General features: G+C 47.9%; 6 protein-coding genes and 1 pseudogene across 10 annotated transcripts; 3 read left to right on the forward strand and 4 right to left on the reverse strand.

Annotated features, from left to right (window-relative positions):
- Nucleotides 1-322: 322 nt before the first annotated feature.
- Nucleotides 323-8803, forward strand: SYTL1 (synaptotagmin like 1). The gene is made up of 15 exons (XM_063106611.1): nucleotides 323-373; nucleotides 2510-2738; nucleotides 3780-3928; nucleotides 4166-4238; nucleotides 4326-4371; nucleotides 4793-4865; nucleotides 5116-5216; nucleotides 5355-5468; nucleotides 5634-5800; nucleotides 6109-6205; nucleotides 6509-6667; nucleotides 6979-7057; nucleotides 7164-7263; nucleotides 8203-8408; nucleotides 8610-8803. Exons 2-15 carry the CDS (start codon nucleotides 2548-2550, stop codon nucleotides 8747-8749), a joined length of 1695 nt encoding a protein of 564 aa, XP_062962681.1. The 5' UTR covers nucleotides 323-373; nucleotides 2510-2547; the 3' UTR covers nucleotides 8750-8803.
- Nucleotides 8804-9016: 213 nt separating this feature from the next.
- On the reverse strand, nucleotides 9017-20178 carry MAP3K6 (mitogen-activated protein kinase kinase kinase 6). Of its 4 annotated transcripts, XM_063104221.1 has the most exons (29): nucleotides 19836-20178; nucleotides 18456-18595; nucleotides 18343-18366; nucleotides 17899-18089; nucleotides 17612-17780; nucleotides 17139-17245; nucleotides 16572-16742; nucleotides 16360-16472; nucleotides 15776-15935; nucleotides 15396-15558; nucleotides 15212-15319; nucleotides 15038-15087; nucleotides 14828-14923; nucleotides 14582-14669; nucleotides 14368-14501; nucleotides 13871-13998; nucleotides 13486-13622; nucleotides 13053-13158; nucleotides 12338-12495; nucleotides 12037-12232; nucleotides 11797-11935; nucleotides 11343-11496; nucleotides 11021-11197; nucleotides 10615-10759; nucleotides 10259-10427; nucleotides 10060-10172; nucleotides 9881-9954; nucleotides 9523-9599; nucleotides 9017-9305 (listed from the first exon to the last, which is right to left on the reverse strand). In XM_063104221.1, the coding sequence occupies exons 1-29, from the start codon at nucleotides 20176-20178 to the stop codon at nucleotides 9215-9217; spliced, it is 3921 nt and encodes a 1306-aa protein (XP_062960291.1). In that variant the 3' UTR covers nucleotides 9017-9214. The 4 variants fall into 4 exon arrangements, with proteins under 4 accessions (XP_062960291.1, XP_062960287.1, XP_062960289.1 ...); XM_063104217.1 differs by lacking the exons at nucleotides 18343-18366; nucleotides 18456-18595; nucleotides 19836-20178 and having other exon boundaries at nucleotides 9523-9737; nucleotides 17612-17901; XM_063104219.1 differs by lacking the exons at nucleotides 18343-18366; nucleotides 18456-18595; nucleotides 19836-20178 and having other exon boundaries at nucleotides 9254-9737; nucleotides 17899-18087.
- A 1848-nt stretch (nucleotides 20179-22026) lies between these two features.
- Nucleotides 22027-27017, reverse strand: FCN3 (ficolin 3). Its single transcript, XM_063105729.1, is given in 10 exon segments — nucleotides 22027-22268; nucleotides 23051-23185; nucleotides 23294-23318; nucleotides 23433-23549; nucleotides 25239-25351; nucleotides 25517-25549; nucleotides 25885-25917; nucleotides 26168-26212; nucleotides 26561-26656; nucleotides 26927-27017. Coding segments are annotated over 10 exon segments (930 nt in total).
- Nucleotides 27018-30538: 3521 nt separating this feature from the next.
- Nucleotides 30539-33745, reverse strand: CD164L2 (CD164 molecule like 2). The gene is made up of 5 exons (XM_063107111.1): nucleotides 33658-33745; nucleotides 33000-33167; nucleotides 32828-32899; nucleotides 32270-32314; nucleotides 30539-30687 (listed from the first exon to the last, which is right to left on the reverse strand). Exons 1-5 carry the CDS (start codon nucleotides 33743-33745, stop codon nucleotides 30539-30541), a joined length of 522 nt encoding a protein of 173 aa, XP_062963181.1.
- Nucleotides 33746-41374: 7629 nt separating this feature from the next.
- On the forward strand, nucleotides 41375-42367 carry GPR3 (G protein-coupled receptor 3). Its single transcript, XM_063107162.1, has one exon. It carries the CDS (start codon nucleotides 41375-41377, stop codon nucleotides 42365-42367), a length of 993 nt encoding a protein of 330 aa, XP_062963232.1.
- An 8412-nt stretch (nucleotides 42368-50779) lies between these two features.
- Nucleotides 50780-120225, reverse strand: WASF2 (WASP family member 2). 2 transcript variants are annotated; one of them, XR_010024208.1, is made up of 10 exons: nucleotides 120063-120225; nucleotides 70465-70637; nucleotides 64641-64775; nucleotides 63959-64112; nucleotides 61704-61821; nucleotides 60565-60695; nucleotides 58317-58472; nucleotides 56057-56571; nucleotides 54225-55064; nucleotides 50780-52536 (listed from the first exon to the last, which is right to left on the reverse strand). XR_010024208.1 is itself a non-coding variant. In XM_063105274.1 (9 exons), exons 2-9 carry the CDS (start codon nucleotides 70592-70594, stop codon nucleotides 54907-54909), a joined length of 1497 nt encoding a protein of 498 aa, XP_062961344.1. In that variant the 5' UTR covers nucleotides 70595-70637; nucleotides 120063-120225; the 3' UTR covers nucleotides 50780-54906. The 2 variants fall into 2 exon arrangements, 1 of the variants encoding a protein (XP_062961344.1); XM_063105274.1 differs by having other exon boundaries at nucleotides 50780-55064.
- LOC134384094 (large ribosomal subunit protein uL23-like) lies at nucleotides 112058-112503 on the forward strand (annotated as a pseudogene).
- Nucleotides 120226-141136: the final 20911 nt, after the last annotated feature.

The raw sequence follows: 141136 nt of genomic DNA on the forward strand, positions 1-141136 counted from the left end.
CTTTCAACTCCTCATGGACAGAGTGGGGCTACTACCCATTCTACAGATGGGGCAGCCAAGGCTCTGGAGGTTGGGGCCTGCTCGAGTTACAGAGTGCATGTGCAGTGGAGCTGGAGCCAAGCCCCAGGCCTCTCGGGCCCACTGGGGCCCACCAAATTGGCTCTGGGATCTCTGGAGTCCAGGCCCGGTTTTGCATCAGGCCCTGCTGAGGTGTTTCCTCCTCCTCCTCTGTGGTGGGGCAGCTGCTGGGCGGCTTGGCTGCTGGTTGAGTCAGCCTTAGTCCCTCACTGCTCTTCTTCTGGTCGTTGAAATTCAGGTGCCAGGAGAGCTGGAGTCACCTACGAAGGTGTCCTCTGATACTGAACCCCTACAGGTAACATATCTTGGTGCTGGGGTCCCCTACCAGTGTCCCGGAGGGGCGGGCACTGCCACCTGTTATCCTGAGCACGGACCTTGGGATGGGGGAAGCAGGAGCATGTGTGGGACTGGAAGAGCCAGACAGAGGGGCAGACCTTTATATTGACCAGTGGGTCTGTCCCACAGTGTTGAAATAGAGCAGGAAGGACCAGACACTTGTTTCCGTCTCTGGAGGGAGAGGGGATTGCGGGGAGGGGGTACTGCTGGGGAGGCTGGGCTCAAATAGCCACGGCCCAGCCCAGGCAGACCTGCAGGACAGGGTAGGCTCAGTTCTGCCGACTGTCCCCCCACTTCCATGCTCAGACACATACACCTGGTGGCCCTTGGGGCACCAGAGTACACACCACCACACACAGCCCAGTCACACATGCAGTATAGGAGGAAATGCACACACCCACACAGTGCTGTGACCCAGAAAGTCACTGAACACACCACACGGGTGATATAGTTACCCATGCGGCATCACACTGCAGCATAACACACAGACGTACACACAGTGAGACTATATTCACACACACAAACGATACAGGCTCAGAGACCCCATGTAGGCATACATGCCCACCATCCCCAGACTCACACAGCCCCACAACATAATAACACAGAGATGGAAACGGGCTCACACACCATGCCACAGGAGAGCACAAAACTGTGTTTGCAACATGCAGCACCTGGGCATAGCAGAAGTTCAGGAAAACTGTTCATGTAGAGTCCACAGGCATTTACACAGTGTTATACATGATACAGTGTGCAGAAACGCCAGCCTCCTCACAGCGAGGGACGGCTAGGAGACAGGGCTCATTTGGGCTTGGACACTGACTCAGCTGGGAGGGGACAGAGTGTAGGAGACAGTGGGCACAAGCCAGGACCTGCCTGCTGAGCCGCCCTCTTCCCACCTCAGCCCCCGACTGGAGCCCTGGAAGGGGCGGGGAGAAGAGGAAAGACCGCCCAGTGGGCTCAGGCCACGGCCACGGCCAAGTCATGGGCCCCATGCCATGTCCACACGCCCCTCAGGGCTGGGCAAATGTTTTCCTTCCGGATCACTGTGGTACCTGGGCACGAGCAGCTTCGCCAGCCTAGGCCTCACCATTGGGACCCCAGCCAGGTCTTGGGTTGGAGGGTTGGGGGAGCTGTGTGGCCAGAGCAAAAGAGCTCAGGGGCTCCAGGCAAGAGGGCAAGGCTGGCAGCAGAGGCATCCCTGGGCTGGAAGCCTCAGTGGGAGTGGGTGCGGTAGTTATCTCGGGGGAGGAAGTTGGGGGTGTGGGCTGGGGAGGAGGTTGCCTCAGACAGGAAGGCCAAATGGGCCAGGCCAGGGTGTAGGTGAAGGGTGCAGGCAGGGGACCCAGGGTGGGAGGTTCCCAGGGCAGGGGGGTGATCAGATGTGTGTGTTTGTGTATCTGGGTGGGTTTTTGTGTGTGTGCATTCTCATGTGTGTGCAGATGTGTTTCTGCATTGAGTTAATCAAACTTTTACCAGCCATCCGTTGTGTGTAAAGTACTGGCTTTGAGGGTGATGCCCTGTCCCTACCCTCAAGGAGCTCATACCCAGTTAGACAGGCAAAATGCGTGTGCAAAAGTCTGTGCAACTTGTGTGTATCTAGTGATGTGTGTGTCCCCAGACTTATTCCTGGATAGGTGAACCTATCTGAGTGGGTCCCTGTCTCCCTCTGTGTGCACATGCTGCGTGCAGGTTGAAGGGTGTGCATGCCTGTGCCTATGTCTGCATAGGTCCTGTCGTGGGGAGTGGGTATGCGTGTGCCTGTCTTTACAGAGAGTCAGTGTGCACGTGTGACCATGGGTATTTGTCCTACATGGATCAGTGTGTGCACGTGTGCCATCTCTGAGGTTCTCTGTGTGTCCCTATCTCAGGGTGTGTGCATTTGTGTCTGTACACTTCTTTAGGTGTGTCCTGAGTGTGTTCATGAGCCAATATATGCATGTGTCATGAGTGCATCTCACCCCACCTTGATCTCAGCCTTCCAAGAGTTGTACCCTACCCACCTCCTGGGCATATGTTTCAGGAGAAAAGGGCAGTTGGCTTCAGGATGTGCCATGTATTTGGGCAGGGCTTGACCTGACACTTGGTCTGTCGCCAGGAAGCCACGTGTGCCCCGCTGGGGCACAGCCCCAGCTGATGCCCCAGAGAGGCCATCCATCTCAAGAGGGGCTTTGGGCCCAGCCCTCCCTCCCCATGGCACATGGACCAGAGCCTGAGGCCGATGGACTGTTGGACCTCAGCTTCCTGACAGAGGAGGAGCAGAAGGCCATTGATGACGTCCTCAAACGAGACGCCCACCTGCGCCAGCTGGAGGAGGGGCGGGTCAGGTGAGGCAGGGAAGACCCTCTCCAAGGCAGCCCAGGAGGAAGGGGCCTCAGACACTGGGAGGCTTGAGTGCTCCCCCCCACCAGCGTGTTGCCTGTCAGGTATCTGGGGAGTTCTTGGTTTCGCCCTTTGTTTCCCTCTGCCCTTGGCCAGCTCAGAGCTCATCATCTCTCCTGGGGTGGCTGCACCAGCTCCCTCACCAGCATCCCTACCTCCAGGCTTGCCCCCTCTGGCCCAGCTGCCCTGGCTGCAGCTGGCTCTCCCTGGATCCGTCCTTAATGTCCCTGCTGAAACCTCCTTGCTCCTCAACACATAGTGTCAAGGGCAAGCTCCTAAGTATGGTCCACAAGGCCTCCCAGATCAATCCCTGCCAGCCTCCCCCATCCCATCTTTCACCATAACCCTTACTTGGACATACATACACGAAGTGTTCACTACAGCTACTGGGGGGCTCCTTGGTTCCTGAACACACCTTTCTCTTCCAAGCCGAGACTGTTTCTTCTTCCTGGAAGAGCACAGTGGCAGAGGAGCATGGGGGTTACACGTAGTGTTTGGGAACAGACACTTCCTAGCTGTGAAACCTTGGGCAACCTACCTGATCTCTCTGAGCACCACTCTCCTCATCTGCAAAATGGGGCTAAGGAGTCCTATCTCATAGCATTCAGAGGGATTATGCAAGTATAGCCCACAGTAATCACTTAGTGGATAATAATTATCTTCTCTATGTGGCAAATTCCAATTTGTCCTTTAAGAAGCAATTCAAATGTCACCTCCTCTGGGAAGCCCTCCTAGATTCCCATGGTCAGAGCTGGCCCTTCTTACATCCTTCACAGTATCTACGCCACTATAATGTACATGTCTCTTCTGGACTTGGTCTCCTGTTCTGGACTTGGTCTCCCCAGCAACCTGAGCTCCTCCAGAGCAGGGATCAAGTCTGATTTGCTGTTGGGTCCCTGGTCTCTGGTCCAGAGCATGGTCCAAGGTGGGTAGCAGGGATGTTGGTTGGGAGAGTAGTGACAGCCACGCCCTCCCCTATCCTCCAGCAAGCTCCGGGCCTCGCTGGCAGACCCTGAGCAGCTGAAGATCCTGACAGGGGACTGGTTCCAGGAAGCACGTTCCCGACGGCACCACCCTGCCCACTTTGGCTCTGACCTTGTCCGAGCCTCTATCCGCAGAAAGAAGAGCTCCAGGGGTGAGAGGAGATCCCCGGGGCAGGGCAAGCCTTGTGCAGTGCAGGGCGCTGGCTGTATGTGGACAGGGAGAGAGGGCCCTTGGGCTCCCACCTGGCTGCCCCCGCTACTGTGTCTTTGGGTGGGCACTGCCTTCTGTGGGCTATGGGAGGTGGGTGGGCATCTCTAAAGGCCTGTCCCATGAGTGACAGCCAGACTTCCTGAGAATGGGGCTCACAGAACTTCTCACCTGGGCCCAGGAGACCAGGCTCTGGGCAGTGATGGGGAGGCTGAGGCTGCCGGGAAAGGGAATGAAGAGGAACCAGAGCCCAGGTGAGGAGGCGGTGCAGGGAGCGGGGAGAAGGTCCTTACCTGTCACCTGGGTCCCTTCCCCTGAAAACAACCTCTCCTTACTCCTAGGCTCCCCATAGGTGAGGCCCCTCAAGAGAGGCTCAGTGAGACTGAGGTAACGAATGAGGGAGTTAAAAAATGAGTTCACGGTGCCTCTGGGGTGGAGGCGGACTGTGTTGGGGAAGGGCCCCAGCCTGGGAATCAGGAGATCTGGACACACCCCTCCCCTGGTCTGGGCCTCAGCATCCCCCTTGGTCAAAACAGTGAGCTGGGAGAGGTGGAGGACTCTATTGGCCACCCTCCCACCCCCCACCCCCCGGCCAGTGGGAGGCTGGAGTCAAGTGGGGCAGGCCCTGAGGTGTAAGGGGTGTGCAGTACAGGCCCAACTGGTCCTGCTGCTCCCAGCCCTGCCCTGGGAGCCGAGCTCAGTCTGAAACTGGGGGAGCCACTGGAGCCTCTGACCTAGGACCCCAGAATGTCCTTTAACTCCTTCTTCTCCAGCCCCCACTGTGACCTCTACCCCTTGCTTTTTTCAGGGACAGGATTTCCCATCACCATGTGCCCCTCCGAAGGCTTCAGATCATGAGGAGGAGTCCCAGGCCCAGGAAAGTGAGTGGGAGCATGTGTTGGGGGGCACAGAGAGCTTGCAGGGATCAGAAGCAGCTAAGTGGCCTCGACCACCTGTGTTCACCTTCCTCCTCCCGTGTTAGGAGAATGAGGGCGTGTGGCCTCCATGGGCGACCCAGGGCAGCATTGGGGCCTGAATATGCAGGTCACCAGGGTTATAAACCAGTCCCTCCAAATTTACTCAGGGGCGGGCAGGACAGGGGCTGGCTCAGAAGCCTGTGCCCCACCCCAGCCCCTGGCCAAGGGGGCGTGCAGGTCTGCGCCGAGGAGGCGGACCCGGAGTTGGAGCCCGCGTCCAGGGAAGAGAAGGAGCCAGAGCCACCCCCAGCCCAGGTAGGCGGGAGCGGCCGGCGGCTGCTCTCAAGACCCGGAGCGGATTCTGGCGGGGAGTGCACTTGCTCAGGGCTGCCAGCCGTCCGCGACCCAGAGCGGGAAAACAGGGGGCGCCCCCGTCACTTCGCCCCTCTCCAGACCAAGGCGGCATCCGAGATCCTGGAGAACGGGCAGGAGGCCCTGGGGCCCGGCCCCTCACTCGACCGCATGCTCAGCAGCAGCTCGTCCGTGTCCAGCCTCAGCTCCTCCACGGTGAGGGGGCGAGGGAGGGGGCCTCAGGAGGAGGGACGGGGTGCTCCCGCCCCATGTCGCACGTAGCCCCTGCCCGACCCCTCCCTCGGCCCGGGCCCCGCGCTGCAGCCCCCGGGCAAGCACCTCGCTTTCCCCGCCACGCCCTGACCCCGGCCCCGCCCGCAGCTGAGCGGCAGCCAGATGAGCCTGTCGGGGGAGGTGGAGACCGGCGCGGTGCAGGTGCGCGGCTCCGTGCACCTGGCGCTGCGCTACGAGCCGGGCGCCGCCGAGCTGCGCGTGCACGTGATCCAGTGCCAGGGCCTGGCCGAGGCCCGGCGCCGCCGCTCCGACCCGTGAGTGCCCGGCCCGGCGGCGGGGCCTCCCCTCGGGGCGATGCCAGGGGCGCCAGGGAAACTCTCACAGCCCAACCCCCCGCTCAGCTTTGCTGGGCCTCAGTTTCCTCATCTTTAAAATGGGCATTAGGACGTGATGGGGAGGCGTGGGGCTTGAGTGAGAAGCTTCCTGTAAAAGCTCCTAGCACGAAGCCTGGCGTGTAGGACGCTGTGTTCCAGGTGGGGGCTGGGGGAGCCCCAGGACGGGGCGAGGGCTCGGGGGGCGGGGCGTCCCTGCTTAGCTCCGGTCCTCACCTCCCCCGCCCCAGCTACGTCAAAACCTACCTCCTTCCGGATAAGCAGAGCAAGCGCAAGACGGCGGTGAAGAAACGGAATCTGAACCCGGTCTTCAACGAGATTCTCCGGGTGAGGCTGCGACGACGGGGCGGTCCCCGTTCATGAACATCCACCCTTCCTGCTGCGCGGGGTGGCAGGGGCAGGCACTTTCATCACTGCCCGGGCGGGGAGGCCCCCTTAACGCGTTCTGCAGTGTGTCAGCCTCGTGGTGGACGTGGGGATGGTGTAGACGCCCACCAATGCCCTCGGGGCTCCCCAGGAGTCCATCCCGCGAGGAGCGTGCTAGGACCAGCCCCCGCCAACGCTCCGGCAGCACCGACGCCGGAGCCCACAGCCGTGCCCACTAACGCTCACTAACGCTCCTGTCCCCAGTACTCCGTCCCGCAGGCCGAGCTCCGGGGCCGCGTGCTGAGCCTGTCCGTGTGGCACCGCGAAAGCCTGGGTCGCAACATCTTTCTGGGCGAAGCCGAAGTGCCCCTGGACACGTGGAACTGGGACTCCGAGCCCGCCTGGCTCCCCCTGCATCCCCGGGTGAGGCAGCCGGGCCCCCGCGGGGACACCCGCGGCACACGTCTCCCGCCTTTACCCCATCGGGCTTTCCGCAGCCCTCTCAGCCTCCGCCTTCGACACAGCCTCGCCTCGCCCTGTCCTCGTTACCGTGAGGCCCCGGGCGAAGGCCTGGCCCGCCTCGGCCCCTGACCCTGGGGTGCTGGGAGGCCCTTCTCTGGAGGCCCCGCCCTCTCCCGCTAGCCACACCCCCTTGGCGTCTGGAGACTCCTCCCCCTTGTGGCCCCTGTCCCTTAGACCCTTCTCCAGTCCCCTGACGAGCCCACCTCTCGCAGGTCCCACCCTCTCCCGACGAGCTTCCCAGCCGTGGGCTTCTCTCCCTGTCCCTCAAGTACGTCCCCGCCGGCTCCGAGGGTGAGTGACCGCCCCACGAGAGGCCAGGCTGGGACATGGGAGACTCTCGTCCCGCGAGGGAGTGGATTCCGTCCGCGGGCCGGGCCTGAGCCGAGCCTCTCCGCAGGCCCGGGACTGCCCCCGAGCGGGGAGCTGCACTTCTGGGTGAAGGAAGCTCAGGACCTCGTGCCGCTGCGCTCAGGATCCCTGGATACTTACATACAATGGTGAGGGGCACCAGGACCTCGCTGCTTCCCTTCCTTTTGCCTGCAGTGGAGCTCCCAACCTCTGTCACACCCCTACTATCAACCTGTGATCACCCAGCCTGGGCTTTGACCATTAAGCAGAGGTGAAGGGGACAGCTTGAGCAAAGGCCTAGAGTCAGGAAAGTTGAGGACACCTTTGAGGAGCTGCATTTCAGGGTGACTGACACCTATAGGACTTGCTGGAGAGCTGAGGCTGAGACTGGGAAACTGGAAGGGCCCTTCCATGGAGAACCTGGAAGGCCAGGCTGTGGGGCTGGTCCCTGAACTTGTGGTTCACTGCTTTTCAAAATAAGCTTCCAGGACACCTCTAAGGGTGACTCCAGAGGCTGCCTCACCCTCAGGGAGTGAAATGGAGGTAGGCCAATCAGGCTCTGGATTCCCAAACCTAATTCAGACAGAGATATTCTGTTTTTCTTTCAGGTACTGTACTTCTGAACATTATTTTATTTTGCAGAAAGGGTTCCAAGGCTTTGAAAACTTTGGAAAGTACTTGATAGGGGGCGGGTGAGGTAGCAACAGGGAGCCCATGAAGGTCATTGAACCAGGGAGTAGCATAATTGCATTTCAGAGACATTCTCTGGGGTCCTGTGAATAGGAGTTGTAACTTTTTTCTTCTTTGGCAGCTGCCCAGTATAGGGGTCCATACCCTTGACCCTGGTGTTATACTGCACTCTAACCAACTGAGCTAACCAGCCAGCCCTGGAGTTGTCCTTTCAAAAGCAGCAGACCTAAGAGGAGGCTGGTGCAAAGGGTCCAGGACAGTGAGGGTTGGAGGCCAGGTTTCAGGCAGGAGCCAGGGGACATAGACGTATGTGAGGGAGAATAGGTAGGACTTGGTGACTAATTGACTCTAGGGAGAGTGGGGGGTGGTCACCTGATGCCAGCCCACCTCCTTCACAGCTCAGTGCTGCCTGATGACAGCCGGGCCAGCCGCCAACGTACAAGGGTGGTACGTCGCAGCCTCAGCCCTGTGTTCAACCACACCATGGTTTATGATGGCTTTGGGCCTGCTGACCTTCGCCAGGCCTGTGCTGAGCTCTCCCTCTGGGACCATGGGGCCCTGGCCAGCCGTCAGCTGGGGGGCACACGCCTCAGCCTGGGCACAGGTAAGCAAGGCAGGGTCCTGGGTGGAGCCAATAACTGGGAGGCAAGGGTTCAATGTATGGCCTTGGGCACTTCTCTGCCTTTTCCAGAGCTTTGAATTGGGGTGACCAGGCACAGTGCATAGTCTGGGACCAGGTAGGTGTTTCTTGGAACCTGAGGTGTCAAACATGACCATGTCCTCCACCCTGCCCGCCCACATCCAGGCAGCAGCTATGGGCTCCAGGTGCCCTGGATGGATTCCACACCTGAGGAGAAGCGGCTGTGGGAGATGCTTCTGGAGCAGCCCTGCGAGTGGGTGGATGGTCTTCTGCCCCTCAGAACCAACCTGGTTCCCAGGACATAGACCTACCCGACCCCTCTCTCTGGACCCCCATCTCAGGGCCTGCCCTTGCCTACAGTCAATAAAGTCTATTCTAAGAGTGATGAGGGGCTGATGTCTGCTGGGAGAAGGGGAGGTAAGGTGATAGCAGGAAAGAGCCAGGAAAGTGAAAGGGGCCTGATTAAGGAATTTCAGACTCTGATACAAAGACCCCAGGGGGCTGTTCCCAGGATACACTCCCCGCCACACACAAACCTCCAAAGTTGCCAAGTATACAAAAGTGACTCTGTTTAATAATCTGGTGTTGTCTGTTGTGCTCGGGCACATCTGTGGTTGATTTCCCCCACTGTGACTAGGCCTGGGCCTTACCCTGGCCCCCCATCCGCCTGGCCTTTTCCATTTTCCCCTGGGTCCTGGGGCAGGTGTGTCAGAACCTGATTTTGTCTTCTCCATTCATCCATCCTTGGGTCTGTCCTGCTTTTTATGCCCTCATTCAGCCTCCCAGGGTCCAGGGGTAACTGGCGTGGATCCTGCTCGTTGTGCCAAGATGGCTCTCCAGATGCGGCACACCATCCCTCCCCTGGGGGTAGTGGGCTCAATGTGGCTCAGCCAGAAGAAGGCCCTGGGCTGTCTCTGTACCCACTGTCTGTCCCATGTCCCCTCTGTCCCCAGGAGACCCTGTGCCCCTGTGTTTTCCAGGGAGGAATCTAGGCAGGCCTGCAGTTGGGGCATCAGGATCTGGCCAGCATGAGGCAATAAGTATTGCCCAGGATGGCCCTGGAGGGCCCAGGATGTACCTGATGCGGGTGTAGGTGAGATCATCTCGGGTAGCACAGTTGAGCAGGGCTTGGAGAGTGAAGCTGTGGTTCAGCAGCTGGTTGTAGATGAAGACCCGCAGAAACAGGGAAAGAAAATTACAGGAAGATGTGTGCAGAAACCCAGGTACTAGCTCCATTCTACTACCAAAATGCTGAGGCAGATCACACCCCTTTGTGGGCCTCAGTTTCCGCATCTGTACAATGGGAGGGCTATACTGAGTGCTCTTCCAGTACTGAGATTCTCTGCATCCAAGGAAAAGGTGAGAAGAGCTAAAAGATGGGCAAAGATGGAGTCTTTGGTTGGGGAGGGTCAGGGATAGCAACACTCTCCCCTCACCATTCGGATGGTGCCTGAATCCACCCTCAGTTCCTGCAGCCACTGCACCAGGGCCTGGTCCTCTGGGAGAGCAGCTGTCAAGGAGAAGTCAGGTGATGAGGGGGGTGGAGTGTGGGAGGGTGTCCTGCTAGAAGCTGCTTCACACCCACCACTAGTGTTCTCCAGCTAGGTCCCGTCACCTGGGGTTTCGGGGGCCAGGGCACAGGTCCTGGATTCCTCATTCACCCGCCGAAGAGCCTGCTGCACCAGGGCCTGGCACTCCCGTTCCTTCCCAGCCAGGACATCACGAAGCCTGGGGTAGGGCACGACAATAGAATGAGGAGTGGGGAGTGGGTTGAAGCCCGCGTAGAGGCTATGGATGATTCCGAGGGGCTTCACCTATCAGTCTCTGCTCGCAAGAGGCCCAGCTGCACCGTCAGAGGTGGGGGGCCCTGCTCGGGTTCCACCAGGAGCGGGCTCCTCTGGACGGGGGTCTCCTGCTGCCTCTGCTGGGCCTCCCCTTCTTTACTCAGCTCCTCTGACTTCGATGAGACTGCGTCCTTCACCTCTGCCAATCCGAGTGGCGTGAGCTCAGGCAGGGCGAGTACGCCCGTTTGGGGCCCCCAGACACCGGAGGGGGAGGGCGGGCCAAGGGCGCCGGGTGCCAGTCTGGGAGATGTCTGTCCAGTCACTCCGCCCTTGCTCCACCCCCCCCCGTCCGTGCCCCCACCGGCCACGCCCCCCGAGGGCCCCACCTTCGCCGGCAGGCAGGCGGGCTCCGCTCTCCCTCCTACCCTGTCCTAGCACAGCCAGGGCTGCTCGTACAGCGCGGCTGAGCAGCGAGTCCAGCACAAACATCCAGTGTGGGCGGATCTGGCGCCTGCGGAGGATCTGCTTCACCTGCAGAGAGAGGGAGGGCGCAGGGAGACTGCTGAGTCTCAAAAAGAGGTGAGGCTTGGGTCGCAACGGCTTAGAAAGTCTTCCGCCAGAGACAAACAGGCAGGCTTCGGGTCAAGGCCTGGGCAGACGTCCCTTTCCTGACTGCCCGCTCTTCACGGACGAGACAGGGAATCTTCGAACATCAAGTCCTGGCACATTCCCATGCACAGGGAGCTCACTACCTGTTACTGGGCAGCCCGAACTGCGAGAAGTCTCCCTCACCGCATCTGGGAAGGCGAAGAGCGGTCCTTGCAGAAGTGTAGGCCCAAGGCCCTGGGCCCGTAGCTGCCCTTGCAGCGCCCGCAGCTCCTGGGCCAGCTGCCGGCGGTTGGGAGTGTGGATGTGCGCCCCGAGACAGCGCAGCAGCTGTTCTACGTGATTCCTACCCAGACGGGAACCCTGAGAACGAAGAGAGGGGTTGTCAGCGGGTGTTCCCACCCGAGCCAAGAGAAGGCTGCGAAGGGGCTGGAGGGTTGGGCAAAGGCCATCAACAGGAGTCCTGTTCATGCTGGACCACCAGGAGGCGCTGGGGCGGGCCGCCCACCTGCTCCTGCTCCTCCTGCTCCAGGCACAGATTCTCCGCCAGCGCCGGCAGCTCCTGCTCCAGCACCGCGGCCAGCATGGCCCGGCGCTTGCTCTCCTGGTGCAACAGGCTCAGCCCCGAATTCTCCTCCAGGGACACGGGCTCCTCGGGCACCCTGGGCGCAATGGGGCACGGCTGTTGGAGAGTGGCAGCAACACCGTCCAGCCACCCCTGCCGCAGGGTCCTGGCTCTTTTAACTTTTATGCCTACTTCACAGGATAAAAAGAGATAAATGCAGGACCGAGGGGGCACAACGAAAACAAGTTAGAGCACGTGGGACAGGGCACAGGTAGGCACCAATGCCATCCTTGCAAGTGGTCAAGGTGCCCAGGCACCCAAAGAGTGTTTTTTCCTGGAGGGAGTACAAAGGCAAAACCAGGCAAAGGGAACCCACCCCAGGACCTTAGGCTCTCACCGGAGCTGGCTGGTGCCCCCATAGCTGAGGCAGCGCTTCGGGGTGCTGGGTGGGTGCTGGGAGGGTGCCTGAGGACGTGGAAATGTCTGGGACTGGGTGGTTGAGTCAGCTGAAGGAGTGGGACTGGCTGAAGGGGCATCTGAGGGAGGGACAAGGCTGTCAGCTGGGCACCCCTCAGCCCTCACACCTCCGTGGTTCCTCTGCCCTCAAGGGTGCCCACTCCCTCCACCCGCCTATCACCTGAGGGCTGTGGTGGAGCATGTCGGGGGGAGCCGGGGCTGCAGCTCCTCTTCCCACGCTGCAGGAAGGGGTCCCCCAGTAGTGCTTGGGCACTGGCTCGGAGGTGAGGGTCTGGCTCAAAAGTTCGGAGGAGGAAGGCTTGGGCCTCAGCTGACAGAGAACTGGGCATTGGTGGATGCACCTTGTACATGCCCACCTGAGGGGGGTGGAAAGGAGAGCAAACAAGGGCCAAGTTTAGAGGTGTTCAAGACCCAGTCTGGCCCCATCCCACCTCCATAGGCCAGGCCCTGAGGGGGCTCACCTGAAACATGGCAGCCTGCGGGCTCCCTAGTTCATGGAAGGGTGGGCGACCTGTGGCCATCTCAATTACAGTGCAGCCCAGTGACCAGATGTCAGCCGCCTTCCCATACCCTCGTGGGCCCTGATCAATGATTTCTGGGGCCATATACTGCAGGGTCCCTAGGACAGAAACACGAGCAACAATGTCCATTTAGGCTTTAGCATGGGGTTGCGGGGGGTGGGGTGGGGGATGACTCCATCATCCTCTGGCCACCTGCACCCACACTGACCCTATCATCAAAATAGATCTCATCACCTGACCTGGCCATCAAACATCCATCTTGAGTTTCATCACCCACCCTAGGCTGTATCACCTGCCAAGGCTTCCATCACTCATCCTAGGCTCCATCACATCATAGACTCCATCACTCACAGTAGGGATACATCATATATCCCGGACGGCATCATCCCCCTGAACTCTTATCACCCACTTCATCCTCCAACATCCACCTTGACCTACATCAACACTCCTGGGCTCCATTTCAGGTTTAAACTCAATTTGATCAGTTACCTAAGCTCTAATTCTAGATTCCATCACGTAACCCCTGGCCCAATCACCTACCCTGGGTTCTATCCCCCATTAGGACTCTAATTCCATGCCCAGGAGAAACCCCATTCCATGGAAGGTTCCAAGTGTTCTTCCTCCCCATGTCACTCACCACCCTACACCCTGTTACCTGTAAAGGTCTCAGTGCAGGGTGTGATGCCCGCCAGCCGCTTGGAGGTTCCAAAATCAGAAATCTTGAGCAGCCCACTGAAGGTGTTGATCAGCACATTGTCCCCCTGATTCAAGTGGACATGGTGCTCAGTGGACAACCAGAACTGGACCTTTATCCTGGGACCCCATCTCCTGGGATCCCAGCCTGGTCCTTCCTGTATCAATACCCTCCCCCTTCCGTCCACTTATACGCCCCTTGGGAGCTGGCACCTAGTTTGGCTTCAGATTTGAACTTCTCCTCTCCTTCTCTAAGGAACCTCTCTGATGAATTCTCTACCCTTTGCAAAGGGTCTGCCCTCTTAATCTAAACTGTCAGCCTCTGTCTGGGACCATTTATGTCTCTTTCCTCCCCCTCTCCCAGCAGGCCAGGGCAGGCCAGCCACAGGGCTTACTTTGATGTCCCGGTGCACAATGTGGTTGTCGTGCAGGTAGCTGAGTCCCTGCAGGATCTGGCGGGTGTAGAAACTAATGGTGCTCTCGTTGTCCTTCAGGGGTCCCCACACTGACCGCAGCAGGGAGGACAGGCTGCCTAGGCAGATACAGTCCAAGTTCATCATTGGCACCCACTTACTCTGGCCCACATATCTGCTCAAGGCCCTGACACACCCATGCCATGGCCCAGACTCCATCACCCAACCTCACTCCATCAGCTAATTATGGGCTACACCACCCACACACGCTCGGGTTCATTTCCCCCTAGGGTTCTGCACGCCTGCCTGCCTCCCTCCGCATGCCCCACACCTCGGGTTTCATTCCCATCCCACATAAGCCAGGTACCTCCAGGCACTTCCTCCATGAAGATCTTAAGGTAGCCGCCCTGGCTAGCTGAGCCCAGATAGCGCACGATGTTCTTGTGGCGCAGGCGTTTGTGAAGAGCGATCTCTTCATGCAGGGGCTGGGAGAACCTGGGGAGAGTTAGGAGAGAGAAGAATGGGACAGCTTTGGGCAGAGACGCTCACCCCATCCAACACCAGCGAGGCCGCGCCCTCCAGATCAGCCCCGCCCGCAAGCCGCTCTTCGGCCTTCCACAGCCTAATCACCCCGCCCAGAGGTCCCTCCAGATGTTAGCACAGTCCCTGCTGCTCGGCCCAGGGGGCCCAGTCCACAGGGCTCAGACCCGCGGGTCTTACGGGCCCGCCCACTCGGCACCAACCACTAGGCTCCGCCCTTCTCCCCGCCCACAGGAGCCTCCAGGCTCGCGGCCCCGCCCACCTGTCCCGCCCACCCGGCCCCCTGTAGGCTTCAGCCCCGCAGCGCGGCAGCGCTCTCCGCACCTGCTGTCCCGCTCCGGGATCTCCTTGATGGCGATGCGAACCCTGCTGTGCCGATCGCGGCCCGCGTACACCACCCCATACGTGCCCTTGCCCAGCACCAGCCGCTCGCCCGTCTCCGTGTACTCGTAATCAAACTGCGGGGCGCGGGGTGAGACGGGGGTTCAGCAGGTCCCCGCCCTGCAACCTCCTCGAGCTCCCGGTCCCACATCCTCACCTCCAGCACCTCCCCCACGGCTTCTGCCTCCTCCGCGGGCGCCGTGGAGTCCGGATTCGTCACCAAAGCCTGGATCTGGCCGCAGAACCTGAGGGCGGGGGAGGTCAGACCAGCGGGAGGAGCATCTTGGACGGAAATCGTCCCCTCCAATGCCGGGAGCACCTGGGAGACGTCGTCCCTTCCTTTCCCTCACTCCCCCGGGCATCCGGCCCTCAGAGTACCCCGACCCCGAGAGGCTGCTCGCACCACTGGCAGTGCCCTACGCTGGGGAAGCACAACTGGACGTCCTGAGCCGGGGGAAGCGCGTAGAGGAAGCAGCAGCGCTCGTCCCGCTTGGAGGCGCTGGGAAGGGATGAAGAACCCAGAACCCAGTGAGCGCCAGGCCCAGTCCGGATCGGCAGAGTCCCCTCCCTTCCCCCGCCCCCACCCGAGTCGCCCTCAGGTCCCGCCTCTCACCTGACGCCGCAGATGGAGGTGACTGGGAAGGTCCAGCTGGAGGGAACATCCTGCGAAAATAAAGGGGGTTTGATGGGGGGCGTGCTGGGGGCGGGAGAGGGGTCTGCGGATGGGAGAAAGGCTCGGCGGAAGAGGAGCATAGTGGTGAGTCGGGGTACTCAGTAGCGACTTCACCTGAGCCTCGGGCTCCACCAGGCTCAGGGTCACTGCACTCACTGGGTCTGTACCCCAAATCTCCAGTCTCGCTGGCAGCAGCACCTGGTTCATCTCCAGGACCAGCACCTGCGGGCAGAGGGGGGAGAAGGGTCAGTCAGAAGGAGCTTGCCCCTCTCCCGGGACCCCGTCCTATGGGCCTCACCAAGCACTGGACTTCCTGGGGAGAGGCCTTTTTGAGCGGCTGGCAGGACTGTAGCAAGAAGTGGAGCCAGAAGTGGGCGCGGCATGGGGGTCCTCCAGAGGGCTGTGGCATGGGTCGGAAGTGCTGGTAGAGCAGGAAGGTTTCCATCACGGATACCAGGTACCTGCAGGCACAGGCTTGTCCTCAGCTCAACCCAGGCAATAGCCAGCACTGCCAGGGAGAGTAAACTGGCTTGGATGTAGCCAGAACGTGGGCACTGGGTGCCACAGGCACTGGTCTAAAAGCATCTCAGTCACTGGCTTGGGTCCAGGCTAGAGTGCCAACGGACACGGGTGTAGGAGCTGATGGCCCAGGCCAAGAATGCAGAGGGGACCACCTACCATATGGGGGCATTGAGCTTGTAGAGCTGCTCTGCAGCCAGCGCCACCTGGGTGGAATCATTGGTGAGGATTTGGGCTCCCAGGTAGAAACCTACATCCCAGTAATACTGCATCTTCTCCACGCAGCCTTTGCGTGCCAGCAGGCAGCCCAGCTTCATGCCTGGGGGGGGAGGGTCATGGACTCCAGTGAGTGTGCAGGTGTGGGTAAGGCCCAGGTGTGGGCCACACCACTCATGTGGGCGTGAGTGTGGGAATGAACACAGAGACGGGTAAAGAGTTAGGCGTGGCAAGATCTTGAGCTAGAGTAAGAGCTCAGGCACAGGCGAGGATCTGGGCATACATATATGTGGAATTCAGTGTGTAATGAACATAGGTGTGAGCTTGGGAACAGTTGTGGGCTACCAGGTTCCTGAGGGTCCAGGACAGGTATAAGGACCCAGGTGTGGGTACAGGCAGAATAGTCCAAAAAGAAATGAACTCAGTCCTAGTTCCTGCCCAGCCTTCTCTCTCCCTGCTCTCTTCTCAGGTGCCTCTGAGCCTTTGTTGGTGGGGGGAGGGGACAGGGAGCCAGAATCTGGGCTCACCTATTAGCCGGAGCTCCTCAGAGTCCCCAAAGTGCTGCCCAGCAGCAATGAGGAGCACAGCTGCATTGATGCCTGAATGGAGGCTGGGCTCTACATCAAAAGCTTTGCGATACCTGGGGTAGGGGTGGAGGGACACAGAGCTGGACTGATGTCCACAGCCCCATCTCTCATCTCACTAGTTCAGCCCACCATCCACTCACTGTGCCCCTTACCAGTGGTAGGCTTCTTCCCGGTACCCAGCATCCTGGAAACCAGAGCTGAAGAACATGTCCTTGTAGACACGGCCACACATGCAGTATAGATCAGGTGCCACAGAACCCTCAGACTGTACCAGTGGCAGTAGCACAGCCAGTGCCTTCTCCCGGTCCCCAGGTCTGTTCCTCCTAGGGGAAGGGGAAGATAGTCTGGGGACCTGCCTGATGGCCCTGACCCCTCTATTTAGGCCTTAGACCCTGAGCAGCAAAGACCCTTCCAAGATTCTGATGATAACGACCCCCAAATGACAGTGACCCTGGTCAGTACTGACTGCTCTAGGGGTAGTGACCTCAGATGGAAGTGATTCCAAGCTGCAATGACTCTTGGACAGCTGTGACCACACCAAGGGCAGCACTACATCCCCTTCCCCCACTGAGGCTGTAGTAACCCAGAACAACAGGGATCTTTTGACATTAGTAGTCCTGGTCAGCAAATTCCCTAACAGCAGTGACCCCAGACAGTGCAGACCACCACACAGCAGATACCTCCATGTGGCATGACCTAAGCCTTGCTCTGCCACTCACCGGTTGAGGGCAAACGTGTAGTGGAAGCAGACATTGTGCTGCTCGGCCACATCACAGGTGGGCAAGGCTTGCAGCGTCTCCACCAGCTCAATGATGGCCGAGTAGTCCTGCACAGGGAAACAGCAAGCACTGGCATGACAGCCCCAGGACTCTGAGAAAAACCTTGTGCCAGGGTCCCATCCCACCCCTGACATCCCACCTTCCCACCCACCATTGTCTGCTTCGCAGCTACAGCAGACACCACATCTACAGGGAGAACCCACTGTGTGCCCTGCTGGGGCTCCCAACCTTGCAACTGCCCCGGAAGGCAGTGACAAGACCATCCCCTATTACAAATGAGGAAACCAAGGTTCAGAGAGGTTAGGTAATTTGCTCAAAGCCACCAGTGAGCAAGTGGCACAGCCAGGAGCCAAACTCGGGTTTGTCTGACATCAAATGCCCATGGCCCGACTGCCTCCTGGAACACCACTCACCTGCACATCACGGTAGGAGATTAGCAGGTTCATGATGATGTCGGGGCTCAGCAGCTCCACGCTGTCCAGTCTCCGCTGCAGGCGGGCCAGCTCCTGCCGCAGCTGCTGCCCACTGAACCGCTCCCGGGCCTGCCGGATATCCTGCCGAATGGTCTCCCGGAAATAGCCACTGATGCCCAGGACAGGGGAGGGAGGGAGAGAGAGTGGTGGGGACTGTCCCTCAGCCCCAGCCCACTGTCCCCTTACCAGCTTCCTCCTGGTGCACCCTCCCTGAGGGTCCCCATTACCAAGAGTCCGTGGGTGTGGCCTCCAGCAGGCGGGTGAGCCGGCTCACCAGGGGGGTGAGCAGGGCCTCGGTGCCCACCCCGGCCTGGACTAGCCCATCAGCCAGGCCCCGCAGGAGGCCTGCATCACCACACAGCACCCGGCCAGTGGCCGTCACCACATAGGGGATCAGTGTGTAGCTGCCAACGCAATCCTGGTGAGAGGGAGGCAGGAATCAGTAGTGGTCAGAGGTGCACAGGGTTAGAGAGGGGCAGCGAGGGGGTCAAAGGTCGGCACCAGTGGGGATTAGAATAGCAGGAAGGGGCATACTTCATGAAAGGGGGCAAAAGGGAACAAGGGTCAAATGGATGTCAGGGGGCATTAGGGAGGTCAAAGGTGACCGAGGAGGCCAGGAAGATTAGTGGAGGTCAAACAGCATGTTGGCATGAGGGGTGGATTCTGCTCACTGAGTTCTTCTGGAAAACATCCTCCTGCAGGAAGCAGACAGTCAGATACTGGTGTTCTGGGTAGGCCCTGCCCTAACCCCCAACCTGCCCCCACCAGCCACCTGGCCACCTACTCGCAGGGCCTGCAGGTCAGGGAGGTCGGCCTGGGAGCAAAGGAGCACGTTGTTGGTCATGCTGAAGCTCTCACGCACACCGAGGTGGTAGAACAGGGAGGGCTGTGCCAGGGAGCTGCTCACCTCCAGCACCACCACATCTGTGGGCACAGAGGTGGAGGCTCTGAGCCCTGAAGCCCAGATTGAGGGGAAGGAGCCTGGGGATCCATGTTGGCTCATCCTGCCTTGCTGTGGGTCTCAAGCAGGGTCCAATTCTGCTCTGGGACTCAGTTTCTTCCTTTTAGGATCCCTCCAGCACTTCACAGAACTGATATCTGTGGCGTTGCAGGAGAGGAGTTGGGCTCACTGGGCTGGGACCTTCATCTGCCTGTGAGCACCAGGCATGCGGGAGAAGGGTTGTGACCAGCTCAGAGCCTGTTCCAGACCATTTGGGAGCCAGAGGTTGTGCAAACACAGAAGTCCCCTCCCCTAGGTCCTCAATTCAGTCTCTTGAAAGGGGCCGGCACCATCAGTGTGTGTAGATAAGGCCGTGCCTGTGTCTGTGTGTGTGTGTGCATGTGTGTGTGCAGAGCTTACTGCGTCCACCTGTAACTGTGTATGACAGGGTCTGCAAGGATCTGTGCGAGTCAACATGTATGCAATTTGTGAGTCTGTCCATGACTCTGTGTGTCCCTGTGTCCTCGTGGTCGTGGTCTTTATTTTTAGGCTGCGATTTCGTGGACATCCAGGAAGCACCGTTCCGGGACTCTTGGTTGAACAAATACGTATCGGGAGCGGGGCATCCGGGTCGGCGGGAGGGAGGGGGGACCCGCGCGGGAATAGCCGCCCGCTGGCCCCGCCCCGGCCAATCCTGCCCCGCACATTCTCTCGGCTGCTGGAGCCTCCTAACCTAAGCTCCCTCGCCCAGAATCCAGTCCCGTTGGGTCCCTTCGCTGCCTTTTCTGCGTCTCTAGCCCGATCGTCGGAAGCAGTACGCTAGGACCCCTGAACTCCAGCCCCCCAGGTACGGCCTCCATCACTAGTCCTAGCTCCCCTCCCGGGATCTGCTCTCAGGAGCTCGGCGGGACCATCCCGAGGCTAAGTTCTCCAACCCCACCCCCGAGATGCCACAGTCCTGCCCCGCCCCAGTCCTAGTCCCGCCCTCGAGGCACGGCCCCGACTGAAGGGCGATTAAACCCTAACCCTGAACCCCGGAGCCGGGCCTGGATCCCTAAGTCCTATCCCGAGCCCGGCCGCGCTACCAGAAGCCCTGAATTCCACTTTCCTCGCGGCTCCACCTCAAGGCCTTCAGTACCCATCTCGGTCCCTCCCCGGAGTCGCCAAGCCCCGCCCTTTGCCCCTCCCGAGGCTCCCAGCCCCGCCCCCAGCGCGCGTGCTCACCCGCGTTGTAGAACGAGTCCATCGCCGCCGTGTCACCCAGCGCCAGCGTCGCGAAGGGCAGACTCTGCAGCTGCGGCGGCGGCCGCGGCCCCGGGAGCTGCGCGCAGGCCTCGCGCAGGCAGCGCAGGGGCAGCGGCTCCGCCTCGGTTCCAGCCCCAGGCTCCACCCCGGGCCGCGGCTCCCGGGTCAGCACGTAGACCACGCTGAGCGGCCGGCTTCGCGCACAGCCCCGGCCCGGAGGCGCAGCGAGCGGTCGGCCCCGGCTCAGCGCCTCGGCCAGCGGGTCCTGCCAGCAGCTGCCGGCGCGCTCCAGGGCCCCAGACCGGGGGCACGGCCCCGCCATGCGGGGGTGCTCAGGCGCCCGCCGCTGGGAACACGGGGCGGGGCGGGAGCCTGGAGCGGCAGAGCCAAAGATATCCGGATCGGGATTCCGGTCGAGATCGGAGAATCTCCTACGGGATCTGGGGATCCGGAGTCCGGCCGGACGTCCCGTTCCGGGAATCTTGAGTCCAGGGAGAAATCCGAGCTCGGACTTGCTAGGTCCTGAGGATCTAAAATCAGGGATTGTGTCCCGGGGACCTGGGGCATCTGATGATCCGCGGCTCAGTCACGTGGGGGATCCCAGGAATCGGTCTGGTCGTGTCTGCCACCCAGACTCATCAGGGGAGCGCCCGCAATCGCTTGGTCCTGCCCTCGCATGTAAGACGGGCCCAGCCCTTTCCCGGCCGCCTGTGAAAGCTCCACCCTCGGCCCTGGGGCAGCGCCGCTCCCTAGCGGCTCAGGACTAGGCTTCTCCCCTCCCTCCTCTCCCGCCAGAACCTCTGAGACTGAACGCTTCCGGAACAGCCTGTGCCCCCTGTGCACGCCAACCACTGTGGACTGCTTACAGCAGGCGCTCATAAGATGTGTGCCCAGGCCAGGCCTTGGGAAGAGGCGCGATTTGCGGGCTCTGCCCTGCAGGGATCTGTTAATGAATGGATCTCCAGAGACATCAGGGTGTGCAGAACAGGGTGAATAGTGGCTGTCTTCCAGGGCCCAGCAGGTGCAGACAGGAAGGGACTAGAATGGGGGAAGCCTGCACCCTGGCCTGCCTGAAGGCCTTCAGCCGTGGAGTGAACTTGGCATCTTAGGCAGAGCCTTTACCCTCTTGCCAGGGGGACGGCTTTCCCCAGAGCCCAACCTGCTGTGGAGCCCTGCTGACCTTTGACTTCTATGCAGAACATGACCATGGGACCTGAGAAGCCCTTCCCACAGGAAATATCAATCCATCCTTTGAAAGAGAATCCCAGAAATTTCAGCCTTCTGAGCTACATCAGCTTCTCAGCTTCAAATCCCCAAGAACCCCTAACTTTAAGTGTGAATTAGAGACTGAGACACTAACCTGAGGCAGTAAGCCTCAGTGGCCCCTGACATCAGGAACTGGGACTTAGAGACGTTAGTAACTTGACCAATATCACCGGGCTACCTGACAGGGCAGGATGCAAACCTAGGACTACCAGTCAGACTCAACTGTTTTTTGCTCTATGGACACTACTAGAATGTGGCTTTGGACCAACAAACTGCTCAACAAATGCTAGCTCAGTGGCTACTGTTTCATTGCCTCATGGAAGAAAAATGTACTCTCCTTGGTTTGACCCTGGGTTTAAACCAGCCCCCAATGGGACAGGCAAAAAGTAGTAGAGGGTGAGAACTTGGTTTTCAACAGAGGCTGGGGTGGAAAACAGACAACATACAAGGGACAGACAGACATGAGCAACAGAGAGAGTGAGAAAGCTGTACAGATCCTGCCATAACACCACCCACTTGCAGGACCTGAAGGGCCCAGGGGAACCGTCAGTGGATGCGCGATTCTCCTCCAATCCTTCCACTATATGCCTCTGGCTTGTCTTGCACACCTCAGAGACAGAAGCCTCACTAATTTATGCAGCTGTCCCTTCCACCTTCCTGTGGAAGGAAGTTCTTCCCACTGGAAATATTCGTCTACCCATCCTTTGATGAAACTTGTGTTCCCGCTCTGTTCTCTAGATATTTCTCCAGTAAGTGGAAGAGTCCTGAAAGGCAGGGAAGGGTTAACATGATTTCACTTTTAAATGTGGACAGGGAAGCGGAGGTAGTTGGCAATGGGGAGGTGGCTGAGGGTCCGAGGGTCCGGAAGCCGCCTGGGAGAGATAAGCCCTGCTGCCAGGGTGACCTAGTGAAGTATCATCCGCACCTTGCAGTAGGCGTGGCCCACGCGAAGGCCTGAGGCCCAGTCGATGCCATTCTTGTGGGCAGTGGCCTCGGACATTGCGTAGCACCTGTTGAGGTTGGGTTGATATAAGGATCGGTACCACTGGGCTCCATGGACAATCGCTGCACAGTTGCTCTCATTCTAATCATGGTCAGCATGATAGATGGTAAAGCAATTCCTGTTGTGAGAGCTCAAGGAGTCCTCTGGAAGAGGGGATGGAAGGCAACTTGGCACCTGGCACCATGCCTGGCATTCTTGGAGATATCTCACGGGAGTCTCAAAGCAACCATGAGGCGGATGTTACCAGGCCCCATGAGAAAACAGCAGCGCCAAGGGGCCAGGTTGTTTGCCCAAGGTCACTCAGTTAGTCACAGCAGCAGTGGGACTTGATCAGGACTGTCTGGCTCCAAATCCACTAGCTCTTCCCCTTGCCTTACCCCTCCAGAATCTCCAGCTTCCCTCTCACTTCTTTGTCTCCTGTCAGCTCCCGTCAGCAGCCTGAGCAACCCTGTCAGGGAGAGCTGGCAGGAGAGGGGCACCCCTGAGGCACCTCCCATAACCACTTCCCTCTTTCAAATCTCTCCCCAACAGTCACTGTTTCTCTGAAAGAAGTCTTCCCTGTTCCTCTTCTGAAGCAGAGGATGCTGACACTCAACAGAGCCTCAGATGGCACCCACGACCCCCTCTCTGCCCATTTCATAGAGGAGGAAATTGAGGCTCTGAGGGGGAAGGGATTTGCCCAAGGTCATAAAGCTAGTAAGTGGCAGAGCTGCACTCAAACTCAGGTCTGTTTGCCTCCGGAGCCCAAATTCTTCACTCCTGTACCATTCTGGCTCACAACTGCCACTTCTCAGATGAGGAAACTGAGGCCCACAGGGGTGAAGGAATTGTCCTGGGCCATTCATGGTGGCAGTGGCAGTGCTGGGAAAGGTTCCAGCCTCCTCCCTGCTCCCCTCCTCCAGGGCCCCATCTCAGGCTCGCTCACCTGCAGTGTCCTCCAAGAACTTGCCCGGCACCAGCTGGCAGTGGTCTGCCTCTAGAAGGAGGAGGAAGGTCACACAGCAGGCAAGGGTACGGTTGCCATGAAAGTGTTCCAGCTGTACCTGCAGCTCCCGGGTACCTGGGAGGAAGGGGGAGGCAGTGCTGGAGGACTCCTCAGATCCCGAGGTGGGGGTTCAGGATGGCAGACAGTACCCCTCGGGCCCCCTGATCCCATCTGGGAACTCACCCTGGACAGTAAGCTGGTGCAAATTCTCATTCCCCAGGGGCTGGCCAGTTGGCTCAGATGGTTAGAGTGAAGTGTTATAACACCAAGGTCAAGGGTTCAGATCCCTGAACTGGCCAGCCACAAAAAACCAAACCAAAACAAAAAAACCCTCATTCCCCAGCCAGGATTCAGATTCCTGGCTTCCCAAACCTGCTTTGTAGGAGGACCAAGAGCAGAAGAAATGCACAGAACTATCCTGTCATCTCTGGAACACCCAGGAGGCAGAGGGGCCTGGCTCACCAGCTGTTACTCCAGGGGCACATGGGGTTTGGGAAGGCAGCTGGGGGTGGCTGAGCTGTAGGGGGTGGGTAGACATTTCCCCCCCTCTTTGAATTGTGGGCTTGTTGATAAAATGTGATTTTCTCAAGTGAGCTTTGCCTGTAAATATATTGGCAAACTTGACATTCCCTCATTAACTTTTACTGACGCTCAATTTCACACCAAAACCTTGCAAGCCCTATGGGAGAACGAAATGATAGAAACACTGTCCCTCTCCTCTTGGGAGATGGTCAGTCCTTCTGGGAGCCAGACTCCAAATAACTTGCCTTCATTTACTATAAGAACCAAGATATTTAAAGCAGAGAGGTTATCCCCAGAGGGTCAAGTAGGTTCCTGGCCTTACCCTGATGTCCCCACCCCCACCTTCCTCCTCTAACCCAAGCAGTCCCCTGACCCTGTAGAGTTTCCCTCCTAAATATCTTTAAATCTATTTCCATTGCTGCCACCATCCACTGTTTTCTGCTGCCCAGATCCCAGCAGTCTTTCTAACCCGTGTACCCCTGCTCCTCCCTTGTCCCACTGCAATGCATCTTCCACAGTGTAGCCTGACTCATCTTTGTAAAACGTAAGTCTGATCTGGTCCCTCCCTTGCTTATAAATCTTCTGTGGCTCCCACACTGCCCTCCACACTGCTCACTCAGTTAGGCCTTTGCTGACTTTGCTGGCCTTTGCAGAAGTCCTCAATCCATGCTTGACCCACGCTGACAGACCTCAGCCGATCACCCACACCTGCTCTCTGCTCACTCACGTGGTCCCCCAAGCCCTCTGTACTCTCCTGCCTCCCAGAGTTTATTTATTTATTTATTTATTTATTTTATTTATTTATTTTTTTAAATTTTATTTTGTCGATATACATTTTGGCTGATTATTGCTCCCCATCACCAAAACCTCCCTCCCTTCTCCCTCTCCCCCTCCCCCCCAACAATGTCCTTTCTGTTTGCTTGTCGTATCAACTTCAAGTAATTGCGGTTGTTATATCTTCTTCCACCCCCCCGTTTTTGTGTGTGTGTGTGTGAATTTATATATTAATTTTTAGCTCCCACCAATAAGTGAGAACATGTGGTATTTCTCTTTCTGTGCCTGACTTGTTTCACTTAATATAATTCTCTCAAGGTCCATCCATGTTGTTGCAAATGGCAGTATTACATTTGTTTTTATAGCTGAGTAGTATTCCATTGTGTAGATGTACCACATTTTCCGTATCCACTCATCTGATGATGGACATTTGGGCTGGTTCCAACTCTTGGCTATTGTAAAGAGTGCTGCGATGAACATTGGGGAACAGGTATACCTTCGACTTGATGATTTCCATTCCTCTGGGTATATTCCCAACAGTGGGATAGCTGGGTCGTATGGTAGACCAGAGTTTATTTTTACCTCTATCTTGAATGCCTCTTTGCATCTCATCTGTCTAGAGAACTTCTACACAACCTTCAAGGTCCTTTCAAATGGCACCTCTTCTGTGAAGCCTTCTTGGATTTCTTCAGGCTCCACTGGGGGCTCAGACATCTGTTGGAGAATTACTCTAAGGAGTGCATTGCTCCACTGGGCTCTGGCTCCTCCTGAAGGGGAAGAGAGACAAGTGACCATGGGGTCTGGCCTACTGGCCCCTTTTCTCAGACTCTCACCAGCCAGCTGTCCCTGTAGTATCCATGTCGCAAAAAACCAGGAGGACCCTGCCTTCAGGCAGGCACAGAGGGTAGCAGCTGCTCAGAGAGGCACCCTGGGGCCAGCCCGTGGCTCACTCGGGAGAGTGTGGTGCTGATAATACCAAGGCCACGGGTTCAGATCCCATATATAGATGGCCAGTTAGCTCACCAGGTGAGCGTGGTGCTGACAACACCAAACCAAGGGTTAAGATCCCCTTATCGGTCATCTTAAAAAAAAAAAAAAAAAAAAAGGCACTCTGGCTCAGCAGCTCCTGGCAGCTCCTGGGGCCTGGAAGAGGAGAGATGGTAGGCCGGCCCGTGGCTCACTCGGTAGAGTGCGGTGCTGATAGCACCAAGGCCACGGGTTCGGATCCTATATAGGGGAAAAAAAAAAAAAAGAAGAGAGATGGACTGAGGGGGGCCCCCAAGATATTCCCTGCCCCCCACCCCCTGGAACTAGAAAAGGTCAAGTGTGGGACCCCAGGAGACCTCTTAGTTTCTTTGGGGCTCTGAAGTGGGGTCTGAGGAAGGGATGTGGGAAGGGGTGTGGCCATGCCTGGGGGTCCACCAACACCCCAGCACTGCTCAATTTCAAGTTCCTGGCTCCTGCGAAGGCTGCCTCACCCTCCTGGCATGGGAGCAGGTTTGCTGGATCTCCTGGCACGGAGAAGGACTGAGTGTTGGCTCTGAGGTCTGAGCACCCCCAAGGGAATGCTCATGAACCACCAGTGGCGTGGGTGTGCAGGCCCTTCTCCTAATCCTCCCCACTCCCGCCTGCCTTCCTTCTCCCCTGTGGGAGGGCAGTCATAGCCAATTGCTTAGCAGCAGCCAAGCAGACATATCCTACCCTCTAGCCCAGGAACAGAAGCAAAGAGGGGAGGGGAGGTTCCCAGTCCCACACCCTCACCAGGCTCACCCTTGGAGCCCATCTTGCCCGGTGGCCCAGGTTGCCCTGAAATCCCAGAGGCAGAGATGCTGAGTCCTGCCCCATGCCCAGGACCAAAAAGAAGGGAGGGATTTGGAGCCAGAAGGTTCAAGTCCCAGTTTCACCCCTTACTAGCTCTGTGATTATGGGCAAACAACTTGTGCTTTCTGAGCCTCACTTTGCTCCTCAGGAAAATGGTGATGATACTACCTACCTGGCAGAGTTGATCTTAGGATGCTGGGCGCCCAGCATGGGGCTTGGTAGAGTAGGTTCCTTGCCCCTTTGTCGTGGCTTGTCAGCACAGACAGTAATCAGGGCATCTCCAGCCTTCCCAGTTCACCCTAAGGTCCCTGCCGGCTCTCCAGAATCTCTCACCTTGAGGACCTGGGTCCCCTTTCTCCCCAGGCCTTCCTGTGGCTCCAGGACAACTGGGCAGGAGGACAACTTTGCTGGCTTCCAGTTCCCTGGGTTCTGCAGGGAGACACCGGGCAGAGTGGGCAAAGGGTGGGCATGTCTCTCCTGGACCCCTGTGCACATCTCTTTCCATCTCCCGGATTCTAGCTGTCAGGATGCTTGTCACCTGAGCTGGCAAGGGTTTGGCCTATTTGCATATATTTACATGCAGAGCCCAGATTATCACACTCCCACCCTGCTCCTTGGGGCTAGTGAGCCTGGGTGGGGGAAGGACACCCAGGGAAAGAATGAGGAGTGGGTTGGTGGGGAGGACACCTAGGCCCCTACCTGGGCAGCTGGGGTGGTCCTGGGTCCACAGACAGGCAGGCCCCCCAAGCAGGAGGAGCAACAGGGAGAGTGGGGCCCACAGTAGGCCCATCTTTCAGGGCCACAAGAGGGAGGATGCCAGCTTATAAGGGGGCCAGGCTGGCGGAAGGACATGAAGCAAGACTTCCTCTCATTGTCTCCTAAGGACACCCACCTGGGCTGGAGTCAGCAGGGGATGGGGGCATTTCTTCCCTCAGTCCCAGAGAGAATGGGCATTATCCTTGCCTGTCCAACCAGGATGGAGTCCAACTTCTGATCATGGCTTCCAGGGCTCCCCAGCCATCTCTCCAGACCGCTACATTCATATGGATTTTTCCACCTTCCAATCTTGGCTCATCTGTGTCTTCCATCTGGAATTCCCTCCTCTTCGTCTCTACCTGTCAAGTTCCACCTGTCCATGAAGGTCCAGCCCTAAGGCCATCTCCACTAGGAATCCTTCCCTGATCCTTGTCACCACTATTAATAGTGACCACTGCTACCATTTGCTGAGCACCTACTTCACTCAGGTGTCACACTGAGTGCGGCTTGTACTTCGCCTCTGATCCTTACATAGCCTCGCTCTTAGTCCGTACTATTGGCTCTGGGTTATAAGCTTGGGTACAAAGCAGGTACTCAATAAGTAGTGGTTAAATGAATGAATAAAGAAGGAGAAACTGAGGCCCAGAGATGGGATATGACTTCTCTCTCTGGTACCTTACATGCCCAGAACCACAGAGCTTTTATCCAAGTCCCCTGCCTTCACCAGGAAGATACACCTTAGAAAACTGACTTCAGGCCCAAAGTCAGGTCCCTTGGGGCCTAAGAAATAGCTGCTAATATAGGACAATCACATGGGCAGCCCATGCAGGGGGCCTGGAGGCTGGGAGGCCAGTGGGAGGCAGCAGCCATGGTCCAGATGTGAGGGGTGAAGTCTGAGCTGGAGAGGGACCTCAGGTGATGCGGGAGAAGAGGGAAGGCTCGCTCCCACATTTATTCAGCAAACCCTCCCTGAGGGCCTCCTCTGTGCCAGTGCTTGTGAGCATGCGGAGGGCTGAGGTACAAGGAGGTGTCAGGGAAAGTGGAGGCTGACTTTGCCTGACGGGATGAATCAGTGAGAGGGATGCCCTGAGACTGCAGATTCCAGGAATCTGCCCTCCCCAAACTCTGCCACACATGTGCCAAGATCCGCAGACAAACCTATTCATCATGGCTGTTTATAAGTCAACGTGGAAATCACCCAACCAGCCATTGATATGATCCAAATAACTTAATGACCATTTGGACAAGTCATAGTGCAAATCTGATCTATAATGAGGAGGGCGAAGTCTCAGAACAGTATGTATAGCCTGAACCCACTTTGTATTTTAAAAATGCTAAATGTGTGTATATATGTTGTAAATTCACAGAAAAAGGTCTGAAACACACTGTTAACCATAGTTATTTCCGGGAAGTGGTACCAGGGGGATCAGTGATTGTCACTCAATATAAACTTCTGTCCCCATACTGGCCAGCCACTAAAGCAAAACTAAACAAAAAAACTTCTGAACTTTTTTTTTTTTTTTGACAGCTGGCCGGTATAGGGATTGAACCCTGGACCTTGGTGTCATCAAAACCATGCTCTAACCAACTAAACTAACCAGCCAGTCCTATATAAAAACTTCTGCATAGTCCTTTTTTTCTTCACAGGGATTTACTACTTTTGAAAAGAATAAGAAAACATCCAATAAAGGAGGGTAAGGAAAATAAATTGTATTGTGGGGAGAAGCCAGGGAAGGGTGATCCAGGCAGGAGGAACCGCATGTGTAAAGGCTTGGAGAAAAGAAAAAGCAAGGCAGGCTGAGACACAAGCAGATCCGAGTGCCAGGGGCCAGGCTGATGTCCGAGAGGATGGGAGGCTTTGCTGGGAGCGGAGAGGCACGGGGCAAGGAGGTGGACTGTGGTTGGCACTGAAGACAGTGGTGTGACGTGCGGGCAGAAGGAGTAGCTCCAGCGTCCTTCAGAGCCCCTTTGGCTACAACCAGAGACCCCAAAGGGCCGTGGGATGGAAGGGGAGGCTCGAGCTCAGGCTGCCCAGCTGGAATGAAGCAAGTAGAGCACATGCACTTGCTCTGAACCTTCTTCACATCCCCTGAGACAGATACTGTTGTTATCTCACTTTACAGATGAGGAAACTAAGGCCCAGGGCTCACATGGAGCAGCCAGGCTCCACAGGCTAAGCTCTCAACCACTCCTCTCCACTTCTCTCCTCCTCCTAGCACAACCGTGGGATTAAATGAGATGAAGACAAGAGACACTTTGCTACATCCCTGGCTCCCAGCAAGTGCCCAGTCAGTGCGAGACGTTCTTAGTCAGGAAGACTTCTGTGCCAGGGATTGGGGGGTGGGCAGGGGCCGGGCTTTTCAGCAGGGCCTGAGTGAGGAAGGCCAGAAATGGCTGCCTGAGAGTCCCCAGGGACTCTCCACCTTGTCACTGGGACAGAGACAGAACTTTAGAGAGCTGAGAGAGCCTAGAGATGGCTCTGGAGGGAAGTTCTGAAGTTCTGCTCACTCTGGAGTCAGAAAAGCCTGGATGTAAACCACAGCCCTGCCCCATACAGCTGTGTGATTTTGAGCGGGTGGACTTACCTGAGTCTCCATACTCTCATCTGTAAAGGGACAGGAGAAGGGGCTAAACAGGTATAAAAGGTGACAGCAACAGTCCTAGGTGAAATTCCTGGTAAGGGGAGGACAATGGCCGTACCCTCACCCCATCCAATCCACACACAGACCAAGACACAGGGCATGGAGCACAGTGCTGGAAAGAGTTCCTTTATTGGGGGCAGTGCCCAGGCCAGGTTGGTGGGAAGAGGCAGGCACAGAACCCAGATGCCAGGCTGGGGGCCCAGCAGGGATGACGATGAGACACGAGGTGGTAGAAAGATGCTCTCAGCTGCAGGTACCAGACCCAGGACAGGAGGGGAAGTCAGTCATTGGGAGCTAAGCTTGCTTGGTGCCCAGAGGGGCTGGAAATTGGTGGCCAAAGTTTTTCCCACCCCCAGTGCCCACAAGAGGGCCAAGAGGGCAGCTTCTGCATCCTCCTTCCCCTCCATGTGGAATACGGGCCCGAGGGAGTCAGAGTCTGTGGAGGCCAGACAGAGAGGACACTCAGGGAGGTGACCCCGTCTCAGAGCAGTGAGTGCTGGAAGAGCAAACACTTTAACATGGGCTGCGGCAGCCCGCCCCACAGCATGCACGGCACACGGGGGGCCTCAAGCATGGCTCCCCTTCCCAGAGGAAAACCAAACCAGACACACGGGCCCAGCTCCCGCCCACGGCCACAGAATTGCGGGCCGCAGGCTCGCCTGGCCTATCACCTACTGGTTCTCCTCCCTGCTGGCAGCATGAGGGGACAAAGACACAGGTTCAGCTGGGCTCCCAGACGCTGGGCCCAGGCCAAGTCTGGCAGAGAGCCCCCCAACCGGAGGAGAGAGAAGGGGTGTGGCTCACATGGGACGTTGGGAGGGAGTCATTGTCCTTAGGGCAGCCCCAGGGAGAAGACACCTCCCTAGGCAGGAGGGGTGGGGAAGTAACCTGGAACTCCACGCTGGCCAGGTACTCACAGTGTCTGGTAGGTGCTGTCCTTGACTTTGAGGAAGCGCAGCACGAAGAAGGCCACCGCCTGCAGGCTCAGCACCAGCACGACACCCCCAATAAAGCTGGCCCCATCAAAGCCAGGGCTGTGGGCTTCAGGGACTTGGGGGCTCCCTACAAGGGTGAGGCAGGATGGGGGTTGTAACAGGCCCCCATGGACCGGGATCCCAGCCCCACCAGTGCAGGTCCCCTTGAGGCCCCAGTCCTCACTATGGGGGCCTTGAACACAGGGCTTGGAAGTTCAGCCCAGTTCCTGCAGGCAGTTGGGAAGTGCCTGGAAGAACAGTGTCACAGCCAGGGAGGGTAGGGCATTGTTCAGCTCTGACTGTGCTCCTGAGTGGCTCTGTGGCTTTATGCCACATGTCCCCTCTGCACTCCCTGATCACATGGTCCTAAGGGATGGCTGGGTCACATAGCAACTGAGCTCCCTTCTAGCCTCCCTGTCCCTCCCTAGCCCATCAGGGTGAAGATGGACCCAGAACTCAGGCATCCAGACCTCCCAGTCCAGAGCCCCTTTCAGCCTTGGGTCTTAGGGTTTAGAGCCCAGATACAGATAATATCATCCCTTTTCAGGACCCCTAAGCCCTGAGACCCCAGAGTCACCCAAATCAGAGTCCTTATTTAGAGAGAGCAGGAGCAGAGGAAGAAGTGGAGGCCCAGGGCTAAAACCGTACCGAGCAGGTAAGCGGAGACTAGATAATGTATGTCTGAGGGAGGGACCAGGCTGTGAGGGCCAGACATGGCCAAAGTCATCTCACAGGGCAGAGGTGGACTCACGCAGGGTCCCCTGACCCTCTCCTCTGCCCCTTACAGGATAGAGCCTCAGGCTGCAGTTGCCAGGCTGTGGCTGGGTGGCTCCCAGCTGTGCCACATTACCATCGACCCTGCTTTCTCCAACAGGGATTAGATTTCAGGCTGGGCCAGGTGCCCAGAGCAGGGCAGGGCTAGTGGGTGGAAGATCGTTCTGGGACAGTGGGCAGGGCCCAGCTGTGAGCTGGGTCCACCTCCCACAGGTTGTATGTGGAATAAGGGGGCCTAAGAATATGAAGGGCAACGGAGGGTTCCTGCTGCAGCTCAGGGAACTCCAGAGAAGGACGCTGGGGAATAAGGGGCAGAAGATGGAAGAAATGAGCCACACAAGGTTGATCTGGGGCTGGAGCCGAGGGAGCTGAGCCATCAATAATTCAGCCTCTGAGATCGGTTTCCGGCTTTAATTAACCAAGAGCCCCTTCAGCCATCCCTGCCAAGTCTGGTGACCTCCAGGCCCTGAGGTGCAGTGGAAACCAAGGGGCGGGGTTCCGCTCTGCCTGGAACCTGCTTCGTGACCCTCTCTGGGCCTGGTTTGCAGTAGGTAGTTACTGAGGACATCTCACTAGCAACCTCAGCTACACACCCTCAGTTCCAAGGACAGGTCCTAAAGGAGTCACCCTGAGTTCCCAGAACCAGGGATGGGAACCATCGTTTTCTGATCACCTTCAGTGTGCCAGACACTGAAGTGGGCACTGTGCAGCCTTTCATAAATCCTCACAGCAACCCTGTGAGCAGGCATTGTTCAACCCATTTCACAGATGTGCAAACAGGCTCAGAGGAAGAAGTCAAGGGCTGAGGTCACAGAACATGTCAGTGCCTGAGCCCCGACCTGTCTTTCCCTGCACCTCTGGTTCTCCAAACATCCCACCCCCCACATAGTACCTACCCGTTGTGAATGTCTTCGGTTCAGAGGTGGGGTGGTGGTGGGCAGCTGAGGAGACAGGGAATCCATAATAACACAGCCCTCCCCGCCCCTGATTCCCATTAAGACCCCAGCCCCAGACGACAGCTGATTCAGATCAGGCCCCTGTCCCAGCCCCAGACATCCAACATACTTTCAAGCCTTAGTCACAGTTTTCGCCACCAAATGTGCCCTCCATCTCTACCTTCAAGGCTCATCTCTGATGTCACTTCCTCCAGGCAGTCCTCCCCCTCCCCCATTTCATTCTGCACTTCCAAAACTCTCATTATGCCTTAAATTAGAAGAGCTAATGTCCCAGACCTTCCATACATCTGTACCAATTTTCACATGAGGAAACAGGCCAGAGAAGGAAGGGACTTCTCAGCAAGCTAAAGGCAGAATTGAAACTGGACCCAGCTGTTCGTGGACACAGTTCACTCCCTGAGAGAGGTTGGCTCCTCCCAGGAGGTAGGCTCTGGCTGGGGAGACCTCAGCACTCCCCCTCCCCCACAACTTGGTTTAGACTAGTGGGAACCCCCTTACCGGGACATGATTCTGAGCGGTTGTAGACAGCGCAACCTTCCTTGACCACCTCAGCTTGGGCCATACAGTGTCCTGGTGGGAGAAAGTGCAGGGGAGAGGTTTGGGGACAGGGCCCAAGGCCCTGGGGTTGCGAGTTGGGGACACTCGACTTGAGGAGGGCCCACCTCCATACCTGGCTCCTCTGGCCGACATTGCTCCCACACGCAGCCCGAGAGGTTGTGGGCTCTGTCTCCCTCTACACAACGCTCACAGAGCTCCAGTTGTTTGCAGCCCCCTTGGACAGCCGGCCAGATGTTCAAGCGGATCAGGGCTCCCCGCCCAAAGCCTCGAGCTCCTTTACCTGGAAGCAGGGTGGGAGCAGGAAAGGAGCAGCTCCTTGAAGCCAAGCTGCAGCACCTGCCCCACTACTGTGGCTCTTGCCGCTTTGCACACATCTGGGTTCCCACATACACTCACACCTGGATCCCCTAAGACCCACTGCACACCTGGAGCTTCCGCAAGCACATGATTACACACATCTAGAAGCTCCTTCACATTCACCCAGAGCCCACTCCCTTTGCACATACCTGGGGTTCCCAGATACGTTTGGAGCCACCTCCCCCCCCACACCTGAAGCTCACTCATCCCCCCCACCTGGACCCTATGTACACACGGGGCTCCACGCACAGCTGCAGCCTCCTTCTCCCATCCCTGGAGCCCCGCACAGGACGGGAAAGTCCCCTGCCCCCTCTCCTCAAGCCCAGACTGTTCCCGGGAAGGCGGCTGGGTGAGGGGCGTGCTCCGCCTGTCCCCCCTGCCTGGGCCACAAACCAGACCGTGCCCCGCGTTACCAGCCACAGCGAGCTGGGCACACAGGAGGAGGCAGCAGCAGCCGCCACAGAGCGCAGCCCGCAAGGCGCGGGGTCCCGGCGCGGCCATGGGCGCGGGGGCGGGGGCCGGGGTCGGCGGACAGCCGGCGTGGCTCGGCCTTTCTTGACTGGGCTCCGCCGCCTTGTGGGGAGCGAGACCCGGGCAACCGGGGCGGGGCCGGGCGGGGGCGGGGCCAGGTCGAGGCGGGGCCGACGGGAGCGGCCAGGTACATCTGGGCTCGTGGGTTCGGGGCGGAGCCAGGCGGAGGCGGGGCCAGATAAGGGCGTGGCTAGTGGGCGCGGCTAGGTGGGGCGGGGTTCGGTGATCTGGGCGGGGCTCGAACAAAAGGGGGCGGAGTCCAGGACTATTTGCAGACTTGGTTGCTTGGTGCTGCCACCGGGTGCTTCATGAAAACTCTAAGTAGCCACTGTTATCTCTGCTTCACAGGCGAGGAGTGGTGAGTGACTAGTTCGAAGTCACAGAGTTAGTGGCAAAATCTGGATTTAAAGTGAGGACATTTTCCTGCCTTCAGCGTTTGTCTCAGGCCAGGCCTTGTTGGGTGCACCCTCCAGCCAGGCCCCATGACCGCTGAGACCGCTGAGACGGGCCTCAGCTGGCCCCTCGCCTCTGGTGGCGCAGCCTCAGCTTCGGTGCTCCCTCCTTTCTGCCCCTCAGCCCAACGTGTCTGCCTCCAGTCCACCACACCGTCTGGCCAAGTCATGGGTCTCGCCATTACTAAGTCAATGAGGCCTTTCCGAAGCCTTCCCCCATGGCCACCGCTCCTGCTCTGGCACCAGCCCCTTTTGGTTCTTCTACTCCCTGTGCAGCCGCTCCTCAGGTTTCTTAGGAGGCACTTCCTCCTCTCCTCCCCTCTCCTTTTCCCCCCATCTGCCTCTCCTCCTAACCCCCTCTTAATCCGTGGCGGCCCAGTTTAGTCCTTAGCCCTATTCCATACTCTCCTGGGGTCATCTTGGCCATTCCTCTGCCGGCAGTCCCCATTTAAAAGTCAAGTCTCTAATCTCCATCTCCAGGCCAGTTCTGGCTCTATCGCTGCCACACCTGTAACTAATACTTACTACTAGCAGAATATATATTCTAGAAGAGCCTTTACTTGCAGCTGCTTGTCTAATAGCCACAACTAACCCCTAGGCATGGGTTTCGTCGTCCACAATTTGCAGGCTGTTCAGGGACACACAGTGACAGCACAGCGGGCCGAAGCCACAGTCGAATGAAGCTAGAGGCCACTCTCCCCTCTGCTACGCCTCCTGTGGGCCCACCTGCTTCCTGGGCACCTTCACCTGAGTGTCCCTTAGGCCCCTGAAACTTCCCAGCCCCTTTTCTCCACTCAGGGAGGCCCCTTCATCCCCCCAGCCACCCAGGTTGGAAATCATAGTCTCATCTTCGCCTCCTCCGTCTGTCTCAGCCTCCAGATTAAAATCCTCTGGATTCTGCCCCTAAGTATCTCCTGGGCCCTGCTCCCTCATCCTCCCCCTGCCGGCCTCACTGCCTCTCAGCCTCCAGACCCCTTCCCAAGCTGGCCCTCACAGTGCAGTGCTCTTCTGAAACCATAGATTTGATCCCATCTCTTCCAGTTAACAACTTTTCAACAATGGTTTGGCCTCCACAACCCTTTGATTCCTGGCTCTAGAAGTCTCTCTATCTTGTCTTGGTTTCTCCCCGTCACTTTCCTACTGTCCAAGACGATAGAATAGCAGGCCCCCTGTTCATACCTCCTTGATTTATCCTAGCTGTTCTCTCTCCTGCAGGGTCTTCCTCCACCCCAGACTCCATCTGCCTGGCAAACTAATCCTTCAGGACACCACTAAAAGGCCACCTCTTGCACAAAGCCCTCTCTGCCTGTCTGAGATGAAACTGAGCTGCTTCAGCACTTGTCCCAGCTAGTAGATCCGAATCCATCTGATTTCCCCTCACTAGAGTCCCTGCAATATCTTGCCTGAATGACTGCAGTGGCCTCCTAGTGGGGCTTCTGCTCTCCACCCCCCAGTCTGTTCTCCACTTGGCCGTCAGAGTGATCCTTTGAAAACATGTCAGATCAATTCATTCCTCTGCTGAAGTCCACCAGTGGCCCCTGTCTCACTGCTTTCCACGACCCGCATGATCTCCTACCCACCTCTCCCCTTTCCTCATTTGACTCCAGACACACTAGACTCCTTTCTAGTTCTCAAACACATCATCTCCTTCCCTCCTCAGGGACTTTGCATTTGCCATGACCTCTCTTTGAAACTCTTCGATTCCCTCTTCGATTGACTTGTTCCATGACCTCCCTACCTAACAGAGGTCTCCTGGTTATTTTACGTCACAACCCCTGCTTTTTCCTTAGAGCATGTATCAAATGTATAATTAATTACTCACTTGTGTCCTAGGCTGTAAGTTCTGTGAAGGCAGGAACCACGTTTATCTTCTTCCCTAGTGAACTCTTTGCATACAGTAAGAGCTAAATAGATGTTTATTAAGTAACCATACCGCACCATGTTGTGACTGTTCATGTACACATTTGTCTGCCCTACCAGTCTGTGAGACCCTCAAGGGCTCCCTACTTGTTCATTTCTCCCCATTAAAATGGAAGCTCTGGAGGGAGGTTTTGGTAATGGGGAACAATAATCAGCCACAATGTATATCGACAAAATAAAATAAAATAAAATAAAAAAGAAATTAGTGTTAAAAATAAAAAATTTAAAAAAATAAAAAATAAATAAAAAATAAAATAAAATGGAAGCTCCTTGAAGAAGCAGGGATTTTTGTTCACTACTGTATCCTCTGTGCCTAGCAAATAGTAGATGCTCAATAAATATTTATTGAATGTTGAAAATGCAGAAATATAGCTAGATCATCTCTCCATCCCTAGCACTTACCGAAATCCAAGCTCAGGGAACCTGTCAGTGAATATTGGCTGAGGGGATGGGTCTGTGCTAAGAATGCACGCACTGACGATGCCCAGACCCTCGGGTCTTGGACAAGGGGCTTAGGTGTGGAGATTATTTGACACACATACACATGCATATGCACACACACACCTCCCTTTAGAATTTAGGCCCAAAGAATTCCCCAGACTGATGGAGAAGGTAGGTAAGGAAAGAAGCCTCACCTGGAAGTGAGTGCTCACAGCCATCTGGTGGCCACCTGGGGAACTGCGGGTATTGTCAGCCCAAGTCAAACTACCCCTAGCTCCTTCTGGGGAGAGGGTAAGATCTGGGCTACAATGGAAGGCACACTGGATTTGGTTACAGAAGGATCTGGCTTCAGCTGACAGCACCTGGAAGGTGGGAAGGATTGGAGAGGGTATCAATGGTGGGGAAGAATCAGGGGGTGGGGAATCAAGAATCAAGAATCAAAGGGCTGCCTCTTCCTCTAGAGAGCAGCTCTTCAGGGAGGAGGGACCTGATTGGCAGCGATGGCCCAATTGTCTTGTCAGCAGGGGCAGTTTAATGCAAGAGAGAGAGCATGCATGTGAAAATCCTAGCCTCGCTTCAGGCTCTTGGGTCTCTGGGGTTTCTCAGGGTTAGAAATGTCACTGCAGTCTTTTCCTCCCTGGCTGCCTGAGAATCAACCTCCATTGTGACGGACACAGTAACTGTTTGGATCAGGAAGTTCATTACCAACCAACTACTTCAGCGGAACAAATGATCATTGATGCCTTTCACCCTGGGAGGGCACCAGTACCTTCACAGAAATTTGGGAAAAACTAGCCAAAAATATACAAGACCACACTGGAGGTCATCTTTGTAGTTGGATTCAGAGCCCGTTTTGGTGGTGGCCGGTCGGCTTGGGCATGATTTACTGTTCCTTGGATTATGCAAAGAAAAAGTAATCCAAACACAGACTTGCAGGACATGGCCCATATGAGAAGAAAAATACCATAAGAAAACTGCTAATGGAACTCAAGAACAGAATGAAGACAGTCTGAGGGACCCCAAAGGCCAATGCTGAAGCTGGAAAACAGAAAGATTCTGCAATGGTTTTATCTGCAGTGATGGTACAAATTTTGCACCAGAGGATTAATACACTATGAAAACTTCAAGAAATATATCACTGACATCCAGAATAGCAGAAGATAGTCTCCCATGCACCCCTTTCTTGCCACCTTCCTAGCAGCCTTCACACTTCTCTTAGACCAGAGCTCTACTGAGAACCAGCTCTGATCAGGGGGAAAGTGGATACCTGAGTCTTGGGGTGCTGATGCCCTTGTCTCCTCTCTGACACCCCCACCTTCCTTAACACCAGGTGTACTCCTACTCTCCCTGTGTCTTCCTTCTTTCTCCAGCTGTTCCTTTTTAGTTTAATCATCCAGTCAACAAATACTTATGAAACACCCATTACTTGTCAGGCACTGTTCTCAGCAGAAAATAGGACGTAGTCACTACCTTCATGGAGCTTACACTCTAATGGAGCTGACACGTAGTAAGGAAACAAACAAATAAACATGAATAAATATGTAATTTCAGGAGAGCTACATGCTCTGAAAAATAATAAATCAAGAGAAAGGGAGAGTGATGGGAAAGGGAGTGATAATCTGGGATAGAGGTCAGAGAAGCCCATTTTGGGGCTTTTTTTGGGCATTTGGCAGCAGAGACCTGGAGACCTGGATGAGAGGCAAAGGGGTTTTAGGCAGATGGGACAGCGAGTGCAAAGGTCCAGGAACAGGAACGCCCTCATCCACAGTTTGTGCCTTGAGTGGCATGTTCCCCAAGGCCCCCCCCTCACTCTGCTCTCTCCCCTGGGTGATGTCAGCTGCCTCTAGGCCCTCTCTGTTACCACCTGCACACCTATGCCTCTCAGGTGTCCTCCATTGGCCAGATATATCAATGATAGCCAACACATAGCCAGTGCTGATAACATGCTGGCCCCTTCCCAACAATCCTATGAGGCAGGTACCAATATTATCCCTATTCTATAGATGATAAAACAGGCACAGAGAGCCTAAGAAACTTCCCAAAGTAACACAGCTAGGAAATGGAGGAATTGGGATTTGAATCCAGTCTACACTCCGGAACACCTCCACCTGCTTAGCACCCCAAACTCACCACATCCAACCCGAAAAACATCATCTTCCCTAGCCCCGGCCCCCTCCTCTTCCCATGTTCCCTGCCACCAGCCTTCCCCACTGCCCCACACCCAAGCCCCAAGCCTGCGCAGCGGACCCTGACTTGGGAGCTTCAGTGGTGCTGTGATGGGGAGAGGAGTCAGGTGGGGCCTGGGATCTGGGCCCCACTTGTTTCATCAAGCCCCAAACCCGATCCTCCTCCCCATCCCCCTCCCACAGGCCTGGATGATTCTAGTGAGGATCAAAGTTAGAGACATAGGGAGGAGGAGGAGGCAGCTCCCCTTCCCCAAACGGACACATCTGTTACACCTGGAGAAGTCTGCTGGGGTGGGTCCCTGGGATTGAGGACAGGCAGGATTGGGTGCCTAAAATGGGAGGCTGAGAGGCGTCTGCCCTGAGGACTGAGCTGTCAGGTTTTCTGCTTTCGAGTTCTTCCTGGCTCCCCATCTCCTGCTGCTTCAGGGAAGTGCCCCCCACCCCACCATGCTGGCTTTCCAGATCCTTGAATAAATAACTCAGGCTTTGAAATCTTGCCAGGCCCACCCCTCCTGTGCTGTGAGGATGCTATTGGGCTGACATGAGTGACGTCACCCAGATCCTTATCCCAGCCCCAGCATCACGGGACCTGCCTTGACAGCAACTTCAGTCACTGTCAGTCCAGACCCTCTACCCTGTCTCCCTCACCCTGGGGCCCACTCACCACAGTCACCTGATATCTTCTACAACCCTCATGACTTTGTCACCTCAATACCTCAGCACTTCTCACAGGGTCATGGTGACCTGAAGTCCCATCACCTGGACGGTCTGTCCTCCCTGCCACCGTCTTTCCTACCGTGGGAACCCTGTACTCCATCATGCTGCAGAGTCACACTGACACTGCTGTGGCTGCCGCGGGGCTTCCTCTTTTACCCTCGGCGTCCCACGGCCACGATCCCCCAAGATCCTGTCACCATGCTCAGACTGTCACTGCCACCCACATTTCTGCTCCCTTGTGCTCCTGTCACTGTCACCTCAGAGCCCCCTCCTCTCGGCAACCCCGTCATCCTCATCAGGGACGCCCATTCAGTCCCATCACTCGGTCTCCGTCACCTAGATTCCGTCAGCCTGTCTCTGCCACCCGAGGGTCCCATCACTCCACAGCCTATCTGGGTGCCCTTTCCGCTCCGCCTCCCACATCCCCTGCAGCTTCCCTGAGACTTCCCCAAGGCTCTCTCACCAGAGCCCCCGAAACCCCTGGCCCGCAGAGGGCGCAGCGTCAAGGACAGTACGGGCCAACTCGGGAGGGGGCGGCGCCGCGGCCACGGTCGCTTTTTATGAATGGGGGAGCGGGCGGTGCGAGGCCTCATTACTATGCCGCGCAGCCGGCGTTGCGCCCCAGCGCGCTGCGCCCATTGGCCAAGCGGGCAGTGACGTCACACAACCGGTGGCCGGGGGCGGGGCGGCGTGACTCACGCCGCTTCTCCCGCGGCCGCGGGGGCTTCTCCGGGTCCGCGCACACCCTGAGCCGCCAGGACCCGCGCCGAACCTCCCCGCGGCCCGGCTGCGCCCGGTCCTGAGCAGTGAGTAGCGGGCCCCGCGGCGGGCACCAGGCATCCGTGAGGGCACGCAGGATCCTAGGACTCTGGGCCGGCGGAAGGCTGCTGGCTAGGGTCGGAGGTCGCGGCCGGGATGCTGGGTTAGCAGGCTGGGGCCCAAGAGTTTGGGTGCTGTAGCCGTCAGCTGGGTGACCTGGCGAAGGCTGAGCATTCCTGCAGGGACCCGAGGTCCTGGAGGGACGGATGGTTATTTGAGGTTGGGCCGGCAGGAGGCGTCTGGGGCAGGGACCCCGGCGTCTGAGCAGCAGGAGGTGCCTGACTTAGGCATCCAGACATCAGGGCAGAAGGCGGAGTCAGGCTCAAGATCCAGGTGTCCGGGCTGCAGAGGTCTGACTCAGGGACCCAGGCTTCCAGTGGGGGGGTGTCTGTTCCAGAGACCTGGAGATTCAGGCAGAAAGAGGGGTCCAGCCGGTCCAGACAGACGTCTGGGAGGAGGTGTGTTGGGTGGGGCTGAATTCCCAAGTGTTGTTACCCTAGGAGCGTGGGGTGAGGCTGGAGGGAGCTTCACGCGCATTCCCTGGGGGCGGAGCCTGGGGCTGGCAGGACTGAGAATCGTGAGGGGTCTGGGAGTCTCAGAAAGGAGCCAGCGTCATCCTCTCTGATGGGAGGGAGCAGAGCTGCCCTCACAGTTGAGAAGTATTTCTCTCCCCCAGTCTTGAGCCTTTCAGGGGCACCCTCTGGATCCTATGGGCCCCCATTCATGTATGGCAATCCTTCTTCTGGTCCTTCTCTGGTCACACACGTGGGAAAAAGAGGCCTGCAGGACCTTAAAGGATTGGAAGGGAAGGTGAACAGACCCAGAACAGGGATCCCCAGGAAAAGACACCACCTGTTTAGAGGCCTGGGGGCATTGGAGAGGACAAAGCTAACCTGGGAAGAGCCTCAGGTCATGAATGAGGGGACAAGGCATTGGGACCCTACCAGGTATTCTGAGGAGAGACTCCTACCACCTATCCTGCAGGGCACCTCACCCCCTCCAGACCCCTCCTCCCACTACCCAGCCCTGCCAGCTTCTCACAGGGCCTTTCTCCTGCAGGTACCATGACGTGGGGTGCAGGCAGCCCCCTGGCCTGGCTCTCAGCTGGCTCTGACAACGTGAACGTGAGCAGTGTGGGCCCAGCAGAGGGTCCCACGGGCCCAGCTACAACACTGCCCTCACCCAGGGCCTGGGATGTGGTGCTGTGCATCTCAGGCACCCTGGTGTCCTGCGAAAACGCGCTGGTGGTGGCCATCATCGTGGGCACTCCCACCTTCCGCGCCCCCATGTTCCTGCTAGTGGGCAACCTGGCTGTGGCAGACCTGCTGGCAGGCCTAGGCCTGGTCCTACACTTTGCTGCTGTCTTCTGCATTGGCTCGGCGGAGATGAGCCTGGTGCTGGTGGGTGTGCTGGCAATGGCCTTTACTGCCAGTGTCGGCAGCCTACTGGCCATCACTGTTGACCGCTACCTTTCTCTGTACAATGCCCTCACCTACTACTCGGAGACAACAGTGACACGGACCTACGTGATGCTGGCTCTAGTGTGGGGGGGTGCCCTGGGCCTGGGGCTGCTGCCTGTGCTAGCCTGGAACTGCCTAGATGGCCTGATCACATGTGGCGTGGTATATCCACTCTCCAAGAACCATCTGGTGGTCCTGGCCATTGCCTTCTTCATGGTGTTTGGCATCATGCTGCAGCTCTATGCCCAGATCTGCCGCATCATCTGCCGCCATGCCCAGCAGATTGCCCTCCAGCGACACCTGCTGCCTGCCTCCCACTATGTGGCCACCCGCAAGGGCATTGCCACACTGGCTGTGGTGCTTGGCGCCTTTGCTGCCTGCTGGTTGCCCTTCACCGTCTACTGCCTGCTGGGCGATGCCCACTCCCCGCCCCTCTACACCTATCTCACCCTGCTCCCCGCCACCTACAACTCCATGATCAATCCCATCATCTATGCCTTCCGCAACCAGGACGTGCAGAAGGTGCTGTGGGCCATCTGTTGCTGCTGTTCCTCTTCCAAGATCCCCTTCCGATCCCGCTCCCCCAGTGATGTCTAGTTGCGTCCCTGGCGACCCTTCAGCCCTGATCACTACAGAATTCTAGAATGTTAGGTTCTCCAGGCTTTATTCCAAACCCCCAGCTCCACACCCCCCAAGACCCAGCTGGTTCTGGAGTTCTAGGACATTGGGTGTTTCAGGTTTCTGTTCAGATCCCTGGGGGGCCCAGTTGGCTCCATGGTTCTAGAATGTTCAGGTGGTCAGCGTTGCACTCAGAAATGGTCCACGGCCCAGCTGGTTTGCAGTTCCAGAATGCTGGGAGTTTTATAGTTGCCATTCCAAGTCCCTCTCCCAAACTTGACCTTGACCGTGTCACTTTATTTTTGAATTGCTGAGCTAAAGAGAGGTTAGTCACTGAGTTGCCTAGATAAGAGAAAGATTTATCTATGTATATATGTGCACATACAAAGAGAGTATCTATTTATGGTTTATTTATTTATAAATTTATTTATGGGTGGTAAGGGGAAAAAAAGAGACCCACATCTTGAAATCCAGGCCATACCAGGGTACCCCCAGTCCTTATACCCCCATTTCTGACCTCAATTCCTGGAGGGGGGAAAGGGAGAAAGAGAAACCACATATTTTGTTATTATTTTTGCTTATTTTTTATCGAAGAGATCATAGAAACCAGAGTCTTCTCCCCAGGCCCGCCCCCCTCGGGTTTACAGGGGGAACACACCAGCCTCTGGTTTTTTATTTTTTTAAAAAGCCATCACCTGAGCAACCGAGAATTCCTCTGCGCTGGGGGCTGGCTGCCCTCTGGTGGCCGTTTGGGGGAAACTGCAACCCGGCCAGGCAACTGGGACCAGAACATGCAACCCCAACTCCTCTCCAGCCTGGTGTCCAGAGCCACAGCCATGGCCTGGGAGCCAGGCCTCACCTTGGGGTGCCCTAGAGGAGGCAGGGCATGAGCCAACACCCCATCCCTCTGCCAACCGGGTTATGGCCCCCAGTGTATTCCCTGTTCCTGTCCCCAACCCAACTCAATAAAAAATGATTTTGTGATAAATATATTTCTGTATGTTTGTGTGGAGGGTGTGGAGTGGGGCCTGGTGGGAGGTAGCCTGAAATGAGAGGGTCAGGCCAGGCGTGAGGGGTCCGGAAAGCTGGAAAACCAGTGTAGAGTGTGGCTGGCCGGTGACCGCCCCCCCTCCCCCCAAGGATGACAGTGCCCCTCTACTCAGACCCGGGCACTGGCTGGCAAGGACCTCTCCTCCCCCTAGGGGCAGGAATCAGGATGTTGGCCCTTCTTGGGTTGAAGATGCCCACATCCATCCCACATTAGATGGGTTTGGGGCTTTGTCATGAAGACTATGTTCAAAGTATGTCAGTTTCCTTAATAATAATAGCCCCTCCTAATAGTGGGTGTCCACTGTATGCTAGGCACTGCGCTAAGTGCTGCCTCACTTATGCCTAACAAGCATTCTGTGGCACAAGTCATATTTTCTCCAGTCGGTGACTGGCCCTGGGTCATTCAGCTAGAAAGTGGTACAGCTAGGATTCAAACCTGGAATATTTGTTTCTAGAATCTGTGCTCTGTCTACGGGGCAATGGCCTCTCATTTCCTTCCTTCCAAAGCCTGGGGCTTAGGATATTCTGGACACTGATTTAAGGTGGAGTTCATTCTCAGGGTCACTGGGCCACATTTAGGAGGTGGTTGGATGGGGTCAATCTGGAGCTGGAAGAGCTTCTTGTCTATGCAAAAGTTTCTTGTCTATAAGCGTGTGCCTTTGGGGTTATATGTGTGCACGGCCGAGTTTGGGTGTTTGGCGAGGGGAAGAGGACCACAGAAAGAATGTGTTTATCTGGCAAGGGCAGGAGCAGGTTTGGGGTGTGGCTGAAGAGGAAACTGATTAGCCAAGACTCCCAGCCTCTCAGGCCTTCCGGTTGGGCAAAGCCTGGAGGTGGGGCCCTCGGAGCATTTCTGGCCCACCCCTTCATCACACAGATGGAGACGAGGCCCAAAGAGGAGCAGCCATGTGTTCACGATTCAAAGTCACACAGCTGTGCCAGGCTAGGATGCAGGTCTTTCTCCATTTCCCTGGACAGAGAGAGCTCTTTTGCCTGGTGTTGAAGACCCTTCTCTAAGAATGGCCACAGGAGTTCAAGGCAGGTGGACATGCCACCAGGCCCAGGCACAATGTGGGGAGGCCCCACCAGGTCAGGCTGAGCCCTATCCTCTCTCCCTATCTTCCTGGAAGGTCTCTGGGAAAGACCCCACTCAGTAAGCACCTCCCCTATGCCAAACTTGGACCCAAACATTTCACACATCTCGCTGGCTTCAGGTGGGTACTATTGCTCTCCCCGTTTTACAAAAGAGGAAACTGAGGCTCTGAGAGTCATGAACTTCCATTCACTCACTGCTCTCCTGTGGACAGCTTACATTCTAGTTGAGGGAAATAGCAATGAACAGAAAAGTTTCCAAAAAATGTAATGTTAGATAAGTCCTTGGAGAAAAATAAAGTAGGGAAGGATAGGAAGTATGTGAGTAATTTTTATTTCTTTATTTAGCGGCTGGCCGGTCTAGGGATCAGAACCTGTGACCTGGGGTTGTAAGTCTGTACACTAAACAACTGAGCTAACGGGCCAACTGATTATGTGAGTTATATTTAAATAAAGATGGCCAAGAAAGGCCTCCCTGAAAGGTGACATTTGGTTTGCCCAAAGTCACATAGTTAGTAAGGAATTGAGCTGGGATTTGAACCCAGGTACATCTGACTCCAACTCAGTTTCTTTCCTGGTTGAGGAAGTGGGTTCCAGGAAAAACTCAGAAGCAGCAAGCAAGGAAATTGGGGTAGGAAGGCCTGTCCCCAGGCTGGGGAGTAGCTGAGGGTGTCCAGGTGACCCCCCCAGATGCTAGGAGGGGCCATGGAGGGAAGGGCCTTCTTGCTCCCCTCCCCCCCCATGCTCCTGAGGAGCCCCCAGCAGGTGCCCATGCTGCCTTGGATGGGGTTGGGCCCTTTGCTTCTCCTGCCCTGCTTCCAGCTCCAGGGCCCAAGCAGGCTCCTACTGCCTGCCATCCTTGTGTCTGGGAGGGTCTGTGTTGGGCCCCTGTGCTGATGGTCTTTCTCTGTCTGTGCTGGGTCTGAGGCATTTCTGGGAGCCTGCATCTGGGGCCTCTGTCTTGGGTCCTGGGCCCACCCTGAGGGCTGTCTGAATCTGTCCTTCAGGTTGGAGCCTGCGTGTAGTGGACTGGTTGGGCTTTCCCTCCTCCTGGGATTCTGCAGACGCAGGTCCTCCCTGTGCCCCTGCCCCATGATTCCTGCAGGAAGCCTGTGCAGCTGAGCCCTGCTGTGGCCATGGAGCTGTGATGAATACAATACACCTTACTACACCTTCCTGAGTGAACATTTGAGGAGCAGTCTTGCCTTCCTCCTCAGAGTGGAGGCCCCTGAAGGCAGGGCTGTGTGTCCCTCCTCCAACTAAGGGCCACTGAGAGAAGGGATATACCTGTCCCCTCAAACTGAAGGCTCCTGAAAGCAGATCTCTCCTTAAAACTAGGGGCTCCTGAATACAAGGTCATATCTCCCTCCTCAGACTGGAAACTCCTGAGATCTGGACTCTGTCTCTTGCCTTAGACTGAGGGCCCCTGAAAGCAGGGTCATGTCTTTTGCTTCAGAGTGAGAGCCCCTAGCAGCAGGACTGCGTCTTCCCCCTCAGACTTAAGCCTCCTATGTTTCTTTCTGCCTCAGACTCCTCTGGTGCTCAGCCAGGGGCTGCTCAGCACCACAGGTTGGGTGTGCGTGTGTGCGTGTGTGTGTATGTGTTTGGGGAGGGGTAGCCAAGCCTCCCAGCCTCTCTGTCCCTGCCAGCTTTCCATCCCCCATGCCTGATCCCATCCAGCTACAGAGGCCCAGGAGGGTGAGCTGGGCAGTGGGGCTCCCTGAATTGGGGGAAGGCCTAGAGCCCCACCTTCCTGCTGCAGTAGGCCCTGGGATGGGGGTGGGGCCCATCTCTCCTTCCCTTCTCCTCTGGTCCTATGTGGTGTGGGGGGGCAGCCCCGAATGCTGAGCCCCCGCTGGGGCCATGACCGCCTCTCCCTGCAATAAGTGAGGAGACAGCAGCTATTAATATAAGATGAGTTCACGGGCTCACAGCTTCCGCAGGCTGGAAAACAGGCTCCCGGGGCCGGGGGCTGCGGCAAGGCTCGTCTGTCAGATTCCCTCCTGGAGACTGGAGACCGCCAGCCCGCATCCCCCAGCTCCTTCTGTGCTGAGACCTGCACAAACACGGACACATGCACAAGGGCACACACAGACACACATACGGGCGTCCAGGTCCCTGGCTGTTCAGAGCAAACACACACAAACACATTCAGACACGCATGTATACACAGACACATCTGCATAAGAGTGCACACACACTTGTGCACACAGATACATCATTGCACATGTATACACAGACCACGTCAACTTTCTGTGCACATTTTCGTGCTGGAGCTTATATTTGAGTGTATGTACAGGCCCTTGCACACGTGTATACACAGAGACTCTTGTATACACATGTGCACACAGATCTAGACATGCATGAGTACCCAAACCCATTTGCACACCACTGCACACCCACATATACACAGACAGAAAACTGCACCTGTGTATACAGATGGTGTCTATAGTCCTGTATACACATTTGCATGCAGGATCACACTCAAGGCCTTGAGTGCATGTACATGTCCTTTCACACACAGTGCACACACACTTGTACATGTGTTCTGCTGCTGTCAGTGCTCAGCAATCACAGATTCAGAGGCCAGCCCTTGGTTTCCAGCACCAACAGGCCGGTTCAGCACTCTCTCCCAGTTCCCCCACTCCCCCAGCCTCATGACAGGCAGCTCATGCTTCTGCCAACCCCAATGCCTGCCTTTGGCTTCCCGCCCCCTGGGGGTCCCCAGATCCTTGATTAACCCCCTTGCTAATTGGCCACCAGCTCCTTGACTTTGCTGCAGGCCTTCTCGGGAGCTGGGAGCGAGCTGCTTCTGCTGCAAATTGGCCAAGCAGGATGGGACTGGGGAATTGTGTGCATGTGTGAAGTGAAGGTGGGAGTGCTGTGAGCCCAGTGCCTGGCTCTTGGGAGGCACTCCTATGATTCTTGTGCACACAGTCACATAAAGCCATCCCTGCATGCACATTTACACACACTCACCAGTCATGTGTGTACACATATTCCACCCCACTCTACACACCAGTACATGTGGACATTTGCACATACCCAAGTACAATTGTGAACATACCAAGTATGCACACAAGCAAAATTTTATATGTGCATAGTCACCTGCCAGATATGCAGACTCCATTTTTAATGAACATCTGAACATACAAAAATATACCTCAACTAAACAAACAAATGCAGTTACATGTATACAGGCTTGCAAACACATACATTTACATGTTACATGTAATGAATGTTCTCCTAAGTGTACTTGTAGGCATGCATGCACATGCATCCACGTTGAGTGCACACACGTGGAGTCCAGACATGCACACACTACCACTTACATGTGTACATGTCTTGGTGAACAAGCCACCAAGTGGTCACAGGCTAGGAAGAACCCCCTTTAGCCTGTCTCCGGCTTTGCTTCAAAGGAAGCTTGAGGTCTGCTCAGTTTACTGTTGGGGGGAGGAGTGGTGGAACCCACCCAGGTTTCAAGTTGCCTTTTCTTAGCCTCCATGCTACATGCCTAAGCTTGGGACCTCCTCTGAGTTCCCTCCAAACATTCAGGCAGCCACAGGGACTCTGTCGGTGCTCCCAGACAAAAGGGCAAAGTCTCTGGCTTTCTCCTCTGTAAGTTCCAGGCCCCTTGGCTCTGGGCCCAAGCCCACAAGGCATGCTGCTCCCTTATAGGCAGTCTGGGACATTGGACAGAAGAGAGTTTCTATTTCCATGTCTACTGCCAGCTTGCTCTGTGACTTTGGGCAAGTTGCTGTGCCCCTCTGGGCCTTGCCTCCCTCATCTGTAAAATAGGAATAAAAAGCTGTGTGTTGGTAATACTTCCAAGACTGTCCTGAGGCATCGATGGGGTCGTGCTTATGGATGTGCTTTACTCAGACACACATGTCTGGGAGCCATATCAGTCCCTAAGATGGTGAAATACCGGAATGGAGGGGCAGCAAAAGTCATCACGGTCAACTCTGTTGAAATGGTCAGAAAGCTGAGGCCCAGAGAGGTAGTGGCAAGGAAGGAGCTAGAAGACCCGACCTCTGACTTAGCCAGGAAGCGTGCTTCTCTTTAATTATGGATGCAGACTGTGAGCACATGTGTGCACAGCTCCTTAGGTAAGGGCAAGGATCGCTGCCGCTGAAATGGGAGAGTGTCTATGCAGGACCCCTTGCCCCAAGTATTACCTGCCCTTCTGTCACCATAGGACTGATAATTCTACCATGAAGGCTTCCTTTGGTTGTTAAAAGCCTTTTTGTCCTTAAACTTGAAGAACACCCTCTAGACACCCAAATCTCCTGGGGCTGAGGGGCAGTCCAGGGCAAGCACCTGAAACTAATCCCAGCCTCGTGATCTGGGAAGGAAGTAGCTGACAACCACCCCAGAGCAGAACTTCTAGGAAATGTGCCAGGTTGCCCTGGCCACTGGGCAGCCAGGAGGGGGCAGTGAGGAACTGGTGGAGGCAGTGAGTAGGGACTGTTTAAGGTTTGCCTGCTATTATGTGTGCTCCTGTAATTGTATGCTGACTTGTGTCCTTGTTCGCACAAAGGCAGGGGCCTGTGCACAATGTGTGCATGTGTCCCTGGGCCTGGGTTCTCATGTGTGCCCACTCAACATGTGCCTCTACATGTACACGTCTGGGTAAGCGTAAATGTGTGTAAATGAATGTGTGCGTGTGTTTGTGTATACTGGGCAGCGGATGCCTGTGTGAAGCCCCAGCCCATACCTAAGGAACCCACTTTGTTCCCAGGTAGCCGACGGTGTAGGGTACTTCCTGTTTTAAGGCCTAGGATAGCTGGGTCCTCAGTCAAGCTTGCTTGATTTCGAAGCAATAGCAAAAATCATCTGTTATTGCACATGTAAAATAGGCACCAGTAGGTAAGGTAGATAAGAATTGAAAGCTTTCATGCCCCTGCAACTCCCCTAAAGACCATGATTCTGGATGGAGAGATTCTTCAGCTGTTTAAATAGAATGGTGGACAGGGCCTGGGCTCTGGCTTGAGAGAGACCCCACGTGCCATGGCTCTGTTCCTGGTCAGCTGCATGATCTTAGGCAACTCACTTTACCTCTGGGAACCCGTTCTTCTCACGTGTAAAACGGACAACTCTTGCCTCTCAAGACTGAAATAAAGTATATGAAGTCTTTGGCATGCAGTGGGTGCTCAATAAACGCTCATTCTTCTGAGGATTAGACCAAGGAGGTGCAGTGACTTGCACAGGGTCACAGTTCCCAGGTGGCGGAGCTAGAATTCAAGCTCAGGCCTCGGGCTTCCCAGAACCACATTCCTTTCCTCCAATTCCCTTGCAAGGGTGGCTCCCGACACAACCATTTTGTCTTCTGCCAGGGCGGGCGTCTGGCTGCCTGTCAGTCACCGGCCTCGGGAAGCCAAGTGCTGACTAAACACAGGCCTGAGCAGCGGTGGGGGGCGACAGGGGCAGGCTCTGCAGAGGCGAGCCGGCTCTATGCCCCCCCCCCCCCCCCCCCCCGGCATTCCCACCTCCAGCGATGAGCTCACAGAGGCTGGCGCAGCAGTTGCTGACAATTCAAAACTTCTGCCCCCCTCTCCTGGGATGCCAGTGGGTGACTCTCTCTCTGAACAGCAGGCATGATGGCGGAGTCACCGACCCTGCTCCCGCCCCTCTCCCGGGGGCCACCCCACTGTGTCTGCTGGGTCCAGAACTGGGTGTCTGCTCATAAATTACCCCAGGGACAGTTACCCGCAGCAGCTGTGCTCGGAACAACCGTTGCTTCCTGGGTAGGTCATTTTTGGGGGTCAGAATATAAACCCAGCCCCCTCGCCTCCCCCAGGCAGAAGGGGCATGCAGCAGCCTAAACCTTTTATCGGATTCCATTGTAAGTCGTTCTATTTAAGGTAAGTTGCTTGGGTCTGAGAGGCAGACAAGATGCCGTCCAGATGTTGGGAGGCGGCATCAGCATTCAGCCTGTGCTCCTCTCCTGCCTGATGCAAGGGTTGCCAGCAGCTTGTCTCCCTGGCCTCAGCACACCCCCTTCCTCACGGGTAGGGGGCCTGGGCTCTGGGCCTCTAAGTCCCCCAACTTAGGTCTCCGCCTAAACCAGAATGGTTCCCAGGCTTCTCCCCGCCCTGCACATGGTGCACCACCCACACCCAGCAGCCTCCTGCCCTTCCAGCCCCCACCAGGCCCCCTCCCAAGCTCTGGTGGCCACTTGTGGCTATTAGCGTTGCCCCCTTCTAATATCGTCTCCCATTAAAACAACACACACACACCACAGGTGGCTGACTGGTTACAAAGACTTTATCAAATTATTTAAAATGTTGGCATTTATGTATTCACGTGTATAACATAAAATAGTTGCATGGAACCTTCAGGTCACTGGGGTACAAACGTAGTACAAACATGAGCCTGGTAGGGAAGACAAGAGACCAGGTTTGGAGCCACTGGGCTCTTAAAAACTGGATGTACTTCTAAGACTCTGAGAAGAACAGGGCAGAAGAGGAAAGGATCACTTTAAGGGTTTGGCTTAACCCCACTGCTCAGATCTCCAACTGAAGAGCTCCTTTCCCATCCTCAGGGGGAAAGGGCCTATTTTCAGACTGTATCCCCACTACCAATACGTCCACTCCTTAAAATCTTTTTTTTTTTTTTTTTTTAAAAGATGATCGGTAAGGGGATCTCAACCCTTGGCTTGGTGTTGTCAGCACCACGCTCAGCCAGTGAGCAAACCGGCCATCCCTATATAGGATCAGAACCCGTGGCCTTGGTGTTATCAGCACCACACTCTCCCAAGTGAGCCACAGGCCAGCCCTACACTCCCTAAAATCTTGATGTGACAAACACACCCAAGAACCCACTGGAATATGCCCTTATAAATATATTTATATCATAGAAAACAAGGCACTTTGGGAGCATTATAGCTTACTCTCCTACATGTACATCATTCTAGACAGAAAGTAAAAATTGGTTAGTTTCTCAAGTGAATTAACTGAATAAAATTAATACAATAACAAAATTGTTCCCTGTCCCTCACTGAGGCCCTGCTAAAGTGAACGTGGCAGGAGGCATAGAATGAGGCACATCTCTGTGCCATACCTGGTCCCAGGTCAGTTGGGCCACGGTAGAGCTCAAAGCCTGATGCCCTGGGAAACCTGCCATCTCTCAGGAGCAAAAGCCCCCAGCCTTGGAGCACTGCCCCTCTCCCCCCACCAGGCATGAGGTCAGAAGAGGGGCTGCAGTGGAAGGCAATCTTGGAGCAGAGAAGGGACACGGTGGGAATGCTTAAGCAGGGTCACCAAAGCCACAGAGACCTCAATCTGTCCAAGCTGGCGCTGCAAAGTCGGAGGACAGGCGCCACGGGAAGAGATTTCACATTAGCCCTGACAACACCACCTCAGCTCTGCAGTGACATTGGCCAGGGTCGTTTCTGAGGGCGCTCAAGCTTCCGCTGGAGGCGAGCTAGAGCTTGGGCCAGCTGCTCTGGGCCTCCAAGGGATCGCTGAGTCTGCTCCCCCTCACCCCCGCAGGCTGCCTCTTTGGAATGTACCCATCTCACGACCAAGGCAAAGCCACAAGTCACTTCTGACACTGCCGATTGGAAGCTGGGCCCCTGGGCCACAGGAATGGGGGCAGGTCCCCTGAGCTGGGCAAACCAGGAAGGGAGGAGGTTCCTTGGTTTCAATGTAACAGTCCTTATGGACCATTGTTACATACTCTTACCAGCCTCAGCCCAGATTAAATAATCACTAACTTTGCATTCTACAATTACAGTATTCCAAAAACACATGATTACCTGCACTGGGTCCTTTATCATCTTATAGGGCTCTGGGTTTAAAGAAGAAAATTTTTTTTGGTGCACATATGCATAGGTAGAGCCCAGAGGGCCTCTCGGCTGACTGGGTCCCCAGCCCCCCGAGCTGAGGAGGCTCCGCAAGGCCGGCTGCTACAAAGTGCCGAGCTTGGCTGCATAGATTTTAATGAGAGCGTCAGGCAGAGCTGTGCTGTTGCTCTCCGGGACTTGCAGATCATTACCAAACCAGCTGTAGGATGAGAACACAGCACATTGAAACCCTAGGAGGTCACTGAGCTAATGATCTAATCCTACCTTCTGCAGGCAGTGCCCCTCCCCACCTCCTCCTGCCCCCAGCTCTTTCCACAGTGGACTCTGTCCACTCCAGAAGCCAGACCAATACCACCCCCCCCAAGGTCAGAGCAGAATGATAGTGAGTGGCTCTGGCTCCCCCTTTTCCGGAAAGGAGGGGGATGGGGGTAATTTAGTCAAAGCCATTAGGCCCAAACTCTGGCCTGGCCAGGCCCCAGGATGCCTATTTGGGAGAATGGATGCCCTCCGCCTGCTGCTCCAGCCACTGCTGGGCTGCAGCCAGGGCACCTTCACCGGCCATTTTAGGGTTCTGATGAAAGCACCTTCAGCTTCCAGAGTGCAGGGTGGGAAACAAGGCGGGGGCACACACAGCCTGGTGTGCTCAGCATGGAGCCTGGTACCAAGCCCTGTGCCAGAGACACCTGCCCTGGAAAGAGGGATGAGGGTATACTGGAGTAGCCACAGCAGGAGGGCATGCTGGCACCTACAGGCTCAGTCCCCACCTCCTGAGTTCCAGGAAACAAGGCGGAGAGGAAGCATTGAGCAAGGGCACAGCGGCAGTACCCACGATTATACACACTCCCCTCAAGCCGGAGGAGTTTACGAGGGCTTTGGCAATTACTACAACCATTTGCTGTGCTGGGTAGAGACAGATCCTGTTTCTCTTTGTTTCAGGGCTCTGAAAGCCGGAGAAACCAGGAGAAGCCTATTTCAGCATAAGAGGCTACACAATAGTTAGGGCAGAAGAGAAGAAACCTCACTGTTGGCCAGAGCTGATCAGTTTTTTTCTGAATAATAGCACCTGTGTATTAGCTCTGGGAATAAGGGGGGAGGGAACATCACCACGTGCAGTGAGGGAGAAGCTGCAAATGGGACCCAGTGTCCCTCTGCCTTTCAGCCCTCCTCATGGCTGCCAGGCCCCCCCAGGCAGGTACCGGTGGAGTCTGCCAGCCTGAGGGACTGAGGTTTCTATAGTTGGCAGAACCTATGCTTAAATTGGGGAAATAAAAGAGGGAGGAGTTGCAGAGGAATTGAAAACAGCACCTGTCAAAGCTGCCTACCCTCTTCGTTCTCTCACTACCTCTAGTCCCCCAGAACAGCAGCTCTCAGGGCCATGTGGTTGGTTGATAATAGGAAAGGGGCAAAAAGAATTACAAGAGAGGCTAGAAGGGTCTGAGCAGCCCTGACAGCGCTGGCACAGGCCCTGAGCCCTCCCACTGGGACCCCCACCTACAGTGAGGTCTGGAATAGCTTACAGCCAAGACTGCTCTGCCCAGGCTCCAGCAGGTGCCCATTATTTGGTCCCAGAAAACACAGGTGACTTGGAATCAGGAACTCTGGGCCCTAGCTTTGTCACTAGTCAACTGTGTGACCTTGAGAAAGTCATTTCCCAACTCTAGGTCTCAGAATCCTTAAGAGGGTAGGACCCAAAGAGTTCCACCATCCTTCCAGTCCTGCAGTTCCAAGTCTCTAAGCTTTGCTCCTGTCAGCCAGTAGAGGTCCAGGTCCCTGTGTGTTAGGGCTAGTTTGGTCATGGACATAAGAGGTTAAAACTGGGCTGTGCTGCCTGAAGGCACCTAGGAGTAAGGGAGGGGCACTTAAGGGACACCTAAACATCATACTCACCAAGAGGGAGGCAACAACCTTGGCCTTCAGAAAGGCATCAAAAGGATGGGCGAGGGGAGACATCCTTCAGAGGCTCGATGCCTCCTGGAACAGAGGGAATACCAGGCATAGAGATGACTTAACGAAAGGCAGCCCCACCCTGCTTTGCTGATCAGGGCAGAGGGTAAGCAGAAGGGTGTGGCAGTCTGGCTGCTACAGCATTTGGCCTGCTCTGCCCTCTTGGTGTGTGGGAAAGGGGCTGGCTCTGTCCACACAGGCCACTCTCACTGCTTGAGGACCAGAAGATGCTGGCATTATTTGAAGTGGCTGAGGCCAAAGATTTTAGAAGAAGACCACAGTTGAAAATGGCTCCTAGAGGAAGGCATCATCTCCACCTGAAATCCAATCAAAGGGATCTGCTTTGGGGTTTTTCCTTCCTTTCAATACGCAACTGTCACTTGAAGAGAGACCATCTCAGCTACTGAACCTCAGGAGCCCCAAGGGGCCTGACAATGGGGAGAGGAAATACATGTCGATTTGGAGGAAGCACTTGGACATATCTTTGGTTGCTTCAGGGAAGGCTTTGGCCCCTTGAAATTCTTTTTTTTCCCCTCTCCTTTTCCCCCAGGGGACTGTTGGGGTAGGCATCAAAGAAGGCAGGTAGGAAGGAAAGAAAAAGGAGGTGGGCATCAGGGAGTAAAAATTAATCCGACCAGTCGTCCTCATCAAACTCAGAGGAGTCATCTTCTGAGTCGCTGTACTCAACAGCAATGCGGCGTGACAAGATGGTGGCCACGTCGTTGCCCACAACATCCCGCTTCTCTTGCTCCCGCTGCTCCTCAACCCTGCGTAGCTGAAAGCCTAGTGGGAGAGACAGAGAAGGATTGAGAAGGCACATCCTCAGCCTCAGTATCCATCCAGGACTGGGTAAGGGGGAGTGGCCACTCACGGGGGAGCACTGGAAAGGACAGAGAAAAGGAGGACCCTTGGGGAAAGCAAAGAGGGAAAGGAGATTAGCAGAAAAATAAGTAAAGATGGGGTTTTATAAAATTGGTGGCCTGGGTGCAACAGATAGATGTGTCTGAAAGGAAGCCTGCTGTCCTTCCTGGCTTGCTTACTCTCAGGCTGGTTAGGACAGTACTTTCTCTCAAGGGTTTTGAGTGGGCACCATACCCCACCTAGCAGGCACTCAAATTCCATCAATTATAATGGGGCTCAGCTGCCCTAGATTGTATCCTCTAGACTAGAAGTTCCTTGAGGATCACAAATTGAACAAACCACTGCAATCCCTTGGTAACAAACCTGACCCCTAACAGAGAAGAAGTGGTTGGGGACAGTGAGATGATGAGGGCAGGGGAGGGGAGAAAAGAGAGAAGGAGATAAGAGGAAAAGGGTGAGAAACAAGTGGGGGAGAAAGAAGGGAAGAAGAAAGGCAGAGCAGTGGAGGTCAGTGAGTGAGAGTCCAGCTGAAGAAGTACCCGCTGGGACAGTGATTCTTGTTTTTTCCTGAGGCATAGAACCCTTCTGAGAACCTGATAAAAAATAAGGATCCTTCCCCAAGGAAAAAAATGCATGCAAAGATACACAAAGCATGCATTTTCAAGGAGTTCAAAGATCCCAGGCTGAGCATTCTTTACTTTAAATCAAAGTGGGAAAAAACCTAAATCTCCATATTTTTAGGGTGAAGTTTCTTTTCAGGCTCCAGTGAGGCTTGAGGTCCCAATCTCTCCCCACCCAATGAAGGCTATTCCCTGGGAAGGGCACAGAACTCCCCTCACCCACCCCCCAATCTGTGTTATCCCAGCTTCCAAAAGACAAGGCTCCATAGTCCCAGACCCGCCACTAGGATTTACCTTGACGAATGGCTGACAGCAGGTCACTACGGGCATCGCTCACAGCGGGCAGGGAAGACTTGGGCTTGGTGGCATCAGAAAGCGGTGGTGGTGGTGCGGCAGGCTGGCCATCCGCACCACTGAAAAGGAGAGGAGGGGGGCCTGGAGGCGGGGGAGGAGGGGGAGGGGGAGGTGCGCCTCCTGCTGGTTGGGACAAGGGAGGTGGTGGCAGAGTTGGGTAGTCAGCTGCTGGAGGGGGGGGAGGAGGGGGAGGGGCAGCAAAATCTGGGTGAGGTGGGAAAGATGGAGGTGAAGGTGGTGGAGGGGTCCCTGGAGACCCAAATCCTACAGGCGGTGGTGGAGGTGGGATGCCCAGCATCGGAGGCGGAGGTGGAGGAGCAGGTGGTGGAGCAAACCCAGGTTTGGGGCCTGGAGGAGAGCCCAGAGGAGGAGCTGGTGGTGGATGGCTTGGGCTGACCACACTGGGTCTTTTGGGTCCAGCCAAGCCAGATCCTCTTTGGTTGTCTGGTGGGTAGCTAAAAGGCCGAAGAAAAAAGACCCACCATCACTCTCAGGATGCAAACACCCACCTATAGTTAGGCTTATCTATGAGCCCAAGTTCATCCTGGTTGACTATACCATTTCATTTCGGCTCAGAGAAAAACCTGGGAATGGTCAGAACAGTCCAACAATGAAATGAACAGCCTTACAAGGTAAATGAGCCTCTCAGCAGCAGAGGAATATAATTAGAAATTGAGGAAACTACCTGAAAGAGGTGGACTTGGGGTTCCTCTATCAGGAAGGGCTGGCTGAGACATCTCTCAGTCCCTCTCTAGCCTTCCAGCTCTCCAGAAGGCACCCTTCTGAGCCGTCCCCTAAGAATGGCCCACAGTGGGTGTCAGTCCTAAAAATTCAAACACCACCCACCCACTGTGCAATGTTTCTCAGGCTATTAATATTCACCAAATCTGGTGAGGGCAGGAAAGCCAAGCCAAGCTGACCAAACCGGAGCAGGATATAGATTTAGGTGAATGCATCTTCAGTGCTCATGTGGGGAAAACTTGATAAAGAATGAGTCTCAATCTAAGGATCTGCAGAGATGGGAAATGAGTGTGCCACCAGACTCTTGATCAAGGTTTGAAAGAGGATTAAGGCTACACCTCTCCAGGGATCAGATTTGCTTGGCTGCAGCTGCAAGGTCTCAGGCCATGTGTGAGGCTAAAGGTTTTCTTTTTCCACCTTTGTATCTGCCCTGCACTAATAGCTACTCTTTAGAAAAGCATCCATCTTGGAATTTTCCACAGACTTCTAAGCCTTAGCTGTACATGACAGGGCAATCAGCAAAAAGTGATCTGGGAGGCAGAAGGAGATTTGGGATTAGTGGTTTCGAGGGCCAAAAAGAATGAGGGGGTGTGGGGAGGAAAACACCACTTCAGGTCTCCATCTGAGGGGTCCTCAACATTTTCAATCTCTAATTAAACAGTGTGCAAGGGGGAAAAAAAATGCACCTTCCAAAGCTCTCATTTGTCAGGCATCGGAAAGGAAAAAAGTAACTGTGAGAAAAAAGTGTAATGTGAACATCCTCAGACTTTTCTTCAGCCATTACTGGCTAACTCTTCCTCTGTACACCTCTGCCAGAGACAATGACAAATATCAAAATGGACAGATGCTAAATTTTATCACCCTTTTCCCTTGGTTTCATTCTTTCTAGAGATTGTATCTATCAGTGAAATGAACCAGAAGCAATAGGAGAGAAAGGTGACTATCTGCTAGGTTCCTAGGTAACTGAACAAGGTGTCTGCTAATACTATTTCATAGACAGCAGACTGTACCACTTTATTCCATGCTGAGTTAGAGCTAAGTTAAAAAACAAGAGAGAAGTTGGTGACTTCTGTCTGTTCAGGTATAGGCAGAATAGCAAGTAGTTAAGAACACAGGCTCTGGAGTCTGAGTGACCAATCACTGCTCTGCCCCTTACTGGCTGTGTGACCTTAAGTAAGGTCATTGACTCCTCTGTGCCTCACAGTTTACTCATCTGTAACATGGGGATAATAACAATGCCTATCTCAAGAGGACTCCTTTGGGGATCAAGTAACATATACAGTATTTAGCATAATGCCTGCCTGGCACCTTACAAACACAAGATAAATGTTCATTATTTCTCTAATCTAGACAGACTTGCCTGAAGTTATTTTAGTGGTCCTGGACTAGATTTTGAACTCTTATTTTGTTCTTGAGTATTTAATCCCCCAAAATGGATGGAAGAGGTACCATCATTTACCTGAATTCCGCTGGTGGGGGAGGTAAGTTGTCTTCAGAGAAGGAAGGTGAAGGTGAAGAAGTTGAGTCTGACTGTGGTGGGGGGGGATAGCTGCTTGCATCCACATTTTCAACAGAGCCAATGCTGCCATTCTGGTATACCAAGGTGGGTGGATACCTGACAATGAGCCCAATGCCAAAAACTGTCATTTGAAGAGCTCAAGTAGAACTCTCTTCTCTTCTTAAAAGATACTACAAAAATGCATTCAATACAAAAGCTATTAGAAAGAAATAAAAGAAGGATATTCCTCATATATTTTCTGTTATAATTAAATTTTATTTTAGGACTAAATATTCTATTGTTAAATATCTCCCAGATATTTCTACTGGACTGTCTGTAGTAATGGGATTCAACCCAGATTATCAAAACCACACTGTTCCTTTCCCTGTGTTGGCCCTGTCAAACCCAGCGGTTCTTTTAAATTCTCCCAAATGTTAGGTGCAGTTATACCTAAATCCCAAAGTCTGTCTTGTGGCAAAGGGCGAGGCCAAGCCCTACAGGCTAGGGAGCTGCAAACACGTGACTGGCACACAGCCTGATTTTGAGGTCAGCAAGCCTCTGCAGTGCTCAAAGGCCAAGGAAGCATTTGATTGCAAAATCAAGCCAAGGATGAATGCAGGTTGCTGTGTGGTAGTAAACGTGGTCTCTCTGCCAGGTCTCTCATCAAACAAAATGAGCTACGGATTAAAACAGGGTGGCTAGGGCTTGCCTCATGAAAACCTGCCCCTGAGTTCTGGGCCTTGGGTGAATTTGCTCTGGGTGAACCACAAAAAAACAAGCACAAACACACCAAGCAACAAGCCTCCCAACAAGCACAAATACACCAAATTTTGCTTCCACTAGAAAAATTTGGCCTGCTCTGCTCCACTTGCCCCTTCTTTCCACCATTGTTGGGTTCTAAAGAACTCATCTAAAACAGACCCCAGGGAGAAGAGAGTTGGAGGGAACTGAGTGAACCAACAGAAGCTCTGATGTGGAAAATCCCCAGGGCCTGGAGCCCTGTAGGCTTGGCACATCTCCTTATAGGTTCACCAACAAGCATGTCCAGATAGACTAGCCATGCAGCCCAACTCCGAACCTTCTGGACAACAGGAAAATGGGAGGCAAACTCCCTATCTTCACCAGCCCCATTCCACACACACAAAAAAGACAAACATATTAGTTGTCCTTCTGAACATGCAAGTTTCTGGCTTTAGAGCCACTGAACCTATGAAAAGAGCCTGTCTGAACAGGACAGGTCCATGGAACAAAATGGCCCTGTTTCCTGGGAGGTGAAGGTAATGAGGTGTCCTCATGACTGATTTCTCTGTACAGAGAGGTTCATTTTCCTCTCACACCATCTTCATCACTCTTTAAAACAAATCTCTTAATCCAGGAAGAACAAGTGTCAGAAGTGTCAAGGTTTTTAAAAGTCAAGATTTTCATGGTAGAGTTATTCCTAAAAGCAAGAACAACTCAACTCTTTCCTTTTATCATTCCTAGACACCCGGCAAGGGCTGGCATGGTTCTCTGACAGCCAGGATGCAATGTATTTAGAGGAAAAACCAGGGCGACATTCATGCCAAGCAGTCGTAGTGACTTGGCTTTGAATGTCACACAGGTCGGACACCAGGATAAGCATCAAATCAAGCTCTAAAACCATTTTTTTCCCTGTTAAACCTCCTGTGTGATTTGGTATTGGGAAACGGGGTCAGAGTGACATCTCCTCTTTCTCCGCAGAGATATATCGCCTCAACACTGGCCAAGCAACCTTTCCCACACTGTCTCGAGGTCTGCATTCAGTCCCTTGGCCAGCCTCTCTCCTAAGACCGACAAAGGCTGAATGCAAAGTTGCTTTGATGATGTGCACAGTTTCTTTGCCTTGCCCTCCCTGCTCCTAAGGCCACTTTTTTTCTCTTTCCAGTCTTTCTTCTGAGGCCCTTAGACCTAGTGGTGTCTGGCAGAGTAAGGGCAATAGAAGCCATGGGTTTTCTTTTCCAGACCACTCCAGTCGCCTAATTTAAATTGCTTAGCCTCTTGATTTATTTAGCAAATTTTAATCACCAGATGGATGCACTTTAAAGTAGATGATTAATAGTGGTATTGATCTAAGCCACACAGCCAGACTTCAGGGGTTGTAAAAGGTGTCACACCAGAGTTGTCAGACTGTTGTCCCCAGGTCCCCAGCTCCTTCATAGAATGCTACCGATAATACAAAAGCAGCACTTACCCAGAAGGCCCCAGCTTTTCTTTGGACTCCACAAATTCTTGTCCCATCTTCATTTTCTCCCACTCCTCCTTACGTGTCTTGATTTTACGTGGATTTACATTCCCTCGATTTGGATTATCTTTCTTCTCTTTCTATAATGAAAAGAAATAGAAAAGCCTTTGTAAACATTTTCCAAAGTTCTTCATTAAAATCTTACCCATCTTCATGTATGCACATCAAAGAGATGGTTTGCCTAGACAACATATAACTACAGAATTAATAGAATTATGGGTTTGGAGTGTCCTAGAGGCCACCTAATCCAAACCACCTCCCAGGTGAAACATTTTTTCAATCCTACACTCAAATACCTCTTTGGGTATTTGGAATGGGAAACTCACTACCTCTTTGGGTAACTCATTCATGTTTTTGAACAGCTCTAATTGTTAGAAAGTTAGTAAACAGCTACTTGTTATTTGCTCTGCCACAAAGGTCAGTAAAGAAAGGTGAGAAGTAATAACAGCTGCAGATATCTGGGACAGATATAAGGAAATAGCTAAAAACAAAACAAAACAAAAACCAGTGAAGAATTTTTCAGCCCATGTAGCTGTTCTAGCCCCTGGTGTTCTCTTGGGCTTCCCAAGAGCCATACTAATGGGATTATAAGGTTGCAACCTGTAGGTCACATACATACCACTAGGAGTCTAAGGGGAGAGGAGCATCCCCCCAACTAGCCCCACCTAACCAGTAGTGAAGGTGTTAAACTACTTCTGTTGCAAATCAAACATTGCAGAACCTTGAGCTGATCTCTGAGAAATGAGCTGCAAAACTGGCAGGGAAGGGACTAGCCTACCTTGAGTGCCCAGCAGAGTCGGTGCAAATTGCAAGAGAAATAAACGGTGAACAGAAAAGTCAATTTCTAAAACTCAGCCTGAATATACTCAATTGTTAATAGCGCTGGGTGGAACAAACACATTTTTGGTGTGATTTATACTTTCATCTTGGTTGTGCTTGGTGTGGACACATTTTTTTAAGAGTTTCACCTGGCATCCAAGCAAGCAGCCACTCAGAATGATCACTTCATATAAGACTGGCTTCTTTTTTATCCCCCCATCCACAATCATGCCTACTGATGTGTAGAACAGAGGCCCCTTTCCCCTCACCCTATGCTTTCTCTTCTCTTTCATGATATCCTTGGTGTCCTGCAGCATCTTCTCCTTCCAAAGATCAAAGAAGTATGAAGGGTCTGTGTAGAATTTGAGTGCCTCTTTTCCATCGTCCCTGAGACAGAAATGAAGACAAGTGCTGTCAGAAGACAGATGAGCTCCCCACCAAATCCAATATTCCAAACACCTACCAGTTAGCAGTTTTTACACCAAGGAATCAAGAAGTCATTCAAATCGATTGCACATTTCTTCTCCCATACCAGAGTTTCAATGCCCCTGAATGGCACCTCTCTACTTATCTGGCTCTTAAAGAATGTTAGCTTTACCTTTAATTCCTAGTAAAGGAATTTGCATGGTCAGGGCAAGAAAAGACTATAGCAGCACAGATTTTGATTATTTCTAATGATCTGCATGGCCACAGACATCTATCTCCCTGAGGATATACAGATATCCCGGCACATCAGAGATTTCTGCCACTAGTTCCCCTTTCCCCACCAATTCCCCAGGACACTCTAGAAAGCATTAGTGGCTTTCCATCCACCTGAAAACTGTGCACACAGCTGTTATTCCTCTGTACCACAGTACTTTACCTTCTTGCTCCCTTCTAGAATAGCTCAGAATCCCTCCCCCACCACAAGGGGGCCCCAGTGAGGACAGATGGTCAGCTGTAGCGGCTATGACAGTAGTACAGAGTGAGCTACTGAGTGTCAGTGGAAGGGCTATCTGCCAGATTCAATGATCCTGATTGGAATCCTGCACTTTGGCATGGCTAAGCCCCCCTCACTGTCCAGAAAACATGTGCTTAGGGGTGAACATTTATTTTAACATTATTCTGAACTAAAAAGAATTGGAAAGGCAATTCTGTTCCCTGCCATCCAATCCTATCACAACACACAAAAACCATTTCCCAATCAAACATTAATAATTTTTATATTAAGTCTTGTTCTGAGTTAGATACACCACTGCTCATTTCTGTTAAGCCAAGTCCACATAATTGATGGGAGATGCTAATTCTGGTACTGCATGTTAAAAAGGGAAATACCGCTAACTGAAAAATAAAATTCTCTTAATATCATTTGTTTATCCTGTCCTACCACACAAACCCTATATCATACTCCCTGCAATACTATCAGGTGTGTGATCCCTTCCTGTCCCATAGGTCCTTTGCCCAAATCCCACTAGACTAAATGATGGGGACCATAGAGTCAAATCTCTGACCTGCTATGCTACCTAGTCCCTTTGAAAGCCAATGAGAAAATACAATTTCACACAGTAATGATAAAGGATAGATGCCATGTACTTTCTCTATATCTTTGTGAGAAGCTACCAAGTTTCTACTTCAGGGTCCCTGAATCAGGATGGTGTCCTTGAATTTCACCGGTGTATAAACACACACACACACACACACACACACACACACACACACACACACACTCACTCTCTCTCTCTCTCTCTCTCTCTCTCTACTTTGTAGCATACCCATGTGTGATAGAAGACATCTGCCTCCAATATCTGTACTTACTTTTTACCTGTTCCCAAGATATTTATGGATGCAAGTAAAATAAGTATACACTCTCTGCCTCTATTCAGTGTTTTTTTGCAGGATGACAACTCTAGTGAACCACTAGGGGGGATGGGCTTTAAGTTGTCTATAACATTGCCTTCTTTTTCAAGTCTAACCACAGCAGGGTATGTCCTTTCAGATGAAAATGTCAAAAGAATATTCAAAACAAAGTGAGCGACACTCATTTGGAAGAATGCCAGTTACTCCTTAAGCTTTGGAAGCACCCCTCCAGGCCCAGAGCAGCCAGTCCACAGGCCTGGCCCCAATGACATGCCCAAACATCTGGTAATATAGTGATTTCCAAGTAAGTGGGAGCCTTGCTAGAATGTTACCCCTGAGATCCATGCTATAGGACCGCCTTGTAACAAAGTCCTTTGGTTCTATAATAACTAAATTCCTTGGACAGATTCCAAGATGGACCTGGCTTACACCAAATTAAACTCTGCAGCATGCAATGCTATAGCAAACTTTCAATTTATACTATATTCACTATGAATTTCAGAAACCAAACAATAATAAGTGCCAACTGTTTACAGGGAAAACTTCAGCTTCTGCTGCCACAAGCAACTTCAGGGTAGGTAGTAAACTTTTTGATGCATTCCTCCAATGTAAACAACATCTTTAGATAAAAAGACAGTCTAGTGTTGTTAACCATAGACTGAAAAAGGGAGGGGCTAGCCACTCTTACCTGTAAGGGGTAAGAATGTTGAGGGGTGGGGGAGTATCACAGGTATTATATGTTTCCAAGACAGGCACTGGCAGAGAGTTTCTGTCAAAAAGCTTCTGGTCCTGAATGGTAGAGCTTCTGAAAGCCTTTCGGGTGTTGATTCCTTGTAGTGACACTGAGAGAAGATGGAAGGCGTTAGAAAATGGACGGCAGGCTATTTGAGCAAACACTGAGTCACACCAGCCGGAGAGGCCTCAGCTGCTGCATTTCTTGGCTGCGGCTGTCTGCAGCCAGGTTTTTTTTTTTTTCCCTCCCCCTCTGGGGAAGCCCCACAAGGCTGTCAGCAGCCCAGCCATTTCATGACTGAACAAAATGAGGCAACACAAAGGTTTACTATGTAGTCAGATCTAGCAGGCCTCTCCTTAGGAGGAATGAATTGTCCAAGTACTTTTATGGTAGCAAAATATGATTGAGGGAGGGGGAAGTTGAGAAGCAGAGAATTGGGGGAATGGGAGAAATGGAGTGTGTGGGGGTGTGGTAGAGCTAAAAAGGTTTCTTTACACCACCCAGGCTTGTGTCATTTCAAAGCAGAACTCCATAGGTCTCTGTGATTTCTCCCCTCAACTTTTTTATAAATCAGGGGGAAAAAAATTATAAGAAACTGCTCACTAGAGCCTGTAAATGCTGAGCTCAGCTTCCTTACCTTCTTCTTCCTTGGGATCTAGCTGAGTGACTTTAACTTGTAGTCGATCGACCCTCTCGGCAAGGGAGCTTATCCGAGAGGCAAAGGTATTTGCCTGAGTAAAGAGCTCTCCAAAAATGTCCTCTGCATATTTACCTGGAAAGGAGCAAAGAAACCAAGTCGCTAGTGCATAGAAGGGATATAAGTGGTTAGAAAAACTGGCTACCAAATATTGTATTTACCACCCCCCTCCCCCCACCCCCCAAACACACACACACACACATACAAACCCTAAGATGGTTTGGGCTATATGCAGATCCTTGCTCTCAGAAGTAGAGACATATCCTCTGTAGCTTGGGTAGTCTGCATATGTTCTGTAACTAATAGAGCCTTCCTGGCAAACTCTGAACAGACATGAAACTGAAAACAGGCTGAATAAAATTGAAAGATGTAATGCAAAAAAATTAATTCTAGAAGACTGGACAATATGTCTACACATTTGCCTACTGCCCTTAGCCCCTTGCTCTTCTATAAAAGCACCTTGTAAAATGGTTCTGGTAAACAGATTGGGAGTTAAGAGGACCTTCTAGGTGTCTACAATGAACATGAAAAATAAAAATTACTTCCTAATGAAGCCTCAAAAGTATATTGAACAACCATGATGAGTTGTGGTATCATCCAGGTGCCTTGAACTTATCAACAACTCACAGCAGAAATGTATCACTTCTTCTAAGGGGTAAAAAGGTTACTTTATGTTTTATAACGTACAACTTTCAAAGTCTTTGCTCTAGGTTACAATCCTTCAAATCTACGTTTCAGGGAACAAGTGAAAAGCTGAAACTTTCAAGCCCTCCCTGAAAAACAACATACCAGTGATCTCTTTCCACAATGTCTTGTTTTTTAGAAAAAGAAAAGAGTTCTGTACTTTCAACCCTGGAATGCAAGGAGAATTTGCAGCCAAAGAAACGTTAACAGCAATTTGACACTACCTCCATATTGTCATTCCAAGCCACAGGGCACATTCTTACTACGAATGAAAAGTGGTGCATGTGAATAAATACACCATCTGAGTTTCTTACTTGCAAGGTGAAGGTAAGTATAAGCTACTGTGCCCAACCAAAAGATAATTTGAGATTTATTTAAAGTAGGTTTTAATTTTTAGCTTTAAAAACTACATTTATGCTTAGTCCATATTTGAGGGGGAAAAATTAGTCTAAAAGGCCAGAAACACACCTTCAGGGTGAACTGTAGCTCGCCTTCTCAGTATAACCTGTAGAGTACAATAAGACCAATCAACTACACATTTTGAATTGCTGGTAAATTTAAGTCAATAAGGAGTTTCTAATCAAGGAAGGTGCAAGCCCTTGCACACTGATCGGTTTTGTGATCTAAATAACTATGGGAAGCTCCTGAGCCCTAAAGGATCCAAATTGACTAATGAGCTGCATTTCTACTCTATAGGATGAGGATCCTATTTTGATCCCTGTTTGTAATATGGCTAAGTTCCTATAAAAACTATACTTTACTATGCTCGTCCAGGTAATGGAAAATTGTGTTTGGAAGGCTAAAGCAGAGAAATATGCAACAGTACATACGGAAAATAAACCAGGCTCAAAAATATCTGTTAACCATCTAGACGTTCTGGAGGAAAAGAAAACCCCAAATCAACTTACCCTTAAGTCACCAAGAGAGTACCCAGGATTTCCTGCTCTTTAGTGAAGAGGGCAGTGATAGTAGGAGTAGTGGCTTAGTGTGGCACAGTGGTTTTCAAGATAAAATCTTACAAAGAACCCCAACATCTAAAATTGGTAACATTGAGATCTCTATGTTAAGAGGGAGTGAGGTGGTGTGAAGACTTCCCCCCATCATATCACCTCAGGCCTAAGGCCAATTCAGAACTATAATATGAGATACAGAAGGAACAGTGGACTTCAAATCAGAAAATCCAAATTAAGTCTCAGCTCTTTCTATTTCTACTTGTGTACTCTCAGCAAGTCACAATCTCTCAGCCTTAGTTTCCTCATCTGTAAAATGGGGATAACTATATCTAACTTACCAAATTTTTGTAAGGATTAAATGAGCTAAAAATGTAAGCTGTTACAATGAGTTTCTTCCTTATATTGCTCAATTACATTAGATGACTTCTAAGAGTGTGAATCTCCTAAATTTTAAGCTTAAAGGAATTTTAAATATAATTCCAATTGGTAGTTTGATAGTCCCTATTCTTCAAGTGCTAAAAATTACTCCAACCTCTGAAAGCAGAAATACGACACTTAAATAGGAGAAATTCAAAGTGCCTTTTTCAAAGTTAAATTTCATTCATTTCATTCATAATACCAAGACAGACCCAATACCCATCAGGACATTCATAACAGATACCGCATTTTGCAAAATATTCTAGAAGCAGTTTTCAATTTTTTTTTCCTTTGCAGAACTCTTCAAATGAAATGTTATGTGGAAGCAGAACAGGTAAAACTGATTTTTAAAAATGTGAAGCTGCTCTAGTTGAAGTCTGAGTGGGAGTCTTGGAACTCCTCAATGGCATGTGCCACACACCCCCACTCCCTCTGCAGTCAGTTAGAAAACCCAATATCATAAAACGATTTCCTAATAACCCAAGTGGGGGTTCCGTTCTCCTGATCAAAAGTGCCAGCTGATTTGCTGTGCCTATATCTCCTAAGATATTGCAACCTAATATGTGAAATGTCAATCTCACTGTACTGAGGGAGAACAAGAATTCTGGATATGCTATCATGGAGTGATCCATGGTTGTGGAATTTTTAGTTTTATGCTTTATCAGTTTCATAATCTGACTTTCACTACTAGACTGAGCAGTTCTGGCTAGAGTACAATGCACATCAGGCCAAAGTCATGAGCCTAAAGCACATATGAGCCCATCCCCACACCCTCTGCTAGATGAAATCCTAGTTATCTTTGAAGGCCTGGTTCAAATGCAAACTTTTCTTTTTTTTTTTTTTTGTCTTTTCTGTGACCGGCCACACCGCGCTCAGCCAGTGAGCGCACCGGCCATCCGTATATAGGATCCAAACCCGCGGCGGGAGCACTGCTGCGCTCCCAGCGCTGCAGTCATCTGAGTGTACCAAGGGGCCGGCCCCAAATGCAAACTTTTCTATGAAGCCTTCCTTGAACCTCCCTATCCCTACCTGCACCCCCACTCCCCACAGAAAACATTCCTTCCTCCCACGTATTCTCTGTGCACCAATAGCATGGAATGGTGGAGAACATACAGGCATAAATCACTCAACAAACATTTCTAACTTGATGCCAAGTACTACACTAGGTAGATATTGGGGTTAAAGGTCAAACACCACATGATTCCTGAACTTTTAATTTAGTATAAGAGACATAGATTATTTGTAATATAACGTGCTAGGTAATAATATAGGCATGTACTGGGAGCTCAGAGGAGCACTTAGCCCAATTTAGAGGAGGAGATCCCTAAGCTGAGCCTTAAAAGATCAGCTACTGCAGGCCAGGCAGACAAGAATGGCAAGGGCTGCCAGCCAGCGGGGACAGCAAGAGCACTGCATGGAAGTATGAAGGAGCATGGTCTGTCTCAGCAGTAGTCAATAATTCATTTTCTCCTCCTTTCTTTTTTCACTTCTCTATTTTCACTTTTTCATTTTAAAAGACTCTTAAACATTTGTTAAATTACAAAAGTTAATATAGACTTAACTTTAAAAAATTCAGAATTATAAAAGTAAGATTCGTGTTTCGGGCAGATCACTTTGGCAGGGGTATAGGGAATAGATCTAAGGGGGCTGGATTAGAGAAAGGAGGCCAGAGTGAGGTTTGGGTAATAAAGTGAAAGACAATGAAGGTGTGAACCAGGGCAATGTTGGCAGAGACAGAGTAAGGGACAGAGCTGAGATTCTTAGGAAGTCTGACTTTAAATAGCTGTGTCTCTTTTGGCAAGTTACCTTACTTTTCTGAGCCTTCAATTTCTTGCCCTGGAAAATGGGAATACCACCACCCTACCCTAATAGGATTATTGAAAAGATTAAATGAGATAATCTATGTCAAGATCCCATCAAAACCTGGCATAAAGTAAGCAATCAATAAACATTAGTTCCCTCTCACCCTTTCCCCATTCTCCCCTTAAGAATTATTTATTTCTGACTACCCTGGTAGATTACAAACTCCTGGAAGGCAAAGACCACTTCTTATTATCACTGCATCCCCTCAGCATCCAGTACATAAAATATGTTCATTACATGTTTCTTGGATGAATAAAGAGTCAGTTAGCTCCACAACGTGAGGAAATCTTGTTTCCTTAGGCACAAGCCAACCCTGGCCCTCAGATGCCTTCCTCAAGATAGGAGTGGTCTGATCACACTGAGAGTAAGCAATGGCATCCACCAACGCTAACCTGGAAAAGCACCTGAGAGAGAGCATAACTCCAGCCAAGTAGGAATAAGAAGTATCATTAGCTAGACATTCTTTGTCCTATGAAGAAGGAACCAGTGTGTGATTGACTTCCACCCATTTGGCCTTCTCAGAGTGACAGAAGCAGAAATGATGCTTTTAAGACGCAGCAAGGCTCTCTGCAGCTTCATGTGCTTCCTCGTCAGCTGCACTGCTGTTGCGCTACTGTCAACATTCTTTTGTATAGGACAGGCACTGGCAGGATTTCATTTCTTCGTGATACCCATCCAGGTTTTTCTAAGCCCTGGATCAACTGAGACAGTCCCTGAGCTAGGTGAAGACTTAGGAATCTCACACTCCATACATCATCTGGTCACAAAGCTCTGTCTCCTCAGACACCTATTTTAAAGGCAGGGCCTATTACTATCTGGGGGAATGCAGGCTTTCTTGATATTCCACTGCCTTCAATAAAGGCAGTGATGCGATAGGAGGGGTTAGTATCTGAAATAATTCACACCGAGATGCCTTTGCTAAGGAAGATCACTAAAATGGCATCTTGATGGAGGTTTTTATGGGAGCTGGAGTGGCACTAGACAAATGCAGAGCCAAACCAAGCATCTGCCCTTCCCATACCTCGGCTTCAGGCAAACAAAGTCAGCTTGATTCAGAATGAAATCTAAGCCACATGCATGTACCCCACCCAAAGCAGTCTCATTCATTCCTGCCAACTAAAAAAAAAATTACAGATGAGCTGGCTTTCCCTCTACTCCAAAACATACTGGGCTAACCCCCATCCTCCTCCTAGAGAAGAATAGCTCCAGCTACTATTTGTGCCACTGTGTGTTCATGAAGCTTGCAAAACTCTCAATACCCCAGAGACTGCAGAAGTAATTTGTACCCTGAACTTGGACCTAGGGGCTTGCAGCACAATTAAATGTGTACCAGTGTGGACAAGTCAGCCAGAATCTCTCTGAGTGCATGTTTGATTTATTCCTCTTTGGGAAGAAAGGAGGGGTGTTGGGTAGATAAAGACTATTGGCACATTTGAGGCTTCAACAAAGTCAGGCTACATTGAACAGCTCGTGTAATTACAGGCACATTCCCCGACCCAAGATACTGCTCTGTGAACCTCCCACTTTACACACAGAGAATTCTGCTCTGTCATTCCATCTGCAGTTTTTGCTGCAGCCCTTCCTGCCACCCTTCCCACAGATTTCTTTTGAAGCAGGTGGAAGGGGAGGTGGAGGGAACCTAGAGGGTGGCGGTAGATGATGAAAGGGTTGAGGGGAAGAATCTGTACCAAAAAGGAGCCTCTCTTTGGGGAGGGGAGAAGGACACATTTTCGCATTACCTAGGGAAGGCAGATGGGGGAGAAATAGGAACACGGAGGAGAAGGAAACTAAATAAAGAGCACCAACGACCCCTGAGGGCAAAGCACAGGCTTCTCCACAGCACTCACTCAGGCTGCCCAGCTGTCGGATGACATTTGCCAGGGTGATGTTGGTCATGCATTCCAGCTCGCTTCTAACGCTAGGCAACGTCTGACGGCACAGGTGCCTTGGCTCGATGTTCCTCGTTACTAACGGCATGGTGGACCTGCTTCAGGCAATGTTCTGAATGATGAAAAACAACCTAAAAAAGAAATAACAGGAAAGTATTACTCAACCACAAATTCCAGGCACAGTAGGGCTGTGTGAGTCTTTTTTTTTTTTTTTTTTTTTTTTTTTGGTGTTGCTTTGATCTAAAACAGCTTTAAAAAGTCTTCACTCCCCCTACTTTTTTTTTCTTTTTTAAGGCCCTCCCCGCTTTAAGGTTTGCTCTTAGGAGACTTACTATATACGTTTAAAAATTCTCAACTGGTGACTGCTGTCTAAGGTACACAGAAAGCATAAAAACCTTAAAGTGACGACTACTGCTCCAACCACCAAGAGTCCCCAGAGGCAAGGAGGCACAGTCAGAAAACAGCCCACTCAGCAGGCATTGGATGGTACAGATTCTATCCTTGGGGTGTCCATAACCGGGACAGATCAGATTCTAGGCCACCAATGATAAGGATCAAAAAAGAGCTTCTGTCATCTGATAATCTCCACAATGAAATCAAGCTGCCAATAGTGATTCCATTGATATACATCAAGACTTAACTTCTTTAGTTCTTCCTTGACGGATAACTGTTAACGTACAACTAAATACTAGCTGCCAGTGTCTACTAACACTAAAGTTTAGCCTGTAAATTGACAGAAAGACTATCAAGGACAATTTTATGTTCAATATGTCAAACATGATGCTGAGAAAACTGTGCTATAAGATTGCCTGGTTCTTTCTCTTCTACTCAACAGCTCCCTTTCTCTCTCCTATCCATTTCAAATACACCTGGGCCAAAAGGCTCTACAGACAGCAGGAAGTGTCTGGAGCAGATCCGGAAACCTTCTAGCTACTGTCCTTATCTGGGTGGCTGAGCCCCTTTCCCTAGGAAATCCCCTAGCACTTCAGGTTCATGCTGAGCTATTGTTTTAGATTACCAAATTCCTAGCTTTACAAGGATATGAGGACGTTTTAATCTCAACTAAATGGATATGACAGTCAAGGCACTGGGCTGGTCCTGTTTGCGTGTCTTGTGAAACTGAAGAAATCTAAAAAGGCCTAATGGTTTTCATGCCAGGGAAAATGGCAAGTTCATTTCAAATGAAAAGGTAAAGCAAACAGGTAACGTGTCCAAGTCCCCAATATTATAAACTCCTTTATAAGAAAAAAAAAAAAAAAAAAAAAGGCAAAACAGAGGTTTACTTATATCAAATCTTAAAACACCAGCTCATCACCAAAAAAGTTGATTGTGAATACAAGATGCTTAAACCAAGCTAATCATCATAGATCCTAAAAGTGAACTGACATATTGTCTGACCAAAAGAAAAAAAAAGCCTTTCAGGCTCAAAACGGGAGTAGAACCTTTTGGAACAGACTGCTCCTTGTTATGGACATTCTGATCTGCTACAAGTAAAAATAAAACAGGAAGCCAGCAGCATGGGGAACAAGATTTCCTGTCACCAACAGCAACAGCCCAAGAACCAAGAGAATCAGCTGTTTGCTTATAACTTTGAACATCCCTTTAATAGTCACTGTGTGGCAGCTGTGCCTATCTTTGGGGTGCAGAGGTGTTTCCTGAATACTTGCCTACTGTCTAAGGAAATGATTTCCATTCCGTTCCTGTGCTGTTTCCCCTTTGACTCAACAGTTTTACCCCAAACTCTGGACTTTCCAGTTCAACTCTTTCCCCCTTTTATTTAATGTAAAGGGTATCAGGTACTAAGATGCAATCTTTAGTAACACATGGTAAAAACAGAGTTTAGAAGGAAAGGAAGTATGAGGTTACAAATAAAAGAACCTTGCAGGGCTCTGTACACCATCCTCTGGATGTCCTTAGATTCCAAATTTCAAACTTTCTGAAAGAACCACAAATTCAGGGTATAGCCAAGAATGATTGAAAACAGCCACTGTGGCTCCCTCCATTAGTAATCATTTGAATACTTGTTCCAGCTTCTCACTGGAACTGAAAGAGCTAGACCACCTTGAAATTCTGTGTTGAATGTGACCACTGACAGGGCACTCCAGACTTTCCCTCTGGGCACCTAATGGAAATTGGATTCCAGATGGCTAGGTAAATGTTAGATTGGGGGTGGAAGGGTGGAGCAAATTCTAACACCTTGGTACTTTAGCATTTCTGCTTTCCCAAGTGCCTTGGGTAAGCAGACACAAATGGAGTTAACTCTGTGTTGTCTGGTGGGGTTTGCCTGGAACCACGTCTTCAATAGCAAAATGGCTTCCTCTTGCCAAAAAGCCAGCTCCCATCACCAACTGGGGAGTACTCAAGAAGTGACAATATGCCATCTTTCAAGGTAAGATAATTAGAAAAACCTCTCTGCTATTTTTTAAAAAGCCATTTGTTTCAAAGCCACCAAAGTGAGACACGTTTCCTGTTGTATGGAATTACCTGCACCATTCCTCATTTTTCTTTTGGATAATCAAGAGTTGGTTGTCTCTACACAATAAGTATGAAATCACGTGTGATCTGAACCACAACAGTAACTTGACCAAGAAAAAAAACCCTACATTCTGGTGAAGATAAACTTAGACATGGGCAAAAAGACTTCCAGACTCTTAACTCTCCCAATTTAGCTGCAAGTTGTAGAAAATGCATGGGCTTTGGAATTGAGACATACTTGGGTTAGCACCCCAACTCTGACACCTTATGTATGATCTTGGGCAATTTTCCTAGAGGCATTAAATAATGTAACGTATATAAAATGCCCTCTATAGGGCTAAAAAAGGGGATAGTATTTGTAGTTCCATGGACTGTAGGCAAATCTTCCTGTAGAATCAATTTTACTCATTGATAAATATTTTAAAACACTTTTAACCATGGACATATTATGTAATAGAACGGAATATTCACATAAAAAATTTAAAGATAAAACCCTAGACTTCAACAAAATTTGGTGTTTTTTTTTCTGAAGGTTGCTCCCAGCTATGCTCCCGGACCACCTGAAGAACACACACTATCTCTTTCTCCTCCATTCTTTCATAACGGGGTTCCTCATCTGAGCCACAGAAAAAAGAACATTATTAGAATGACTTTTCTCAATTCCGCTCAAGACTACACATAACTAGTATCGTTCTAGATGCACTGGAGAAAAGTTAAATACATTACTACAGTGGATGCCTAATGGCATTAGGGTTTAATTCTCTCGTGGAACCCCAGTTGAGAAAGACTCCTCCATCAGCAGCAGCACTTTACTGGAAATTTTGTGAAGCACTGGGTGTTAAGGAACCACTGAATTAAGGAAGTACAAGGTCAAATTTGCATTTTAGACATATCATTCTAACATAAGCACAGAAGTTACATTTAGGCAGGACAAGGTAAGGTGACCAATTGGGAAACTCTATCCAGGCTGAGAAAGAGAAAATAAAAATGGAGAGCACTGCCATACCACAACTAGCAAACATGAACCGAGAAATCACACATGGGTTGCAGGAGTGTTTAGCCCTTCAGACTCACTTGCTGCTCTCTCCTTACAGTTTTGTACAGTTATACTCAAAGTGATAAAATGTATATTTCTTTATTAAAAGCGTCATGAAAAGACCTAAATGCTAGCCAGTGACAGAAATGAAGAGAAAATGAAGAAAACCAATAAAGTAGTGGATCTTAGTTGGGAAAAGTTTTAGACACATGAAAGAGTGGATTGACCTGACTTTATGGAGTCAGTAAAGGTCTTTTTCAACTATATTTAGTTTGATAAGGGTTATTATATGCTTCGGTGGTTGAGTAGTCCCCCCTTATCCGCAGTTGCGCTCTTCTTGGTTCAGTTAGCCACAATCATCTGTGGTCCCAAAATAGGTTAGTACAGTACAGTAATATATTTTGAGAGACCACATTCACATAACTTTATTACAGTACACTGTTACAATTGTTCTGTATTATTATTAGTTGTTGTTAATCTCTTACTATGTTTAATCTCTTATGGTGTTTATAAGTTAAACTTTATCACAGGCATGTACATATAGGAAAAAACATAGTGTATTTGGTACTATTCACTGTTTCAGACATGCACTGGGGGGTCTTGGAATGTATCCCCCATGGATAAGGGGGGACTACTGTATTTACTAATTTGGGGATTTGAGAAGGTCTTACCATGGGGGATGTTATAGAGGAGAGGAAATAAATAAGAACTGCTGAGAAGATAAAAGTTACGAGGAAGTAGACTTCAATTTATCTAGTTCCTTTTAATTAGAGCTGTCCTGTGGTAGAATGGATTCTCTTTAGATAAGGTTATGAGTTCCTGCAGCCTAATGCCCTGGATGACCAGGTATCAGGCATGTTGGGGGAGAAATTCCTGGCATGTAAGACGGTGTTAGGAGGTCAGACTGGATGACCTCTGCTGTGCCTTCCAAATCAAAGACATTGTTATTCTCACCCTGGGCTTCAGTGTCATCTACAAAATAAAGGGACTAACCTAAACAATCTTTAGAAGCTTCCCAGCTTTAAAATTTCTGTTCAGATCCACATACTGGCCAGCTGCCAAAAAAAAAAAAAAAAAAAAAATTCTGGACTTGCTTCTACCTAAGCTGCCATAACCTTCTCACTTGGCCAACATTCAACTGTATTCTGTACACAAGATCAGAGGAAAGTCTAGGGATTGTAGAGAGGGGGAATCATGGCCATGAATCAAGCCCCCTTTCCAGGTCTAGATTCTTCTAGGTACCAGGATCTATGAGATCCAGAATGGCCCCAAAGGACATTCCAGACAGAGCCCTGGGGTTATTTATACCCTGTGAGGCTCCCAGACTGACTTGGGAATTAGTTACCCAAAGAAGTCCAAAGGAAAAAATGGCTTGTGAATCAGTTCCAGACATCCAGACTAGACCCAGAAGTAATCCCCATCTTCACCCCTAGTTAGTTTTGGCCTAAGGGACTTGAGAATGAGTCTGAGAATAAAAGGCAGGCATCCCTTCCTAGTCATGGCCTGGCAGTATACTGACCAGTCTAGACTGTCACTGCCATGATGAGATTCATGTTTTAAAATGGAAACTGGATGAGGTGCTCTTTCAGGTCCCCTCAAACAGTGAGATTCAAGTCTACATATTCGAAGTTATCATAAAATATTTACATACCACATCTGGTCTATGTAAAGTTAACGAGAGACTTTGACAGTCACTCTACTTTCTGAACTCCCACAACTCTGCTCCCAAAAGCTTGGGGTGGGGGTGGGGTGAGGTGGAGGTTGAAGGGGGTGGAAAACAGTAATAAGGGAGGGCTGCATGTCAGAGGGAGGGAGGAGGCACTCATCTATACCCCACACTCTGAATTCCTGTTATTACCAGGACAGAAGACACATGACTGCTCACTCTGGCAATGATGTTTATTACTAGCTGTTTATCATAAATAAACAATGCTGAATTTAGAGCCAAGGTCACTGATAACACCTGCATATTCTATGGATACATCCAAAAAGCAAGTATATCTGAGCTATAGCAATAACCACCACAACAGAAATGCTTCTCAAGGCAGTTCTTCTTTGAAACATACCCCCAAAATGCTGATCAGCAGTAGCCGGGGATAGGAACATGCAGGGATGTTGTACGTGTGGCAACTGGGACTTCTGCTTTCACTTCAGCATTTCCCACTATTCTACAGTTAACAGCACTTTGGATGGGGACACACGAGAAGAGGTTTACTTTGTAGTTTCCTCTTTCAAGAGATAATGTCTTTATGTTAAAGAATATGCATTCCACAGAGTTCAAGAATTTCAGTTGAATAGTAGAATAATCATTTTATTTCAAAATGATAGCACAGTCTTACTGTAATCTAAGTCTGTATAGCAAAACATTTAAAGAATGAATTTACTGTTGCATATGGCAGTCCTCACTACCATGCAACAACTGCAAGGAGGAATGCCTCATTATAGGCTTAAGCACCCACCCACTTCCTATTGAAATACAGGGTGGGGCTGAACTGACAAATACAACCAGACTCTCCAAACACAAGGAGTTACTGACAAGTCAATTTAGGTCACTAAAACAATGTCCTAAAGAGCTAGCAGGACAGAAATGGAACTCCTGGGGTGGACAGAGAAAGTATTTTGACTGGGAGAACCAAAAAAAGGAGTTTACTTGTGATCTAAAACCATGAGAAATTTCCAATTTCATAAAGGAATGACACCAGCTCTGGGCCTAAATTCAATCGATACAAGGATCCTTCTTGTCTTCATTCAGCTTTGGGACAGTAGTCCAGAAAACAGGACTTCTAAACTTTGGTCTTACTCCCGAGTACACTGTACATCTTATGAAGGACCATTCACACCTGGTAATTCCATAACTTTCTATTATCTTTTGGGGGCATACTACCTTTTGTTCTCACCTTATTCTCTTCAGGCTCTAATCACAGCTTTGCTCTTAAAACTAAAATTGAGGGATCACTTTTACCATTAAATCTGCCTTATAAATGGCCAAAATTAGGCTCTCTTTTTATTTTTTTAAAAGATGACCACTAAGGGGATCTTAACCCTTGACTTGGTGTTGTCAGCACCATGCTCACCCAGTGAGCTAACCAGCCATCCCTATATGGGATCCGAACCCGTGGCCTTGGTGTTATCAGCACCACACTCTCCCGAGTGAGCCGTGGGCTGGCCCCCTTAGGCTCTTTTTTTAGTAGGATCCACCTTGTTGTCCAAAAGGAAATAACATTTAAACTGTGAGTTGGAAACCCGGATTCTAGTTCTTAGTCTAAAATTTCAGTTCATCTCTCTAGTTCTAGTTCTAGTGAACTGCACTAAAAAATGCTTGAGAGATGCTATATAAAACTGAGATTTTGTTTGCAAAGTATTCTGAGCTCTGAATAGAATACTTCTTAGAAAAGATTTATTCACATTAAGTATTTCTTGTATCTCTACCTTGGCCCAATTCCCTGTTATGAATCTATTTAAATTACACAGGATCTACAATGTTGTCATTGATGACTTTCAGTTATAGACACAAAGTTCATTTTACTTTCCCTATCTAATGCCAATTTCTAACAATACCCAAATCATCAAAATGGTATGGTTTGAAATACTTCAAACTACCCATCTAAATGGGTTTGCTTTTATTTTGATTGGATAAATACAGATTATGAATAATTTTACTCATAAATGAAGAAATCTTACCCCTAATACTTGTGGGTACCAGATTTATTGCAGCCATAGTCATCAATTGAGCATTAAATTCACACAGGAGTTTAACATGAAAACTCAACAACTAAGTTGCTCTGAAAAACAAACACTCACACACAAAGTATCGACTCTCAGCAAATCAGTTCACAATATTACTAGAAATATGTCAATAACTCACACAAGCCCCAATAAAGTATTCTTCATGTTCAAATGCTTCCTTTTTTATTTATAGCCAATGACAGAAGAGAGTGCTCTCCAGTTGGTGGTGCCCAAAAACCTGAGATAAGAGGACAGATACAAAATAAATTTCTTTCCAAGTTACCTGGGGAGGAAGCCAAACCTGGGTATATATTCTAGACTCTCAGACAAATGGAGAGCCAAAAGTACAATACCATATGGGAACACACAATTGGTTTTTATAGAAGGGTCTAATTCCATTTTTCTACTCTACTCAGGGATGAAGAGAATGGCGCTAGGTTGCAACCTTTCTTTCCTGGCTCTTGCAAATAGCAGTGAGTATTGCATTAGGTTAAACTCCCTATAGACAAGGCACTAAACAACCCACTGGTGGATTAAATACTGTGCCAGGTTTGAAAATGAACGAGGAAGAAGATAATCAGAACCAAATTATGTATCAGGCACTGAGTAAGTCTCATTTCATATGGCCAGCTGTCTAACCATTCATTTTAATCTCTATGATGCTTCACTCCATATTTCAAGCTTCACTCTGCAGTAACTGCTCCCTCTCTGGGATGGAAAAGCCAAAAAAGAAACCCACTTTACACAACTGAGAAAGGCCTGGGAAAAGAAGGCTGCAGAGCAACAACAAAAAAGGAAATTCAGCAAAATGTTCTGCTGACAGCTCAGGGCAATATACAAACATACCGTGTGGTCACGGAGCAGGCAGAAGCAGCAGTCCTGAGAAGTCACTGTTAATACACCAGCTTAAGTGAGGAGAGAGACCTAGCAATCACAACTACATCTTAGCAACAGGGAGTGGAACTATGGAGCAAACTGCCTTGCAATTCCATATCAACTATTCTATTCTGCCAGTTGTAACAAGAATTCATTTCTGAAAAAGTGTCACACACTCATCTGTCATTAACAGCCAAGCCATGAACAACTAAGAGTCAGCAGCAAAGGGCAGCTGTACATCTACTTCCTCTCACAAGCTCTATACCCCACTCAAAACACAGGATTTATAAGGAAAAGTCCTTGAGCAGAGGAAAAAATAAGTATCTATTCTTTTCTTTCTATGCTCAATTTACTAGGCAGTTTACCAAAACCCTCAAAATCTAATAAGCAGTAGGGCACAGCAGCAAGAGCATGAATATTAAAAGACATAGGTGTGGGTTTCACTATACCACTGCCACATTTTTGCTTTGGTACCTTGGCAAGCAGTCTAATTTCTCAGTTTGTTTCCTAACCTGTTCAATTAGTATAATGATTTCTAGTCTGTAAGGTTATTGTGAAGAAAAATGACATAATGCATGTATAAAATGCTTAGTGCAGTACCTGGCACAAAATAGATAATTAAAATAACAGTAGTAATAATTGTAGTAATAGTAGTAGTAGTAGAATGGTTAACATCTACCCAGCCCTTGCATTGTTCTAAATGTTTTATATGTTGTTCTCTTAACCATTATACAACAGTGTCTTTTAATAAGCTTCAGGTTGTATTAAGGGTTAACTACTAATTACTGCACCCTTATCAATCAATGAATATTTAATCAAGAAGACACAAAGAAGTATAAAATTTCTCCCGTGATTCCAAGAGCTTATAATTTAGTTGAGGAGACAGGTAAAACCACAGTTAAGTAATAATATAGCAAATAAAATATGTTCAATTATCAGATGAATGATGTAGTCAATGATGACAAAAGAAAGAAGGAAAGATCACTGTGAACTGAAGAGACTGGACAGACTTCCTGGAACAAAGATCTGAACTGGATAGAATTTGGATGTAAAAAATAAGGAGGGGAAGGTTTTCCAAATAGGGGTAATATGATAAAGAGAAGTCTTGAACTCTATCAAGAGTATATACGGAAGGGCTGGTTCATGGCTCACTCGGGAGAGTGTGGTGCTGATAACACCAAGGCCATGGGTTCGGATCCCATATAGGGATGGCCGGTTTGCTCACTGGCTGAGCATGGTGCTGACAACACCAAGCCAAGGGTTGAGATTCCCTTACCGGTCATCTTTTTAAAAATTAAAAAAAAAAAAAGTATATATGGAAAAGTCACAATTCCAATGGGCTTCTACCATTATTTCATCAAATCTAAGATGCCACTGATTGTAGATGCACCCTGATTCAAGAGATGTTAAAATGTGGGAAAGGGGCTACCTGGTTGGCTCAGCTGGTTAGAGCACAGCCTTATAACACCAAGGTCATGCATGGGTTTGGATCGCCATACCGGCCAGCTGCCAAAAAAAAAAGTGGGAAAAAAATGTATATCTCAGAATCGATGAAATATACTTTTTTTTATAACATGAGAGGTGGACGAGATGATCTTTAAAAGTTCTTTCCAATCCTAAAATGCTCTGATTCTTTAACTCAGGCATACAAGAAAATATTCAAATTTTACCAAACCATCAAAACCATGAAAAGAACAAAGATATTAAAATAAGAGAGACTGGAACCATACTCCCCAATTTACAAATCTAAAATATCTACCTCCTAACTAGTATGTTCATCTTTCACTTTATATACGTACTTGAACATCATTATAATAGCTGTTGTAATATCTCTGTCTACTAATTCCATCATCTCTTGTCATTTTTGAATCTGTTTCTACTGATTGATGTTTCTCCTACTTATGGGTGACATCTTCCTGGCATGTCTTATAACTTTTGATTGGATGCTGGACACTGTGTTTTACATTGTGAAGTGTCTATCCTTACTGTCTTCCTTTCAAGAGTGTTAGGCTTTGTTCTGATAGGCAATTAGGTTAATTTTGGCTCAGTTTGGTAGTTCTGGGGCTTGTTTTTAAGCTTTATTAGGATGGGTCTACAATAACCTTTACTCTAGGAATATTTCAGCCCCAGTAGTACTAAGATGTAGTAGCCCTTCTGATATCTCTACTGAATGCTGTAAGTGAGCAACATACACTCTCCACTCTGGCTGGTAGGAACTCAAACATCTCCCTCACTCTGGGAACAAGTTAACTCATAACTTCTAGTCACTCTTTCCGTAAGCTCCTGAAATTTGATCCTAGGTCCATGTGTGGTCAGCAAAGACTCAAGGAGACCCTGTGGAGATTTCTAGAGCAATTTTTCTGCATAGCCTTCCAGAACTCTGCCCCACAGCTTCTAGCCACCTTAGCTTCCCTTAAACTATAATCTCTGTCTCTTCAGTACAGCGAGATGACTGTGCTCTGCTTGGGATCCCTCATCCTACTCCATGGTTCAGAATATGCATCTGATAGAAAGCCGGAGTAATCACAAGGCTCATCTTATATTTCCCTTCTCCCAGAGATCAGAGACCTGCGCTTCCTGTTTAAGTCAGAAATTTCCGGGCTGAGCCCGTGGCGCACTCGGTAGCGTGCTGCGCTAGCAGCGCGGCGACGCTCCCGCCGCCGCGGGTTCAGATCCTATATAAGGATGAGCGGTGCACTCCCTGGCTGAGCGCCGGTCACAGAAAAAAAAAAAAAAAAAATATATATATATATATATATATAGAAATTTCCAATCTAGTTTTGCAAGGCCCTCAATCATAAAGAGGTATTTTAAAATTCTTAAAGTCAGATTAATTTCAAGTAATTAAGTATATACTGTACCATGAAGTACTTTTTAAAGGAGTAAAAGGAAAAAGTAGATGTCCTGAAATCAAACAAACAAGGCAGCACTTCGATTGGAAATAGGTAAGATATCATCACCATAAGCATATAACATACTTGAGTAACACTTTTTTAAAAATTACTTTTTGTTCTTGTTTTGTTGTTTTTACATGGGGGAGGGTTTTTTTGTTTGTTTGTTTGTTTGTTTGTTTGGTGGCTGGCTGATACAGAGATTGAACCCTGGACCTTGGTGTTATCAGCACCATGCTCTAACTCACTGGGCCATCGGCCAGCCCTGAATAACATATTTAATTAATTCTTTGAATGATCATTATTGAGAACAATGACAGGAAATTTCTCTTTTCTTTTTTAAAGCTAACACTTATATGGGTGTTTACCACATTTAAAAATCAATATAGTGGAATGACTCATTAGCTCAGTTGGTTATAGGTGGTGCTGATAACACCAAAGTCAAGGGTTCCAATTTCCCTACTGGCCAGCCACCAAAAAAAAAAAAAAAAAAAAAAAAAAATCAATATAGCTTGGTGAACCCAGAGACATGTTCAGTCAAGGGAAGCAAGGCTTCCTTGAGTCACTAGCTGTATAACCTTAGGCTAGTTAATCTCTCTGAGCCTCATCTGTAAAATGGAGAAAATAGAACCTACCTCACAGATAGTTCTAAGGATAAAATAACATATGTAAGACTTCTACAGGGGTACCTAGTACCCAGTAGGTACTCAGTAACTGATAGCTCTTATTAGAATTGAAAGGAACGCTGAGCTCATTTGGACTCACTTTATACTGGCAATGGAATAACCTAAGGAGAGCAGGTCAAATTAAACAACAATGAACATTACACAAGGGTTTTCCTAATCGGTCATCTTGTCTTTGCTCTCAGTGGAGGCCAAGTAGCGGGGGCGGGGCCTCTCACCTTCTGAGACTGGCTCTCCAGGAGTATGGAGACAAACACTGAGAAAGAAACGGATGGCCTCTGCTTACATTATGCCAAGTTTAAGGATTAGGACAAAGGGTGTCTGTCTTCTAAATCACAGTCAAAAGTCAGTTCAGTATTTTCACTTTAGGTACTTCAAAAGCAAAAATAGTCTCAAAGGGACTATTATTTGGATTGTGGTATTTCTACTTAAAAACAAACAAACAAACAAACTCTTTCATCTTAAAGGGCAATGCCAAATGTCACCACTTCTAAGAAGCCTTCCTTGACTCTTCTAGTCCGAAGTCATTTCTCCCTCTCCAAAAGTGCCAAAGAGGTAACTGAATCTATTTTAAGGAAGTAACTACATTCTATTTTGTAGCACAGATTTTTGGTATATACAAACAACTCTTTGAGTATAGGAACTGAAAAACAAAATATATTTAAACTTAACAGAAGTAGTAGTAGCAACAGCAGCTATCTGGAAACAATGGTGGGATTCTTAATACTTTTTTGCATCCTATAGTGTCTGCTCAATGAATATTTGTTAAATTCCTAAAATGTGCCAGGTATTTATTCACATTTTCTTGAATATCTCTAATCCTCAAAACAATTCCATAAGGTAAGTTGTAGTATGGTATGTCTGATTTTACAGAGGAGAAAAGTAAAACTCAGAGTGGTTTTATAACTTTATCAAACTCATACAGATAAACAGTTTTGTTTTGGTTTTTTTCTGGCAGCTGGCTGGTAAGGGGATCCGAACCCTTGATCTTGGTGTTATAACACCACACTAACCAACCGAGCAACCAGAAAACCCCAAACAGCTTTTAAACCTAGGTACATCTATGTCCAAAGTTCATGCTCTTTCCACAATACCATGCTGACTCTTCACAGAACACCCAAACCAAGATGTTAGACAAGTCCATATTTCTTTTTTTTTTTTTTTTTAAACATAAAATTATTTAGGGATAGATGGCTAGCTCACTTGTTTAGAGCCTGATGCTGATAAAACCAAGGCCAAGGGTTCGGATCCCTGGACTGGCTAGGCGCCACCCCCCCCAAAAAAACCAAAAATAAGATCCTAATAAGGTAAAATTATTTAATTAGAAGGAGATGTGACACCACTACCACTGTATTTTATTTCACCTTCTCAAAAGTGTTTCTTTTTTTTTTTTAAGTTTCAGATGTTTATTGGAAAACTTTTTTTTTTTGGTGGCTGGCAGGTACAGGGATCCAAACCCTTGACTTTGGTGCTATAACACTGTGCTCCAACCAACTGGGCCAACAGGTTAGCCCCGGAAAATAAACTTTGTTAATAGACACATAATACTCGTACATATTTATGAGGTACTGGGGTACAGTGTGATATTTTGATACATGCATACAATGTGTAATGATCAAATCAGTCAGTAGACATATCCATCACCTTATTTATCATTTCTTTGTGTTGGGAATGCTCATATTTCTTATCTTATACAGAAGTGCCTCCAAACCCCAGACTAGTTTCTTTTGCCTTGAAAAAATACTGCATGCTAACACAAGAAAGCCTTCCTGACATATTTACCCTAGAACTGAAATGGTGTTAATGAGGATAACATACTGCTTTCTCCCTCTCTACACCCAATTTTAGCCAGCTGCTCAGGGGCTTCACATCTTTCACTTTAAACAACATAAACACTGGCTCATTTAAAGTGCCAGCCTCAGATAACATGTTCAAATGCTATTGCTTTTCAAACAAACTCCCATTTTCAAACAGCTAAGCATTTGGGGTTCCATCACTTCTGATGGGTTACTTTTATCTACAGGGTCCCTGAGAATCACTTTAAGCTTCATTCTCTGTTAACTGTTCAGGTCATCAAATCTTGTCATCAGGGACTTTTTTTTTTTTTTTTCGTCTTTTTGTGATCGGTAAGGGGATCGCAACCCTTGGCTTGGTGTCGCCCGCACCACACTCAGCCAGTGAGCGCACTGGCCATTCCTATATAGGATCCGAACCCGCGGCGGGGCCGGCCCATCAAGGACTCTTTTTAAAGCACCTTATCTTTTATCTTCTTTTACAAAAAATGAAAACACATTCCTATGGTTAATTCCTAAACTGTGTACGTATATTTTAAAATAATATTCTTCTGACCCTTTTTCTAAAAAGCACAGTTGTATTTCCTATTTAGCCCACATCAAGATAATTATATCAGAAGTGAGTTTCTCCCCACCTCTTTCTGTATACAGGGAATACTGAAAAGATAAGTCTTTTTAAATTATTAAATGTAAATAGCTCATTAAGTATAATCCAATTACTTTAATTGTAAAAAGGAAGTAATTACAATATGTACACGTATTCTTCCCTAGTAGGTTTAATATCTTAAATTAGTCTTTTCAGTATTAATATTTTAAATTAACCTTTGACATTAGAAAAATGCAAGAAACTGATGTCTCCTTTTAAAAATATAAATATAAAGCTGTACTTTATGGATCTTTGTTCTGATTTCACCCACAAACAATTTCAGTGAGAACAGCCCCACTTCCATAGAGAGGCGCAATTAAATACCACCTGCCTGAACTGGTAATTTTTGTATGCTATAAATCATGTTAAGGGGTCTGTTTTAAATTCTAATGCTTTAGTGGGGCAAAAAGCCAAGAGATAAATTCTGTGGCATTCCAATAATCACAAAAGCTTTACTTAAACAGACAACTCCAAGACAAAATTTGTTAGAAGAGTGTCTTCGGTATAGTAGCCTAAACTTTCCATTACCTAATTTCTATTCTGTTAGTACCAATCCTAACTCCCTGGGACCACCCACAAGTATTCTTCCTGCTCTCTGGTCTCTAACCCCTCAAATTTGATATTATAACATTTTCCCTCAGCATTCATCTGGTTCTTTGGTTTTTACCCTTTCTTGGTGACCAATAGTAAATAAATTATATTGCTAAATTTCTATGAACTGCTTTGAAAATGGGCATTGCCCTGGTCTGTGCGCTGAAGAACATCTATTAGAGCAGAGGAAAGAGGCTTACATAGATGAGCAATTAAGAAGACTGAGCTTTGTTTTTCTACCTCCTATCAAAACCTATCAATGAGTGTTATTTTAAGCTATGAATATGTATTTAGAAAAAAAAATTATATTTACATTAAAACAGAACTTTTAGAAGCTAGCCCAATGCCCCGCTGTCCTGGGAGATGGGGGCTGTGTGCCTCAGCCTCACTCCTGCCACCACACATCCAGGCCAGCAATGGAGCCAGCCCAACATCCGGGGGTCCTGAGAGATGGGGGCAGTGGGCCTTAGCCCGGCCCCCGCCACACGTCCAGGCCAGCAATAGAACCAGCTGACATCTGAGATCCTGAGACAGGGGCCAGGCCAGACTTGCCTCTGCCTGCGACCAGATCCTAAAATGTACTTGTTAACTACGTGTGCTTCTTTGGGGTGTGTGACTTATCTGCTCAAGTCCTTCACCAAATTTCTGCTTAGATTTTTAAAAATTTTTATTGAATCAAAATTGATTATACATATTTTTGGGGTTCAACATTGAGCTGTGTTGATCAAATATTACTAGCATATATATTTTTACAAATCATACTTATTCTTTATGCCCCTTGCCCAATCTCACCCCTCCCCTCCCCCCTCTAGTTACCCTAGATTTCTTCTCTTCTTCTGAAAGAATAATGGTTACTCTGTTGATTTCTTGCCTAGATGATCTGTCCAATGCTGAGAGGTGTGATTAGGTCCTCCAACATTATCACAGAGCAGATGCTTCTTCTGTCACTCTGGAATGGGCTTTGTGGAGAGAGACACAAAGCCCATTTATCTCTGCTGGTGACTCTCCTTGTGTCAATGCACTCCAGTGGCTGGCGGACCATCTGCGTGGTGGTTCTGGCACCTAGCTGCTCTTGCAGCAGCCATGGTTATTGTGGTGGCTGTGGTGGGCCACCCCCATGGAGGCAATGTTTTTGGCATGCTCCTTGGTGCTGGCAGTGTGCCTAGTTGTGGGGGGTTGTCCAGTCCCTGGCTCCATCCCTCAGGTCCCTGGGCCCCAAGGCACTGGCACAGTGTGCCCAGTTGAGGGAGGGGGGGTCCGGTCCCCGACTCCATGCCTTGGATCCTCGGGCAGGCCCCAAGGCACCGGTGGTGTGCCTGGTTGTAGGAGAGGGTCCAGTCCCCAAGCTCCATCCCTCAGGTCCCTGGGTGGGCCCCGAAGCGCTGGCGTGGTGTACCTTGTTGCAGGAAGGGGTCTGGTACCCACTCCAAGCCTTGGGACCCCGGGTGGGCCCTGAGGCACTGGGATGGTGTGCCCAGTGGAGGGAGGGGGGTCCGGTCCCTGACTCCATGCCTCAGGTCCCTGGGCAGGCCCCGAGGCACTGGTTGTGTGCCGGGTTTGGGGGGGGGGGGTAGTTTGGTCCCTGGATCCAAGCCTCGGGACCCCAAGGCGCTGGCATGGTGTGCCTGATTGAGGGGAGGAGGGGTCTGGTCCCGGATCCATGCCTCACATCCCCAGGTGGACCTGAGGCGCTGGCGGTGTGTCTGAGCCGGAACTAAATTTTTTGTCCTCTGCTTACTTCTAAAGTGGGGGAACTTCCTGTTAGGACCAGTACTTGAGCTCTGTGGTTTAGCAATATTGCTGCTTTGCTGCTGCTTTCCTAGGGAAGGCTTCTGTGCAGCACAGGTTATAATGGTTGACTTTATAGGTACTTCCAGCTCTCCAGAGACTCAGTACACCTGGGTTGTGTAGTAACTATGATCTGGGCCTGAGTCTTTCACTACATAATTGTATATTCCTGACCAGTCTCCTCTGAGTGGTCCTTTGCTAATTGGGGTGCAGATCAGCTGTACCTGCTGTGCCCCAGTGTTCCCCTGGTGGGCCCATCTCTCCCACAGCCCACGCTGCAAACATTTTCCATGGGACAGGCTGTGCACCAGTCCCTTGCGATGACTTACCGGCCTCTGAGTGGCTACATTTTTTCAGTTGTTGTGGCTCCTTGCTCCTATGTGGGTCCACAGGAACACTATTAGTGGTCTTGTCTTGCTGTGCTGGGGGCCACCTAGGCCCTCTTCTCCCCTTCCTCCAAGCAACTCCATCTGAAGGGCACAGCTGCGCTTTTGCCGGCTCTTGCTCCATGTGCTCAGCAGTTAAAGCCTTAAAGCAGCCGCAGCACAAAATGGTCAAAGCAGTTTTTTCTTTCTCTCATCATGGATTCTCCTGCCTTCATGCACTCTGTAGGTCTCTCTTCCTCTTCCCCTGAGCTCCAGTGGCCCCAGCTTGGCTGATGTAACATTTTTATAGTTGTAAATTGGTTGTTTTCTGGGAGAGAATGATGCTGGGGACCTTCTATTCCGCCATCTTGACCAGAACCACTGCTAGATTTTTCTAATTCATTTTTGAGAGTTCTTGCAATAAGGATCATAATCTTTGTGTTTGTGTGTGTTTTAAAGTAGAGAGTAGAATAATGGTTACCAGAGGCTGGGACGTGTGTGGGGGGGGGAAGATTAGGGGAGAACTAATGGGGACAAAACTATGCCATCTATCATTAAGTGAATCATTGTGCAAGATATACATGTATTGAAACTACACACCGTATCCTACAAAAATAAATATAAATAAAATTGAATTTAAAAAATAAAACAGAGGGCCAGCCCATGGCTCACTTGGGAGAGTGCAGTGCTGATAACACCAAGGCCATGGGTTCGGATCCCTATATAGGGATGGCCGGTCAGCTCTCATGGGAGAGCGTGGTGCTGACAACACCAAGTCAAGGGTTAAGATCCCCTTTCTGGTCATCTTTTAAAAATAAATAAATAAATAAATAAATAACTTTTTCTAAACTTCAGAAACAGCAAGAACTGTATGAATACGAGTTGTAAAGGTAACAAACAACTGGGGCCATGTTTGTACAGCAATTTCCCTCTAAAGTAAAAAAGTTCTATTTAAAGCATTAACAAGCATGTGTTTGCAGCAAATCTCAAGGATTTCACTGAAATAGGATTTCCTATTCAGACCCTGTATTAATGAATCAAAGGTGAAGCTCTGTCTCACTGATACCATTTCCCAAAACAAATTATTGAAACGAATGAGATTGTGACTAACTCCTTTGGTTATTCAAACTATAGCCATGTTGGAGCAGTTCCTGACTACATAAGGCTGCCTTCTACTGTCATCCAGTCTAACTATGGAAAGTTATTTCATGGTCCAAAAGGATAGTGACATGGGTCACTATGGGTTCCCTCATCTAAAACATTATAAGATTCTGAACAGTTACCAAAGGTTAGAGGAAGGAATGGAGCCAGATTTCTGATGATGATCACAGTGCTCCAGAAGGACAGCACCATTAAAAGACAAGAAGTAATTTCACAGGTAAAAGGTACACCAGCAGCTAAAACTAAGCCCCTTTCAAAATTTAAATGATTCAAGTTTCATCTTGATAACACTGGTATTTTTGTACAAAATAAATCTTATTAGGCCAGCTCTTGAAACTTAAAAAGGTGTCTTTAAATGCCTGCTGACCTAAAATTGCCATGATCCATGCTTTAAAGGGATTGATTTTCTGGAGAAAGACAGTAAGATGCCAAATTCTGTTCAATGGAGATCAGAATAGTATTTTGGTGAACCTATTCTGCACCTGTGGAAGTAAAAGAATAAGACTGGCTCACACACCCCAGAGAGAGGATGGTATTTATGTGGGCTCTCCCTATGACCCCTTGGCAGCAAATGTAAGAAAGTCCTTTTTTGAGGCTAAGGGGCGGACCCAGGACTTTCAACTACCCATTCTATCAGGGTAACGATTCCCTCCTCCGTAATTAAGTTTCCTTTCCCATTCTCCATGCATGCATGAATTGCAGTGACACTGACATGGGGGCCTGACATTAGTCTTTGAAGGTCATTTAAATCCTCTTCTTTCCACGCTGCCTTAAAAGCAATGCATTACCCATTCCACAATGCCTGAGTGTGGGGTTTGATAAGACAGTACTCAAAGTGGAATCACCTAAAGAATAAAAAGAAAGAGGGCTCCAAATTCGGGTAAAATACAAAGAACAAACCAAAGAAATAAAACATGATAAAACTCAGTTACTAAAGAGAAACACTAAACACCTAAACACATGAATGAAAACACTTCTACTAATAATCCTCCACCCCTTTTTTTAAGGCAAGCTACACTTTATTAAAAAGAGAAAGACTTATGCATAAAGGAGTCAGCAGTTGTTTCCCAGCAGTCCTATAGACTTTCCCATGGCTCTCCACCACACCATGTTCTCTCTTACCTCCATACTTTTGCTCAAGTCTGACCACGCACCACAACCCCCACCTACTTCTAAGGTCTTCCAAAATGGAGCTCAAGTGAAACATCACTTGATGGGCCTTGCCCCAAAGGAGGTTGATGTCCCTTCTCCCACATGCCATATTGGTTCTCTAAACTTCCATAACACCTTGTCCATAACTATACCACTATACTATATAAAAATGACTGATTTCCTTACTTGCTCTCCCACTAGACTGTGAGTTCTTTGAGGCTGGTGATATCAGTCATCTCTAATCCTAGTGCCTACCACCATGCTAGGTATAAAGAGCATGCTCAATTAATGTTTATCATTTGAATGAAGCTACCGTCAGTGGCTCTTGTGCTTTGGCCCTCATAAAGGTAAGGATGAGGAAGGTGTCTGGACCTCCAGTCTTACAGCACTGGTTCCTGAGGGAAGAGAACCCAACCTGAATAGGCCAAGTTCAACCTCTAGTAAAGAAGTAAGATTTCTGGGAGCTCACCAGGTCACGAGACAGTATCTACGCACACTCAAGAGAAGTGATCAGGGGTCCAATCTGGGACAGAGCAGAGTGAAAAGTTAAACATTATAAACCAAGGCTACCCTGACCAACATGAGCTGTCTGCCATCTCCATTTTATTCAAGTACTTCCAAGTTCTTACTCCTTAATGTAAAGAGAGAAAAATGATAAGAATTATCCACCAAAGGAGATTAATTTCGAAAAAGGCTAAGGAAGGTCAGAAGAGGGCAAGTCATGGTATACAGCCACACCACCCTGAACGAACCTGATCTTGTTTGGAAGCTAAGCAGGAACAGGCCTGGTTAGTACTTGAATGGGAGAACAGGGTAGGTCACGAAAATTAGCACATGTCCAAAGCTTGAAAGAAATCCAGGCTGTCCTAAACTCTCTAGGCACTTGGCCTAAAATGTTAATAAGCCGCTGAACCCTTCCTTTCCTTCCCAAATCAGCTTCCTGCTTCCCTCTCGTCAATACTTTTGCCTCACCACTCTACCCACCCACCCACCTGCCTGCCTTTCTTTTTTCCTTTCCCTTCCCTTCCCCTTCCATCCTTCTTCATTTTTTTCTCTATAAATACGGATATAGCCGGTGAAAATCTGGCGCACAAATGACTACTATAAAATATATATAGGATTTATATAAAGTGATATCCAATTATTTGTCCATCCATTCAATGAACCTTATATACCAGGCATTGTACCACACACTAAGGATATAATTTGAATTCCCCTGACTTCAAAGTGCTTGCATGCTACTGAAGGAGACGTAAATAAAGGGGACAACAATACTCTATGATAAGTGTGAATACAAATGTTATGTTCAAGGTGTTATGGAGGCATCCAGCTCAGGTTGGGGCAAGATCAACTCAGGTTGGGGGACGGTCAGTTAAGAAAGGGTGTTCTAAAGTACAAATAAGGTTAGTTAAGAAATGTTCCGGGCCGAGCCCGCGGCGCACTCGGTAGAGTGCGGCGCTGGGAGCGCGGCGACGCTCCCGCCGTGGGTTCGGATCCTATATAGGAATGACCGGTGCACTCACTGGCTGAGTGCCAGTCACGAAAACAACAAAAAAAAAAAAAAAAGAAAAAAAAAAAGAAATGTTCCAGGTGGAGGGAGCAGCATGTGCAGAGGCAAACAGCGTTGCAGGAACAGTAAATAGCTTGGTGTGGCTGAAGTGCAGAAAGTCATGAACAGTGAGGTTAACAAGGCAGACAGAAGCTTAAGCACAGAGAACCTTGTATGTTGCGCTAGAGCACTTAGAGTGTGCTGAAGGCTATAGGGAGCTATTTAAGATTGAGGCCAGAGAGGGACATGATCAGATTTGCACTTAGAAATCTCTCTCTGGATAAATGCTGGTGAGGTTGCGGAGAAAAAGGAACTCTCATACATTGTTGGTGGGACTGCAAAATGGTGCAGCCTCTATGGAAAATGGTATGGAGGTTCCTCAAACAACTGCAGATAGATCTACGATATGACCCAGCTATCCCACTGCTGGGAATATACCCAGAGGAATGGAAGTCATCAAGTCGAAGGTATACCTGTTCCCCAATGTTCATTGCAGCACTCTTTACAATAGCCAAGAGCTGGAACCAGCCCAAATGTCCATCATCGGATGAGTGGATACAGAAAATGTGGTACATCTACACAATGGAATACTACTCAGCTATAAAAACGAATGAAATACTGCCATTTGCAACAACATGGATGGACCTTGAGAGAATTATATTAAGTGAAATGAGTCAGGCACAGAAAGAGAAATACCACATGTTCTCACTTATTGGTGGGAGCTAAAAATTAATATATAAATTCACACACACACACACAAAAAACGGGGGGGGGAAGAAGATATAACAACCACAATTACTTGAAGTTGATACAACAAGCAAACAGAAAGGATATTGTTGGAGGGGAGGGAGGAGAGGGAGGAGGGAGGGAGGTTTTGGTAAGGGGCAACAATAATCAACCACAATGTATATCGACAAAATAAAATTTAAAAAAAAAATCTCTCTCTGGCAGCAGTGTGGAGAATGTACTACATGAAGTGAAAGACTAAGGTAGTAGTTCAAATGAAAGTACTTCTAATTGATCAACAGAATCTACATAATGGCAGAGTTGCAACATATGATAGAAAGCACTCTACACAAGGGCACTTCAAAAAGTTCACGGAAAGATTTGTATTATCTTTTAATTCTATTTCTCCATGAACTTTTTGAAGTAACCTCATGCTGGGTTTGAGACCAGGTTATGTTGTCGATCAGCTTTCTCCCTTGAACAATTAAATTACTTACTCTCTCTGGGCCTCTCTCCTGGGTCTCAGTTTTTACATTCTGAAAAACATGTTTATGTGTAAAAGCAGAACTAGGGAGAGAATACTAGATCAGGTATCACCAATCTTTTCTTAATGCTTTACAATTAATTATAGATATAAAAATTTAAAAACATATGTAATGTATAAAGAATCATATGTAGCAAATATCAGTTTGTCTACCATTATATTATGAAGACTATTACCACTACCTTTAAAGTCCCCGAATGCCTCTCCCAAACCCATCTCCTTCTTTTTACCCTGAGATAACCACTATCCTGAAATGAGTTTACCATTCCTGTTTTTCTTTATAGTTTTATCACGTTTCTATCTCTAAATATTATATTGTTGGGGCTGATTGGTTAGCTCACTTGGTTACAGCGTGGTGTTGTAACACCAAGGTCAAGGGTTTGTACCCTCAAACCGGCCAGCCACCAAAAGAAAAAACCAAATAACGTTATATTGTCTACTTTCACATTTCTCAAGTTCATATGACTAATTTTAATGTGTATGTTCTTCTGCAACTTTTTCACTCTACAATTTGTTCTTGAGATTAATTTATGTTGCTATAGATGCAATTTACTCATTTTTCACTCTTATGCAGTATTCTGTTGTATGAGCAAAAGTTGATGGACATTGGAATTTTTCCCAGATCTCCAGGAATTTTTTGTTAGTTTGATTCAGCTCTCAACAGTTGACTTTTTTTTTTTTTTTTTGGTGGCTAGCCAGTAAGGGGATCTGAACCCTTGACCTTGGTGTTATCAGCACCATGCTCTCCCAAGTGAGCTAAACAGCCACCCCAGTTAGTTTTGCTATTGCCAACAGTGTTGCTACGGACATTTTTGTACATATGTCTCTTGGTGTGCATTTGTAAAAGTTTGGTAGATACCTAGGAGTGGAACTTCTGGGTCATATGGTTTTCACACATCTTCAATCATGAGATAATGCCAAACTGTTCTGCAAAATGGTTGTACCCATTCACATGCCTGCTTGCAGGGTTCTAGTTGCTTCATATCCTTGCCAACATTTGTTGCCAGACTTTCATTTTGGCCAATCTGATGGTCATAAAACCAGTATATCATTGTAGCTTTTTTTTGGCAGCTGACCAGCATGGAGATCTGAATCCTTGACCTTGGTGTTATAACACCACGTTCTAACCGACCTAAACAGCCAGCCTTCACTGTAGTTTTAATTTGCATTTCCCTGAATACTAATAAGGCTGAGCATCCCCAACCCTTTTCGTTGGAAGGAGCTACTTTTATTCTTCCAAAACGCTGAGATCAAGCTCCTTCTCTGAAAGCTTGGAATGGCTGGAGTATATAACAGCACCTGCCTTCCAATAATTAACCAGATGAAGACTGGTCTCCTTCAGACTAATGTAAAACTGCATGCTGTGGTTTGAATGTCTCCCCAAGCTCATGTTGGAAATTAATCCCCAGTGGTGGTGGAAGGTGGGGCTTTTAAGACGTGATGGGATCATGAGGACTGTGCCCTCATGAATGGATTGATCCATTCATGGAGTAATAGGTTTAATGCACTGTCAGGAGCGTGGTTCTAATGGCTTTATAAGGAGAGCAAATGAGAAGGTAAGCTATTGCTCTTGCCATTCTAGCTGTATTGCACCCTGCATTGCAATAAAAAGTTCTCACCCAGATGACCCTTACCAGATGTGTTCCCTCGACCTTGGACTTCCCAGCCTCCAAAACTGTAAGAAATAAATTTCATTTTCTTTACAAGTTACCCAGTTTCAGGTATTCTGTTACAAGCAACAGAAATGGATTAATCTACTATATGACCAAATATCAGCCATATCAACATTGAACATAGAGGCAAACCTGAAAATTTTTATCTGAGAATTGGATGTGAGTTAGGGATGTAGAAGGACTGAGATTGAGACTGAGAAAAATCAGACAGGGAATGATCAGGGCAAATATGTGGTATTTAAGGTTTTTCACTATCTAGCACCAACATAGTTCTTTAGCCTTTCTGGCCATACATTTCCAATGCTCTACCCTCCCACCACTATTCACCACAAGAACCTTATACTCTAATACCTCTGTGATTTCACTCAAGACATTTCCCACTTCCTGGAATACCTATCTTTTTCTTTTCTTTTTTCCCTGTTTCTTGAAATTTTATTAATCTTTCCCTGCCTGGTTCAAATGTAATTGCTTCCACGAAGCCATACTGACCCTGTTCCCTGGAAAGAATTATTCAAGTTCTCCTCTACTCCAATAGCATTCTATTATTCCCCTATTATAGCATTCCATCCCATATTACAGTTGTAACAGGGATAGAATGTGAGCTCCTTGAGGGAAGCTACTATCTTTTAAATCCTGAAGTGCCAAGCAGTGTTTTGTCACCCATGAACCTTCAAAAAATACTGAATAAGTGAATAGAAAGATAAGCAGAACCTGCTGGGAAAAGAAATCTCTAAATAATGGAAAGATTCTTACTGACTCTTGCTAACTATGGGGGAAAGACAAGGAATGAGAAAGGGAATAGGAACTTATAAAGAATAAAAATATGACAATTAGGTCCCCTTAGTAGAGACCCATGTCAGTAAGGCCAGGAAGTGAGCATGTAAACTGTAGGTCATCTTCTTAATGTGAGGAACAACAACATAGAAAAGTGGAATTTATAACTGATTCTAAAACTGTAGGCTATATCTTGAAAATTTGATGGAATTCATCAATTATTTGGGCATGGTGTTTTCTCTAGAAGTTGTTTAAGTAGAACTTCCATTTATTTAATAGTTGATGGTTTTCTATTTTTTTCTTGAGTCATCTTGATAAGTTATCTTTTGCTAGGCATTTGTCCATTTTAATCTACGTTTTCAAATTAATTGACATAGTATACATAAGTATTCCTTCGATTAGGAAAAAGTATTGTTTTTAAGACAAAATGGCTAGAAGGATGGAATAATGGCAGAAATAAGGATATAGACAAAGATTTGGGATTCAACATTTGTGGCATTTTCTTGTATTTCTGTGTTCTCAGAATATAGGCTTCTTTTGCATAGGAGATAGTGTTCATCATATTCCTTCACACATACTATGTTCTCAGAAGTATCTGTTGATTTCCTAGATCAAATAAAAAACCCAAAATTGGTAACTTAAGCCAAACAGTTATCTTATTATTTTTATTTATTTTTTTTTTCCTTATTATTTTAATAGCTGGTTTTGATTAATGCATGGTTGACCCAAGTGACATTTGCAGTTGTTTTTAAAAATAAAGACTTATTTAAATAAGTAAAAATTGGTTTCAAAGGCCATTCTCATTCATGGAATTTGACGTAAAAAAACTATCCTTTTAAATATAGCAACTCACTGAATTAAAAAAAAATCAGAAAGAATAAAAAATTTATCAGCTTTGAACTATAAAATATACATTATTTTCTTAACTATGTTATTTTATTTATTTATTTTTATTGAAACACAGTTGATTGTACATATCTGTGGGGTACAGAGTTGAATATTAATATTTGTGTCATTATTTTTTTTAAAAATTGTTATTAAGACTACTGTTACTTCCAAAAAAAATTAAAAATAGAATTAGCATATGATCCAGCAATTACACTTATGGTTATATATCCAAAAGAATTGAAAGCAAAGTCTTGAAGAAATATTTGTATACCCATATTCATAGCAGCATTATTCATAATAGCCAAGAGGTGGAAGCAACCCAAGTGTCCATTGATGGATGAATGGATAAACAAAATATGGTATATACATGCAATGGAATATTATTCAGCCTTAAAAAGGAAGGAAATTCTGATACACCCTACAGCATGGATGAACCTTGAGGACATTACATTAAGTAATAAGCCAGTTATAAAAAGACAAATACTGCCTGATTCCACTTATATGAGGTATCTAGAGTACAGTACATAGAAAGAGAAATGGTGGTTATCAGGAACTAGGGGTAGAGGATAATGGGGAGTTGTTGTTTAATGGACACAGAGTTTCAATTATGCAAGATGAAAAAGTTGTGGCAACTGGTTGCACATCAATGTGAATATACTTAACACTACTGAACTCTACACTTAAAAAATGGTTAAGATGGTAAACTTTATGTTATATGTATTTTACTACACTTAAAAGTTTAAAAAATAAATTAAAAAAGAAAAAGAAAACAAAGACTATTTTACCGTAAGAGTACATTTTAAAACCATAAGAGTACATTTTATGTACAAAAAAAATCATTTTAGTGGTTTAAAGAAAAACAACTTATACTAGTTGTTTGTTTTATCCACTCCTTCTCCAAACCTTATACCACAGTATCTAACTGGAAGGGAAATTACCTGGTAAAAATTTCAGCATCCTTGCTTTGTCCCATCTCCTCCTGTCCTAGTGGATACATACTTGGTTAAATATGTACTATATGAGGAAGGAGAAGCAAAGAGGTAGTGTGATCTTTAAAAATCCAAAGCAGATTATACTAGAATAATTTTGAAAGCTAATTTTTAGAGATTAACCAAAAGCACCTATCAGTGAAGGTCAACCTCTAACTGGATGCAGCTCCAAGAGAGTGTTATTGCAATAAGCAAGATTAGAAGAATGGCAATGGATACTACCTGGCCAACAAATCAATGAGACAGCACATATGCTTTTGATTCTAGATTGGTATAATCCTTTTTAACAAACTTTTTTTTTTTTTTAAAAAAGATGACCGACCGGTAAGGGGATCTTCACCCTTGGCTTGGTGTTGTCAGCACCACGCTCAGCCAGTGAGCTAACCGGCCATCCCTATATGGGATCCGAACCCGGGGCCTTGGTGTTATCAGCACCACACTCTCCCGAGTGAGCCACGGGCCGGCCCCTTTTTAACAAACTTTAACACAGCCTCCAGTACCATACAATAAGGTGATTTCTAAATATCTATGAGAAACTGATGACAGTAATACTTCTCTGTCAATCCAGTAATACAGATGCATTTACCAGCTCTTCTCCTTGTAGAAATTATGTTAATAAAGATGTTTTGGGATTTATGGTTTTAAATGCCAATATTTTTAAAAATGGAACAAGTGCTACAGAAATTCCTGTATTTTTCAGACTTGGAGGAAATGGAATTTGATTCTTTTTTGTTGTTGTTGTCTTTTTCGTGACCGGTACTCAGACAGTGAGTGCACCGGCCATTCCTATATAGGATCCGACCCGCTGCGGGAGCTTCGCAGCGCTCCCAGCACCGCACTCTCCCGAGTGCGCCACGGGCTCAGCCCAAGGAAATGGAATTTGGCAAAGAGTATTTCCTAAGTGATCTAAAGGGAAGCAAAATAATTAGCAAAATTGAGAGAAGAAAATATGAAAATGCATCAACTGAAGGCCTGCATTCTGCTAGCAGGAGAAAAAAAAGTATCTGTATTTTGTAAATAAGAATCCATGGTAAACAAAATCCAATTATCCTGAAGCAATTATCATTTTCTGTCACATCTGTTAAAACTGATCTCTGCCAAGAGGTGCCCTTTTAGGGTGTCCATTCGTCTTGGTTCATATCAACCATCCCAGAGTGGTAATTAATAGTATTCCCTCTTACTCTTAAAAGTGAACTAGTTTACGCAGTAAATTACATTACTGTTCTATCCTTGAAGAAACAGGAGGCAAAGATGCTAACATAGCTCAGTGTTCAGGATCCAATCATAGTCCCATAGTCAAAATTCAGCACAGATATACCTCATTTATCTAGCACTGTGAATAAAGCAGCAGAATAGCACTGCAATCCAGAATATGGATTCTGAAACCAAATGTCCCGGGTTCAAATCTCAGCCCTCTATACATACTCTTCAGCTGTGTGAACTCAGGAAAGTTTTTTGTTTTACTTTTTATTTTGAAATAATTTCAAACTTGGAGAAAAGTTGCAAGAACAGTACAAAGAACTCCCATATGCCCTTCATCTAGGTTTACCAATTACTAACATTTTTCCAACATTTATTTTATCTTTCTCTCAAACATACACACACACTATTTTATTATTAATTTTTTTTCATAATCTGTCTTAGGTTTATTTATTTATTTGTTTGTTTATTTACTTATTTAGGCAGCTGGCCGGCATGGGGATCCGAACCCTATTATTAATTTTTTAACCATTTGACAACAGGTTGCAGACATCATACTCCTTTCTCTAAATACTTCGGGGGTGTGTGTGTGGTATTTTCTAAAAACAAACTACAGTAGAATTATCACCTTAGAAAACTTAACATTCATACAACATTATTATCTAACAAAAAGTCCATATCTAAATCCTACCAGTTGTCCCAATAATGCTCTTTATTTTTAAATTTTTTTATTTTATTTATTTTATTTTATTTTTGGCAGCTGGCCGATATGGGGATCTGAACCCTTGACCTTGGTGCTATAACACTGCACAACATTCCAATTTTAAAATGGGCTTAAGATCTGAAAATATATCTCATCAAAGAAAATATACAGTTAGCAAATAAGGGTACAGGGATCTGAACTCTTGACCTTGGTGCTATAACACTGAACAACATTCCAATTTTAGTATTTTATTTATTTATTTATTTATTTTATGTTAGTGATTTATTTTATTTATTTATTTATTTTTCTTAATTTTGTCGATATACAATGTGGTTGATTATTGTGGCCCTTTACCGAAACCCCCCTCCCTCCTCCCTCTCCCCCCTCCCACCCAACAACCAATAATGTTCTTTATGACAATTTTTTCCCCTCAACTCAGGATGCCAATCCCAATCCAGAATCTTGGACAGGCTTCTTAACCTCTTTGTACATCAGTTTCCCCACCTGTAAAATGGAGATTAATAATAGTACCTACCTCACAAGATTATTGGGAGAAATGAAGGAGTAAATATAATAAAGAATTTAGAACAGTTGCTGGCATTTAGTGCAGGTGTTAGCTGCTTTTAGAGAATGACAGACTCCACATAAAGTAGAATTGTCAGATAATGGAAATAACTCTTTAGACACTATACTTTTTGAAGGCATTTTAATGAAAATCTCTGTAAAATACATTGTGCATAGCTATCACAGAGTATATTAAATATAATTTAACCTTTTCTTGGTAACTCAGAGTGGTACTACTGTAAACTGTCATGTTACCAGAGACTCCTGAGGTGTGAGGGCTATATGCCTTTGTAGTAAAATGCCTGCAAAGTTCTGGACAGACATCTTGAATCTCCTCCTTCTCCTGTCATGCTTCTGATCATTAGTATGTATTAGTGCACCTAATCTATATTATTCTAATAATACTGATAGTCAATACAAAGCATCTAGTTTAAAAAGCACTTTCGCATCATCTCTCATTAATCATATCACTTGGTTAATTAGCTGATCTGAATCTCACAAGTAGTCTATGAGGTAAAAAAGAACATGTATTACTACTCCCAATTTTAACCCCCTCATTACAGGCAAATAAATGAAGGCTCAGAGAGGTGAAGTGACTTATTTTGGGCTGCACAGTCAACAGGCAACAAAGTCAGCCCTCACACACCTGTGTCCTCTGTGCCTCAATATACACAATTATCTGAGTTAGGCCCTAGGGTGATGCTACTTTTGAGGTAAAGTGAAGGAGCTTTCTGAAAGCTATTTGCCACTCAGAAGCACTTTCAGCTTACCTTTAGATACAAGGAATTGTGGGGCCGGCCCGTGGCTCACTCGGGAGAGTGTGGTGCTGAGAACACCAAGGCCCCGGGTTCGGATCCCATATACGGATGGCCGGTTTGCTCACTGGCTGAGCGTGGTGCTCACAACACCAAGTCAAGGGTTAAGATCCCCTTACCGGTCATCTTTTAAAAAAAAAAAAAAAAATAGATACAAGGAATTGTGTTCTGGTTGGCTGAAACTGCCAGATGTCTGACTTTCAGATGCTTTTCCTCTACATTTTCTCCAATATCTTTCTAAAATTCTCTAAACTTTATGGCAACATTTTATTAATATGGACTCCATACATTTGAAACTTGAGATAAATTCAGACCTGAGTTAAAGTTTACGTCTGCACTCTAATAAAAAAAAGACTAAGAAAAGTGTAAATAAGATTGCAGGGAGAAATGTTTAATGAGCTGTTTTTAAGCATTTCAAGAGTCTAATTTACATACAATTAAAGTTAAATTGCACATCATTCTCAGCTATTCATTAAACCAGGTCCAAGGACCTCTATCTACCTAACAAAATAACCTGGTAACACCATTGGCCTAGTTTCAATTACTGTATGACCTCAAAGTAACAGCTGCACCTAAAGAAAAACATACACTCTCACTAGGTTTTCCCCCAGTTAGCCCAAATTAATGAGGTTTGGTAGTACCCCAACTAAGACCCCCAAAACCTATCTTCCCCTGACAGCCTAGAGTAGAAGCTGAAATGTAGTTAAACCACTTGTCCTAGAAACTAAGTAGAGGAAGCAAGACACAATGGCACAGAGCTAAAAGCCAGAGGGCTAGGGTTCTAGGGCAGATTATGGCACTAAATGTGTGTGACCTTGGTTAAATCATTGTACTCTCTAGCTTTCAATTGCCTATTTTACAAAATGAGGGAGCCAATAATGTGGTCTCTAAGTACAACATCCCATTAAAAGGATCCAGAGCTCTTTGGGGAAAGGGCAGGAAAGGTACAAGATGAGTCTAGAACATTTTATCATACTATAAGCAAAGCAAAGAATACTATCAAAGACTACTGAGTTATGTCAAAAGGAATCAGGAGCCAACTTGAAGAGCTTCTCACTGTTCCAAAATGGAATGAATTGGGCCGGCCCGTGGCTCACTCGGGAGAGTGTGGTGCTGATAACACCAAGGCCACGGGTTCGGATCCCATATACGGATGGCCGGTTCGCTCACTGGCTGAGCGTGGTGCTCACAACACCAAGTCAAGGGTTAAGATCCCCTTACCGGTTATCTTTAAAAAAAAAAAAAAAAAATGGAATGAATTGAACATCAATAAGAATAACTACAACAAATTAAAACATATCCGAAGTGTTAAAACACATAAGTTTATTATCTATGACCATTTACAACACACAAAGAGACACCTGGACATTATGAGCCTCCTAATGGAAGAATACACTACCATTAATGAAGTATTACTGCCAAAAAAGGAACCTGATTCAGGTCAAGCCTCCAGAGGTGCACTGTCCAACAGGTAGCCACTATACACATGCAGCTATTAAGCACTTGAAACATGGCTAAAGTGAGTTGACATGTACTGTAAGTGTAAAACACTAAATTCCAAAGATTTAGGATTTTTTTAAAAATGTAAAATATCTCATTAATAATTTTTACTGATTAAACATTGAAATAATAGCTTCCAACTATTGGGTTAAATAAAATATATTATCAAAATGAATTTCCCCTGTTTCTTATCTTCTTAATGTGTCAACTAGAAAATTTAAATTTCATTTGAAGCTTGAATATTTCTACTAGGCAATGCTGCTCTAGATCTAACAACCAGTTTACAGGGAAATATACCAGATAAAGGAACATAAATGAATCACAGAAATTCAATTAGCAAAGTCCAGAATGGGAAAACTACTTGGTTTCTTCAATAGCAGCAATAACAAAAATACAAGGGAAAAAAAGAGGTGAGATTAAAACAGACTTAGAAGCCAAATAAACAGGGCCGAGCCCGTGGCGCACTCGGGAGAGTGCGGCGCTGGGAGAGCAGCGTCGCTCCCGCCGCGGGTTCGGATCCTATATAGGACTGGCTGGTGCACTCACTGGCTGAGTACTGGTCACGTAAAAGACAAAAAAAAAAAAAAAGAAGCCAAATAAACAAAATCAATCTATGGGCCTTGTTTCAAATCGATTCAAATAAACCAAATGTTTGGAGAGAAAGGGTGGTAGGGATGAAAGAAGAGAGGGAGAGAGAGAAAGCAATTCTGGAAATTTGAACATGAAGTGGATATTTGATGATATACTATGGTTATGTTTTTGTTTTTGTTTTCAAAAAGATTATCTTTTATCTTTTAGAGTTACATACTGAAATTATTTACAATTAAAATGATACAATGTCTGGGATTTGTTTCAAAAGAATCCAGTGGGGATGAGGAAGTGGGTGGTGGATAGATGAAGCAAGACTGAACATGAGGTGATAACTGTTGAAGCTGAGTAATGGGCATATAGTGATTCATTATATCACCCTCTCTACATTTGTGTATGTTTGAAATTTTCTACAATTTTTTTAAATGAGAAGGGCAGACAATTTTATCTATAACAACTCTTATAGCTCTCCAATCTACAATAGTCTATGTAAATAAATCATGGAGTTGACTAATTCTTCACAATGTCATTCAATCTAATTTACTGCCTCCAGGACACATTACAACATTATCTCACTCAATAAATATTTATTGAGTAACTACTAAGTGAAAAGGCCTGAGCAGTATAGAAGATGCACAGAAATACAAGAAACAGTTTCTATTTAAGGAGTTTAGTCATACAGGAGAGATGAGAAAAGTACATACACATAAAAAAGGTAAAAAGTGATGAAGCTATGGTTTAAGTATCATAAGTAAGGTACTTCTGGTTGAGTAAACCACAGAAGGCATCATAGAGGAGTGACATAAAACTGGGCATTAAAAATTGGCAGGATTTGGACAAACAGTGACAAAGAGTATTATATCAGAGGTGGACAGACGGTGTGAGTAGAAGCACAAAGACAGCAAATAAAAGGCAGAGACATTTTTGGAAAAAGATGAGTACATTATTGCACAAGTAGTAGGATGCAAATTTGGAAAGACAAGTAGGGAACAGCCAGATCATATAGAATCTTAAATATCAGGCTGTTTGTACTTTAGTCAGTAAGCAATGGGAGTCACACAGTTGGAGTTGATTATACAATATTTAGGAAGACACTATACATCTCACATAAGTGGAGTAGAACAGAATAAAGCTGGGGAGGGAGATTGGAAGTAGGAACAAATAATCAAGGCAAAAGGTAACAAAGGACCTGAACTGGAGCAGTGGGAGAAAAAGGGAGAGATCTGAGACTGTCTGGACATGGAAAGAGATAGGAGTTCAGGGAAGTAAATGGTAACTGAGGTTTTATATCTGGATGAACTGGGAGAAGAGTGGAGTCAATGTCCTGCACGTTACCCTGAATAATGCTGAATAAATGACTGACTGACTGAATGAATAAATAGAAATACATCAGAGATGTAGTGCAGCAAGTCAGGGGATAAGGGGGTGGGGAGTGGGGTGGGCAAAAGATAACAACTAGCCTTAAACTATGAGGAAGCCAAGGCCCTGAAGGACAAAATGCTATCCAGGTGTGCTAAATATCTTCCTTAGAAATGCAATTCTCTAAAGCAAAGTTTCCATCATTAAAGCCTCTATAAAAGGTATAAAATTCATCCTTAAAACCTATAAACATGTCTCCCAAGCAAGGAGTAGACAAGCTATAACAATCTGACCACAGTTTCCCCCAAACAGACAACCCATGAAAAGCTGGAGGTGCAGGCAGGACGTAGATGGAGTAGTACAATAGAATTTCTGGGACTGGGGCTCAGAGGTGGAAATATAGATTTGGGAGTTACTGCATGCTAGTTGTAATTAAAGACACAAGAGTAGATGACCTCCCAATACAAAAGCACAGAAAGAGAAGCAAGGTCAGAGGACAACTTAGAGACTGACAAAGGATAATCAGAAAGGCAGAAAGAAAACCAGAACAATGCTGTGTCATAAAAGCTTAGAGAGTCTAGCCAGTTAGTTCAGTTGGTTACAGTGCAGCCTTATAACACCAAGGTCACATGTTTGGATCCCCGTACCAGCCAGCCGTCAAAAAAAAAAAAAAAAAAAGCTAAAAGAAGAGTTTCTAGAAGGAAGGCAAGCTCAATTGTTGTCTTTTTCCTCGACTCACATATCTAATCCATTAACATGTTCTATCAGCACCACATAAGGACATTTAGATCAATGACAGACGGCATATACAATGGTGGCTATACCGTATAGTCTAGGTATATAGTAGGCTTTACTATATAGGTTTGGGTAAGTATACTCTATCATATTCACACAATGACGAAATCGCCTAATGATGCATTTCTCAGAATGTGTCACCATTGTTAAGTGACACATGACCGTATTAAGTACATCCACTTTTCTCATCTCTTGTGCCACCAACCTAGTTAAAGCCTCCACCATTACTTGGATTTCTGCAGTAGCCTTCTATTACCCACTTCAATCAATTCTTGCCCCCAGATAATCCATTCTCTTTGCAGCAATTGCATTAATCTTTCAAAAATGGAAATCAGATCATATGCCAACCTCCTCATTTAAAACCCTGTAAGTGACTGGATATTTAAAGATTAAATTAAAAGGGCTGGCTTGTGGCTCACTCGGGAGAGTGTGGTGCTGATAACACCAAGGCCACAGGTTCAGATCCTATATAGGGATGGCCTGTTGGCTCACTGGCTGAGCATTGTGCTGACAACACCAAGCCAAGGGTTAAGATCCCCTTACCGGTCATCTTCTAAGAAATAATAAAGGGCCGAGCCCGTGGTGCACTCGGGAGAGTGCGGCGCTGGGAGCGCGACGACGCTCCCGCCGCGAGTTCGGATCCTATATAGGAATGGCTGGTGCACTCACTGGCTGAGTGCCAGTCACGAAAAAAAAGGCAAAATAAATAAATAAATAAATAAATAAATAAATATATTAAATTAGAGTATGACAATGCTAATATAATTATGGGTAATATTTATCTTTTAGAGCTATAAGCTGAAATATTTACAGATGAAACGAAGTCTGGGATCTCCTTCAGAATAAGGGCAAACACTTCTGAACTCATAAGGCCAGTCTTACTCCCATATCAAAACCAGACAAAGACATCACAAGGAAAGAAAACTGAGCTGGTTGGTTAGGTCACTTGGTTAGAGTGTGGTGCTGATAACGCCAAAGTCCAGGTTCGATCGCTATACTGGCCAGCCAAAAAGAAAAGAAAACTATGGACCAATTTCCCTTTATGAATAGAGATGCAAAAATCCTCAATAAAATACTAACAAAATAGGCCGGCCCGTGGCTCACTCGGTAGAGTGCGGTGCTGATAGCACCAAGGCCACGGGTTCGGATCCTATATAGGGATGGCTGGTTTGCTCACTGGCTGAGCGTGGTGCTGACAACACCAAGCCAAGGGTTGAGATCCCCTTACAGGTCATCTTTAAAAAAAAAAAAAAAAAAAATACTGACAAAATGAACTAGCAACATACGAAAAGGATTATACACCATGACCATTTATCCCAGGAACGCAAGGTTAGTTCAACATATGAAAATCAATTAATGTAATACACAATGTTAATGGGATAAGGAACAAAAACTGCACAATCATTTCAGTAGATGCAGGAAAAGCATGTGACAAAATCCAATACCCTTTCATGACAAAAACACTCAACTAGAAATAGAAGGGAACTTAACCTGACAAATGGCATCTACAAAAAACCCAGCTAGCATCACACAATGGTGAAAGACTGAACGCTTTCCCCCTAAGATCAGAAATAAGACTAGACGTCCTCTCTCACCACTTCTATTCAATATTGTACTGGAGGTTCTAGCCAGGGCAATTAGGCAAGAAAAAGAAAGGTACTCAGAATGGAAAGGAAGAAGTAAAACTATCCTTATTTGCAGATGAAATGGTCTTGTATATAGAAAATGCTAAGGAATCCACAAAAAACAAAACAAACAAACAAAAAACTATTGGAGCCAAGGTGGCAGGATACAAGATCACTATACAAAAATCAATTACGGGAGCTGGCCAGATAGCTCAGCTGGTTAGAGAGAAGCCTTGTAACACCAAGTTCAAAGGTTTAGGTCCCCTTACTGACAAGCCACCAAAACAACAACAACATCAACAACAAAAAACCCATTAAAAAATCAGTTATATTTCTAAACACTGGCAATGAACAATCTAAAATTAAAAAGACACTTTCATTTACGATAGCATCAAAAAGAATAAAATACTTAGAAATAAATTTAACAAAAGAAGTGTAAGACTTATACACTGAAAACCACAAAACATAGAAAAAAGACCTAAGTAAATGAAAAGACATATTAACATCTCATATTAATGGACTGGAAGATTTAATATTGTTAAGATGGCAATACTCCCCCAATTGACCTACAGATTCAATGAAATCCCTATCAAAATCCCCCTGGGCTTTTTCTTTTCTTTCTTTTTTTTTTTTTGGCAGAAATTGACAAACAACTTAAAATTCATATGTAAGTACAAAGAATCCACACAGCCAAAATAATATTAGAAAAGAAGAACAAAGTTAAAGGACTCATGCATTTTTGGTTTGTTTTGTTTTGTTTTTAGGGGAACTGAGGGATGAAGGAAGAAAGGGAGTGAGGAAGGGAAGAAGGAAGAAAAAAAGGAAGAAAGGGAAGGAGGGAGGAAGGAAGGGAAGGAGAAGTGAAGAAAGAGAGGAAAAAAAGAAGGGAGACAGGAAGGAAGGAAAGGAGGGAGGGAGGGAGGAAGCGACTCATGAATTTTTATTTCTAAAAAAAATATTTACTATAGTGCTATAATTATCAAGACTGTGTGGTACTAGCATAAACACAGATATTTACTATTTATTTGACAACTCGCTGGTACTGGGATTTAAACCCATGACCTTGGTGTTATAAGGCTGTATTCTTAGGCTGAGCTAACCAGCCAGCCCAAGATAGATTTTTTTTTTTTTTTTTTTTTTTTTGTCTTTTTCGTGACCGGCACTCAGCCAGTGAGTGCACCGGCCATTCCTATATAGGACCCGAACCCGCGGCCACTGGGAGCATCGCCGCGCTCCCAGCGCAGCACCCTCCCGAGTGCGCCACAGGCTCGGCCCCCAAGATAGATATTTAGATCCATGGAATAGAATTGAGAGCCTGGAAGTGAACTCATACATTTGCGGTCATATGGTCTTTCATAACAGTGCAAGAAAATTCAATGGGGAAAGAACTGTCCTTTCAACCAATGGTTCTGGGACAACTGGATACCCACATGCAAAAGATAAAGTTGCATCCCTGGGCTGAGCCCGTGGCGCACTCGGGAGAGTGCAGCGCTGGGAGTGCGGCGACACTCCCGCCGCGGGTTCGGATCCTATATAGGAATGGCCGGTGCACTCACTGCCTGAGTACCGGTCACGAAAAAGACAAAAAAAAAAAAAAAAGTTAAAGTTGCATCCCTACCTTATACATACAAAAAAATTAATTCAAAATGGATCAAACGCCTTAATATAAGATTTGAAAGTATAAAATGCTTAGAAGAAAACAGGTGTAAATCTTCATGGTCTTAGATTAGGCAACAGTTTCTTAGATATGACAGACACCTAAAGCACAAGCAACCAAAGAAAAAATAGATAAAGTGGACTTCATCAAAATTAAAAACTTTAATTTTTTTTAAAGGGCACAATCAAGAAAAAGAAAAGATAACCCACAGAATGAGAGAAAATATTTATAAATCATATACATGATAAAGAACTTGTATCCAGTATATAAAAGAACTATTACAACTCAATAATAAAAGGACAAATAACCCAATTTAAAAATAGGCAGGGGTTGGCCATTTAGCTAAGCTGACTAGAGCACAGTGCTGTAACACCAAGGTCAAGGCTTCATACTGGCCATAAGGGCCAGCTGCCAAAAAGAAAGACGGGGGAGAGGGGGAAGACAAAACATTTAAATAGACATTTCTCCAAAAAAATACACAAAGAGCCAAAAAACACATGAAAAGGTGTTCACCATCATTAGTCATTAGAGCCATGCAATTCAAAACCATACTGAGATACCACTTCACTACCACTTCACACCCACTAGGATGGCTATAATTAAAAACACAGAAAATAATAAGTGCTGGTGAGGATGTGGAATAATTTGAACCCTCATACACTGCTAGTGGGACTGTAAAGTGGTACAGAAACTTTGGAAAAATCTGTCAGTTCTTCAAACATGGAGTTATCATATGACCCAGGAATTCCACTCATAGGTATATACCCAAGAAATTGAAAACATATGTCCACACAAAAACATCTGTACATGAATGTTTACAGCACCCTTATCCATAATAGCCAAAAAGTGGAAATAATTCAAATGTCCGTCAACCAATGAATGAATAAACAAATGTGATATATCCACATAATGGAATATTACTCAGTCATAATAAGGAATGAAGTACTAATACGTGCTTTATGGATGAACCTTTAAAACATTATGCTAAGTAAAAGAAGCCAGTCACAAAAGACCACATATTGTATGATTCCACTTATATGAAATGTTCAAAAAGAGCAAATCCATGGAGAGAAAAATAAAATAAATAAAAAACACAAGACATTGAGCTGGCTGGTTAGCTCAGTTGGTTAGTGCAGGGTGCTGATAACACCCAGGTCCAGGGTTCATCCCTGTACCAGCCAGCCGCCTAAAAGAAAAAAAAAAGTCTTGGACAGAGAAAGTAAATTAGCAGTTGCCTAGGGCTATGGGGAGGGGAGAAAGAGTAGTGACTGCTAATAAGTATGAGATTTCTTTTTGGGGTGATGAAATTGTTCTGGAATTAGACAGTGGTGATGGTTGTACAACCTTGTGAATATACTAAAAAGAACTGAACTATAAACTTTACATGGGTTAATTGTTTGGTATGTAAATCATATCTTAATTTTGAAAATTAAAAAATTAAAGTCCATATGAAGATTTGTACAAAAATGTTCGTAGCAACTTTATTTGTAATAGTTGAAAGCTGAAAACAACTCAGATGTCCATCAACAGGTAAATGTATAAACAAATTGACATATTCATATAATGAATTATTATTTGGCAATAAAAAAGAATGTACTATTAATATATGCAACAATATGGTTGAATTTCAAAATAATTATCCTAAATGAAAGAAGCCAGACACCCACTCCCCAAATGTTCACATACTATATGATTCCATTTACATAAAATTCTGCAAGATGCAAACTACTTTATAGTGAAGGAAAGCAGATTAATGGTTGCCTGTAGACTGAATCGGAGGAGGGGCAGTGGGGGAGGAAAGAATGATTACAAAGGGAACAGGAAGAAATGTTTAGGGATGGATATGTTCATTATCCTGACTATGGTGGTAGCTTCACTGGTATATACATATTTCAAAAACTTATCAAATTTTACATTTTAAATATATGTAGCTTATTGTACGTCAATAATACCTCACTAAAGCTGTTGTAAAAATAAAATATAAACACTGTTAATTCAAGTATTTAAATTGTTGGAGTTCTATAGGCCAGAAAATCATTTAAAATAAAAGTTACATCGTTAATTTTTGAGAAAATAATAATAGTGGAGGCATGTATTAGAAGGAAAAATATTGGCCAGGAGTTGATAATTTGGTTTGTGGTGTTTTTTTGGGCAACTGGCCAGTACAGGGAACCGAACCCGTGACCTTGGGGTTACAAGGTTGTGCTCTAACCAACTGAGCTAACCGGCCAGCCCAGGAGTTGATAATTGTTGAAGTTAGGAGATAGATACATAGGTGTTCATTATACCATTCTCTTTACTTTTATATATGCTTGAAATTTTGCATTAGAAAGTTTTTTTAAAAACTCCTCAAGCACTTCAATTTAAAAACAAAACACTTCTTCACAACTTCCAATTTTATTTAAAAATCAAATTCCTTACTAGTCTTACAAAGCTTTGAGATATCTGGCTCCTATCTACCTCTCTCCAATTACGTACCATGCCACTATTATTCACTTATCCTCATAGTGGGCTTCCATCATTCCGGAATACACCAAGGATTTTCCTGATTCCTCTTACAGTTCTTCTACCTGAACCTCTGTTTTCTCATCTCTTCATTTCATTTTCACTCTTCAGTTTGTTTCCTTCTCAGAGAAGCCTTTCCTGGCCATCCTTATCTAAGTTCTTCCATTACTCTTTATTATAGCACCCTATTTTATTCTCCTCCTAAGACATCACAATCTTTCAAAATTTATTTATGTGTTTATTGTCTATCTAAGCCTTCCCAAAGTGCATGAGAACACGGACCTTGTTTCTCATGATCACTGAGTTGTATCCCTAGTACCTGGCACACAGTAGGCACTCAATAAATCTGCTGAATATTAAAACTAATAACTCAACACTGGGCATCACCCTATTGTTGAATGTTTAACATAACAAAGGCATACAGAGAACCTACTGTTCATAAGGCTTCAAGTAACACACATACACAGCTGAAGTGAGAGGATACATGGTATGATGGGAATTAAATGGACAGCATTAAGACAAAAACAAACAACAACAACAAAAAAACCTCTTCTAAAGGCTACTGAAAACAGCAAATAAACAGAGTATTTCCCCCCCCCAGAGAATTTATTTATAAACAGAAACAAGAGAGTTATGATATTGTCCCTTCTCTAGATAAAGATGTATAAGCAAAGGGTCCCCCAGGGATCAAGGCTGAAACCTTTCACAATTAACATTTTTAGAAATTATCTAAAAAGAAAACTATCTAGTGAAATCTTCCCAGTTTGCAGATGACTCTACAGCAATAGATAGAAGTACAATGGTACTAGTTGTGTGTGTCCACAAATGTGGAAAATAGCTTCCTTATAGACAAAAGTAAGGTAATGCAGTAATGGAAAAATAGTCTAAACTATAATTATAGGATGATGAGCTCTAAAGCTATCTGTAACATCATAGGAAAGGGGTTCAGAGTCCCTGGACTGTATTCTGAATACAGCTACGAAAATGCAACAAAGTGCTGGCTGTTAACTATGAAAGCTTTGGAAACACAGAACACATTATCCTATCTTTGTACAAACCAAAGTGTATCTGTACTTAGAATAGAATGTGCAGTTGCAGTCATCACAGCACAAAAAAGGTAAAATAGAAAAGGCCTAGAAAGGTATCCGAAAACACCAAAAGACAGAGTTGCTTCTGTATGAGCACAGATTTTTTTTTAAATATAAAGGACACTTTAATATGAAACAAAGAGGGCGTGAAATGGTAAATAGACTTCTGCATCAAATCTTAGAAGTTATAAAGCAGTTAGAAGTCTAAAGAAACAATGAAGCGTAATTTTTTTTTTTCTTTTTTGTGACCGGTAAGGGGATCGCAACCCTTGGCTTGGTGTCATCCGCACCGCACTCAGCCAGTGAGCGCACCGGCCAGCCCTATATAGGATCCGAACCCGCGGCGGGCACCACTGCGCTCCCAGCGCTGCACTCTCCCGAGTGAGCCACGGGGCCGGCCCTGAAGCATAGTTTTAAAAAAAATTTTTTAAGACCAGGTTTTAGAATCAGAGAGACAGGGGTTTTGAATTCTAGTCCCAGCAGGTTTAGTTGTGTAACCATGAGCAAATTACTTAATTTCTTTGAGCCTCTCTTATCTGTTAAAAATAACTATTTCGAAGCACTGCTGTGAGGATATGCACAATGCCTCGTACACAGTATGTTTACCACACAGTACAACTGATTACTTAGGTGGGGAGTATAGAATGAAAGAAAGGACAATTCAAAGACAGTATAGATAAATACATACGTAACATTTCCATAAGAAACTCCTAAGAGAAATTATGAATTTTGGGCAACACAGCCCTCCATTTTGAAGTTGACATTTTCATGCCTTCCCCATAGGCAGCCTTTTGGAAGCCTCTAAGAATTGTGCCTTTTCACCAAGATGGTGCCAAAGGCACCCAAAGCTGCAGTCAAAGCAAAAGCTGTGAAGACCAAGAAAGCACTGTTGAAAGGTGTCCATAGCCACAAAAAAGAAAAAGAAAAAAGATACAAATATCACCCACAGTGGCCCAAGACACTGCAGCTCCAGAGGCAGCCCAAATATCTTGGGAAGAGAGCCCCCAGGAGAAACAAGCTTGACCACTGTGCCATCATCAAGTTCCCCCTGACCACTGAGTATGTCATGAAGAAGACAGAAGACAACACACTTGTGTTCACTGTGGATGTCAAAGCTAACAAGCATCAGATTAAACAAGCTGTGAAGAAGCTGACACTGAAGTGGCCAAGGTCAACACCCTGATTAGGCCTGTGGAAGAGAAGAAGGCACACGTTCGACTGGCTCTTGATTATGATGCTTTGGAAGTTGCCACCAAAATTGTGATCATCTAAACTGAGTCCAGCTGGTTAATTCTAAATATATATATATTTTTTACCATTAAAAAAAAAGGAGGGATAGAAGTCTGAACTACATAGATCATGTGTCTGACCAAATACATTTGTTAATTTATAATAACAATTGTTAACATTTATTGATCAATGGACTAAGTAATGATATTGTTTAATCATTCCAATATTCCTCTGAGATATGCTCTATATTTTATAGTAAAATGAGATATGTTGTATATTTTACCGTAAAATATGAGACATGCTCTATATTTTACAGATGAGAAAACTGAGGCTAAGAGAGGTTGTGTCATTTGCCCAAAGCTACAGAGTTACTGTTAAGTGGCAGAGCCTACATCTGAACCCAGATGGACTGACTCTCTAGAATCTATACTCTTAACCACAAAGCAATACTGCCTCCTATTCTGCAAGAAATATTGGGTAATGGGTATGCAAGAATGAAGTGGGTGATGAATAAGTGTATAGTAAGTATTCAAAAATGTTGCCTGATGAGGGCAATCCAGCTAAGAATACCAGCAGCTAGTCAGTCAGATTTCGGGTAGTCCCGAGCACAAACACTGAAATAACAAAAACTGATTAATGAGGTTATGACAAACCTAACATAAAAAAGGAAGCCTAAAATTCCCTAAACTATGGTCTCAGTTGTCATAAAGTACAGAGAAAGAGGAAAACATATCACACTGCTAACTGGTGGCATGATGGGTGATTTTTATTTCCAGCTCCATGTTATCTGAATTGGGCAATTTTTTTTTTAAATTTTACAAAGAGCACTCATTATTTTCATAATTGAAAAAGGGCAGGAACAAAAATAAATCTGAGGAAACCTTCACTCTTTATTCACTTCTGATTGTGTAATTTGTTGTACTGAGCATGTATTACTTTTATAATTTCAAAGAGTTTTAAAAATAAATAAAATAGGATATTAGGAAAGGGAAGTAAATCACATGCAAATACCAAAGCAAAAAAAATGGATGTGATGTAAGAATAAGCAAATCAGGAGCTGCAGTTGGTTGGAAAGAACTCTAGATACACATCAAAGGACTTGGGTTCATACTGATAGACACATCAGCATGGATGAATCTCAAAAACTTTATGAACCGAAAAAGACACAAAACAGTGCATACTGTATGGTTCAAGAACAGGCAAAATTAATCTGTGGGGATAGAAATCAGAAGAGTGGTGGGGAATGACTTGAAGGGGGCATGAGGGAACTTTGGAGGGTGATGGACATATTCTATCTTTTGATTGGAGTGTTGGCTACACAGGTGTTTGTATCTGTTAAAACTCATTTAATTATGCACTTGCATTACTATGTATTTCACTGTATGTAAATTTTACCTTTTAAAAATCTCATTTAAAAAAAGACAGGTTTCAGTCTCAAGTCCGCCATTTATTACTTGAGTGACTTTGAGGAAGTGACTTAATCTCTCTGAACCAGTTTACTTCATCTATAAAATGTAGCTACTAACATAATATAATTTATCTCAAGTGCTGGAGACTGACTGTAATGGTTGGGAGCACAGTGCTTTGCAAATTATTACCCACTGAATGATGAAGGAGCTTTAAAAGTAAAGAGGGAGGCAAAGTTGGTTTTATAATTCCACAGATGTCTTTGATATCAGGAATACTATTCTTTAAAGACTATGAATATTCTCCAAAGGGAAGTTTATTTACAGTTCCCAATTTTGAATGGAAGGGAATATCCATGTGGCATGCCCCAAGACTTTCTTCCAGAGAGTTAAACAAAAATTCTTTTTTTTTTTTTTTGTCTTTTTCGTGACCGGCACTCAGCCAGTGAGTGCACCGGCCATTCCTATATAGGATCCGAACCCGCGGTGGGAGTGTCGCAGCGCTCCCAGCGCCGCACTCTACCAAGTGCGCCACGGGCTCGGCCCTTAAACAAAAATTCTCAAGACCTGATATGAGAGAAAGCTTTTTAGACTGAGTACTTGCTAGAACAATGGCATAATCGGCAGGGTTGGGGAGGGGAGATGGGGAGGTGGTGTTTCAATTCTAAATACTTGGGAGTAAAAGAATTGCTCGTTACTTTACTATGCAATTACAAAGGTTAAATTTCACATGAGCCACATCATATGTGTGTGTGTGCACACACGCACACATACACACAGGCATACACATATATATATATTCACTCAAATTGGAACTGAGGTGAACCACTGCTCTTTCTCAAAAGGGCTTGTATATTCTAAAAATAAGAAACTTAATTGTGTTCAACTGGAATTAATTTTACAACTAAAAATGTATGTCAGACTTCTCCATATTTTACCAAAAAAGAAAAACAGACCTTGAAAAGAAGTATCACAGGCAAAGTTTAATAGCTTCTCTCATCAATCTCAAACTGTTTATTTTTATTAGTATGTGGAACTCATGATGAAAAGCAAATTTTTCTGTGATACTTCTATATCTGAACATTATTTTCTCTGCAAGCGTTCAACAATTCTTGTTTCTATTCTTCTCTTTTCTAATTCAATTCTGTTTGGTTTCTAAGTTAAGAAGTGTGTTTCATTTACATAAATGGTAACTATTCTGAGATACTATTCATAACCATACATTTGAATTCTCTAGAGTACCATTCATAACTTCAAATGGAACAGGAAAAAAAACACTCATTCAATTTCACCTTAATGGTGACTAAGACATGAATGATTATAATGTTATATGTAGAGAGTTGGCAAAAAGAGAGTGAAGTCACCAAATGTTACTACTACCTTGTCATTAATTTATGAATGTCCAAAGAAACCAAGGACCACTGCTTTGACCAATCTACCAATCACAAAAATACTGAACTTAGAAAAGCATGCCCATTAGCCAAACATTTCTTTTTAGAGTTATAAAGTATCTATGCAGGGACATCAAAAGATACAATATATCTTAGCCATGAGCTCAAAAATTAGCAAAGATCCTGATAAGTACTAACAAGATCTTTATAAAAGTAATGCTGCTTATTCTTTAGGTGTTAAACTTTTCAGCTGTGAGCTTTTCTTAAAAACATTCTTTCATACAAGGTTGTAATATTCTAGTAGTTCTTTACTCTAATCTTAATCAGTGATACAAATTGAATTTACATAGATCTGCATAAATAATTCAGCTATCTGTACTGCTCTAATATATTTAAACCGAATAAAAATTTGAACAGAATTTAAATAATGGGGCTAAAGTTGTCACCTCTTGATTTCCCTCATTTTCCTTTCTTATCCAAAGTCAGAGACAAAAGACTGTATAACCAGAAAGAAGGAATAAAGGAGAGCATGCACCCGAGGACATCTAGACACTTCCCTCCACTATTCCACTACCTCTACCCCTGTTGATATGACGGTCCTCAACCAATGTCTGGAGACATTTTTGGTTGTCACAACTGGGAGGGAGGTGCTACTGGCACCTAGTGGGTAGAGATGAGGGATGCTGCTTAAACATTCCTGGTCTGACCATGAAATAGGAGAGGAGAAATAAGAATGAAGCAGAAGATATGCATATTTTTAATGGTAAATTCTGATACAAGACAAGTTTGAAGTCCTGGCCTTTAACCAATACAGAATAAAATACAGTACCTGTCTTCAAGAATTTACCCACAGTCACAATAAAATAGCTTGGAATAGGATGTTACTCCACTAATTTGTAACCCTTTTGCAATATTATCAGTGCTGATGAAATGTAAGAGTTGGTCCTATTCCCAAGTCCAATCACGTCCCAATTCCACCTGCAACTCCTGATACATCATTCCACACCCTTTATATCTCCCAGACAGTGAAAGTACCATTCTTAGGAACCACAGAGGCACACCAAGTAGAAGGATGAACTGAGGCCCACAAACCAGGTGGCTATGTGGCTTCCTGAAGAACAGAATTCCTCAAATCTATGCTGTCATGGGGCTTCTTCTAAAGAGAAGAAATGATTTTTCATCCTCCAACACCACCAGTCCACCTCACTCTATTGCAGAGCTGTCCAAGAAAAGTTAAGAGTTAGCCATTTAAAGGAACCACCCAAATTCATATGGCTGGTAAACACAAGTTTCTCATATAGCATATACTTAAACAAAAAATACTCTAAATATATTTTAGTAAATTTCTTACCAAGTTGTGCAAATTGTGGAAACTTCATAAATTAAAAACGAACAAAATTTTGACTCAAATCCCATTCAGCAGTGATTACCTCACACTAAAGACCACCCTGAAGAGGAAAAACAGCTTTAAAATTGTGCAAACATGAATCTACAGATCCTCACATGATTAGTCTTTCTGTGAATTATATGGGAAAAGGTATAAATTCTCTTAATTGCTACACAAAAAATGATGAGCAAAGACCCTCTAAGTTACTATTTAAAAAAGAAGTGGAGGCCGTCATACTAACATCTCAAACGAAGACCAGTGAGAGTATTAAAAGATAAATTTTGAGGGCCGGCCCGAGGCTCACCTGGGAGAGCACGGTGCTGACAACACCAAGTCAAGGATTAAGATACCCTCAGCGGTCATCTTTTAAAAAAATAAATAAATAAAAATAAAAGATAAATTTGGGGGCTAGCTGGTTAGCTCAGTTGGTTAGAGCACAGATTATAACTCCAAGGTCAAGGGTTTGGATCCCCAGCTAACGAAAACAAAAAAGACAAATTCTGGTACTTAAGGAAAAATGCACATCAGGCACATTTTAATTTGAGCAAGATTTTTACATGACAGAAACAGAAAATAAAAGGTATCTTCTATATAGGACCCATGATTTTGGAATTAGCTTGGTCATACAATATTTTTTCCTGTAATTGTTCTTGTCATCATAAAAGTTTTACCTACAGAGGTCCACAATCCCTTCACTTCAATTCCAAAATCCAAAAGACTGTGAAAAACAAGTTTTTCATTATTCATTTGGTGGCAAAATCTGACAAGAAATGACACTGTTATTTATACTATTTATTTATCCTAGTTAGTGTAAACATTCAGATTTTTTACTACAGAAATAGTAATGCATTTGATTATGAGGTGCTGCCCCAGACCTCTCTGGAGTATTACATAACATGCACCATACATAACATGTCCCATATTTCTTTCCTAAAATCCAAAAATTTCTCAAATCAGAAACACATCTGGCCCCAAAAATCTACCCCCTACCTTTGGTCCCGAGTATTTTGAAATAAGGTACTGTGGACAAGTACACTAATTAAGACTAAATCTTCTTATACAGAAAATATAACTAATACTGAGAATGAATGTAGATCTTCACATACAATAAATACAATATCTTAACAACTATCCCACACATACAATCACGGAAAATAAATGTCAAAAAACGAACACAGCATTACGTGTTTTTCAAGTGATGGTGCATTTGCATCCTCCAATATCTAAATCAATTTCTCTTGGTTTGAAAACCACTAATTTAAATCACAGTTAAAATATAGCCAAAGTCTAAATTGGTAATTGTGTTGAAAAAAAGCAGCATCCGATGGTAAATAATTTACCCAGTAAATGTTCTGATTTAAAAAAAAATTCTCTCAGAGAGTTTAAGATTTAGAATTATTTCTAGAAAACAATTTCTGAACATCAAACAAATTACAAGTGACTTTTTCTATGAAAGCAGAGCCTTAGACATGGATAGGGACAGGGACAGCTCTTAAAGATATTTAAACAGGAAGAAGAGTTTCACAGTTTTTTCCTTCCTTCCTCGTTTAGTTGCTGCTTTTCTAGTTTTAGAATTTGAAACAAAGAAATACATATTGGCTCCACTGCTAAGAAACCCTTTCTCAGTAACTTCCTCTTCCAATTTTCTTCTCCACCATTGACATATGAGAACAATACCCGGCCAGTCCTACCATTTTGATTAAAAGCTCTCAGGTTTGGAAAAACTAAAGGCTGCAATTTACAGTACCCAACTAACGCCTACCCCAAGTCCACAGTCTTCACTCATATAGAAGTCAGATAACAGGGAACACAAAGAAAGGAACATTAAGCCTAATCAGAGGCGGGCTTTCACCCAAAGAATTGTAGGGGCCGAAGAAAAACTTCACTCCTAAAGATTCATTAATAAAAAATCACTGAGAAATTTAGATCAATAAGAAGAAAACGCATAACAAATTTTATTATTTAACGTGCTGGGAGAAGGCAGATTTTTGTACCCCAACAGAATCCAAAGAAATCTGAACTAATAAATGGGAAAGTTCTCCCATCTCAAGAAAACGTGGCCTTCTTAAGAAGAGGGAAAAATTACTGAGTGGGCACTACCCTGAACCAAAAGTCAAGCCTATACACCAATAGCTAGTGAACTGGCCACTGGATGAGGATTCAAACTGAGCTCCAGGAGGTTCCAACATACTTCAAAGTGACTTTTACAACTTAGAAATGATCCTTTCCTAACTTGATTACTTCTGTAAAAGAAAGAAAAATAAATAAAGAAAAAGAAACGGTCCTTTCCAACTCACAGATGAACTTATAACTAACCACCTAGAGACCAAGACCCAGTCTGTCTCCACGCCAGAAGTCAAATCAAATGTCTGGGGCCAGAGCCCTCTCCCCATTTGTGACAAAAGAACCTTCCCTACTACTATCTTTTAAGTGGGTAGTGACTTCCCCCCTGCCCAGTGATTCTCAGAGGAAACACCTTAACTTTGGTAAGCTCTGCACTTTGCTGTGTGACCTTGGGGCAAATTACTTAACTCCTCTGAAACTTAGTTTCCTTACGTGTAAATTATCCAGGGTGACTGTAAAATTTAAATAAGAACGTATGCCTAACCAAGGTTTGGCATATAGTAGGAGCACCATAAATGTTTTCCCGCTTCCTCCTAACCCTCCTGACTTCTGGGCCTAAATTTCAACCTAGCTCCAAGAGGCTCCAAGGATTCCTTCCTCTTCTCATTCTACGGACAAGTATATAAAACTTCCCCATCTCAGGTCTAGGATTCCTGGAGAACCAAGAGAACCGGACCCCAACTCATCGTGGTTTGAGTAGCACCTACGGCCTTCGTGGAAGAATCCCTTTAGCCAACTCTTCTCATTACTCCGCAGACCACCCTACAGGCAGACACATACGCACACACTTTCTGTGTCCTCCCCGCCGCTGTGCAACTTAGCAGGCCAGGGGCCTCAAAGAGCACCTCAATTACTTCATGGTTCAGATATGGAAACTGAGGCTCAGCCTGGGGGAGAAGTTGCCCAAGATCTCAGACAACAGCTGGGACCCAACTCATGTACATCTGCCGATAAAGCCCTCGTTTAACAAATGGGGAAACTGAGGCCCGGAGAGGGAAGTGACTTGCCTAGGATCACACAGAGAGTTGGTGGCAGAGCCAGGTCCGAAAGGGACGCTTTCGCAGCCTCACAGACTGGTGGGCCCCTCCAAGTCTCCGAGGGGGGACTCCAGGTCGCCCCCTTCCTGAGGGGATGGGGTGGACTAAGACACCAACCCGCGCTGACCGCTCGCCCGTCGTCTGCAGCAGGGGGAGCGGCACCCACGCCCCCAGGACCCTGCGCGGGTCGGGAGGAGAGGCCCGATCGGGGCCCGCGCCCCACGGCGGGGCCCGCCCAAGGGGACTTGTTGCTCACCTGGCCTCGCGCGGTCGCCCTAAGCGACAGGAAGGGCCGGCCGGCCGCCCTCCGCCCGAGGTCTCCTCCCGCGGACCGCCTCTCAGGCTGCCCCACAGCTGGACCCCCCTCAACGCGCTACGCCCCCAGCCGCGCTCGCCCGGCCCGTGTCCGCCATTACGCGATTCCCCGCCTCTGGGACGCAGCCACCCTCCGCCAACGGCCCTGATTGGTTCTCTGCCCCACCCGCCCGGGGCTTCCAGGCAGTTCATTGGCCTGAGCAGAATGCCAGTTAAATAACTACGTAAAAGACGTATTCAAGGGTACTGTCCCGGGAGCTCCACCCGAGCGACTTCCGCAATCAGAGTAAACAGCGGGGGACAAACCAAGTGAAGTGAGGGTGGGGATTAAGGTAAATCAACTCCTAAATTAATAGTAGGAAAATCCCACCTGAGAAAGTGTAAAAACTCATACCAAGTGTGTTGAAAAACGAATTCTTCTTTTTAGAATTCAAAGAACCAGTATTTTGGCGGGGAAGGCAGGAGCCAAGTCTATGAACTTTCTGTGTACACCCCTCAAGTTGCAGGTACCTTTGTCCCTTCACTCCGCGTCTCGGGCCCCGCCGAAGGTAGGGTGGGGAGAGTGAGTCATAGGCGCCAGCCCGCCCCTGAAGGATCCATCCGGGGCGAGGCCCGGGTCCTGGGACTAGGAGCTAGTTCTGAAAGACCAGAGTCAGGTGAGCTGGACCCGGGTTCAACTGCCACCTCACTGTGCGACTTCAGACAACTCCCTGAAACTCTCTGGGTCTCAGTCTGTCCTTCTGCAAAATAGGAGCAATCATATCTGCCTCACGTCCTGGAGTGGTAGTCGAGGATTCATGCTTGAGTGGGCATATGCGCGTCTTGTTGATTATTAAAGGCTGCAGCTGGATAGTAACGTGACACATTCACAGTTAGCAAAGATACCACATTTAACTCTCTACAGCAACTCTCTCTAAGGCAGGTATTGTCCTCGTTTTGCAGAAGAGAAAACTGAGTATCCAGGATGTTGGGTGGCTTACTCGGGATCACACAGGAAATTTGAAACAACCCTGAGACTCAAACCTATATCTTTTGGCTTCCATTTCTGTATTTCTCTCTTCCAGGCCTGGTGTCTCCTGAGAACTACATTCCTTCCCCATTCCCTCTTCCCTCCTCCATCCCCTTAGCATTCCAGGGAAGGTCTTAAGGGTGCCAGGCCAGTCGACTTGGGGACAGGCCACCCACCTGCTATTGTTAATCTACAAGACTTCTGAGGAAAAGTGACCCTAGGGTTGTGCCCAACCCGTTTCTGGTGTCTTAGAAATCAGAAGGTGAGTTAGAGAGGGCAGTGATGCCACTGTGGGCCCTCAGGAGGGCAGCCTCCATGTCAGGACTTCAATCCAGGTCTCTTTGCTTTCAGAACAGGGCTCTGTTCACCACAAGATTGTTTTTCCCAGAAGGGCTGCCTTGGCTGTAATTCCTAGTCCTGTTCCCTCCCTTGGAAAGGAAGGAGGCCAAGAAGGGAGGGCGAGCAGCCTAAGACTGTAGAGGGCCAGCGACCGCCAAGTGGTTGTTGCCAACAGGGCCCCAGTGCTGCCTGTGTTGGTGTCCTCCAGACTCAAATTGGGACATGTGGTCTGACAACCAATGACTATTTAAATCCTGGCTGTGGCAGCTGGGTGCTGGGAGGCAGCTATGCAGAAGGCGGTGGCTTTGGGTCAGACACACCTGAAATTGAATCTCCAAGCCTCATTTACCTCTTCTCTAAAATGGGGACAACAGGACAGTTGTGAGGATTCGGTGAGTTTACTGTAGAATGAATGAGTCATGTGTATAAAGTGCATAGTAGCTATTCATTCATGGATTCATCTGTTCAATAAAAAGTTATTAAGCACCGACTGTGTAGGGCAGCCTGCCAGTGGCAGAGCTACAATGGTGAGCAAAACAGACTCAGACCCTCACAGAGCTTTGAATCTGGTGAGGACGAAAGCCATTAAACAATTGATCAGACAAATCAAAATACAGTTAGAAATGGTGATAAGGAACAAGAAAGCAAAGTGTGTTTATGAGAGTGAATGTCAGGGGAGGGGATGAGGTCAAAAGAAGTTTCCCCGAAGAGGTGATATCTGGGATCAGCTGATGAATGGGGGTTCATCCACTCATGAATGAGTGGGAGGTTGGGATAAGTGTTATAGGCTCAGAGAAAGGGTGTGAGGCATGTAGGCCAATGGGGATAGTGGCAGTAGGGAGGGAGCTCAGAGTGCACAGGGCCTGTGGGCCACCATAGAGAGTATCATGCTTATTGCTGAATGAATGAGGGTGTTACAGGGGAGGGAACCTGGTTTTGAAAGTAGGGTTGTTCTCCAGGGGTTTCTGTACTTTTCTGATAGTCCCTGAAAGAATGCAAGCTTTGAGGCAGACCCACCAGGGCTCTGAATCCTGGCTCTGCCACCTCACCTAGGTTTGTGTGACCTTGGGCAGTCACCAAACCTCACTGTGCCTTAGCTACTCTCCTGAGGAATGGGGATAATGATACAGGGTCACAAGGTGAGAGTGAGGACTTATTTATTTATTTTTGGCAGCTGGCCAGTCCAGGGATCTGAACCTTTGACCTTGGTTTTATAAGGCATGGGTGAGGATTTAATAGGGAAATGTGTATGAAGTGTTTGGCAATTGAAGGCACTTGGTAAACAGTGCTGGGTCTTCCCAGCATGGACGGAGGTGAACCTGAGGCAGCAGATCTAGCAGATGGTTTGGGATAGAACTGATGCAGACTTCCATGTACTGGACATTTTGTCACCTGTCTTCACTGTCATAGGAGACTTTGGAGCCAGACAAGCCTTGGTTCAAATCACTGTTACACCACTTCCTGGCTGTGTGACTTTGGACAGGTGATTGCACCTCTCTGAGCCTCAGTTTCCTTATTGATAAAATGGTAATCACTATTGTTTCTATTTCCCAGAGCTATGAAGATTAAATGAGATAATAAATGTGAAGCAGGACTGGCTGGTTAGCTCACTTGGTTAGAGTGTGATGCTGAATAACACCAAGGTCAAGGGTTCGGATCTCTGTACCAGCCAGCCATGAAGAAAAAAAAAAAAAAGAATAAATGTGAAGCACTTAGCACAGTGATTGGCATATAGTAAGCAGTTGTTGAATGTTAACTCTAATTATTATTATTATTATTATTATTGATATTAGCAGTTCCTGTCTGCACAAGAAATTAAGATTCTGGGGCTTTACTTGAAGGTTGTCTGACAAGAGGAGACTTAGTTTTCCTTTTAGGCAATGAGATAGATAAGTTGCTTTCAAGAGGGGTGATGCTGAGCATATTAATAGTAATAATAAGCACCAGCATTTAGTGAGCATTTACTATATGCCAGGCATGTGCTAATTGCTTTACATACATTAACTCATCAATCCTCATAGCAAACCTATAAGTTAGGTCTTGTTGTTATCATCTTCATTTCACAAGTGAGGTGAAGGAGGCACAGAGGTTGAGTGACTTGCCCAAGGACATCCAGTTAGGAAGTAGCACAGCTAGAATTCAAACCTAGCCATGGAACTTGAGAGGGCTTGCCACTCCTAAGGGGCAAGCCTGCCCTCTTCTATCCAAGGAGTTAGAGGTGTCACCTGGAGCACTGAATTATTCACTTCCTGTAGCAAGTAGCCAGGTTTCAAAGGCCAAGGCCTGTTTCTTTCCTAACCAATTCTAAAAGGTAACCCCTGCCTGTTCCTTGATAAGAGCAGGGAACAGACCCTCTTCCTCTGCAAGAAGCAGCAAAAAGACATTTAGAGTCACCTGATCTGAGTCTGAATCCCAACTTTGCCAATTAATGGCTCTGTAATTTTTTTTTTTTTTTTTTTTGTCTTTTTCGTGACCGGCACTCAGCCAGTGAGTGCACCGGCCATTCCTATATAGGATCCGAACCCGCGGCGGGAGCGTCGCCGCGCTGCTAGCGCAGCACGCTACCGAGTGCGCCACGGGCTCGGCCCAATGGCTCTGTAATTTTGGCCAAATTATACCCCCTCTCTGAGCCTCAGTTTCCGTATCTATGAAATAGGCACAACAGCTCTGACTACAAGACTGTTGCGAGACAAAGAAGAAATAAGGTTCTAAATAAACTCTAAAGTGCATTCCACACAAGAGTTCCTCTCATTGTTGCTCTCTGGAAACAGACCCATGTTCAAGTCACAGATCTCTGTCTCTCTGTCTCTCTGTCTCTCTCTGTCTCTCTCTCTCTGTCTCTCTGTCTCTGTCTCTGTCTCTCTCTCTCTCTCTCTCTCTCTCTCTCTCTCTCGTTCTTCTCCACTGAGCAATCCCAGGGGGCCCCAAACCTCGGTTCCAGCCAAGCTCGAAGGCTTTGCCTGCCTCCACATCCTTAATCCGTTGCCTTTGCATTTGCCATTCCTTCCACCTGGAATGCTCTCTCCTCCCAGAGCGCCTTTGATGGGGAAGAGGGGGGTGCTGGAGGGGAAGGATCTGGAATGATGCTTCCCCACCTCCTCACTTCCTTCCCTGCATCCCCCACGCTGCATGCCTGACCTCCCCCACTCCCAGCGTGGGGGATGAGGCAGCACTGGAAGGGGGAGGAAAGGAGGGGGGACTCAGGGAAGGGCCCTCTGTGGGGTTTTTCACCTGCTTAGAAGAGCCAGACAGAAATGAAAGCTCTGGAAAAACGCCTGCTGCTCTGCTTCCAAGGCCCCAGCTCTGTGAAGCCTCCTTGCCTTCCCACCATGCCAACTCCTCCTCCCCCTTCTCCTGTTGGCAGGTGCCACAAAGAACATGGGTGGGTGGCAGGGCCAGAGGGACTTAGGTTCAAGTCCCATTCCTACCTCTTACCCAGCAAGTGACCTTAGCAAGCTGCTTGGTCTGCTTACATCTCATTTCTTTATAAAAGGGGACAACAATCCCTTCCTCTCAGGTTGTTGTGAAGACTAAGTGAGGTGGCAGATAAAAGTGCCTGGAAGACCAAAGTGCTCAGCAATAGAGATAATAACAATGACAGCAAATACACACAGTGCCCATGTGTGCCTGGCACAGATTTCAGCACCTTGTATATATTAACCTATTTAATTCCTGCTGAGGCAGATGCTATTACCATCCCAATTTTACAGATGAGGAAACTGAGGCACAGAGAAATTATATAACCTGCCCAAACTCACACAGCCAGTAAGGGATAGAGCTTAATCTGTGCTCTTACCCACTGCACTACAGTGCACTTAATGATAGTTGCCTGATCATGATTATTTGTTTTTCTCTGTAGTGACTCTATGCCCTCAATAAGCATATGTTACTCTCTTTCCTCCCACTTTCAAAATCCTGCCTGAATTTTACCTCCATTGTGACATCTTCCAGTCTATTCATTTAAGCATATATTTCTGCCTGCTCTGGCCAGGCTTATGCAGGGCACTGGGGACCCAGGGATTAATCCACCCAGCCTCTGCCTTCAAGTTGCTCCCAATCTGTTGAGGAAGAAACATACATAAAAATTACAATAGGCTGGCTGGTTGGCTCAGTTGGTTAGAGTGCAGTATTGTAACACCAGGGTCAAGGGTTCAGATTCCCATACGTGCCAGCTGCCAAAAAAAAAAATTATAATAAAAGAGGGAACTGTCCAGCCACCAAAAAATAAAATAAAATGAAAAAGAAATAAAAGATAAATAAATAAAGGAGGGAGACATCAATTGCATCAGGAGTTTACAGAAGTGGCAAGCTTAACAACTGGGAGACTGGGGCAAGTTTACAGAGGAGGGGTCTTTTGGATAGAGTCTTGAAAGGTGAGTGGGAGTTTCTCAGATAGAGTTATGAAGTAGGGACAGAGAATATCATGTGTAGTGCAGACCCTGCAAAAGGGACTGAAAAGGCTAAAGGCTAGAGAGTAATATGCCTGAGGCGGTTCTATGTTAGCTTCTGGACTGAGCACTGCAGGTATAAAAGTAGAAAAATATTAATTGGGCCTTCAAAGAACTTACAGACTTAGGGTGGGAGGATGGAAAGCAACAAGTAAAACAAAAATATCAACGTGAAAGAAAAATCCACAGGGGCTTTGGGAGCACCAAGAAGAGACCTAAACCTGTCCAGAGGAGTCAGTGAAGGCTTCCTGGAGGAATAGTTAATATCTAGGATGAGACTTAAAGATCAGAGTCAGATTATGTCACCTCCTGTCACATCAGCCCATGTATAAATTCAACATAGAAACAACATAAAATAAGAGTAAGAAACTCCAATAAAAATCTTATTTTTCCCATGAACGCTATTTCAATGGTTTTTTAAAATGATCAAATGTCAAATTATTTGGGTGGAAAAAAAGTTTTCAGTGTCCCTGCTTTGTTAGTGCTCTAAACACATGCTTGTTTTGCTTATTGGGTAATCTGATGAGGTGACAGGCTGAAGGGAGTCAGCCAGGTGAGAGGTGGAGAAGGATAAAGCAGGAAGGGGGAATTTCATATGCAAGGGCCAGAGGCAAGAGAAAAGATGGTTTACTGGGGGAAAAGGAATTCTTTGTTGAGGGCGGGGGAGGAGAGAGAAGTGGAGATGGAGGATTGAACTGGATTCTGAGGATGCTGGGGAAGCATGGAAGGGGTTTAACATGGATGTGTGATAATCAAATGTCCTTTTTGCAAGATTGTTCTGAATATTTTGAGAAACTTATTTATGGTTGAGAAACACTTGTTGCAAGGTACCTACTGCGTTGTCAGGCACTGACCCAGGCACTGGCGTTCTTCAGATAGAGCCACTCCTACAGAGGGATCTGAATGCATAAAGATTTGAAGTGTGAAAGTGTGTGACTTTCAAAAAGAAAGAAAGCCAAGCCCTGTGCTGGGCAATGGGGTACAGAGAAGGGAGACAGCACTCAGGAACTATACTGGAGAGACCAGTGATTCATAAGATAGAAGAATAAAGGAATGAAAGCAGGAAAAGAGGGAATGGGTTAGTTGTGAAAGAAAAATCCAGATCATGTAAGCTCCATAGAAGGTGGCCAAGTGGGCGGGGGGGTGGGGGGGGGTGGGCAAAGTCCCCAGCCAACCCCCTCTGCACTCCCCTGTTTTCTCAGCCCTGCTTAGTCCTGCAGTTTGTCTCCTCCTGGCTCCAAAAGCCAGACCAAAGCCTGAAGGAGAACAGTGGGTGAGGAGGGGGCGGGTGGGGGACAAGCCTAGGCCTCTCACCCCAGCGGGGCCTTCCTTCCCAGTGCCTGGAGCCAACCTGGTTGAGGAGCCAAAGGTTACAGGGAAGGATTAAGGAGTTGGTTGCTTTTTTTACCCAAACCATGGCCACATTTCCCTTTCTTTCTCTGAATCTCTCTCTCTTTTTTTTTTTAATAAAAATGTTTCTGTACACGCACCCAGAGGCTTTTGCAGGAGGCGGCTGTTGGAGAACTAGGAAAACAAGCCAAGAAACAAGAGAGAGGAAAAAGACCACGCCTCGCCTGGCAGATTCCTAATGGCCCAGGAGACCCGAGGCTTTACAGAGGGAGGCTGGTGGGGGCTGGCTCTGGTGGGAGGGAAGGGCAGGCCGAAGGACAGCCACTTGCTGGATGGTGACCTTGGGCAGGATGCTGCCTACTTCCCTCTGGTGAGAATAGGGAGGAGGGAGGCAGGGGCCAGGCTGGCCGGCTGAGGTCACAGGAAGGCCCCTTCCAGCCTGAAATGCGATCTCGGGATGTGGGGCCTGCCAACCTGCAGCGACCCTGGGCCAGCAGAGATGAAAGGCTGCCTGTCCCAGCTTCCGGCCCCCCAAGGCCCCAGTGCCTCAAACTTGGAGGGCAACAAAGCTGCTGCAGCTGGCTAGAGCCAGTTGCTGGGCTCCCCACCCCACCTATGTCATCCAGCCCTCCCTTCCCTGTTTTGCAGAGAACACTCAGGCCCAGTGAGGGCTGGTGACCTGCCTGAGGTCACACAGCAAGTTGAGGCAGAGCCAAGACTCACCACAAAGTCTTTAGACTCCAAGTCCAGGCCTCCTTGCCTTTCCCAGAAACTTGGCTGCCTGGGGGCTTGCCCTGAGGAGTTGGAGAGACCCAGGGCTGGGGAGGACAGTTAGGAGCTGTGTCTGTTTGAAGTCACAACTTAATGTCGACAAAAGTGCCTTTTTTTTTTTTTAAAGACAAAAAGAAATTCCTGGCCCCTGCCATAAGCCCGGACTTGCTCTGCTGGCAGGGAAAGGAATGCAGCTCTGGCCACCACAGCTGCTGGTGGCCAGCTGCAGCCTCAGCTCCTGCTGCTCCCGCCCCAGCAGGCAAAGGGACAAAAGCCTTTTCTCAGGCCTATCCCCTCCAACCCCCTGGATAAGCACTGGCCAAGAACCTCCTCTGTCACAGACCTACTAAATCACTGTTCCCCTCTGGGCTTTGTAAAATGGGGGCAGGGTATCTGCCTGATTTACTTCTCAGCACTGTTTTGAGGCTTCAAAGAGGTAAAGTTACAGAAAAACAGACCTCTCAGCACCTCCTTACACCTGAGGGTCAGCCTCCTCACTGTCCCCTCCACCTCAAATGTCCCTCCCTCCCTCATGCTTCACCTGGCCAGCAGGATCATCACTCACTCTGGGAAACTTTCCCTCACCTCCAGACTGTATTGCTTCTTCAGGATATTTCTCACTGTTGTAATAATTCAGTAATTAATTGTGTAATTGGATCTGTCTCCCCACTAAAATGTGAACTCTGTAATAACAACAGCTAACACTGAGTGCCTACCCAGTGCCAGGGACTTTACATGTATTAACCCATTTAATCCACCTGGTAGGTACTGTTGGTATCCCCATTTTACATCTGAGGAAACTGAGACAATGAAAGGTTCAGTCACTCACCTGAAATCACAGCAAGTTGAAGGCAGAACCAGGATTCAAATCCAAACCCCAGGCTGTAACCCTTACACCTCTACTGAGGCAAGTTCAGCTTGTTCTCTGATTTATCCCCAGCTCCCAGCACAGCATCTTGCATGCAATAGGTGCTCCATGGGTGTTGGATAAGTGCATATACAAATAGGTGATGAGTACATATAAGTATTTGGAGAAGAATAAAGCACGTTTCAGGAATGAGTTTTGCAGGTACCATGTGTGGGGCTGAGCCACGGAGAGGGGAGGTGGTGCCCAGCATATTGTTAAAGCCCCATTATTGGGCTTCCTTCTCGAGCACATAAGCCAAAAACCTGGGACATCATCTTTGACTCCTCCCTCCATTTCATCTGCCAGAACCAATCAGTCCCCAGGTTCTGCTTGGTATCTCCCCAGTACACCCCCTCCTCTCCATCCCTCAACCCCCATCTTTCTTTTTTTTTTTATTTTTTATTTTTTATTTATTTATTTTTTTTTACAGATTCTTTATTTATTTATTTTTTTTGTCGTTTTCTTCGTGACCGGCACTCAGCCAGTGAGTGCACCGGTCAGTCCTATATAGGATCCGAACCCGCGGCGGGAGCGTCGCCACGCTCCCAGCGCAGCACTCTACCAAGTGCGCCACGGGCTCGGCCCTCAACCCCCATCTTTCTCTTGGATTTTTGCAGCAACTCCCACACAGGTTTCTCTGTCTCTAATTTCTTCTCTTCAAAGTGGGCTCTGAAAACAGAAAGTAATTGTGTCATCTCTCCTTATCCCCGCCCCCCACTAATGAACCTCCTGTGGCTCCCCACTGCTCTCTGGATAAAGCCTATACTCCTCACCAAGGCTTCCCCCACCCAACGCTTGCCTATCCACCCCTCCAGCCTCACCTCCTGCCCCTTTCTTCATGTCTCTCCATGTCCTTTGCCCAAGCTACTCCATGTAGTAGAAGTTAAGCACATGGAAGCAGACAGACCTGGGTTCAAATCCTGGTTCTGCCACTTACCCACTGTGGGAGTTTGAAAACAAATCAATTCTCCTCTCTAAGCCTCAGTTACCACACCTGGAAAATGGGCATAATTATACTATTTCAAAGAGTCATTATGAAGAATAAATGAATACATAAGGTGTTGAGCACAGTACCTGCCACTTCTAGCAATCACTGTAATTCTTATACTTTCCTCTGCCACAAAGAGCACTTCTTACTGGAAATCTTACCTTTTTCATTTTTATTTATTTTATTTTATTTTATTTTTTTGTGCCTGGCCGGTATGGCATCCGAATCTTTGACACTGTTGTTACCAACACTATGTTCTAACCAAGTGAACTAACTGGCCAGCCCCTTACCTATTCTTTATGGCCCAGTTCAAATGTCAGCCCTTAGAAGAAATTTTCCTTTACATCCACACACAATTCCCCAAGTGAATTCAGTCTCACCTTCTATACTCAATCGCACTTTGCACCTCTGTAAAGCACTTGTAATGTTGTTGGCTGTGTGCAGTCCCTTTCCCCTACTACCCCGAAAGTTCCCAGAGAGCAGGAACAACACCCTTCTTAACTCTAGCCCAGTGCCTGGCATGCAGCAAGTACTCAATAAATGTTGGTTGAGTTGAATGGAGTCACCACTGTTTGTACATTTCCTGAGTGCCTTACAGGTAAGAGGCCTGAGTCGAGTTGCCTGAGGCCCACCCCAGCTCTGGGGCAGGGTATATTGGTATGTGTGTGGGTGTGGGTGGAGGAAACTCCTGACCTCTGGGCTTTCTTCCCTGACTCTTCAGCCCTCCACGGGAGGAAGAGAGGGAAGAGGAGGTGAAGAGGTCCAGGTGCTGAGCAGGGGTGAGGTGGTACAGCAGGAGCTGAGGCGTGGGTGGGAGCTGGCAGACTGCAGCTCCTCTAAGACCAGGGCTGGGCCCAACAGGACAGGGCCTCACAGCCCGAGTCCCCACCTGCAATGCCCCACCTCATCCTGGCACCTGGATTAAGTGACTTTTCAAGTTGTAAAACTACATCTTGATTGCAAAGAAGTAAAATCCAAGCCTGGCCTTGTCTTGTTGCTGAGCATGGAGAAGGGGGCGTGTTTTCTTTTATTCTTCTTTTTGTGTACGCAACACTTTGCAGTCCTGGGCACATCAATGAGGGTAACACTAGGTTTTGCAAACCCTGGTTAAAGTCACATTATCCCCAACCTTTGCTTCAAGTGCTACTCCTCCCACTCCCCCTTCTTAAAACTCTTCTCTGACTGCCCGGTACCCTCAGGATAAAGTCCTAATTCCTAATCCAACCCACAAATCCCTGGGTGGTCTGGTCCTTGCCTACCTCTTGGACTTTCTGTCACTTCACTGTCCCCCTGCCTTCACTCCTTCTGGCCTTTTCTCAGTTCTTCCGACAGGCCTTGCTGCTTCTCTCCTCTGGGTCTTCACACATACTATTCTCCCTGTCTTGAATGCTTTTCTCCACCCCCTGATAATTTTGTTTTATGGTTAGTGCTTTTGATGCCTGAGAAATCTTTGCCTATCCCAAGGTCATGAAGATATTCCCATATGTTTTCTTCTAGAAGCTTTATAGTGTTAGCTTTCACATTAGGTCCATGATTCATCTTGAATTAATTTTTGTGCAATGTGAGGTAAGGGTTGAAAATCATTCCCACTCTGTTCATTCCTACTCATTCTTTACAGTTCAGCTTATACCTCACCTCCTTTGAGAACCCTTCCTTGACTACACCCAAACTAGATCAGGTCCTTCCACTCCGTAGCACCCTCTACATTATTGCAGCACTTGTCACAATTGTAATTAAGCAATTATATGTGTAATTAGTTGTTTAATGTCTCATCTCCCTTACTATACTGTACCTCCATGAGCTAAGTGATTGTGACTTTTTAAAAACTTTTTACTAAAATATGCATGCAGAAAAGTGCACATATCAAAATGTACACTTTTTTTTTTTTTTTTCTTGTCTTTTTCGTGACCAGCACTCAGCCAGTGAGTGCACCGGCCATTCCTATATAGGATCCGAACCCGCGGCCGGAGCGTCGCCGCGCTCCCAGCGCCGCACTCTCCCCAGTGTGCCACGGGCTCGGCCCTCAAAATGTACACTTTGATACGAATTTTTACAAAGTGAACACACCCATGTAACTGGTACCCAGATCAAGACAGACATTTCCTGTACCCAAAAGCCCCCTTCTGTTCCTTCCAGCTATGAGTGTCTTTTGACCCTTATATTCTTGGCACACAGCACAGAGCCTGGAATTAGGAGGCTCTTGAAAAATCTTTGTTGAATGAATGAATTAGTTGGCGATACTTGATTCTCCTTCAAAGAACTATATACAGAATTCTATCACAGCTCTAGCCCCAGCTCTTTACGACCTTGAGGAGGTGCCTTCTGCTTCAGATCTCAATGTGCTTGTCTATGAGATGGAAGTAGATGGAGGGGAATTGGACTAATAATCTCTTTGGAGCTTTTCCAGATATGGCATTTTGGGACAGAATTAACCCCTGGGGTTCTGGCAAAACATTATCAGGAAATATTTTGGTCTTCTGCCTGAAAATGAGGACATGGGAGGATTGAAATCCATGTGTGGTATCAGAAGCCTGGGCCTGAGAGTCAGAATACCCAAGTTTGTGTCCTGGCCTGGCCTCTGGGTGACCTTGGGTAAGTCCCTTCCCCTCCATGGGCCTCCTGGGTTTCTTCACCTAGCAAGTGAGGGGTAGGTTGACCTCAAAAGCTTGAAGAACATTCCAGCTGGTTCCAGGCCTCTGAGCACTAAGGTTCAGTTCCTGGTATATAGGCAACTCTCTGGGCCTGGGCTCCACACTGTCAGGCACTGTCGGGGGAGAGGGAAGCACGGGACGGGATATGTGATACGGCCCTGGGGAAGGGAACTCATAGTTTGGCCAGGGGGACCCAATGTTCAGCCAGGAACCAAATGGAAAATGGGCTGATGATCCAAGTGATTCTCTACATGTGGGATTGAAAGGAGAGGGCAAAAAAAAAAAAAAAAAAACTATGGGCCGAGCCTGTGGCGCACTTGGTAGAGTGCGGCGCTGGGAGCGCTGCGACGCTTCCGCCGCGGGTTCGGATCCTATATAGGACTGGCCGGTGCACTCACTGGCTGAGTGCCGGTCACGAAAAGGACAAAAAAAAAAAAAAAAAAAAAAAAAAAAAGAAAGGAGAGGGGCCTGAGTGTTCTAAGTAGGGGTAGGAGACCCAGGGGTGGGTTGGGGGAAAGACAGAGATGGCTTCCTGGGGGAGCAACCTTTGGAAATTGGCAGGGCAGCCAAGAGGTGCTTCCCAGAGATGGGAGGAGGCAGGAAGAAGGAAATTGGGTCCAGGTGACCACAGAGCAGCAGCTTGGCCAGGAATTGGAGAGGCGGGGCTGGCAGGAGCTTGGGCAGCCGCCCCACAGCTGGGCCTTGAAGGGGAAGGAGGTGGGGCAGCCTCTGCCTGGGCCCTGGGAAAGTGCCATCTTCTCAGGCCACAGGCTGGGAAGGAGGACATAGTTACAAACTCAGGCCAGAGGGGCCTCTCTCTGAACAGCCCCCAGGGCCCTGTCTGGCTGTCCTGGGGCTGCAGGACAGAGGCTGAGGATCAGGGTCAAGCCCCAGTCCCCCAGCTCGTTCCACATGGTTCACCCAGATGCCTTCAGCTTGGATCACATTTCTGCCTCTTTCTGGCTTTACAAGCAGGGGGCACCCAGAGCACCTTTACTGTATTCCATTCCTCAGGCAGCAACTGAGGCAGGCAGTTGCTGGTCAAGTTAAGGAAATGAGTTCTAACTATGATAATGGTAACAGGCAGCAGAACCTAGGCTTAAGAGCTTGACTTCCAGGGTTCAACCCCAGCTCTGCCACTTATGAGCTGTGTGACCTCAGGCCGGTCTTTTAACCTTTCCATTCCTCATTGGAAAAGTGGGGAGATAATATTGCTTATAGGGTTGTGTGAGGACTAAACGAGATACTAGATATAAAACATTTACATATAAAGCACAGCCAGGGCCGGCCCGTGACTCACTTGGAAGAGCGTGGTGCTGACAACACCAAGTCAAGGGTTAAGATCCCCTTACTGGTCTTTTAAAAAAAAATTTAAAAAACCACTGCCACCTCAGAGGCCTTAAGGTGAACAGGCTTTGGAGTCACTCCTGTAGTCTAAGCCTGTTTTTTTCATTTCTACAGTGGGGCTCATAATTCCTGCCTTTCAGGGCATTTGTGAAGATTCATAAGGGCAAACTGATCCCTAATAAGAGTACACCAGAGGCCCTTCTCCACCCACATCTCCTTCCTGCCGCACTGCCTGCATGTTCAGGCTCTATTCACCCATCCCTGGTGAACAGTTGCCCTTGGCCACCCCTCAGGACTAAGAATCCACCCTGGCAGTGTGATATGTACTATAAAAGGGCCCATCCAGGCCCCAGAAGTTAACTCGGGATTCTAGGAAACTTGGTACCCAGAAGAGTTCTATAAGTGGGTAGGGGTGGGCTTCAGGTAGGCATATCCTCTTGCCTCTCTGAGTCCTCACTCCGTGGGGAGGGACCTAGTGGGGAAGGGCTAGAGTGGCGCTCTGAAACACTGGGGTCCCTGCCTCCCTGGTTGCCTGGGCCTAAGGGCTATACTAATTAAGAGTAAATGACAGAGCCTGGCATAGCCATAGTTGTTACTTGGGAAATAGTAAAAATAGCTGCCGTTCATTACCTTCACAGCAACCCTGAAACACAGGTACTATTAAGCTCATTTTGAAGATGAGAAAGCTGAGACTCAGAGAAATGAAGTCACTTGTTTGGGTCACACAGCTATATCTAAGGGCAGAACTGAGATTCAAAGCTGAATCTGTCTGATTCCAAAGGGGCTACTGGCCAAGGAGTAGAAATCTGCAGGTCATCAGCAGATCCTTTTTGGTGCTGGGCCAGGAGCTAGGTGCTAGACTGGGAATGGTATCTGTCCCAGAATGATGACTAGACCCACTCAGGATAGGGGGGCTTAATTTACCCTCAGGGACCTGTCCACGAACCCATCCCACAGCCCTCTAGTAGCATTCTAGCTAAAGTTATTTATTCATTCTATACACATTTGCACACCCCAGCTTATGTGTGCAGCCATGAGCTGTGCCCTGGGGACCCCGGATGAATCAGACTTGCACTCTGCCCTCCAAGTGCTGTTAGTGTGATAGAGCGTGCAGATAACCTAGAAAACCTTACTATAGGGCAGCTCCATCACTTATTAGTGTGGGATCTGGGCTAGTCAGTTAACCTTTCTGAGCCTCAATTTCACAATTAGTAAAATGGGGATGATGATAAGATACTTCCTTACAAGGTAGTCATGAGGATTAAATAAGATCATGAACATGGAATTCTTATATAAAGTCTAGCACATAGAAAGAAGCATTCAATGAGTGTTAGCTACCTTTAACTATGTGTAATAGGGGTAGAGAAGAGAAATTTATTCTTTTTGGAGAAGAGGGGTCAGGAAAGGCAGCTTGGAGGGGGGACATCTGTGTAGGGCCCTCAAGGATGAAGAGTTCACCTGGAAAAGTGGGGGAGGGCATTCCAGGAGGAATGTACTATGTGGACAAAGGCCCAGAGACGTGGAAGGATATGACCTGCTTGGGTGTGGCTAAACACAGAGTTAGCTGGGAGGAGTGGTAGGACATGAGGCTGGAAAGGTGGTTTCAAGGGCCTCCACTGTGTCGCTACTGAGTTTGGTCTTTAAAGGACTGGGGAGACAGAGCAGGATTTTAAGAGCTAAGAAGGGACAGGATTGTGCCTATTTTAGAAGGATAATTTTAACTATAGTGTGGAGAGTGAACTGGAAGGAGAGAGACAGGATGTTGGGGAGCAGATCTGAGCATGCTCCCCTATGGGTTAAAGTCCCCCAGTGGCTCCCCACCAGCCTCCTGATCAGGCTCTGACCCCTCTTACTTCCTGCCTTCCCTCATGCTCTTTCCTCACCTGGAACATCTTCCCCCTCCCAGTGTCTGGCTAACTCCTTGTCTTCCTTCAGGTCTCAGTTTAGCCAGCACTTTCTCCTGGGAGCTTCCTAGATGCCTGTCTAGATTAGGTCCTCCTACTTTTCTGTGCTTGCAGACCTGCCCGCGTCCCCGACGACTTTGGCCGAGGGCAGGGACAGGGTGGTGCTGCTCACTGCTGCACCCACAAGGCCCTGTGGCCTAGTGCCCGGCTCACAGGGGCACTCAATCCATGATCGGAGGAATGAATGAATAAGCCTGTCAGGGGACAGGTGCAATAGTCGGGGTGAAAATGATGGGGTCTGCAGTGGCCATGAGGAGAGAAGAGAGGGTGATAGAATTGACAGGACACAGGAATAATGAGAGGTGAGCACAGGGAGAAGAGTTAGTGATGACACAGAGGGTTTTTCTCACTTGGATAAGCCCCATGCTTTTAACCAAGATAGGAAACCTGGAAGAGGGGGTTGGAGGCAGGGAGGGAAGAGCAGGCCAGGGAAGAGGGGCAGAGCAGAGCCTCCCCTTGGCAGGAGACTGGGGCCCTGGCACAGGCTGTCCCCTGGAATGTTCTCCCTGTCTATCCACCCACTGGTGGATCCTTATCAATGTCCGTGACTCTGTCAAAAGGTTGCCTCCTCAGAGAAGCCACCCCGACTACCCTAAATAGGCTGCCTCCCTTATAAATTATTTTCTACCAACAACACACTATCTCCTGTCCCTCTCAACCCTTTTCATGATTATAATTGTGTATCTTTTGATTTGTATTTTGTTTATAGTGTGTCTTCCTTGCTAGATCGGAAGTTCCATGAAGCCAGGAATCTTGCTTGTTTATTGACATGTGTACCTGGCAGGCTCCCTGGCACATAGTAGGTATTCAAAAAAGATTTGTCGAAGGAATGAGTGAATAAGTGAATGAATGAATGCCTTGAACACCATGATAAGGAATTTGAGTCTTAGCCTCCGGGGAATGAGGAGCCATGGAAAGTTCTTAAGGAAGGCAGTGTGAGGATTTAGCTCGTGTTTTAGGAAGCTCACACTGGTGTCTGTGTGGAAGATGGATTGGGGAGGGAAGGCAGGCAACTAGAGGAGGGGGAATTGAGGAGCCACTGGGGGAAACAAAGATGCAGCACCTAGGGCTTGGCCTGGGAGGCCCCCTGCCTGTGGGGGCCCTGAGCCCCCTGCCAGTCCTTCCCCACCCCCTACCAGGCCTGTTGTCTTCGAGCCCAGCGGCAGGCGGTGGGAAGAGCGAGGCTGGCAAAGCTGACACTCACTAATCACGGCGGCCCTCACCCCAGAGCCACACTGACTGTCTGGTCTCCATGGAGACACAGCAACCTCAGGCCACTTGTTAATGGCAGCTCAACAAGGCTGCGGCAACAGGGATGGGCCTGACCAGCGTGCCCAGCTCTGCACCACCCATTCCAGCCTGAGCCTCTGCAGCAAACCCCAGAGGCGTCTGAGTTGGGGGACAGGACCACAGGTCTGGTGGCTGGGAGCCTCCCCCCACCCCTCTGCGACCCCGCCTCCCTTGGCACTGCCAAGCAGTGAGAGGGCAGAGGCAGCCTCTGCCTGGGCTGACTCCTCCGCAGGGCTGCTGGGAAGCTGAGCTCATGCAGGTCACCCAGACAAGGCCAAAGGGCTGGAGGGAGATGGTGAGGAGTTGGGAGGGGACCTGCCCACATCCCACACACTAGCAGAATGGAGGGGGGCATGCTTCGCCTGCCTTGACAACGCTCTGCTCTGCTAGCCTGAGGCAGCGGCCCGGTTGGGAACCATCTGTCCAGAACCTCTTCCCAGTGCACTGTCACTACATCTGAAATGCCACCATTAGCAATTCACCCCTTTGGGAGGCAGCGTGGCACAATACAAAAAACACTAGCTTTGCAATCAGGCAGGCCTGGGTGCAAAGCCTGTCTTTCTACCTCTGAACACTGATTTCCTCATCTTTAAAATGGGGATAACAATTGCACATGCACACACACACACTCCAGCATGCATTCCTCAAGAGGCTAACTCTGATTTGTCCTGAAAACCTGAGCTCAATACCTGTGATGCCTCCTCCCAGAGGCCTTTCTTCACCCCCAGGGACCAGCTTGGGTGCCTCTTCCATAGTCCCCAGGACTGATCACTCAGCATGTTCCACCCTCCTGTAACTGTTCCACATTTGTCCTCCCCACAGACTGAGCCCTGTAGGGCTGGGTAGAGTGAACATCAGGAGAGGGCTGTGGAATAAACAAAGGAGGTAGCTGTGGGGGAGCCTCCCTCTGCCCTTTGTCTTCCTTTCCCCTCCTCAGCGGCTCCCCTTGGAGCACTGGTCAAAAGCCTCTCCTTCCTTCTGTCCTTCATACCTTTGTTGGTCCATCTTTCTGTCCATCCATCCATCCTGCAAACACTTCCTGAGCCCCTCCCCTATGCGGGGTCTCAGAGAAGATGCAGATGCCACCCCAGCCTACAGGTGAGGCAGGGGCCAGATTCCTGGGTTCCAGACACCTGAGGCACACCAATGGTTGGCAGGGGACTTTGACACAGCTGCCTCCTGCATCGTGCTTTTCCTCGGTTACTCCCTAGGCAACACTCCAAGCTGAAATGACCTGTGGAAGGAAATCATCTAGTCCAACCCACAAAAGCCAGCCAGATGAAGAAACTGAGGCCCAAAAAGGCCCAAGATTCCACAGCAGCTCTGTTTTTGAGCTCACAATGTATCAATTATGTGGGCCTGCTTGGGAGGTGGCTTTTGGCTCTCTGGGCCCTGCTGACAGCCGTGTTCCCAGTGGCAGCTGGAATGCTGGTGGGAGGCCTGCCTGGCCTTTGCACTCTGACTCCCCAGGGCAGAACCAGGTGGCTCTGGTGGGGCCCAGGCCTGGAAGGTGGGGTGGGGAGACAACTCTGAGGGGGCAGTCGGGGCATGGATGGCTGGAAGATGAGGGAGGCAACACTGATTTTAGACACTAAAGCAGAAGCCTGAGCTCCTGTCCCAGCTCTGTCACTCACTTGCTGGGTGGGTGCATCATTTGACGTCTCTGAACCTTAGTTTTCTTTTTTTTTTTTTTTTTCTTTGTGACCGGCACTCAGCCAGTGAGTGCACCGGCCAGTCCTATATGGGATCCGAACCCGCGGCGGGAGCGTCGCCACGCTCCCAGCGCAGCACTCTCCCGAGTGCGCCACGGGCTCGGCACTGAACCTTAGTTTTCTTATCTGTAAAATGGTGCTACCTTTGTGGAATGAAAATGTTTCATCAATGGTCGCAGTTGTACAGCAGTGAAGAATTTTTATTGTTGGGCTGAAGAGCCAAGACTGTAGGGGAAGGGATTTAGCCTGAGGTTGCAGTGAACCCACATCTCCCTCCTGTGAATTCTCTGCACTGAATTGGATACAAGGATTTAGAGCTGGTAGAAATGTCCAGTCCAGACTGTTCACTTGCTGAAGGAAGAGACAGGACCAGAGAGGGGGGAACAAGTTGCCCAAGATCACCCAGTGAGTTCGGGGCCAGTGTGGGCCCAGAGCCCAGGCTGTGCACAAGGTCCCCTGCCCAGCTGCCTCGTTTGCTCATCCAGTCCCCTTGGTTTTGTCTCCCCCAGTGAGTGGGCGCGGAATGGGCTCAGCTTCCTTCCTGCCGCCCTGCCCGCCGTCTGCCACGTTGGCAGCCGCCTGCAGCCTTCTCGCCCCTGCTGCTGCTGCTGCTGATGCGGCATCAGCCGAGACCAACCCGCCGAGAGTATGCCCAGAACAGTCAGGGCTGCCGGAGCCGGGGCTGGGCTGGCTGACTCTGCCAGACAGCAGGGAGTGAGCCAGCCAGTAGAGGGAGGGAACAAGGGCTGAGCCAGCCCCCAAACTTCCTAGCCCTTCCCCAACTTCACCAGCCAAGGGAGGGAGGCAGGAGGCTGCGGTTGGGGGGCAGGGTGCTGGAGAGCCTGAGAGTAAGGTCCAGACAGCTGGGTCTGTCCGTGGGAGCATGCACATGGATGAGTGTGCATGGAAGAGCATGTTGAGGGAAATTTGTCAGTCTGTGTTTGCTTCAGTGTGCACAGGTGATGCTGTGACTATGAGTTTGTGCCAACAGAAGGGGCCACTGTGTATTTGTGAAAACACAAGGAAAAGCTGTGTGCATCCTGAGTTTGAACACAGGTCTATGTATGGAGAAATGCTGTGGCTAGCAGTGTGTGCACATGGAAGCTGACATGCACCATTTCAGTGACAAGGAATCTGTGTATGCACAAAAGGGTCAGTACATGTACCTGAGTTAGTGTATGTCATGTCTGGGTGTGTTGGGAGCTCCTGTGCATTTGTTATGGTGTACAAGAGGATAATGACGTAACTGTGGTTTTGAGCTTGTCTGTGTTTGCAGAAGGGACAGTGATTGTGTGTGCTTCGGGGAATGCATGCTGCTGTGATTTTGTGCATGTCTCTGTGCCCAGGAAGACATGTGTAACCGCGTGGGCTAGTCCAAATGTCCAGGGGGTGGGCATGCGGCATCTCTGTGCCCAATAGACTTTGTGTGCATGGTTATTGACAGTGTTGCAGGGGAACACTGTGTGTGACTCTATATGCTTGGCTGTGTGTACAAGAGAACAGGCAGCACAGGCATTATGTTCTTGTGGCTGCATTTACACAGGACGGTGGTGATGGCTGTGGTGGTGATGGTGATGGTGCAGTACAGGGAGACACTGTGCTATGGGTTTGCACTTGTTTCTCTGTATGGCAAGGCCCTGCGTGTGACTGTGTGTGTCTGTGAGCTCTGTGTGCTGGAAACTGTGCATGCTTCTGAGTCTGTGGTAAGCTGAGTGTAGGAAGGGGGAGGGAGCACATGACTGTGTTCGTACTTGTCTGTGAGCCCGGGTCAGATGCGCTCCATGTGCTACCTCCTGTGTGCACAGGTGGCCGCTGTGTCCAACCGTGTCTTTGTGTGTTTCGGGTCGCCTGACTGTGCACAGGAGGAGGACATGGAGGGGGAGATTTGAGTGCGTGCCTGTGCAGGCCCCTTTAACGTGGCAAGTCTAAGAAATGTCGGCCTTCTTGGCAGCAAATCTGGGCTTGGTTCCACTGGGGGTGTCTGCAGAGAGGGGCTCTTAGAAGGGACGTGCTTGAGTGAGAGAGACAGGAAGGGAAGGGGGGGCCAGTCCCAGTTCGGGGTTTCCAGGAGGGAAAGCCAGACATTGGAACTTGTCAATGCTGCCTCCTTCCCTGCCCCCACCTTCCCCACTGCTGCCTCCCCTCCTGGTGCCTGAAGGCTGCTGGCAGATGGACAGACAGACAGACAGACAGTGCACACATAGACTGGCTCACCAGCATGGAGCCCAAACCTGAGCCC

The sequence above is a fragment of the Cynocephalus volans genome, chromosome 8 (genome assembly GCF_027409185.1).
Source record: "Cynocephalus volans isolate mCynVol1 chromosome 8, mCynVol1.pri, whole genome shotgun sequence".
NCBI classification, from domain to species: domain Eukaryota; kingdom Metazoa; phylum Chordata; class Mammalia; order Dermoptera; family Cynocephalidae; genus Cynocephalus; species Cynocephalus volans.

Excerpts from the sequence above, each read along its gene's own strand:
- SYTL1 (XM_063106611.1), top strand. The coding sequence starts at position 2,548 with ATGCCCCAGAGAGGCCATCCATCTCAAGAGGGGCTTTGGGCCCAGCCC. Across the intron at positions 5,469-5,633 it reads CCAGCCTCAGCTCCTCCACG|CTGAGCGGCAGCCAGATGAG; the intron begins GTGAGGGGGCGA and ends CCCCGCCCGCAG. Across the intron at positions 6,668-6,978 it reads GGCTCCCCCTGCATCCCCGG|GTCCCACCCTCTCCCGACGA; the intron begins GTGAGGCAGCCG and ends CACCTCTCGCAG.
- MAP3K6 (XM_063104221.1), bottom strand. The coding sequence starts at position 20,178 with ATGGCGGGGCCGTGCCCCCGGTCTGGGGCCCTGGAGCGCGCCGGCAGC. Across the intron at positions 11,198-11,342 it reads AGCAGGAGGAGCAGGAGCAG|GGTTCCCGTCTGGGTAGGAA; the intron begins GTGGGCGGCCCG and ends CTTCGTTCTCAG. Across the intron at positions 9,600-9,880 it reads ATTCAGGCACCATCCGAATG|CTGCTGAACCACAGCTTCAC; the intron begins GTGAGGGGAGAG and ends ATCTACAACCAG.
- CD164L2 (XM_063107111.1), bottom strand. The coding sequence starts at position 33,745 with ATGGCCGCGCCGGGACCCCGCGCCTTGCGGGCTGCGCTCTGTGGCGGC. Across the intron at positions 32,900-32,999 it reads ATGTCGGCCAGAGGAGCCAG|GACACTGTATGGCCCAAGCT; the intron begins GTATGGAGGTGG and ends TTCTCCCACCAG. Across the intron at positions 32,315-32,827 it reads CCGCTCAGAATCATGTCCCG|CTGCCCACCACCACCCCACC; the intron begins GTAAGGGGGTTC and ends CTGTCTCCTCAG.
- GPR3 (XM_063107162.1), top strand. The coding sequence starts at position 41,375 with ATGACGTGGGGTGCAGGCAGCCCCCTGGCCTGGCTCTCAGCTGGCTCT.
- WASF2 (XM_063105274.1), bottom strand. The coding sequence starts at position 70,594 with ATGCCGTTAGTAACGAGGAACATCGAGCCAAGGCACCTGTGCCGTCAG. Across the intron at positions 64,113-64,640 it reads AGATCCCAAGGAAGAAGAAG|TGTCACTACAAGGAATCAAC; the intron begins GTAAGGAAGCTG and ends ATCTTCTCTCAG. Across the intron at positions 56,572-58,316 it reads CCCCCACCAGCGGAATTCAG|CTACCCACCAGACAACCAAA; the intron begins GTAAATGATGGT and ends TCGGCCTTTTAG.